The 112,441-nt window shown below is 49.0% G+C and overlaps 3 long non-coding RNA genes and 1 pseudogene across 7 annotated transcripts; all 4 read left to right on the top strand.

Annotated features, from left to right (window-relative positions):
- The first annotated feature begins 7,031 nt into the window (after positions 1-7,031).
- Positions 7,032-7,197, top strand: LOC123593925 (annotated as a pseudogene).
- A 3,302-nt stretch (positions 7,198-10,499) lies between these two features.
- Positions 10,500-20,633, top strand: LOC123593139. Of its 2 annotated transcripts, XR_006710148.1 has the most exons (5): positions 10,500-10,935; positions 14,288-14,378; positions 14,653-14,808; positions 15,314-17,320; positions 19,118-20,633. It is a non-coding gene; the product is annotated as an uncharacterized LOC123593139 (long non-coding RNA). The 2 variants fall into 2 exon arrangements; XR_006710147.1 differs by lacking the exon at positions 14,288-14,378.
- Positions 20,634-21,834: 1,201 nt separating this feature from the next.
- LOC123592578 lies at positions 21,835-38,215 on the top strand. The gene is made up of 4 exons (XR_006709845.1): positions 21,835-21,944; positions 22,623-24,731; positions 32,709-32,871; positions 37,766-38,215. It is a non-coding gene; the product is annotated as an uncharacterized LOC123592578 (long non-coding RNA).
- A 12,126-nt stretch (positions 38,216-50,341) lies between these two features.
- LOC123592626 lies at positions 50,342-99,970 on the top strand. Of its 4 annotated transcripts, none has more exons than XR_006709877.1 (7): positions 50,342-50,779; positions 52,205-53,160; positions 56,575-56,705; positions 74,424-74,598; positions 91,163-91,239; positions 95,582-95,631; positions 97,611-99,970. It is a non-coding gene; the product is annotated as an uncharacterized LOC123592626 (long non-coding RNA). The 4 variants fall into 4 exon arrangements; XR_006709875.1 differs by having other exon boundaries at positions 95,582-97,770; positions 99,679-99,970; XR_006709876.1 differs by lacking the exon at positions 97,611-99,970 and adding an exon at positions 93,805-94,144 and having other exon boundaries at positions 95,582-96,358.
- Positions 99,971-112,441: the final 12,471 nt, after the last annotated feature.

The raw sequence follows: 112,441 nt of genomic DNA, 5'->3' as shown, positions 1-112,441 counted from the left end.
TTCAGAGAACACCACTCCTGCAAATATGAGACTCCACTCTGTTTGCCTTTTATTTCCTTTCTTGCTCTGAGTTCTGGCTACACCTTCCGGAACTGGGTGGATTACTAGTGTGGAGTGTGGGCATCCTGGTCTTGTGCCCAGTTATGGGGGACATCTGACTGTTATGCAGATGTTAGCCATGGGCTTCCTGCAGGTGGGTTCTTTATCAAGTTGAGAAAGTTCCTCCCTATTCCTTGTTTTCTGGAATTTTTTTTTTTATCATGAATGGATTTCGAAATTTTCAAATGTTTTTTGTGCATCAATTGATATGATCACATGAAATTCCTTCTTGTTGATATGGTGAGTGACATTGACTGGCTTTTGAATATTGAACTCATTTGCATTCCTGGCGTAAACCTTGTTCAGTCACGGTGTGTGATTCCTTTTCAGTGCTACTGAATCCTATTTGCCAGTACTCTCGGTGGGTTTTACATCTCCGTTCAGGAGGGATATTGGTCTGCAGTTTCCCTTTTTGGTCCTGGCTTTGGATCTGGTGTCAGTATAAAACTGGCTTCATAAAATGAAATGGGAAAATGCTCTCTCATGTTTTCTGGAAAAGATTGTGCATTATTGGCATTGATTCTTTTTTAAATACTGGGTAGAATTCTCCAGTGAAACCATCTGTCCTGGAGACTTCTTTTTTGAAGAAAAATTTAATTTTAATTTTTAAAATGAAAGTATATCTGCACATATTTTTTGAAGATTGTTACAAAGAATAACACTTCCCCCATTTTCTGCCCTCACAAAGCAGCTCTCGGCAATTCTCTTAGCTATTTCTTTTGATATCCACCCCTATCTCAAACAAGCATGTGTATATTGCTACTTCTTTATTTTTTAGTTGTAAAAAGTATCTAAGACTTCGCCAAGGGGAAGATGATGGTTTTCTTCTTCCCCTTCCCTGATCCCACAGCAATGTCTGTCTTCTCTTTTTCCCTATCTAGTTGAATGGAATTTTTTAAAAATCTCAGCATTCTATTATAGTCACACCCTTCACAGCTGAACCACCAGCTGGACCACAATGATTATGGTGGTGCTGGTGGTAACAATGATGATAGTTAACGCTCACACAGCGCTTTCTTTGGGCTGGGCAGGCTTCCAAGGACTTCAGTTTTCACAAATCTCTTCCAAAGACTGTTATAACAACCCTGATTTTACACTTGAGGCCCAGGGAGGTCAAGTGACTTGATCAAATATATATTTACCACTTAATTAATTTCAAGTTCTACTCCATTTGTGAAGAGCTTCTCTTGATGTGTTCATACACATTAGCACAATATCATCTTCCTGAAACTATGTCCTGAGTTCTGATCTGTGGCCAGGCTGATGGTTCTGCAGACCTACCTCCATGTGGCATCCTGCAATCTCCCCCTGTATCATCCTGGGGTTCTCTTCACCTCTTTCATTTGGAGCTTATTGTTTCCTGAATGTTAGATCATACTTTTTCTTGTTTTATTTCCTCATTTTGGTCAAGAACATCCTCTCAGCGTCCTGGGAAATGGGAATGGGAAGTAAATTTTTTGAGCACTTCACATCTAAATATGTCTTTATCCAGCTCCGTATTTGATACTTCGGCTGGGTATAAAAGATGGCAATCTCAATATTGAAGACATTCCTCCATTGTCTTTTAGCTTCCGTTGTTGTTGTTGTTGAGAATTTCAAGGTTATTCTGATTCCCATTCTTTGTATTTGACCTACTTTTTCTCTATGGGAACACAAAAGTATCTTTCTGTTCCCAGGATTCTGAAAATCAGTAATGATGTGCTTTGATGGGGGACTATTATCATTTAATGTGGTCCAAACTTGGTGCATCTTTTCAATTTGGCAATTCAAATCTTTAGTCATGAGATATTTTCTTGAAGTATTTCTTTAATTCCTACCCCCACCACCATTTCTCAATTTGTTCTCTCAGAAACTCACTTCATTTGAAGTTGGCCCTTCTGAAGTTGGTCTTCTAGATTTTTTTGTCGTGTTTCATCTTTCTCCCCATTTGTAATCATGGTCATTGTTTTGTATTTCCTGAGAGCGTGCCATCTCTTCATCTTCCACCTTTCTAGTATGGTTTTATAAGTAACTTTCTATTAAATATAGCAAAACACACAAATCAAGTGTTCAACTGTGTGAATTTTCACAAAGTGAAAACACTCATGTGGCCAGCACTCGGGTCTAGAAAGACAACATTACCAGATGCCTCTGTGCCTTTCTCAGACACTGCCATTCCTAAAGGAAACAGCTGCCCCTTGTTTCTAACATTATAAATTAGCTTTACTTGGTTTTGAACTTCATACACATGGAATCACACAGAATTCTATTCCTTTGTGACTGGCTTTGTTCACTCAACGTTGTTTGTGAAGTTCATTTATCTTGTGTGCATTCTCATTTCTGTATGGTATTTTTTGAATGAATATACCACGGTTTATTTGTCCATTATGCTGCTGATAGACACATTCTTGTAGGTGTCTTCTAGTAAATATATGTGTGTGTTTCTGTTGGGTATATTCCGAGGAGTAGAATTATTGAATGCATCAAACATTAGTAGATGTTGCCAAACAGTTTTCCAAAGCGGTTTTAGCAACTGACACTCCTGCAACAGAGTGTTATTGTTCTGATCACTTTACATTCTCACCAATACTTGGGGTGTTAGTATGTTTGTTTCTCACTAGCTACTCTGGCGGCTGGTATATCAGGTGGTCTTAAGTTGCTTCTTCTTGAAGTTGAACACCTTTTCATACCCATTCGAATGTTCTCTTTTATAAAGTGACTACCAAACCTTTTGCCCAATTTTCTATTGGTTTTCTATCTTTTTTCGTATTTATAGATATTCCCTATGTGTACTGGATACCATTATTTCACTGGAGATAAGATCGCAAATATTTTCTGCTATCCTGTGGCTTGCCTTTCACTCCTATGATGTGTTTCCATGAACACGAGTCCCTAAGATTAGCATTGTCAAATATACCATCCAGTGTGACTTTTCTGATATCCTAGTTTAAATTTATAGTTCTCTAGCTATTCCTTTGCTGGTGCTTTCCCCCCAAAGTGTAATATTTCCTCTCGCCCTTCTGAGGATATTAATGATTTTTAGTTTTCATATGCAGCCTCTGCCCCTTCCAGGTGCCCCTCCTGTCTGTTCCCATCCCTGTCATTCATCTGGTGGGTTTGTTTAAGCATTTGTGCCTCTTGGCTGTCTGCTGATGTGTGAGTTCTTTGTGCCCAGTGAGCTTCACTGTGGGGTGGGAGGGATGAGATGTCTGGGGTGGGGGTGGGAGGGATCCCTGTTTCTAATGTATTTAGGTCCTTCTGCTTGGCTTGGTTCCAAATCACCAAAGACACGCCTTCAGACTTGCTCCTAGAGACCAAGTCCTGGGGCCACATTGGAGAAGAAGGGCAAGAATCTCAAGTCAACCAGTTGGGGTCCCCCCCACATGGACGTGTTTTCCTTGGCCTCTCCAAGGAACAAACCTCCAGCTTTCTGTTGGGGGAGGAGGAGTCCCCATCTGTGAGGAACGGTGAATAAGATGAGTGTCCACTGCTCCTTAAGCAGATTTTAAATGATCTTCTAATTCATAGCCCACTGTCTTTCCTCCTGAGGGCCCAGATGCTCCCAATTTCTGAGGCTTTGAGGATTTTTTGCTGCCTTTTCTCCTGGACCTCCCCACTGCTGGCTCATGATTTCGCTCTCCATGTTCTGCTTAGTCAGTTTCTACTCATCCCTGCTTTCTAGCTTCTGAAAATCTGTTGCTGTCTCTTTTCCTTTTTCAAAAATCCTTTCATGTAGTTTTACTGAGGTCAGGGGAAGGAGAGAATATAAATGGAGGTGCTTGATTCCACTATCTCTAACTGGAAGTCACTACATTTAGTTCCCTAATTTATCCAGAATTTATGGTGTGTGTGTGTGTGTGTGTGTGTGTGTGTGTGTGTGTGTGTACTAGGAATATAAGATTATGTATATTTTCCAAAGAGACACTCATTTGTTCCAAAACCACTCATTGGACTGTTCATCCTCTCTGCACTGATCTGAAACATCTCCTTCATTATACTTAGACAATTTTCACACATCCTCAAGTGTGCCAAGTGAGGTCCCACATGGGGCAACGCCACAGCTGGTTCCACAGCCTGGTGTGCTCTGTTCCCAAATGTCTGTCCAGTCTACTCTCTCTCCATAAAGCCTTGGTGCAACGTCTCCTCACCAGGGGGTGCTATGCACACCACCCTTCAGTCTTGGTATTTTGGAAATCTCACCATGTAGTGGCTAAGGGCATAACTGTTTCATTCTGAAGACTTATGTCATTTTCCTTTTCCTAATTCATTAATAATTTGTGCCATCCATTGTTATGGTCTTTATTACAGAACTGCTCCTACATGGGTGTGGGAAGATCTGTGATAGCTTTGGTGATTTGGGGCCATTATGTTTTCATCTTCTGGTTTTCAGATGAACATTCAAATTCCCACTGTATATACCTGAGGGCTGAGAGTGAGGATGTTGGGTTGTGGGGCAGGCAAAGGAAGAGTCTGAAAAGTCCTGAGATTAAAATGTCCTTTAATCTCATCGTAACCCAGTCTCTCCCAACTTGTTTGACTATCTCTTCCAATATTTTGCATATCATCGTATTCTGCAGTATACAGATTTTTAAAACTGGCCTAATCCTGGGGCACCTGGGTGGCTCAGTCGGTGAAGCATCCAACTTTGGCTCAGGTCATGATCTCTCAGTTGGTGGGTTCGAGCCCCGCGTTGGGCTCTGTGCTGACAGCTCAGAGCCTGGAGCCTGCTTCAGATTCTGTGTCTCCCTCTCTCTCTCTCTGCTGCTCCACTCCTTGTGCGCGCTCTCTCTCTCTCTCTCTCTCTCTCTCTCCCCCTCTCCCTCTCCCTCTCCCTCTCCCTCTCCCTCTCCCTCCCTCTAAAATAAATAAACATTAAAAAAATAAATAAATAAAAGTGGCCCAGTCTAACATTTCTGATAGGTTCTCAAGTGCTTTTAAAGAACAAATAATTTCCCCCTCATCAATTTGTGAACCTCTCTGAGAGAGGTAAGAATTTAAACTAGTTTTGGTCACGGGTGAATAAAGTAGTTAATGAGATTGGACTAAGCATCTCAGCATAAGAAAATCTAGGAAATGGGAATCTGGCCAAGGACACAGACTCCTGCAAAAACATCACCCTCCCATCATGGGAATTTCTCTTAAAGCAAAATACGTATGTGCTCACCTGTAGACCTTCCAAGCCAATTTCAGACTCGAAGTTTCAAGAAAACCAGTAGTGGTCACAGGAGAGGTAACTTCCAGGTGACAGGGCAGGGCAGCAGGACTGAGCTGAGAGGCGCTCCTTTGTGGTCACGGTCATGCTCTCTCTAAAAGAAGAAAGCGTTTGCCTTTCAGACACCACAGCTTATCATTATTTCTAAGCTGAAAGAAACTCACATTTGCTCCAGGGGACGTTAGACTTCCTCCCTAAATTGGTTTTCAGTTTTCTTATTTCAAATAAAAGATTTGATTCTTTAAGGTAACAATAAAACCTCAGGTTTTAAACTTTTATTCTTATGACAAGCAGATGGGAGTTCTACATCTCTCTTGTACACATCAGAGACTGAAGAGGGGGAGTCTGGTTAATGTCTTAGGTAGATCTCATAAATCCCCTGGCTTCTCCCATGATTAAAAAAAAGTAGTGAAATAGATTAGACCCAGTTGCATGTTGTAACATAAGAACTTTTACCTTACGCTCTAAAATCTATGGGTGTTTTTAACAGATAAAATTCATGTCTTCAGAAATTGAAGCTTCAGGATCAGAAAACTGCCAGATAAAAACAAGAACAAACAAAAGACCTTCTGTATGTGTCTTTGGTAAATGACTTTGTCTTGATTTACTTGTCTGAGGACTCAATTGTGGTCACAAAGATGAGCTGTGTGCAGCCCCCACTGACCCAGTGACATTTGGGATCCAATGATGTGGCCGCCATATTAAGCAAACTCACCTTCAGTGGTATTGACCAGAATTTATTGATCAAGTTCAAGTGCCATAAAATTACTTCGTCAAAAATTCATTGTGTAGGGGTGGAGACATTTTGAAACAATTCCAATTATTGTTTGCGGGGGAGGTTGGGGTCATGGAGGAGGATAACATGATTCATTTAATTCTTTTTTGTACATTTCTTGTATGGATGTGACCTCACAAACACCATTTCAGCAGATCGTGATTGAAGGAAGGTTTTCACAAAGCTTGCGTGGTTTTGTAAGAAAAGCACCAAATTTGCCACAATTTCTCCAAAGTGATTGATAATACCAGGATGGAGTTCTGATTACGTGAAAGTAAATGTTTCTCAAAAAAAAAAAAAAAAATGTTAGCATCCAGGCTATCTCTGAAATAACCATGTCAAAATATTGGAATATTTCTTTTTTAGGAGCTTTCCAAATGGTGGAAACACCGAGCTAAGAAGCAAGCTCGAAGGCTGGAACAAGCACGCTAGGGGCCTAAGGGGGCATCTCAAGGGGTCTCTAGTTTCCTTTCAGCCCACAGTGTGTGGTGACCCCAGGACTGCTGCACCTTCCTTCCCCACGGCCAGAGCTAGTGTGTCCTCTACAAGAGCCTGAGGCTGGACTGACCATTTCTCATTGTCTCAAGTACCTTAATAATGTCATACCTGGTTTTAGATAAGAAGTTAGTCCATATTTATCTAACAGGGGAGCAAGGTTAATGACCGCCATATCATGAGCCCCCTCTTTTTTGTTCCAGAAGAGGGAACTGAGGTCCAGAGGGCTCCAGGGCCTTCCTGCCTGAGCCTCTTTTCCAAGATGAAGCCTGTCTTGTCTCTGTAAGTGAATCAGTGAAGAGCTCTGCCACTGATCCTGAACTCACCGGCATTTTCTCCCTCTCCCTGAATCAAAGGAATTTCTCGTTAGCGCCTCGCACCTCTTGATGAGTTTGTCACAACATCCTGTTTTTCTATATTTGTAACTCCCTAGAACATCTCTGAAAATCATTACTCTGAATTATATGTGCAGTTGCCTCTTGGCCTTTTGGCTAAGATCGAATGTAGCCTCTGTTCTTTCCTGTTTAAATCTGATTTTTCCCCCATTGCTTTATGGGGTGTGGCAATGCATGCATTAAAGGAAAGAGAAACATTTAAGAAAAAAACTTAAAATTGCATTTTGAGTTTTTAAAAATATGTAACATCTTAACATCTTACATATATATGTATATTGTAATGTTTCATTTCCATGTGACAAGAGTGCTGATTGTTGTGCAGTAAAAGGATGATTTTCCCTCTCCGATCTGCACCAGTCAACCCTGGTTTCATAATGACAAGTGCTTCCTCTAAACTGGAAGATGTTTCTAGGTATTTAATCATAAAAACAGTATTAGAGATGAAAACAACCACTACCACGCCCACACTAGGATGCCGCGATCCCAGCACTGAAGATAATCCAGCTCTCCACACCTATCAGAATGGTCAAAATCCAGAACACCGACAACACCAACCGCTGGAGAGGATGTGGGACAACAGGAACTCTCTCTCGCTGTTGGTGGGAATGCAAATTGGTGCAGCCGCTTTGGAAGAGAGTTCGTTTCTTACAAAACTAAACATCCACTTACCATAGGATCCCGCAATCATGCGCCTCGGGATTTAGAAAATCTGCATCCACGCAAAAGCCTGCGCATGAGTGTTTACAGCGGCTTTGCTCAAAGTCACCAAATTTTGGAAACAACCAGGACATCCGTCAGTAGGTGGATGGATAAATGAACTGTGGTCCATCCAGACAATGGAATATTAGTCAGCACTATAAAGAGATGAGCTATCAGGCCATGAAAAGACATGAAGGAAACTTTAATGCATGTAACTAAGTGAAAGAAGCCAGTCTGAAAAGATGCATACTGTATGATTTTAGCTACAAGACATTCTGGAAAAGGCAAAACTATGGAGACAGGAAAGAGACCAGAGATGGGGGGTGGGGGAGGGGAGAGGTAGAGAGCACTGAGCATCTTTAGGGACTGAAACTACCACTGCACTCTAATGGTGGGTACCAGCACGCATCTGTCCAAACCCGCAGAATATACAACACCAAGTGTGACCCTGACGTGAACCAGGACCCCGGGTGGTGTGACGCATCGTGCAAGGTAACACGTGCACCATCTGCTGGCGATGTTGATGGCGGGGACGGCTCTGGAGGGGCACAGGGGCGTGGGGGGTACTCTGTACTTTCTGTTCCATTTTGCTGTGAATCTAATCCTAAATCTCCAAAAGCTAAAGTGTATTAAAAAATAAGAGTACAGTTCTTTACTCCAGTTGTCATTGATAGTTTAGCATATCACAATACACAAGTGTAGTTTCCTTAAAAATATTTGTTCCTCCCTCTGATGGTTTTCTCATTTCTCCCCAGCCCAGGTCTTTCCTTCTGACACTTTGCACGGTTACCATACTTGAGATCTTCCTGCTTAAGTGCTACGTGGGCACAGTTTTCCTTGGCTGCAGGTTTAATTTGGGTTTTAATCAGTAAAGCCTGTAGAAGAAAGGAGGCACGTTCAACGTCAAGTACAATAAGGAATGAACAAACAGTGGCAGTTGATAAGGAAGTCAGGATAACACTTTCTGTTTACAAATATCTGCCAGGACCGGCTGGCTTCAAGGCCACCCTCTAGCCCTCACTCCCCAGGGGGCTCACCCCGTTAGAGCCCGTGCCCTTGAGGGCAGCCCCTGGCCCACTCACCCGTGACCCACGGCTGCCCCACCTCCCTGTCTGCCACCACCTCGTCTCCCCACCAACCTCATCCCTCCCGGGTATCCCTCTCTCCTACTGCTCAGGATCTGGCCCCAATCTGGCCAGCCCTTCCAGGCAGGGGGCCCAAGCGGGGCTTGGACCAGAAATCCCTAAGCCCTGGGCAGGTGTGAGACCAGCCAGTGCAAGCAAGCAGAGCCAGGGGCTTGAGGGTGGAGAGCCCGCCATCGGTGGTGTGGACGTTGGCCGAGGACCGGCGGCTCCGTGGACGGCCGTGCGAATGGAGTCGCGGACAGGGCTGGGTTGGATTGCTTTGCCTGCGCGGTAATAGTCTCTCCCTGTCTGTCGGCATGCTGTTTTCCATTTGGAGGACACCTCTCCTCCTCTGCGCATGTTTCGGTGGGACTGCAAGTTGAAAGGCTCTGCTCTCCCACTTGAGAAGCCAAGGGGTCCCTGCAGCAGACTGGTCAGCGGCAGGCATGTGCCTTGATGGTGGCCAGTCCGGCCCACCCCTGGGATTTTGCCCCCACTGGACTAGTGCAAACAGAGGGAGAGGGTTGGGGTCTGTTCCAGAAACGTGTCATTTCTGATGCCCTGGCTCCCACGAGGTTTCTGATCCTGGTTCCCCAGTCCTCTGTGGAGTGTCTGGCATGTTCCAAAGGCTCCCGTATTCCCAGCTCAGCTGCGGGGGCTGGGAACCATGTACCGTGTGGACGTTCTCTCCCTTATGGATCCGGGAGCCCATTTCAGCACAGAGGGCTCCAGGGGCCTCGTCCCCTGTCAACTCACTGCAAACACGGGAAAGGCTGGTCATTTCCGTGGGTCGTGTTTAATGAAATCTGGTGAAACTTCCCGGGTCCGTTGGTCAGGTGGGCTGCAGGCGCTCCTTTCTGGATGAAATCCTCATTAACAGGCGGTGCCAGTCCCCGCGTGGGGTCATAGAGGAGGCCACGGACGGCCTTCCATGGACGCTGGTGGTGTCTCTCTGAGTCCCACCTCGTGCCAACCACCTGGGTGGTTTCGGTCCACACTGTGACCAGGTCCCTGCTGGGGTGTTGGGGACACACGGCCACAGAAGAGAATGACTTCCAGGACACGGGCTCTCCTCGTGACTATTTTTCGTAACACTGGACTTCTGATATGTTTTGGAATCTTTGTGAACTTATCCTCTGTGGAAATTTTCCTTCTTGGGTGCCCTGGGACAAGGCCGCCTCCCTGCGAAGCAGTTTCATCCAGAACCACAGGTATGTGGCTCCAACCAGACCACAGATTAGTGAGCTGGCTCTGGGCTCCCGCGCACCATGCTGAGCGGGCACGCTCACGTGTGGGGGCTCATCTCCACCCATGATCTGGCTGCAGAGAGATTCCAGCACCTTCCACTAGGCCAGCCACCGGTCTGCTTAGGGCCCTGAACATATGACTCTCCCAGCCTCAACTGCTGTTTCTGTGTGACATTGGGCTGCACCCCTTCTCCTGCTCCAGACTCCAAAGGGGAATGTTTTAAGGGTACAGAAAAAAATGGAGGAGAGATGACTCTGTAGGTTTCAGTCCCAGGTAGCCTCTTTTTAAAATTGTTCTTCCTGAGGCACCTGGGTGGCCTAGTACGTTAAGTGTCCGACTTTGGCCCAGGTCATGATCTCACGGTTCGTGAGCCGGAGGCCCCATGTCGGGCTCTGTGCTGACAGCTCGGAGCCTGGAGCCTGCTTCCGTTCTGTGTCTCCTCTCTCTCTGCCCCTCCCCCACGCATGCTCTGTCTCTCTGTCTCAAAAATAAATAAACATTAAAAAAACACAGTTCTTCCCTTTTACAAATATTTATACATCACTAAATCAGAAAATGCTACACCCTCAGGCATGCTCCCAGCAAACGAGGCTTTGGCAGATTGTTGACACCAGTTTGCAAAGAAATGTCTACACTGTGAGTAAATCACTAACTTTTCCATCTTCTTGATGCTTCCACAATTCAAGAAATGTTAAAATGTTTACTATCTTTTCTGTCTTTAATTTCTATCGACGAGAAAAAGATGAAACACGAAGGACTAGAGCTCCACGGCTGACCAAGGTTGGCAAGGTCACGGAGGAAACCTAGAACGCATGCGCGCCCCTGAGATCTGGGGCCACAGGTGCGCCAAGGTCCCGACGATCCGGCCTCCGCCAGCCGCTTCAGCTCAGCGAACACGTTTGGAGCCAGGTACTGTGTGGAGAGGGGGGCACAGAAACGCCTGCCCTGAGTCCCTGCCCTCAGGAGCCCCTCCCCTCCGTGCCCTTCCCCGCGCCCCTGCATCCGCTCCCTCCGCACCCCTTCCCGCTCCCCCTCCCCCATCGCCGCTCCCTCCAGGACTCCCCTGCACCCCTCTGCGTGCCCCTGCACCCTCCCCGCATCACTGCTCCCCTGCACCCCCTGCGTGTCCCTTCACCACCACCCCCAGCATCTTGCTCCCCTGCCCCCTCCCCAGCACGCCCCTGTACCCCTCTTGCGCCCCCAAATCCCTGCTACACCCCCCATGCCCTGCACACCTGCCCTCTCCCGAACCCCTTGGTACACACCTCATACCCTGGCTTCTGTGTGCATCCACACCCCTGCTCCCCCTGTACCCCTGCACCCCTGCTCCACCAGCTCCCTATACCCCTTCCCCTTCTTCCTCCCTTTTCACACAGCCCGGGCCCCCTGCTCCCCAGGCCCTCAGAGCTCCCAGGCCCCAACTCTTTAACTGGCTCCTCTGGCTTTGAGGTTCAGCTCAGGTCGGCTGTTCCCGCCTAGATCAGGGAAAGGGGGCTGGGGGCTGGGGACAGAGGAGTCGTGCAGGACAGAGGCAGGATTGGAACTCTCATGTCCCCGTTAGCTGTGACTGAGCAGATGTTTCTGCTTTTCCAATCCCCCTTTGGAGCTAATCCTCCAGGGCAGAGGTGCCGTGTGCTCTAACGAGAAGGGCGTGAGTGTTTGAGGTTGCAGGCAGAGCACGTGCAGGTCTGAAGAGTGGTTCTCCCGAGAGCGGCCGGCCAGCCCCGCAGCAGCCAGGGCCGGGCCCAGAGAGCTGCGCCTTCGTCTTCGGGAGAATCTGGGGATTAATGCCGTGGTCCATACTCCCAAACAGCTTTTTAGTAAAACGTTGAATTAATATCCTGTAAGAGTAGTTGGCATTGCTTGAAATTAAGTGCTAATCATTGCATTTATGAAGTCATAAACTTAGTAAAATATGTCATTAGCAACTCAGGTGCTAAATGAGTCGAGGGTTGTTCAATAGAAACGTAGCTGGTTTTGGGGCGTCTGGGTGGCGCAGTCGGTTAAGCGTCCGACTTCAGCCGGGTCACGATCTCGCGGTCCGTGAGTTCGAGCCCCGCGTCAGGCTCTGGGCTGATGGCTCAGAGCCTGGAGCCTGTTTCCGATTCTGTGTCTCCCTCTCTCTCTGCCCCTCCCCCGTTCATGCTCTGTCTCTCTCTGTCCCCCCAAAAATAAATAAACGTTGAAAAAAAAATTTATAAAAAAATAAAAAATAAAAAAAAAAAAAGAAACGTAGCTGGGTTTGTGGGCATGAAGTCCTTTTTCTCCAACATGAGACCCAGGTACACGGTGAACAGTGTCACCACAAGGAAATATGCAGCGTTTTCCAGAGAGGTTCCAGGAAGCAGAGGGACAAATGACTTGACTTTTTGCCAGGCTTATTAGGATGTTCCTCCCTCCAGATAAGTCATGTTGAGTTTGGAAGCAGGGACGAAACTCCGAGAAAAATGAGGGAAACTGGAAAAGTGACACCGTCTTTCACATCTACTTTCTCACGCTGCCCCCGGGGTCCAAGCCCGTAGGAAGGCGCCAGGGACCTACAGGAAGCTGTTAGGATCCAGAGGCTCAAGGAGCTCCTGGGGGCTCAACTGGTTAAGCATCCAACTCTTGGTTTCAGCTCAGGTCGTGATCTCACAGTTCATGAGTTCGAGGCCCACGTTGGGCCCTACGATGACAGAGCAGAGCCTGCTTGGGATTCTCTCTCTCTCCCTCTCTTGGTCCCTCACTAATGCGCTCTCTCTCTCTCTCTCTCTCTCTCTCTCTCTCTCTCTACCCCCCTTTCTCTAAAAATAAGTAAATATTACAAAAAAAAAAATCCAGAGGCTCAAATGTACCGTGTGTGAAACCTCCCAAAGCCCGTGGCAGCTAAAAGTTCTGTCCGTCCCCTTCTTCCCTAAAACCCTGCCACCGACAACCATCTACTGCTAAGTGTCATTGGTGACACTCCTGGGGGAGCCTGTGTCAGACCTCCCATCTCAGAGCAATCTCACAGGCAGGCAAACTCTCCTTACACTGATTCCTCCTGCTTTTGTCACTGTGGTTGAAACTCTCCCCGATGCCACTTTGTACCTCTCATGTCTGTGGCTGTTTGCCATGCAGGTGGCAAGCTTTTCCCTCATCCTAGCTTCCTGCTTGGAATACTAATACTGATATTGTTATTCGAACCATCCACATGGTGAAGCACATAGACGGCAGAAAAATAATCACGGAAAATTCCTTAGGGACCAAGATTTTCAACGCTAAGCATTACAGCATTATAATCAGACTTAAGCAAAACGCCTAAAATTTTACATTTGGTTTGGAAAGGAGAGTATAATAAGCTCAACATGATCTTTCAGAGAAAACCACACACACAGAAGAAGACTAGACTCAGGGACAAGACGGTCACAACAAGCACACGCACCAAAAGCTACTTTTTACTGAAAGGAACCAAGGCTCTTAGAAGGAACGCCGTTCTGAGGCAGGCACAGTACGAGACGATCCTGAGACATCGGTGCTGTGGTCCAAAATAGGGACGTTGCCAAGACCAAGGGGGCTGTGTCCGGGGGCCGGTCTGGAGGAGACCCCGCCATTGGAGCAAAGCAGGTGCTTGAACTGCTGTATGTGTGTGATGACAGGAAAACGGAAGAAAGTCTTACTGGTCTCCTTGTAGGTTCCCAATTATTCTGAAAATTTATAAAGAGAAAAGTGTCATGTATATTTCAAAACTACAACTTTCAAATATACTTTCCTCTACACACTGTATTTCGGGTTAGAAAGTAGCAACAGAGGAATTACAGCTGATCAGTGCAGAACAACAACAACAAAATCAAAATGGACAGCCATCGTTTGCAACCACTAATGAACACGTGAGTGTTGGCAATTATCAATGCTAAAACCAAGAGGCTGATAGGGAACATTGGGCGGGGGTGAAATCAGGCTGACCTGACCTTCCCCCTGCCTCCTACCAATATCAGGTCCAGCAGACTTGGGTCACCAGACATTAGAGGTGTGGGAGGAACTGCCAGCACTGTGTATAGAATATCCTAGAATATCCATGCTGAAAAGTTCAAACCCACGTCTAAACAAGCCTCCAGATCCAAACACCAGTTTATAGGAGCTTGGGGAGCAAAGGAATGTGTTAGTTACACTGGTGAAATGAAACACAAATGGCAACCATACTTGAAAATTCCCTGTGCAGACAAAACCAATTTAGTCACACAAGCAAAGCTCAATTTAGTTTTTTGTTTTTTTGGGTTTTTTTTTTTTTCTGTCTTGCCAGACAAGGGAGGCTCACTTGCCTGGGTTACTTCTTGCTGGTGCCTCTGGAAATCGTAAATGAAATTTAAACTGTCCCCTGAAGCTGATATGAGGTAACTGGTGACCAATTCCCTTTAATTCGGGAACATTCTAACATTACAGCCAACCCCTGGGAAGAATATGCAGTCCCTGCCTTCTCATGACATGACCCACTTTTTAGGACAATACGCCAAGCCTCACGCAGTGCTTGGACAAAGTGCTCCTGGCATGCAAACCGTCTAGTGGGTGTGGGCGCGATAAATTTTACTCATTGCTACTTAGGTGATTCACTGGCTTTACTTCTGTTATCTCTGAACTTCTGACAACTTTGACAATTCAATTGGGCAGGTCTAGAGTGTGGGAACCTGAGCCGGCCGGACATGTGGCCTGGAGAGAGAAAGACAGACGAAAGCGTCATATGCTGAGAGAGCTTAAGAGACTAGCAGCCAGATGCGGCATGGAGACCTTGAGTGGAGCCTATTGGAACAAAAACAACTGTAGCAGGTATTTTTTGAGAGATTTTAAAACAAACTGTATATTAGATGATACGGAGGGATTGTTGTTAATTAGGGAAAGTGTGATCATGTATTTTGGATAGGTTTTTTTTTTAAGTGCTTAGTTTTTAGAGAGACAAAATGCCGCATTTAAGAGTGAAATTTTGGGGGCACCTGGGTGGCTCAGTCGGTTGAGCACCCAACTTCAGCTCAGGTCATGATCTCACCGTGGGGTTCGAGTCCCACGTTGGGCTCTGTGCTGACGGCTCGGAGCCTAGAGCCTGCTTCGGATTCTGTGTCTCCCTCTCTCTCTGCCCCTCCCCTGCTCGCACTCTGTTTCTCTCTCTCAAAATAAACAGACAAACAAACATTAAAAAAAAAAAAAGAGTGAAATTTTGGGATTTGCTGTAAAATGCTCCAGGAAAACATTGGGTGGTGGAGGAAAAATAGAGGGTGGTGAGGGAAACAAAGGCAAGAGAAACGTAGCTTAAATGAAATCTCCTTCCCGCCCGCAGCCCACTGACAGACACTTGAAACGCGCAGAGCGAGACCCTCTTCAGGCGACTCCTGGCTGCCCTTCTCCCTTGGCGTTTGTGTTTTATTAAAGACTGAAAATAACTTTATCTCAAGGTCCTGAAAGCCTCGCTTCCAGATTCCTCAGAAACTTACTTTATCTCTATCGCCCTCCCTCCACAAACCTAAAGGTGTATAATCAGTCACCCCTCACAACCCCAGGGCAGCTCTTTCTGCCCCCGGGTCCCGTCCCCGTGCTTTAGTAAAACCACCTTTTCGCACCAAAGACATCTCAAGAATTCTTTCTTAGCCGTTTGCTCAAGAACCCCATCAGTGGGGAACAGCGAGAACAAAACTGGCTCAATGTGATATGGGAGGCTGGTGACAGAGCCTCGGGGACTGTTGTGTGCCTACCGCTACCGTTGTGTGTGTTTGGAAATCTCTGCGACGGAAAGCTTGAAGAGAGAACACGCAATTGAATTTGGCCCTCTCAGCCAAAAAGGATGGAAGGAAGAAAGAAAAGAAGGGAAGAACGGGAAAGAGGAGAGAGTGCCCGAGTGCGCACAGGGTGACCCAGAGGGCTAGCCTCTCCCGGCGTGCAGAGTCCGCGGGAATGACACCGCCAGGCAGGAGGGGCCGCGGCCAGGCCAGTAGCATGACCGAATCTTGCCCCTTCTGCCGCCTTTGTGCAGTCCCCACATCAGCCACCCGGGACTGGTTCCTCGCCTCCGGCTGTGTTACTGAGGTGTGTTTCTCATTGCGAAATCCAGCTGGAGAAACCCGTCTTCCAGAGACCTGTACGCTTTATGAGCCCCGCACTGGTGGGTGATGCTCTTTGCCAAGACTTACAGTCAATTCCAGGGCTCTCGGGGGAAATCTGAACCCCTTACAAGAGGAGGAATGTTTGTCCAGTTTCCTTCGGTTGATCCGTTCGGATTCACTAGCCATCAGCCTAAAATCAGGGCTGGGATGTGGATTCTCACGGGTTCTGGGGAGGGTCACGAACCTGAAATCACTTCCATTGCAGAAGCACCCATCCACAGCATGACCGAAAAAGCTGATGGGGACGTGAGTTGGCCTTTCATCCTCTCTCTTCCTGTCCTTTCCTGCAGGTGCAGAATGTCTGGAGAAGTGGGAGATGGGGGCTGGCAGTGTACAGATATGGGTGTGGGACAGCCACGGTGTCGTCTACACAGGGTGCCATCACCCTAGAGACCCCTGGGACCCACGGGACTTTAGGAGAGCCTTTTCTTCCCCTCCACGGCCCCAGTACCTCTCCCGTTCTCAATTCCACTGGGAAAGATGTCACCGAAAGCACAGACTAACCTGAGAAGATTCTCTGCTGGTTTACTTTTATTATTAACCCTGTTATGAGAACTTTTAAGATCTACTCTTTTGGCAACTTTCAAATGTACAGCCCAGTTATTATTAACTACCATCAATCACCGTGCTGTCTGCCACACCCAGGACCTACTCATTTCATAACTGGAAGTTTGTGCCTTTCAACCCCTTCACTGATTCCACCCGCCCCCACTCCTCCGTGTCTACGGGTCTGCTCTTTGTTTTGTGTGGCCGCACACCAAAGAAGTTCTCAGATACTGGATGGAGCGGACGTGCGGGCACGCTTCCCCCAGTGAAACGGCTGCAGCAGCAAACTGCACAGAGTCTTTATTTCATATTTTCTTAGATACGAGTATCAAAGGATATCAAAGCATGGGTAGGGAACACAAAGGGTCTTCAGACATTAACCAGACACACACCTGCTGGCTACGTGAAGGGAGTACGTGTAGTTTCAAGGAGTGTCAGGGGGTCACAGCGGATTTTGTATCTAATTGTCCTCTGCGGCGTCACGGGGCTCTGTCCTCGGAGTGCTATCGCGCTCGACAGCCTTGGGACCAGAACATCGCTGACGTTTCAGCTCTCACCCCGCTCACCCTCCAGGACTTAACGATACCCTCTCTAGCAATGACTCCACAGTTTTATCGTTGCTGGTGTTTTAGATCCCACGGGTAAGTGAGATCATTCGGTGTTTGTCTTCCCCTGCCTGGCTTATCTCACTTAGCGTGATGTCTCCAAGACCTCCGTGCTGTCACGAATGACAAGATGTCTTTCTTTTTGATGGCTGAATAAAATTCTGCTGGGAGCATTTCCCGTATCCACTCATCCACCGAGGTCACTTAGGTGGCTTCCATATCTTGCTTATTGTAAGTGAAACGTCAGTGAACACGGGTGTGCAGGTATCTTTTCGAGTTCGTGTTTTCATTTTCCCTGGGTAAGTACCCAGCAGTGAAATTGCTGGGTCACAGGCTAGCTCTCTTTTTAATGGTTTGAGGAACCTCCGTACTGGTTTCCACAGGGGCTGCTCCGGTTGGCATTTTTAACAAACGTTCACTGTGCAGCAGGCACTGCTTTGAGGACTTACCCTCTGAAGCGGATGTGGGTATTTGGGTGCCCATTCTACAGAGGGAGAAACTGAGGGCCTGCGTGCACGTGGCACTGTGGGCTCAAAGCCAGGCAGCCCCCTGCCCACTGTCCTGCACTCGGCTGCCTCTGCTTGTTGCTTCGGTTTCTGTGTCTGGCATTTTTTAGCTGGGCACTAATCGTAATGATTTTCCCATTAGTAACTAACAACAATTTTCCCATTAGTAAAAAGACATCAGCGTTCAGTCATACTGAATCCACTAATCACTAGAAGCATGCTATGATTAAAAAATTAAGTCTTTCTTCCTTGTGTGAAAACTGAGATGATTAACGACTCGATGCCCGGAATGCTATTGGAGATCACCAAGCTCACGCCTTCCCCTTTCTTTGTTCACTGATGAAGCAGCCTCACTTATGAATGGGCCACACGCCCTTCTTCATTCTCTTTTGGTTCTCCTTTAGAACCTCGATGTGTATGCCGTGTTCTGTGACACACCTTTGAAATTCAGTAATTCAATATCAAGAAAGCTAGTAGAATGGCTCTTTGTGAGTCACTGTGTTGGATACCCTGTGGAGTAAGAGACCCGTTAAACACGGACCCTGCTTTGAGGCCGAGATCGTGGTGGGTCTAGCCTGGGCTGGTGGTTCTCAAAGTGTTTTCCGTGGACCAGCCACAGCAGAAGCAACTGGGACTATGTCAGAAATTCTTGGACCCCAGAAACTTGGGGATGAGGCCCGGCCTCTGTTTTAACAAGTCCTTTAGGTGATTTTGATGCACACTGAAGTTTAGATGACGTGCAAACAGCTGAGTGTGGCCCAAACACAGGAAATAAAAAGTATCCCTACAACAGTCCAGATGTTGGACTTACAGGACGGAGACTTTAGATCGGTTACTATAAATATGTTCAAAGACTAAAGGAAACCATGTCTGAAGAAATAACAGATTGAGAACGGTGTGTCACCAAATAGAGATTCTAAAGGTGTTAAAAGGCTGAGAAAACAAATAAAATTTCCGAAGCAGAAGTGAAGACCGTGGGCACTACAGCCCAACACCTGATTTGAGCAGCCAGAAGGTTCAGCGAACTGAGATTATTTAGTCTGAGAAATAGAAAACCAGAGAGAGCCCCAGAAACCTGTGACACACCATCAGCTGCACCAACGTACACCTAACGGGTCACGGGAGAAGAGGAGGGAAACAAAGGGGAAGAAAGAATATTTGAAGAAAAATGGCCAACGCTTCCTAAACTGGGGGAAAGACATGGTAATTGATGTATCCAAGAAACTTCAAGTTCCTCTATTACCTAATTTTTGGTTGTAGTTAATAGTTGCCACATCCTTTCCATTTTCCAGCTTTTCTTAATCTGTCTCTCTGTTCTACCCCCCAGCCTCTCCAGTGCACTTGTCTACTCTGCCAAAATACCCGATTACACGTGGGCGCCATTGTTCTCTCCCTCCGCTCGCGCTCAGGCTCCTGGAATGTGCACCTGCTGTGCCTGCAGCTGCCGTCCAGCTGTGGTCCTGGGACCTCCCATTGGCAGCATATTGGGGCTGCTCTCCACCTCCCTCTGGCGGGTCCCTGGTTTTCAATCCCTGTCATTGTCTTCCTTAGCTTCCCCTCTCATTTGTGCAGAAGGCCTCCTCTAGCAGCTTCCTGGAAAATGGTGCCTGAGTGATACGTTTTTACTCTCATCCTTCATAATTGGACTCAGTATGAAATCTAGGTTGAATATAATTTTTCTTCAGGGCCTATCCCAGTTTTTCTTCTATTTGTAATAATGGTAAGGAGTCTGCTAACATCTTATCCCCTCTCTCTTGTAAAGTAACTCCCTTCCCTCGGAATGTTTTACAATCTGCTGTACCACTCACGGTTGTGGTCGTGTGCCTTGGCTTATTCCATTCATTTTGCTGGGACGTGGTGATCCTCTCCGTTTGAAAAGTAGAGTCCTTCCCTCCAGGGGAGATTCGTGTGTCAGGTGCCGAGAGCCTCCCCAGCTGCCTCCCCTGGTCTCACTTTCTCAAGTGCTCACCAGTCAACCTCAAACTGATCCACTCATGTTATTTCTTTCCAAGTCTCCATCGGTTATGGTTTCACCTTCTCAAAGACAGATTTAACATTATTTTCCCATGCTTCTACTGAAATTTTAATTTTCACTATATGCTTTAATTTCCTAGCTTTTTACTTTACTCTTTGATTTTTCTTTTCACAGCATCTGGTCCTTGATTTACAGGTTCAATATTTTCTCTTATATCCCTGCACATACTAATTACGGGGGCTTTTTGAAGTTGATTTTTTACTGTCCCCAATGCTGATGTTTATTTTGTGTTCTTTTTCATGTATGATGGTCTTATTCTTTGCTTTTCATGTTATAACTCTTTTCAAGTATCTGGTTATCCTTGTGAAGGAGATCAGAATAGACCATCCCAAAATAGACCGCTTTGGCATAAGGATTATTTTGAGTGGAAGGCAATGGAGAAACAGCGGATTCAGGAAAAACTCTATCCTCCCCTTTCTGCCTGAATGCAGGGTATATGTTTTCCCTTGTGAAGATGTTCCCCACTCCTGTCCAGTTCCAGAAGAGACCATGTGATGCAACCTGTCTCACTGGAGACGGAAAACCGGCCCTAACAGAGCTTGCTAAAAGATCCCTCATATTCCATTCGTTTCCCCAGATATTTATCAGCCCATGATCACCACCCCTACAAACCCACACCCTTTCTCCTTTGTCTTGTCTCTTCTCCACGATTGATCGCCTTCTGTTAAGATGGTTTAAAGCCCCAGATTCTAACCACCCCTTTGAGTCACTCACCGCTGAGTCCTCCCACGTGTATGCACGTTGCACATGCAAATAAACTCTTGGGTTTTTTCTCCTGTTAATCTGTCTTTTATCCATTTGATGTATAAGCCCCCACCACTGAGCCTAAGAAAGCAGAGGAAGAACTTTTCCTTCTCTGCATTTGGATGCTCTTTCGTATTTGGGAGTAAGGCCCCTCAAAGCTGCTTGACCTTTCTGCGTGGTGACGGGGGAGGTGGTGTGTGACAGCGGAAAGCTGGGTTTTCTCCTCTCTGTGACTTTTCCTGCCGGAAGAAGAAGGTGACCACAGGTTTGGTAATGCACTACCCCGCTGGAAGCAGACTGATGTGGTTCTCTCACATTATGTCCCTGTTTGGGGTCCTCTGGGCCCCTGAGTTCCTGCAGAAAGGCTGTTCTGTCCCCCTTCCTGGCATGTAAGCACCCAGAGGCAGGTGGCGGCTCACGGTTGGAGTAACGGCTGAGAACCAGGTAGAAATGTGTATCTCCTCCCCACCCACTGCTCCACCTGTGACCCTGAGTCAAGCGGCTTTCTGGTTCAGTCTGTAGTTTCCCACGAAGGTGCGCCTGTCAGTTTTTGCTGTATTTAAAACAAAAAACAAAAAACCCACCCCCTAAACATAGTGGTTTTAAAGAAACACAAGCATTAATTAGGCCTGAGGTGCTGTGGGTCAGCAATCTAGGACAGGCTCTGCCGGGCAGTTTATCCTGCTCACTCACGAATCTGTGGCCAAGGCCGGCCGGTGGGGCGGGGGCACCCTCTGTCTGCCTCATCCTGGGGGTGGCCTGGCTGGGTCACGTGGCAGCCCAGTGGGGTTTCCAGGGAGCCAGGAGCAGGCGCTAAAGGAGGCCTCAGGTCCCGAGCCCAGACTTGGCCCATCACCTCTTCCGCATTCTACAGGTTAAAGCAAGTCTCCAGGCCGATCCGGGCTTGGGAAGCGGTTACAGCCTTCGGGGACCATGCCTCCCACCAAAGGGAAGGTGCACGGCTTCCCTCGGTGCACATGCAGGTCTGGGGGTCCTTGCAGATTTTCACCCGGATTTCTACTGTTTTCCTGTCTATGCCTCTTAGTCCCGCCCTCCAGGCACCAGGCCTTCAACTCCCCAGCAACCCCAAGCCCCATGGGATGAATCACGCAGGCGCACCCTTGCGCGTCATCGCGCACTCTGCCTCTCGTGCTCACTGCTCTCTCTCTGCTCCCGTGTGGTCATCGGGGCTGGGGTGTCCCTCGGCCGCATCGAGTAGTGTGTCACAGCCTGCTCCCGTCCCTCTTCCTCTCCTAGCTGGCGAACAGGATCCAGGGGAGAGGGGCACGCGCATCTGGACTCCATCCACAAAAGTCTGACTAAGACATTTGAGGCGCGTGGGCGTCGAGATGACCACTGTGGACCTGGCTGTCGGGTACTGTCTCTCTCGCTCTTCTTTTTTATAAATTATAAAAGAATAGCCCCCAGGGGTAAATTGTGATACCATTGCCAACAACTTGTTGGTTTGTCAGACGGCTGGGGACGTTCTTATTGCGCTGAGACCCACACATTCAGAGACTGCGTCTGCCGGGCCCGTCCGCCGCCAGGGAACAAGTCCCGGAAGGTGGCTGTTCTGCAAGCCGGATAATGATGACTCGGCACCTAATGATGACACACGTGGCTGCCCTTTGTTCTGAAGGTACCCAGGTTCACGGTAGCTTTGGATAGGATTCTTCAAACGTCCCAGTAATGTCATTCGTCTACTTTTCTGATGAGACATTATTTTGAGGTTTGAGGAAAAATCAAATTCATGGGCTGAGAGACTTCTCTGATCTCTCTGATGTGACCTCAGTCTGATCTCTTCTTTGGTGTCTGGCTGCCCGCAGCTTCCTGCCCCTCCCTGTGCCCGCACATCTGGGCAAGCCCTTGAGAAGGGCCTATGCTCTGTCCTGTATTGAGGGGGGTGACGAACCCCACAGCCCGGGCCTGCCTTCAGGGCTGCCCCAACAACGACCCACAGGACCCCCAGCGGATCTTCTTCCGTGGCTCAACACTTCTCCAGACGGTATGCATCTTCTCCCTGTTCTGGCAAATGCTCACATTCTCTCCACAGCCGCGGCTCCTGGAATAGACCCGGCCTGTACCCTCACCGACACGCCTTCTGCGATCACATGAACCCTCCTCCTGGACCCTCACCAGACCCTCCTCCCGGACCCTCCACGGACCCTGGTACCACATGAAGGAATGTCACTTAAGTTTCCTATTTTGGGGGTGTTCGCCACCCCTCCCGCAGCCTCCCGTGTTCTCTGTTACACCCTCTCCGGTGTCCCTCTCTCTCCCCCCTTGACCTCACTGCCATTCTCCTCCCCAGCAGCAGGGTGCAGGTGCTCCCACTCCGCCCAAGGCTCCTCCACATCCTGTCTCTCCAGAGCCCAAGCGGCCGTGTCCCCGGCAGGGACCTGCTTGTCCTCGGCTGGAGCAGTGTGGGTCCTCTCGGTACTTCCTCTGTCCTCCCCCAGCAGCTTCTCGCTGGCAGGTTACACGTGACCACATCGTTTCATCTGCAGAACTACAGAGACTTGTCCCCATCCCCCTCTCTTCACAGACACGCTTCTGGCCGTCTTCCCCTCCTTCATGGCCCTCTATCCTCCGTCTGGCTCAGCCCTCCTGGAATCAGCCTCCCTGTGGGAAGCCACTGGTCCCCGGACCCCAGTATCACTGGACGTAGTAAGTCCTTGGACACGTCCTGCCCCACTCTCGCTCTCCCTGCTGGTGCTGTTCAGACTGCTGGGTCTGCAGGAGGGAAGGTCCCCATCCCCGTGTCTCTCTCATCACCTGAACTTCCAGTATTTCCTGTGGTCTTTCTCTCTCCCTGGACAGTCTGGCCCACGTCCCGGCCTCGGCCAGCCCACATGCAGACGCTGCCAGGCTTGTCTCTAGGACGATCTCTCTGGAGCGCTGCACGCCCGTCTGCACCCGGCTTCCCGGTCCCCAGGACAGGTGTCCCCTTTGCCGCTCAAAGCCGTGTTCTCCTGGAGCAGGACCTGCGTCTCCCCCCAGACTCCCTCTGCGCACCTGAGATCCCCGGTTTGGGCCTTTGCCACCAGGTCACTCAAGGGGAAACCCCGGGAACCCACTCTCCAGCCTCAGCTTCATCCTGCAGTCCCATGAACTGTGATAGCTGAGTACCCCGCAGTCGTGTCCCGCCTACCGGCTGCCTGCCTTCAGGTTGCCTTCTCGCCGCTGGATGGTCGCACTGATCTCTGGTTGGTGGTCCTACAAACGTCCGCCCGGACCGGTCACATCAGCGCCCCCTGTACCACGTGTCCAGCTTACAAGAGTGCCCAAGTGGTGAGACTTCAAGAGGCAACGCTCTCGTAGAGCGTTTGCTTTATTAGCTACACACGTAAAAATGGGCAAATCACAGCTTGTCACCGTCTCGATTCCCTTTTGCATCTTCCTGAAAATCCTGCCGGGTTCCAGACTGAAGTGATTCGAGGCACCCGTGTTCCTCGGCCAGGTTTTGCTCCCTGCTTCCATCTGTGTTTCCAAGGTCTTACCTGCCGACTATTCGTACGGAGATGGAGGCAACAGATCTTTTGTTCTTTATCCGCTGACAAGGATCTCTGTGTGTCCAACATGCAAGTCCCTTTTATGACCTCTGCCGCCTCCGGGAAGCATCTCATGATATGTTTACCACTTTATTGAAGAAAAGGGCAACTCTGCACAACTCTTTTAAACTCTGGGAAGAGCTTAGCCCTGAGATAAAAAATAACAACGTCTGAAAATTGCGGTGGAAGCGAGATGGGGCCCCTGCCCGTGTGGCAGGTGCCGGGGACCCCCGAGCCATTGGCAGGGGTGGGGCCTCAGCTCCCACAGGGACACACGTGCTTTGGCCTTCAGCCTTTGCAACCTTTGCTCCCAGGGTCACGGCAGGCCGTGGGGCTCTGACTCCTGTTAGCCGAGGGGCTCTGAAAACCTAATTCCCAGACCAGTGACCTCAGACCCCCAGGGGCTGGGGTGACGGGGGCCTCAGAACTTCCTGAAGACCCCCAGGGATTGTGGCATGCAGCTGAGGTAGAGAGCCATGATTTAAACTGTCCCTTCACAGAAAATAGTTCCTGATGACGTGATTCTCCTGCTGGTGAATAATCTCTCCTGACAGAAATGGCACACTGGGTGACTTGGGGAGCTGCCACTCTACTGGCCGCAAGCGGCAAAGGTAAGTGACAATACCAGTAGCAGGTAGAGTCAGGTGGCCTCACACGGGAATCCAGTTACTTTCCGTATTGGGAATCAGAAAAAAATATATAAAGAAATTGATTTTTTAGACCATTAACTACTAATTTAAATTCTCCTTTAAAACACTGACAGGAGATCAGCTAGATCTTTTTTCCTATCATCAAATGCAAATGTCTCAGCAGAGCCTCGCTGTGTGTGTTTAAGGCCTCACTTTGCTTTTATCCACTGAACCAACAGGTAGAACTTTTTTTTTAATATGAAATTTATTGTCAAATTGGTTTCCATACAACACCCAATGCTCATCCCAACAGGTGCCCTCCTCCATGCCCATCCCCCACTTTCCCCTCCCTCCCACCCCCCATCAACCCTCAGTTTATTCTCAGTTTTTAAGAGTCTCTTATGGTTCGGCTCCCTCCCTCTCTCTTTTTTTTTTCCTTCCCCTCCCCCATGGTCTTCTGTTAAGTTTCTCAGGATCCACATAAGAGTGAAAAGTCTCGCTGGGGCAGACTTTTAAGAACTTTCTGCTAAGTAGCCAAAAAAGGCAGATTATTCAATCATCAAATTATTGCAACTTTGGAAAGTCAATACAGGAGTCTCCAAGTTGTAACATGTACCTTAGGCCAGCATATGCCCCCAGTATATTTATTTCTCTTAATTATGGGTTTATATAGATTTATTTTTAAGGTATGTAGATATGTAACTGCATTAATCTATCGTGTATATTATCACACATATGCAAAAATAGAAGTGAAACTGATAAGTGGAAGAGGAAATAAACACTATTTTAAAATATTTTCATGTTAGGGGCGCCTGGGTGGCGCAGTCGGTTAAGCGTCCGACTTCAGCCAGGTCACGATCTCGCGGTCCGGGAGTTCGAGCCCCGCGTCGGGCTCTGGGCTGATGGCTCAGAGCCTGGAGCCTGTTTCCGATTCTGTGTCTCCCTCTCTCTCTGCCCCTCCCCCGTTCATGCTCTGTCTCTCTCTGTCCCAAAAATAAATAAACGTTGAAAAAAAATTTTTTTTTAAATATTTTCATGTTATTTAATGATACAAAAATGTTAGTAGAAAATATTAGTAATGGAGCAGCGTGATAGGCTATGCATCATTATTTTTTTTGTTTTTAAAAAATATTCTTAATGTTTATTTATTTTGTGAGAGAGAGACAGAGCATGAGCAGGGAAGGGGCAGAGAGAGAGGGAGACACGGAATCCAAAGCAGGCTGCAGGCTCCAAGCTGTCAGCCCAGAGCCTGACACGGGGCTTAAACCCACAAATGGTGAGGTCATGACCTGAGCCGAAGTTGGAGCCTCAACTGACTGAACCACCCAGGTGCCCCACGCATCATCATTTTTTTTTTAATTTGTTTTGCAGCTTTTGATGCAGACTTGTGAAGTCTGGCTCTAGATTCCATTTATTTTGACCCTTGGTTTTCCATCCATCATTGATGAAATGATTCTCCAGAATAAGCATGAATCCAGGTGGAGGAGGTAGGGCTTGGGCTGCTCTCCTGGGTTGTGTCTCCAGTAATTCAAGCATTTCCACTCATTCTAGAAAGATTTTAAGGGAGTCAGTTTCATCTTTCCTGATGTGGGTCAGGAAGTTTTGCACATTAACTAGAAGATGTTTTACTTTTCATATTTTTATCAAATGGATTCTTCTTTTGGAAGATTTCAAAACAAGTTAAAAAAAAAAATACCCCAATTTTTAAGAATGTTGTAAGAATTCTCACAACGACACAAAATTACAGCAGCAAAAATGTTCTCATCCCAACACTTTTCTTTTGAACATCCTAGTGTTAAAACCTGAAATTTACTAGAAGGAGTAGATTATGCCTGATCCTTTTTTGAGAGTATCTGCTAGGTAACAAACTACTCCGAGACACTTCTAGGCATTGAGAAAGTTAACAAAATTTTTAACTCTTTGCTGTAATGTCTAAGCTAAAAACCTCATTTAAGAATTTCATTATGCGATCATCTGAAAATTGCCATGAATGATGTAAGACTTTCCTGGTTGTTCTCCATCTCATTGCAATGATTTGCAATAAAAACGCTCTCAATTTAATAATAGAACCCTTATATTTACTTACTTGGATGGAGGCAAAGCGTACTGAGCTACAATGAGCTAAAAGCAAGTGTGTGAGGGGAGGGGTGATGCTCTCGTTAGGGAGCTTCTGTTTATTTTTCTGGACACGCCCACTGCCTTACAGTGACCCAGACGCATCAACACTCATCCCAATGGGAAGGTCTGGTATTCACATGTGACTTTGAAGACCAGTGGTCTAGACACCAGTCAGGTTAGAGGTCACCAAAAATTCAGCTCTTCTGCCCTTTATCATCTTTCGTCTTCTCTTTTAAAGTTTTGTTCATACAGGTCTTCTTCATTTCTTTTTTTTTTTTAATGTTTATTTATTTATTTTGAGAGAGAGAGAGAGAGAGAGAGAGAGAGAGAGAGAGAGCACGAGCAGGGGAGGAGCGAAGAAAGAGGGAGAGAATCCCAAGCAGGCTCCTCTCAGTGTGGAGCCTGACGTGGGGCTCGATGCCACCACCGTGAGATCGTGACCTGAGCCAAAATCAAGAGCAGGAGGCTCAACCCACTGAGCCACCCAGGCACCCCTGGGTCTTCTTCATTTCTTGATAAGCGCATTTCTAGATGTTTCTAATTAGGTTATAATCAATGGGACATTTTCAAAAGTGGGTGTTGCTGGCAAATAAAGACATCAACGATTCTTATTTTGGCTCCACCACTTACCAGCTGTGGGCAAATTACTAACTTCTTTGTGCCCCCGTTTCCTGTTCTGTAAAGCCGGGATGGTGAGAATCTATGTCTACCTCATAGATTGTTATGACAATGAAACCAGTTCCTATATAAGAAATACTGGGCACGGTGCCTGGCACACGGTTAACAATTACATGACAGTCATGATCCAGCCATCTTGCTGACTTCTTTTTTCCTTATAATAAAATTTGTATTCTTTTAGGCTTTCTAGGCGTATAATCTTATCACGTACAAATAAGCATATTCTTGCCTTCTTCTTTCCTATGATTATATTTTCTTTCTTTTGTCTAATAATTAATAATTTAATAATAAAAATGATATTAAATAATGGAAAAAGTGGATACCATATGTGCCCAATTTTAATGTCACATTTCACCATTAAGTAGTATATATTCATACATTTATCTTATTGAGTAATTGAAATATTCTTCCATTCCTATGCACTTATGACTTCAATCAAGAATCAATTTCGAAATGATCATTTGGTTTTTCTCTTTGACTTTTAATATGGTTATTTACACTGGTAGATTTCCTGATACTGAACCATCTTTGAATCAATGCGTCAATTCTCTACTTGGCTATGGTTTTATAATGTACTGATGAACTCTGCTCACAATTAATATCTTACTAAGACTTTGCATTAATATTTTAGGTGGGATCAGTCTGTTGTTCTCTTGGTCCTTTTCAACACCTTCCTCTACTCTCTGCATTTCCCATAGATGACTAGTAAGTAGGATCTAGGGACTTAATCGGATTCTGGCTTGATTATTTGGACAGGCGTGTATCATAAGGGCGATGCTCCTCCACTGGAAAGCCTATTATCTCTGGCTATCTCTCTCTTCTTGTGGTGTCAGCAGCCACTGATGCCTGCTGCTTAGATCCTCTAATTCATTAGGGATTGCAGAATAGTGATATTCTCTCAGCCTTTATCTTCATTTACTAGCTGGAATACTAGCTTCTCATCTTTATAAAGAAAAGGTGAAATAAAAGCTTGGAAGCCCAATTTTTTTCCCCCTTCATCATCTTCCAGAGGGAACCAACGTGCTTTCTGCTTTCTTGATTTCTTTCCTCTTTTTTAGGTGTGGGGGTGGTGTTGGGTGTGTTTAGTATTATCTAGTATTATTATGAACTAACATTTTAAACATATTTGGTGTGCTTCAATCCACTGTGTTATTTTTCTTAACGTTTATTTATTTATTTTGAGAGAGAGAACGTGTGAGGGAGGGGCAGAGAGAGAGAATCCCAAGAAGGCTCTATGCTGGGCGTGGGCCCCACGAGGGGCGCAATCCCGTGACCGTGAGATCATGACCTGAGCTGAAATCAGGAGTCGGATGCTCAACTGACTGAGTCACCCAGGCAGCCCTCCACTGCGTTATTGATCTGGTTGTCCTCTTGCTGGCCAGTGAGAGTTTCCTCAGATTGTCTTCTGAGTCCTTTCGACACAACCTCACTTCTTTGCTATCTGATGTGACGAGACATTTCAGGTCATCCCGCCCCTGACAAGGAATCTGCCCTCTGCAGAAGTTCTAGTTCCCCAAGGTGGGAATTGGTCATAGCAACCACAGCCTGGGGGCTGGGGAAGCTCCTTGCTTCTGGCTTGGTCATTGTTTCCAGATTTATCAGTGGACAGAGCTAAGAGATAAGTTTAGTTGTTCTTGTTTCTTAAGAAAACATAAATCATAAGTTTATATTTACAATTCAAATTTGGGGCAATAAAGTTCTCATTTAACTGCCATCTTAAATCTGTATCTCCTTTCCTCTATGCTGAAAATTCTTTCGTCTTCAAATACTTCAGAACAATACTGAAATATGGTGGACATCCTTGTCTTGTTTCACCTTATTAACAAACTTTCTTTATTTCTCTGCTAACTGTGGTATTGGGTTTTAGGTTAATTATTCTTCTTTCCATCTTTTATGAAAAGGTTTTAAGGAATAGATGTTGAAACTATCCAATCTCATTCCAACATCTATGAAGATGGTCTTGTTTTCCAATTTTATCCACACAGGCAATTAATTTTGTTCATAGGTTTTTCCATATTGAGTCATTCTTGTATATTCCAGTTATGAAAACAATTAATCATGCTCTCAGATGCTGCTTGATTGCATTTGCTAGTATTTTCCTTCGAATTTCTGCATTAGTAATTCTACATGAGATTGCTTGTGATATTTCTTGGTGCTATCCACTTCAGATTTTGGTATCTGCATGATGCTGACTACATAAAACTGTTATAATGTTTTCCCCCCACCTCCCGAATTGAGAAACATTTGCATATCTTTGGTTTATCTGTTCCTTAGGTCTGTAGACTTCACTTGTGAAACCATCTCTGCCCTTTTCTCCCCAAGGGATAGCCCCCTGAAACCATTCTCTCATTTTTTCTTGACATTTGAATAGTTTATATTCTCTAAATAGCTTCCATTTATTTATTTTTTTCCTAGGAAACTGAGACATAATGGAAAATGTATCCTGGTCTCTGCTCCTGGTTCCTGGCACAGAGTTCCTAAACTCTTGTAATTTCCTAAGTGATAAGAATAGTAGGAACATCTTTTGTTCTAATGTTTGGTCTTTGACCCGGGTTCCTGACGCAGGGCTTCTGAAATTCTTGTAATTTCCTGGGTGATTGGAGCATCTTTTGTTCTAATGAGTTGACTTTGGGTGGGCTCCTGGGTGTCTCCTAGGTTGGTCACCATGATCAGAGCTTGGGATCTTCAGTCCTGCCCTCCATTCCCTTGAGAAGGAAAAAGGACTGAAAATGGAGTTAATGATCCATGATGCCTACATGAGAAAGCCTCCATAACACCCCAGTAGTACAGGGTTCAGAGGGCTTCTGGGCTGGTGAACACAGCACTGAAGATCCTGTGCACAGGACCCTCCCAGACCTCACCCTAAGTATCTCTTCATCTGGCTGTTCATCTGCATCCTTTATCAGAGCCTTTAATAAGCTGGTGAATGTAGGTGTTCCCCTGAGTTCTGTGAGTCACTCTAGCAAATTAATGGAACCTGAGGAGGGGGTCATGGGAACCTCTGATTTATATCCTGTCGGTCAGAAGTTCAGGTGACAAGCTGGACTTACTCTGGCACCTGATGTAGGGGATGGGGACTCAGCCCTTAGCCTGTGGGATCTGATGCCACCTTGGGGTAGATGGTGACGGAATTGAGTTGAATTTTAGGACACCCTGCTGGTGTCTGAGAATTGTTTGTTGGTGTGGGGGAAATGTCCACACATCTGGCAACTGGAGGTGTGAGTCAGGGGGTCCCCAGGGCAGAAACGCACAGGACACAGAGCTGAGGCTCGTCCCTAAAGCAGGAGGGAAAGGCTAGGGTTTCATTTTTAGAAATAATCTGTTTTATTTATGAGTATTCTTTTATATACTTTAGCTGATATTAGATTTATTAGTTTTACCATTTTCCTCTTTTCTATATGTGTTAATTTATTCCTTCTAGTTTCTTTAGTTGTTTTGATTATTTTCATTGTTTTAAAGATTTTATTTTTAAGTAGCCTGTACACCCATTGTAGGGCTCAAACTCACACCCCAAGATCAAGAGTTAAATGCTGTACCAACTGGGCCAGCCAGTCACCCTTTAGTTTCTTTAGTTTTAAAATATTGTTCTTTTTCTAACTCCTAGAGTTGAATGTTTAAATTATTTTTCGCTTATTAAAATTAATACTTGAGGGGCGCCTGGGTGGCACAGTCGGTTAAGCGTCCGACTTCAGCCAGGTCACGATCTCGCGGTCCGTGAGTTCGAGCCCCGCGTCGGGCTCTGGGCTGATGGCTCAGAGCCTGGAGCCTGTTTCCGATTCTGTGTCTCCCTCTCTCTCTGCCCCTCCCCCGTTCATGCTCTGTCTCTCTCTGTCCCAAAAATAAATAAACGTTGAAAAAAATAAAATAAAATAAAATAAAATAAAATTAATACTTGACTATGAATTGTTCTGAGCAATGCTTTAGCTTTAGTATCAAGGCTATTGTTATCAACTATCACAATTTCTTCTTTGGCCGAATGTATTAAGAGATTTTAGAAAATATACAGGTAACACTTTTTTTCCCTAATTTTTAAAATTAATTCTAATTGTCCTGACCTGAGATCAGAGAAAGCCACGTGTAGCCTTTGTCTTTTTCCTGAGGCCATCTCTTGAGGTTTTTGATGTTTTTGATGAATCTTTGTGTTCAGTGCGTAAGCTTTCACAGAAGAATGCAAAAGATGTGTTCTCAGGAAGCAAAAAGAAAGGATTAAAACTTTTTGGGTTAAAAAATTGTTTAAGTTTATTTATTTACGCGATCTCTACACCCAACATGGGGCTCACACTCACAACCCCAAGACCAAGAGCTGCAGGCTCTACCGACTGAGCCAGCGGGCACCCCTGTATTTACTTTAATAATTAAAAACTGTCAATAGTACAATTGCCTTATTTATGAACAAGTAGTTATAAATTGTGAGAAGAGACTTCTAATTGATGGACTAGCCAAATACATGGTTAATGTGCTTGACTGTCTTAGAAGCACTTAACAAGAAGTATTCTTTGTTAATAGTGAATGGAGTTTACGTGAATCAATTAGGTCTACCTTTTTTTTTTTTAAGTTTATTTATCTATTTTTAGAGAGAGAGGGAGAGAGAAGGAGAGGAACAGCGAGAGAATCCCAAGCAGGCTCCATGCTGTCAGCGCAGAGCCTGACACAGGGCTCCATCACGTGAATCTAAGATCGTGACCTGAGCAGAAACCAAGGTCAAAAGCATAACTAACTGGTAGATCCAGGCACCCTAGGTCTACCTTATTTTTTATATCCTTCAGGGTCTTTTAGATTTAATTATTATTTTTCCCTATCTGATTTACCATGGACCAAGAGGAGTAAACGAAAGCCTCCTACTTCTGAAACATTTCTGTCAGTGGCTTCTTGTCTTTCTTGGAGCATTTGAATAACATTTTCTGATGCTGGGCTACTTTGTCATTTACAAATGGCCTTCCTTCATCACAGTGAGCACTCTTTGTCCTAAATGCAACCACCTCTGACGGTGGCATTGTAACCTCTGCTTTCTCTTTATTTTCATTTGTCTGGTGTGACTTTTCCCATCCTTTACTGCAGTATGTAAGTTACTTTATTTTAGGCCAATCTCTTTTATGTGACATACACATTGGATTTTGCTTTATGATTCCATCTGAGTTTGTTTTTGTTTTGTTTTGTTTTTAGAGAGGAGAGCATGAGTGGGAGAGGAGCAGAAGGCGAAAGAGAATCTTCAGGAGGCTTCATGTCCAGCAAGGAGCCCACCCAACACAGGGCTCGATCTCACGACCTGGGATCATGACCTGAGCTACAATCAAGACTTGAACACTCAGCCGACTGAGCCTCCCAGGTGAGTGGCTCTATCAGAGTTTTTTAAAATTGTTTTAAATTACAGTGAAATACATAGACACAAATTTTAATATCTCAACCATTTTTAATAAGTATATTTTTAAGTTTTCGTTTAAATTCCAGTTAACAAACAATGTAATATTAGATTCAGGTATACAATATATCAATTCAACACTTTCACACATCACCTGGTGCTCATCACATGTGTCCTCCTTAAGCCCCACATCTATTTAACTCAGCCCCCACCCCCCTCTGGTAACCATCCTTGTGTTCTCTACAGTTAAGAGTCTGTTTCTTGGTTGGTTTCTCTTTCTCTCCGCCCCCCCCCCCACCTTTGCTCATTTGTTTTGTCCTTAAATTCCACATATAAGTGAAATCATATGGTATTTGTCTTTCTCTGACTGACTTATTTCACTTAGCATAATACTCTCTAGCTCTGTCCATGCCATTGCAGATGGCAAGATTTCATTCTTTTTGATGGGTGAGTAATATTCCATTGTGTATATAGACCACATCTCCTTTATCCATTCATCAGTCGATGGACACAGGCTGCTTCTATAATCTGGCTATTGTTGATAATGCTGCTATATATATTGAGGTGCACGTATCCCTTTGAATTAGTATTTTTATGTTCTTTGAGTAAATACCTAGTAGTGCAATTGCTGGGTTGTAGGGCAGGTCTATTTTTAATGTTTTGAGGGAAGTCCATACTGTTTTCCAGAGCAGCTGCACCAGTTTGCATTCCCACCAACAGTGCAAAATGGTTCCCCTTTCTCCACATCCTCACCAACACCTATTGTTTCTTGTGTTGTTAATTTTAGCCATTTTGATAGGTGTGAGGTGATATCTCAGTGTGGTTTTTATTTCTATTTTCCTTACAGTGAGTGATGTTGAGCATCATTTCATGTGTCTGTTGACCATCTGGATGTCTTGTTTGGAAAAGCGTCTATTCATGTCTTCTGCCCATTTTAAACCTGGATTATCTGTTTTTTGGGTGTTGAGTTGTATAAATTTTTTATATATTTTGGATACTAACCCTTTATCAGAATGAATCTTATGTCATAAGAGTGTGCACTTTTAGGGGCGCCTGGGGGGCTCAGTCAGTTAAGTGTCCAACTTCGGCTCAGGTCATAAATCTTCATGGTTCCTGAGTTTGAGCCCCGCATCGGGCTCTGCGCTGACAGTGCAGAGCCCGCTTGGGATTCTCTCTCCCTCTCTCTCTGCCCCTCCCCTGCTTGTGTGCTCTCCCTCTCTCTCTCTGTCTCTCTCAAAATAAATAAATAAACTTTTAAAAAATGTATTTCTTGTTGATGGTCCGGAACAAACAGGTTGAAAGCCCCTGACCTGGGAGCTCTTCCTGCAGACACTGAAGATAAGACTAATTAGATGCGCGTGAGCCCAGGCCCCAAGTCTTGTTCTTGGCTCCGAGCGCTCCCATGGCAACCGTTGTCCTTCCTTTCTGCTCATGCTCGTAGTAGCCATCACAGCATTTGTACTTCCAAAGGACTTACATCAGTATAGCTATTTACCCCAAGATTTCTCATCAAATACTCTGAAACTCAACAAGCCTCACTGGGTGGCATACCACGGGAAGGCGGCTTGTCTGGGCCGTTTCCCCACTCCCCTGCCCTTGTCGTGTTCTCATGGTGTCTGAGCTCCCCTGCCTCTGGCCGCCCTGCTTCAAGGACGTCAGGGTGTGGCAGTAGAGGTGTTCTCTTCCGCTATTTCAGTTCTCTTATGTTCTTTATGTGATGGGATTTCTGTTTCTGTTCCTAATTGCCTGACCATTTTCTTAAGGGTGAAGAGAAAAGAGAGGTCTGAGAAGCCTCCACTTTGCCATCTTAAAGTCTTGCTGCCCCGAGGCAGCCCTCATCTCTGAAAGGACCCCAGGGTCCCCCCCCCAGACCACGGGGCATGGCCACCTCTGTGTCCTTGCCTTCCTGGGCTGTGGCCACGTGGACGTGGGGCAGCTCGGCTCACACTCAAGTTAGATTGAATGCCAAAGCCAGTTCATCCTTGGCTTGAGGGTTGGTACCCTCCACTCCCCCTGCTTGGGGATCCCTCACTTCCGCCTGCCTTGGCTTCTGGGGTTCACTTCATCCTGGGCTGGGGCTGAACCTCATTCCTGCCAGTGGGGCTCTCTCCTTCTCCCCCATCCCTCCTTCTTCCAGGGAGAAGTCTGGGAGTCTCTCTTTTCTCTTCCCTCCCGTTAAGCGTCTATTTATTCATGAGACTTCATAGATTTTTGCCTTTTCTCTACTTTTTTCTCAGCTTGAAGACACAAGCGGTTGAGCTTGGAGGCCCCAGGGGCCCCTTCCCACCCTCCGCCTGCAGCAGAGCTCAGGCTTCTCTTCTCTTCCCTTCCTTTGTATCTTCCGCTCTTTCACACCCTTTCTCAACAGCACGTGATGGGAAGAGGGACTTGTTCACCAACCCTCCCCCCTTGTTTGGGGGTGTTCTGAGGTTGGAACCTTATTTCTTTCTCTGACCATCACTTCAGAAATGATGGCTTCCAGTGTCCTTTGTCCTCATCGTCTGCCTGATGATCATTTTTGCCCTTGTGTTTCTCGCTTACTTGCCATCAGAGGTGACATCGAATCTCTTTTCCAGAAGTGCCATGGTGACGTTCCAGCTCACGGAGGAGGCTCAGTGTAGCACCCACACCCAAGACGTAAAATAAGTCATGTCCTGGGCAGGACCATCCTCATGCCCAACATGAGAGAGAAGCAACATGGTGTGACTTCCTCTCCTTCCCCTCTTCTCCCACTCTCCCGCCTTCCTCACCCCTCCTCAAGGGAAAATTATGCAGAAGGAGACTGTAGGCAAAGTGAGTCAGCACTGCCGCAGAGGGAGGGAGCCCTGCTCGGTAAGACCCCTGGGAGGAAAGTGAGCCACACCAGGAATTGCCTGGGTCACGTTTCTAAGTAGCTTTCTCTGCATCTTGCTATCAAATTGGGGTCACGTAACTCTGAGCTCACTTTAAATATCGTTGGGGCTCCTGGGTGGCTTAGTCGGCTAAGCGTCCAACTTGGGCTCAGGTCACGATCTCACGGTTTGTGAGTTCGAGCCCCGTGTCGGGCTGTGTGCCAACAGCTCAGAGCCTGGAGCCTGCTTGGGATTCTGTGTCTCCCTCTCTCTCTCTGCCCCTCCCCTACTCACACTCTGTCTCTCTCAAAAAGTAAATAATAAACATTAAAAAAAATTTTTGTTTTGGGATAGGAAAAACAAATATTGTTAAAATGTCAATACTACCCAAAGCAATCTACATATTCAGCGCAATCCCTATCAAAGTAACACCAGCATTCTTCACAGAGCTAGAACAAATAATCCCAAAATTTGTATGGAACCTGAAAAGACCCCGAATAGCCAAGCAATCTTGAAAAAGAAAATCAAAGCAGGAGGCATCACAATCCCAGACTTCAAGCTATACTACAAAGCTGTAATTATCAAGACAGTATGGTACTGGCACGAGAACAGACACTCAGATCAATGGAATAATAAAATAGAGAACCCAGAAATGGACCCACAAACGTATGGGCAACCAATCTTTGACAAAGCAGGAAAGAATATCCAATGGAATAAAGACAGTCTCTTTAGCAAGTGGTGCTGGGAAAACTGGCCAGCGACATGCAGAAGAATGAACCTGGACCACTTTCTTACCCCAGACACAAAAAGAAACTCAAAGTGGATGAAAGACCTCAATGTAAGACAGGGAGCCATCAAAATCCTTGAGGAGAAAGCAGGCAACAACCTCTTTGATCTTGCCTGCAGCAATTTCTTACTCAACACGTCTCCAGAGGCAAGGGAAACAAGAGCAAAAATGTACTACTGGGACCTCATGAAAATAAAAAGCTTTTGCACAGCAAAGGAAACAATCAGCAAAACTAAAAGGCAACCGACAGAATGGGAGAAGATATTTTCAAATGACATATCAGATGAAAGGTTAGTATCCAAAATCTACAAAGAACTTATCAAACTCAACACCCAAAAAACAAATAATCCAGTGAAGAAATGGACAAAAGACATGAGTAGACACTTCTCCAAAGAAGACATCCAGATGGCCAACCGACACATGAAAAAATGCTCAACGTCACTCATCATCAGGGAAGTACAGATCAAAACCACAATGAGATATTACCTTACACTTGTCAGAATGGCTAACATTAACAGCTCAGGCAACAACAGATGTTGGCGAGGATGCAGAGAAAGAGGATCTCTTTTGCATTGTTGGTGGGAATGCAAGCTGGTGCAGCCACTCTGGAAAACAGTATGGAGGTTTCTCAAAAAACTAAAAATAGAACTACCCTACGACCCAGCAACTGCATTACTCAGCATTTATCCAAGGGATACAGGTGTGCTGTTTCGAAGGGACACATGCACCCCCATGTTTATAGCAGCACTATCAACAATAGCCAAAGTATGGAAAGAGCCCAAATGTCCATCGATGGATGAATGGATAAAGAAGTTGTGGCATATCTATACAACGGAGTATAACTCGGGAATCAAAAAGAATGAAATCTTGCCATTTGCAACTACGTGGATGGAACTAGAGGGTATTATGCTAAGTGAAATTAGTCAGAGAAAGACAAAAACCATATGACTTCACTCATATGAGGACTTTAAGAGACAAAACAGATGAACAGAAGGGAAGGGAAACAAAAATAATATGAAAACAGGGAGAGGGACAAAACAGAAGAGACTCATAAATATGGAGAACAAACTGAGGGTTGCTGGAGGGGTTGTGGGGGGGGGGATGGGCTAAATGGGTGAGGGACACTAAGGAATCTACTCCTGAAATCATTGCTTCATTATATACTAACTAATTTGGATGTAAATTTTTAAAAATAAAAAATAAAGTTAAATTAAAAAATTTTTGTTTTTGTTTTAAATTGCAGTGCAGTGACTCATGGGAGAGGCACAGCCTTGCTGTGGGTCTTATCAAGGAGGACCCTGATTCTCACAAACTACTAGTCCAAGGAAGCAACAGGAAACAAGAACAGAGCTGTGGGCGCCATGCTGTGGTAACAGAAGAAGGCAGTTTCTCTGGAGCCACGCTGCCCTCTGTGGGGCCGAGGCAACCAGCGGAACCACAAGCAAAGATTCGCCAATAGGAACTTGTGTGCGGGGCTGCTGTTGGTGCGATGACGTAAGTTATAATGATGTTGCTAAGGTTTTTTACAATGTGTGCAAAATTGGGATAAATGATGGGCACACGTTGGAAATGTTGTGGATCTGGTTCCAGTCCATTGGGATAAAGTGAATATTGAAATAAAGAGAGTCAAGTGAACTTTTTGCTTTCCTGGTGCACGTAAAGTTATGTTTACACCGTACTGTAGTCTGTGAAATGGGCAATAGCATTATGTCTAACGACACAGTGTTCGTAGCTTAATTTAAAAATATTCCAAAAAATAAAAAACAAGTAAAAATAAATTTAAAAATTAAAAATAAAAATAATCCATTGTTGGGGCGCCTGGGTGGCTCAGTTGGTTAAGTGTCCAACTCTTGATCTCGGCCCAGGTCTTGATCCCGGGATTGTGAGTTCAAGCCCCATGTTGGGCCCTGTGTAAGGCCCCACGCTGGGCGTGAAGGCTACTTAAAAAACAAACAAACAGGGGCGCCTGGGTGGCTCAGTCGGTTGAGCGTCCGACTTCAGCTCAGGTCATGATCTCGTGGTTCCTGGGTTTAAGCCCTGCGTCCGGCTCTGTGCTGCCAGCTCGGAGTCTGAAACCTGCTTCGGATTCTGCGTCTCCCTCTCTCTCTGCCCCTAACCCACTTGCATTCTGTCTCTGTCTCTCTCAAAAATAAATAAACATTTTTTAACAAATTAAAAAAAAACATTTAAAAATACTCTATTGTTAGGCCGCCTGGGTGGCTCGGGCGGTTGAACGTCTGACTCTTGATTTCGTCTCAGCTCATGATCTCACAGTTGTGGGGTTGAGCGCCAGTTTGGGCTCTGTGCTGACAGGGCAGAGCCTGCTTGGAATTCTCTCTCTGCCTCTCTCTCTCTTTCTCTCTCGCTCTCAAAAATAAATAAATACACTAAAAAAACAAAAATATATAAATACTCTACTGTTAAGAAGCACTAGCCATCATCTGTCTGGGTTTTCAGCGAGCCACGATCTTTTTGCTGGTGGAGGGTCTTCCCTTAGTGTTGAAGGCTACTGACCCCTCAGGGCAGTGGCGGCTGACCCCGCAGGGAGGTGGCGGCTGTGGCCATCTCTGGAAATAAGACAACTGTGACGTTTGCCACGTTGACTGACTCTTCTCTCAAGAATGATTTCTCTGTAGCACGTGATGCTGTTTGGTAGCATTTTACACACAGAACTTCCTTCAAACCCGGAGTCTATCCTGTCACACCCTGTCCGCTGCTCTGTCAGCTAAGTTCGTGTGATATTCTCAATTCTGTGTTGTCATTTTGACACTCTTCGCAGCATCGTCACCGGGAGCACACTCCGTCTCAGGAAACCACTTTCTTTGTTCATCCATGGGAAGCAAGTCCCCATCCGTTGGAGTTGTATCCTGAGGTGGCCCAGCTCCCTGCCGTCTTCAGGCCCCCCTTCTGCTTCCGGTTCTCCTGTTGCCACACGTCTGCCATCAGAACACACACGCATTTATCCATCCGCTTTGCTGTCACACGTGCATACTTTGTGATGCCCCCAAAACACCTGCAGTGATAACATCGAAGATTACGGATCACAGATCCTTACGCCAAATATAGTGATAGCGAGAACCTTTGGGATATTGTGAGAATTACCACGATGTGACACAGACACACGAAGCGAGCAGATGCTTTTGGAAACAAATGGTGCCAACAGACTTGCTGGACTCAGGGTTGCCACAAACCTGCAATTTGTAAAAAGCACGTGCTCTGCCAAGCACAATAAGGCGAAGCAGTAAAACGAGGTGTGCCTGAACGAGCGCAGAGCGTCATCATCGTGTGATGTTGGAAAATGAGAGCGAATCGCTCTGTGGCAACTCTGTATTTTGTGAGTGGTGGGGTTTCAGGAATGCGGGGTGATGCTCCGGGACAGTCAGCAATCGCTTTCAGAAACAAGATTCTAATGAGTATGTTTCCTGGTACCAATTCGTTACACGCTCTGCAAATATTGTTTGGAGTGTAATAAATAAGGCAGGACTTAACAGAAAACTGTGCAAATGACAGGCGACCATATGGAGGTTACAAGACAGAATTTAAAATTTTAAAGGACAAAGCCCTCACGCTTGTGTACAGCAATTAACTGCAGGACTGAGAACCATCTGTCATGACTCACTCGTCTGCCCAGATGCGTATACAATCCTCGATCTCCCCTTGGTTTTTCTCGGTTCCGTATTCCAAGGAGAGGAGCATCTTTTCCATAATTTTCTCATTATGTGTTAATGTTACCATAATGTTCTCACCACGTCGCTGTATTTCCGTATTTGGCTCAAAGATGGTGTGGTGGGTGTGTATGTATCTCAGCCTGCTTTCGGATTCTCTTCCTCTGAGTGTTAGTTTCTCTGTTCGGGCAGGGAGCCAAGTGTCTTTCCCCTTTTGTCTGTTCTAGCATCACGGCATCTCCCTCGGGAGGAGGCCGGGGATGCAAGGAGAACCACGAACCATCTCATGGTCGGCACAGCTTTCTTTGGACACAGGGCACACGCGCACGTGCCAAAAAGATGCTAGAATTTCTGTCCCCGCCCGGCGCTTCCTGGGCAAGTTGGATGAGTCCCTTCATCTACCGAGAACGGGTCTCAACAAGTCCCAAGCATTTAGCATTTCGTGCATTTCGTGTTAATCTCCCTAATGCCACATTGTTCTCCTCGGAGGGAGACTTAAGCTAAAAACACTAAGTCAAAGCCAAAAGGGAGTGTGTGGGGGGGAGAGGGGGGCGGCCAGCAATTACCTAAGACATCTGCTCCCACATAGGAGACCACCCATCGGGCTCACTCAGTGAGGGGAGATGTTCATCTTAACCTCAGCCAACTGAGTGTGGGCTTCTGCTTCATTTTACTTGCACGGCTTAAAACAATTTTCTAAGGCACCACCTTCCTGTGATATTCTAACAAACACAACTGATAAACTTCCACTGACATCTAAAGAAAGGGTTTGAGCTCATTTACATGTCAGGCCACAGACACAAGAAGTCTGGGACCCTGGTTAAGGGTAATTCCAAACGTTTATTTATTTTAAAAAATGTTTTTTTTTAACGTTTATTCATTTTTTTTTGAGAGAGAGTGAGCAGGGGAGGGGCAGAAAGAGAGAGAGACACGGAATCCAAAGCAGGCTCCGGGCTCTGAGCCATCAGCACAGAGCCCGACGCAGGACTTGAACTCATGAACCATGAGATCATGACCTGAGCCGAAGTCGGAGGCTTAACCAACTGAGCCACCCAGGTGCCCCTATTTATGTATTTATTTAAATGTTTTATTTATTTTTGAGAGACAGAGAGACAGACAGAGCAGGAGTGGGTGAGGGGCAGAGAGAGAGAGGGAGACATAGAATCCGAAGCAGGCTCCAGGCTCTGAGCTGTTAGCACAGAGCCTGACGCGGGGCTCGAACTCACAAACTGTGAGATCATGACCTGAGTGGAAGTCTGGACACTTAAGCAAGTGAGCCACCCAGGTGCTCCAAGGGTAATTGCAGACCATTGTCCATTTCCTGCTGACCACTGACTGTCCAGCTCACACTCTGTCCTTGACGCGTGGCCGGGCAGTGCAGCTGCTTGCTGCTACAGCGGCTGAACGGCAGTGAACAGGTGTGGCTGCACGGTCTGGAGCACCTCCTACTTAACCTCCTACAGGACACGTTGGCAGCTACTGCCTGTTAGGATCGGTTGAGAACTTTGAAATTCCCTTATTGAGTGAGAACTCCAAGTCCAAGACCGTTTATCTCCTATACGTATTTAAGTTATCTTTCTTAATGTGCCCCAAATATTCCATTTGAATTCAAATTCTCTCACCCTCGTTTGCAGCTAAGGAAACTAAAGTCTGGAGAGACTTTCATGAGACCACCCCTACCAAAAATGATTGTACCTTCTTTTTATGCAGCTTCAGACCTGCAAGAATTAGCCCGTCCAATGAAATTCAGGGCAACGTTTCAAACTAATGCCTTAGGACTGGACACCTGCCACCAGGAGGGGAGCTAAGATACAGCCCAGCCTGGCAGGACTTTGCCTGTGAGTGTCCTGTCCACTTTAGCACACCATGGCTTCCTCCTCTAGACACGCGAATGACCATTAGTGCCCTGCCTTCATTCGGACATTTGACTATTTCTAATCAATCAGGTGTTACTAATAAATTTTTTTCCAAAATTTTTGATGCTCATGAGAAATAATGTCATGAAGTGGAGCCTGAGATGTTTCTGTAGCACACACACGCACGCCCACACACACACACACACACACACACACACACACACACACACACATATTTTCAATTGGTGGGCACTATTTTTTAAGGCAGTTGTAAGTTTACCAAAAAAATTGAGCAGAGAGTACAGAGAGTTCCTATATATTCCCTTTATTCCCTGCCCTCTGTCCGTATAGTTAGCATCTTGCTCTGGCATGGTACATTTGTTACAATTGATGAGCTAATATTGGCACATTATTATTAAAATCTGCAGTTTACATTAGGGTTTGCTCTTTGTATGGGACACTTCTTTGGGTTCTGCCAAATGTATAATGTCACCATTACATATCACAGGATGGTGTCACTGCCCTAAAAGTCCTCCGCACAATACCTACTCATGCCCACCCCCAAATCCCTGGTGACCACTGATCCTTTTACTGTCTCCATAGTTTTGCCTTTTCCAGAATGTCATAGACTTGGATTTCTACAGTATGTCACCTTTTAAGAGTGGTTTCTTTTGGGGCGCCTGGGTGGCTCAGTCAGTTAAGCGTCTGACTTCAACTCAGGTCATGATCTCACCATTCACGAGTTTGAGCCCCAGGTTGGGTTCAGTGCTGACAGCTCAGAGCCTGGAGTCTGCTTCGGATTCTGTGTCTCCCTCTCTCTGCCCCTCCCCTACTCACATTCTGTCTCTCTCTCTCTCTCTCTCTCTCAAAAATAAATAAACATTTTTTAAAAAGAGTGGTTTCTTTCACTTAGTAATATGCATTTAAGGTTCCTCCGTGTCCTCTTAACTGTGTCTTTCACAGATCAGAAGGGTTTTTTAAAATTATTTATTTATTTTTTAATTTACATCCAAGTTACTTAGCATATGGTGCAACAATTTCAGGAGTAGATTCCTTAATGCCCCTTACCCATTTAGCCCATCCCCTTCCCACAACCCCTCCAGTGACCCTGTTCTCTGTATTTAAGAGTCTTTAATGTTTTGTCTCCCTCCCTGTTTTTATATATTCCCTTCCCTTATGTTCATCTGTTTTTTATCTTGAGGTCCTCATATAAGTGAATTCATATGATATTTGTCTTTCTCTGGCTAATTTCACTTAGCATCATACCCTCCAGTTCCATCCACGTAGTTGCAAATGGCAAGATTTCTTTCTTTTTGATTGCCAAGTAATACTCCATTGGATATATAAACCACATCTTCTTTAAAAAAAATTTTTTAGCTCTGTCTCTCTCTGTCTCAAAAATAAATAAAAGTTAAAAAAATTTTTTTAAAAAAGGGGCGCCTGGGTGGCTCAGTCAGTTAAGTGTCCGACTTCAGCTCAGGTCATGATCTCGCAGTCTATGAGTTCAAGCCCCACTTCAGGCTCTGGGCTGACGGCTCAGAGCCTGGAGCCTGCTTCCGATTCTGTGTCTCCCTCTCTCTCTGCCCCTCCCCCGTTCATGCTGTCTCTCTCTGTCTCAAAAATAAATAAACGTTAAGAAAATTTTTTTTAATTTTTTTAATGTTTATTTATTTTTGAGAGAGACAGAGACAGAATGCGAGTGGGTTGGGGTAGAAAGAGAGGGAGACACAGAAGCGGAAGCAGGCTCCAGGCTCTGAGCTGTCAGCACAGAGCCCGACATGGGCTCAAACTCACAAGCCGTGAGATCATGACCTGAGCCAAAGTCGGACACTCAACCAAGTGAGCCACCCAGGCACCCCTAAACCACATCTTCTTTATCCATTCATCTTTTGATGGACATTTGGGCTCTTTGGAAGGTTTGTTTTCTTAAGTCCTTCTTACCAAATTTTTCCTTCATGGATCGTGCTTTTAATGTCTGAAAACTCATCACCAAATCCATAGGTCCCCAAGATTTTCTCCTACGGTTTCTTTTCCAAGTCTTACAGTTCTGTGTGTTACATTTAGGTCTGCAATCCACCTTGAGTTAGTTTTGTGAAGGGGGTAAGATCTGTGTCTACATTTGTTTTGCATCTGGACGTCCAGTGGTTCCCGTACCGTTTGTTATAATGTCTGTGTCTAGGTTCCATTTTTTTAAGGGTTTAAATTTTGTTTTAATGTTTATCTATTTTTGAGAGAGAGAGGAGAAACAGAGCATGAGTGGGGGGGGGGGGCAGAGAGAAAGGGAGACATAGAATCCGAAGCAGGCTCCAGGCTCCGAGCTGTCAGCACGGAGCCTGATGCGGGGCTTGAACCCGCGAACCGTGAGATCATAACCTGAGCTGAAGTTGGCTGTTTAACCGAGTGAGCCACCCAGGTGCCCCTAGGTTCTTTTTTTTTTTTTAATGTGGTTCTCCAGTTGCTTGAGTACCATTTGTTAAAAAGACTCTTTTTTCCTCTTCTCCACTGAATTGCCTTTGCTCCTTTGTCCCAGGTCAAATGACTCTGTCTGTGAGGGTCTATTTCTGGTCTCTTTTTCTGTTCCACTGATCTATGTGTCTGTCACAAAGACCACACTGTGTTCATTCCTGCAGCCTTACAGTAACACTTGAAATTGGGGTGATTTCAGCCTTCTGACTTTCTTTTTCTTCTTTAATACTGTTTTGGCTATTCCGGGTCTTTTTGTCTCTTCATATAAACTTTAGAATCAGGAGCTCAGTCGGTTGGGTGGCTCAGTCGGTGGAGCCTCGGACTCTCGATTTGGGCTCAGGTCATGACCCCAGGTCAAGTCCCACGTGAAGCCCTGCACGGAGCCTGCATTGAACCCCACATCCAGCGCCATGCAGAGCATAGAGCCTGCTTAAGATTCTCTCTCCCTCCCTCCCTCTGCCCCTCTCCCCAGCTCGAGCACTCTTTCTCTAAAATAAAAAAATAAAATAAAATAAACGTTAGGACCAGTTTGTGGATGACTACAAGGTAGCTTGCTGGAATTTTTATTGAGAATGCATTGCATCCATAGATCAACTTGGGAAGAACTGACATCTTTCCGATATTGAATGTTCTTGTTCACCAACACGGATTATCTTTCCATTTATTTAAATTTCCTTTGATTTCTTCCACTGGAGATTTGTAGTTTTTCTTGCATAGACCTTGTACAGATTTTGTTAGATTTGTATCTAAGTATTTCTCTTTTTTCAGTGCTGATGTTAATGGTGGTGTTGTTCACCTCCTCCCAGCTTTGGTGAGGTATGATTGAAAAAAACTATATATTTAAGGTAAACAACTTGATGTTCTGACATGTTTACATTATGAAGTAATCATCACAAGCTAAATAATATACCCATCACTCGCATAATTACCATTTTCTTTTCTAAGAATGGTTTTTTGGGGTTTTAAAAAAATTTTTTTAACATTTATTCATCTTTGAGAGACAGAGAGAGAGAGAAAGAGAGAGTGTGAGTGGGGGAGGAGCAGAGAGAGAGGGAGGCCCAGAATCCAAAGCAGGCCCCAGGCTCTGAGCTGTCAGCACAGAGCCCGATGCGGGACCTGAACTCACTGGCTGTGAGATCATGACCTGAGCCGAAGTCGGACACTCAACCGACTGAGCCACCCAGGCGCCCCGGTTTTGTGTTTTTAACTTCAAATTCCAATGGTTCATTGTTGGTATATGGGAGAGCATTGAATCTTATATAGCATCCTTGTATCCTGCGATCTTGCAGCCTTGTTTAATCACCCAACAGCTCCAGAAGTTTGTCATTTTTCTTGGTCAATTCTTTAGAATTTTCTACATAGACAACCATGTCATCGTGAACAGACACAGTTGTATTTCTTCCTTCCGATCTGTATACCTTCCCCCCCCCTCCGGCTTTTTTTTTTTTGTCTCATTGTCTATGAGATATTTTCAGACCATTATATAACAACAGATAGGATTATAGTTAACAATGTGAATCCTTTATGGCAAGATCTACGCTGTTTGAATATAAGTTCTAAATGCATCTTCTACACATTAGTTAAAATTCTTAAAAACAGAATTTCTTAGAATTTATGTATCCCTACAGCCTACCACAGAGCCTGCTAATGGTAAGCACTCAATGAGGGTTTAGTGGGAATGAATTGAGGAATTAAAAATATTAATGTCTATATCCAGGATCCCAGCAGAAAACAGAATTTACATCTGATGGTTCAAATCTAAAGACTTGAACACAGTGGCTCTTGACCATGGCCGTCTATTAGAGTCACCAGGGAGCGTTCACATTCCCGGTGCTTGGGGCAGGGGGGCCAGGCTTTCCAGGCGATTCCAATGGCCAGTGAAGGCTAAGCATCGGTACAGTAATGACAAGTCTACTTGTGGAAATGTAGGCAGGGCTAAGGAAGCCAAACCAGATATCAACACGCTCATTTTCTAGGTGGAGACACAGAAGCTTGGTGAGAAGTCGAGAGCTCAAGGTGATAGAGGCAGTAAGTGTTCAAATGGAGATTCAAGCTCGGAGATGTCTTATTCTCAACACCAAATAAAGTAAATATTTTGCCATCCAAAATGAGTTTTTCTCTGGAACAAAACAAGCCCGAAGTTTAAAAACCCCTTCAGAGAAAGCACAAGAGCTCCTCCCCTTAAAACCAGACCAAATGGCTTAAGGTCAAAGTTCTCTTTGTGTTCTCAAATGACTGATGGCCTGAAATAAAACCTGTCTAGTTTCTGTGAACAATACAAGACATATGATGCTTTCCCCTCTCCTCCGCAGTTTGCAAATACAATTGTATCTGGACTTTTCTAGAAACAAATTAAATGGAAGCCAGAATGACAGACACTAAATCTGTGGGCTGGTGCTCTGGGAGAGAGGACCCAGTGTGGCTGGCGGAGAGGGTCCGCAGGGTGGGAGAAGACGCTGACCTTCGATTAGAGCAAAAAGCCTGAGCGACACAGACGTGCAAACTTGATTTCTTTCCACACTGCTGGAGATAATCAGTTCACCCTAGCTGTACCTCGTAGCGAAGGACTTAATGCAGATATATTTTCAATTCATTTGCTACTCATTGTTGATTAGACTACATAACCTCTAAATCTTCTGGGACTGCCAGATGCCTCTTAAAGTGAAGCGGCCTTCTCGGGCGCCTGGGTGGCTCGGTCGGTTAGGCATCTGACTTCGGCTCAGGTCATGATCACGGTTCATGAGCTCGAGTCCCGTGTCGGGCTCTGTGCTGACAGCTCGGAGCCTGGAACCTGCTTCAGATTCTGTGTCTCCCTCTCTCTCTGCCCCTTCCCTGCTCGTGTTCTGTCTCTCTCTGTCTCAAAAATAAATAATAAACATTAAAGCAAAAAAGTTATAAAGTGAAGAGCCCTTCTGGTTTTGTGTAACAGTGATAGTGTTCGTTTTTAAAATCTTCACGCTTCTCAGAATTCCCTCTCAACTCCCAAAGTCGTTCCATTTTGTACACGCTGTGTGTCCCTGAGCTGTTCATGCTGGGGCCTCTTCCCGTGGCAGAAGGAAAGATACAACTGCTAAGGTTTTAGGTGCAGCGCGCACCCCACAGCTCACACGGTGCCCGTAACCGCCGGCTAACACTTGGTCTAGTTGGGTTGCCCGCCTGGACGCCACAGGCATCTGAGTGGACATGTCCTGTCCTGCCTCAGTCAGCTCCCGGGGACAGAGAACGGAAGCAGAAGTGTGTGCGAGCACACGTGTGCTTTGGCTGGGGGTTTATTGGCTGAAGATAAGGAAAACTTTTTTTCAGTACCATGCAATTGGCGAAGGAACCAAGTTAAATAAATATACGCCTTCCCTGCCTCTAATTATTTATTAAGAAAATGTATCCAAGTACTGATCTACATCCTGTTATGTTACGTGAGTTTAAATTGAATAAAATTCAGGATACAACTTAGTAGAGAAAAGTAGACTATGATTTAAAAGCACTGAAGAAATGCGTGGAGACAAAAAAGAAGGAAGGAAGGGAGGGTTGCATGAAAGAAGGAGGGAAGGGGCACCTGGGTGGCTAAGTTAAGCATCCAACTCTTGATTTCGGCTGAGGTCATGACCTCACAGTTTGTGAATTTGACCCCCACGTCACTCTCTGCACAGACAGTGCAGAGCCTGCTCGAGCTTCTCCGCCTCCCTCTCTCTCTCTACCCCTCCCCTGCTCGCTCGCTCTCCCAAAGTAAATGAATGAACTTTTTTTTTTAAAGTTTAAAAAAAAAAAGAAAGAAAGCGGGAAGGTGGGGAGGGAGGGAGGGAGGAATGAGGGAGGGAAGGAGTGTGATGGCTAATTTTGTGTGTCAACTTGGCTGGGCCAAAGGGTGCCTAGATATCGGGGCAAACATTACCCTGGGTATTTCTGTGAGGGTGTTTTTGGATGAGATTAACATTTAAATTTATAGGTGAAGAAAGACTCCTTAACATGGGTGGGCCTTATCTAATCAGTCGAAGGCCTGAATAGAACAAAAAGACCAGCCTCCCCCGAGCAAGAGGGAATTTTCTAGTAGATGGCTTTCCACGTCACTGGCACCACCAGCTCCCCTGGGTCTCCAGCCTGCCGGCCCCCAGTGCAGATGGAGACTTGTCAGACTCTATAATCGCCCCAGCCATGTCCTTATAATAACTCTCCGCACACACATCCTGTTGGTTCTGTTTCTCTGAGAACCCTAATACCCCACCACTCTCATTTGGAAAAAAACACACAAAGTCGTCCTGAGATCCTCGAAAGCGAAGCTTTTGCAAAAACCTCGTCCCAAACACACATGCCTTCACTTTACCCCCGAGAGAGGCAGCCATAAAAAGAGAAGTTTTAAAAACCGAATGGAGGGGCGCCTGGGTGGATCAGTCGGTTAAGCATCCGACTTCGGCTCAGGTCATGATCTCGCGGTCTGAGTTAGAGCCCCGCGTTGGGCTCTGTGCTGACAGCTCAAGCCTGTTTCAGATTCTGTGTGTCCCTCTCTCTCTCTGACCCTCCCCCATTCATGCTCTCTCTCTCTCTGTCTCAAAAATTAATAAACGTTAAAAAAATTTTGTTTAATTAATAAAATAAATAAAAACCGAATAAGACGTTAGGAAATGACTCTAAGACGCTAAGCTGTGCGGAAGCCTGCGCCGCCCGCTCCCTGCGCCCACGGCCGCACACAGGCCTTGTAGGGTGCCCAAGGCAGCCGCCTCGAACGTGCTGGATCTCTCCTGACACAGCACCCGGGCCAGGAGGTGGGTGATGCCCGGAGCGTCCCCCGTCTCCCCGAGGCTGGCACCTGCTTCTCGGCCACCCTGGGCACCGGCACCCCACCTTCCGCGAGGATTTCCTGCGGGTCTGCGCCCGGAGACAGAGGCTGAGCGTGGCCCAACAGCAGGCACCCCTTGCTTTTCACGAACCCGCAGTCCGTCCAGACTCTCAGTTGTGTCCGGCATGTGGTCATCCTCCTTTCTGTTTTGTTCTGTAATTAATAAACTATTTTTTAGAGCAGTTTTGGGTTCACACAGCGCCCTCTGCTGCCGCCTCCAAGCACTGCGCCCCCTTGTATTTGCCGGGCCCACACCTGGCGGCGATGGGGGAGGGGGAGGGAAGGGTAAAGGCCTTGTCTCGGTCAAGCAGGTATGAAGCGAGATCTACTCTACATCAGGCACCCTTCAGGCACTGCGGAAATCGCAAAGTTAAACAGAAAAGGACTTTTTTGACCCTATATTCTCGTTTAACAATCTATAATAAATAATGTCAGGGATGATAGCAAAGAAAAAGAGAGCAGAAAAAAGTGATAGCGACTGAGGGCCCAGCTACAGAGGCCACCAAGGGCCTCTCTCTGTTAGTGTGTTTCTGAAGCTGGTGTCGGCACTGGCCCCCGTTGATGTGGAACAGATCAGAGGGAACAGCATATGCCTCAGAGGGTCCTGAGGCAGAGGCACAGGATAGTGAGTGAGTGAGGCGTGGGTGAAGGAGTCTCGGGGAAGGCCGGGCCCCCTCAAGAGCACTGAGCTGCCCACAGGGAGGCCCCGCTTGATTCTGGGTGGGGCGGGAGGCGTGGGCTTCCACACGGTCCCCTCACCGCGTCTCCGGAGCCTCAGCTCCCTTCCCTCGGGTTTGTGGGTGTCCTGGGACACTTGCGAGGCCGGGATGGGTGAGGCCGCCATGCCTGGGCGAAGCCTCTGTTTCCGGAACATGTTTCCTTCCTTCTTGGTTCCCTCAGGGCCTTCTACCGCACCACCTGAAACTCTAATTCTCCCTAATTGTAAAAGACTTTCTATGACCTATGAAATCCACTTCCTTTCTCCTGGGTGGTGGCAAACCCTTTATTTTCTCATCCTCCCAGGATGCAAGGGAAAATATTTACATTCCCTTTTTGCTGAAGCAGCAAAGCCATCAGGTTTCCCAATCTGGAAAGTCCCGATGTGCACGTTTGGGCCTATGCTGGAGACGCCAAAGTGAGAAGCGTGGCCTGTGTCGGAGCAGAGTTTCCAGTGCCACGGCCGGTGTGGCGCATCTGGGACACGTCTGAGCCCCGGCCGCCCTGCCTCTGAAAGGCCTAGAAGGAGCTGGAGGCGGCTCAGGAATGCTGAGACCCGGAGCTCCTCTGCACACTCACTGACCTGTTGCTACGGTGACGGTGACGTGCAGAAGCAGTGACACCCGCCTGAGCTGCAGCCCTGTCCACAGAAGGCAGAGAAGAGAGAGCTCAGCCCCGAGAGCCAAGAGCCGGATGGGAAGTCACCTCGTGTCCACGGACAGGTAAGAGGATGGAGATGATGTGGGATCTTCGTGCAGCACAGTGTTGTTCAGCCTTGAAAAATCAGGAAATCCTGCCATATGCTGTAGCATTTAAGAACGAGGTTTTCGGGGCGCCTGGGTGGCGCAGTCGGTTAAGCGTCCGACTTCAGCCAGGTCACGATCTCGCGGTCCGTGAGTTTGAGCCCCGCGTCAGGCTCTGGGCTGATGGCTCAGAGCCTGGAGCCTGTTTCCGATTCTGTGTCTCCCTCTCTCTCTGCCCCTCCCCCGTTCATGCTCTGTCTCACTCTGTCCCAAAAATAAATAAACGTTGAAAAAAAAAAAATTAAAAAAAAAAAAAAAAAGAACGAGGTTTTCACTGGGAAATTTACACCACGTTTTACTGGTCCCACACATGCCCCAGGGCACAGTGGCCTGAGTGCCCCCAGACCCCTTGTGTTCTGAGCCTCCGAGCCCAGAGTCTGTGTCCCAATCAGACACATGGACGCCAAGGTAAGCTCCCTGATATGACACTTGGGTTACTTTAGTCTAGAAGCCAACCAATTTCTAGGCCAGCAGGTTGAATTTTTAAAATTTATTTGTTCAGTTGACCGGTTGTCTCTTCACCTAACTTTTAGAATTTAGTGATGGCGACAACTTCATCTCCTCTGAGGCAAACGACGTGGTTTTTGTCATTTGGTAATGAGAACAGCGTGGCTTATAACACTTCTGGCCTGAATGCTTACCAGAAGGATACAAACTAAGTTCAGCCCCAGTAATTAGGTCAGCCTTTATGGTTGCTGCGTTTGCCTGCTCCTCTTTGCTCGGCTCAATTTGATACTTTCGAATTTGTCTACGTTATTCAACATACGTTTTAAAAAAGCCATCTGTGTGTTTTTAAAATTTGTTAATGCTTATTTTTGCGAGAAAGAGAGACAGAGTCTGAGCGGGGAGGGGCAGAGAGAGAGAGGGAGACACGGAACCCGAAGCAGGCTCTGAGCTGTCAGCACAGAGCCGGATGCGGCGGCTTGAACCCATGAACCCCAAGATCATGACCTGAGGGGAAGTCTGACACTCAACCAACTGAGCCACCCAGACGCCCCAAGGCTGTAACCTTTTAAACCAGTTCTTGAAATCATCCACTCTTGTTATATCTGTAGGTTCAAATCTTCCAATAAAAAGTGTAGAATTTAGGGGCACCTGGGTGGCTCAGTCGGTTGGGCGTCCGACTTCAGCTCAGGTCATGATCTCACAGTGTGTGAGTTCGAGCCCGGCGTCGGGCTCTATGCTGACAGCTCAGAGCCTGGAGCCTGTTTCAGATTCTGTGTGTCTCTCTCTCTCTGACCCTCCCCCGCTCATGCTCTGTCTCTCTCTCTCTCTCTCTCTGTCAAAAATAAAATAAAATAAACATTTAAAGAAAGTGTAGAATTTATATTCTTTTTATTACAGGAGTGTGGGGCCCAGAGTCCTTGGAAGCCTGTATCTGAGAACTATCTGGATCATATTATACATTGATTTCTTCTTGGCTTTGAAAATGGTTTTAGTGTTGATGCAACCTCATTAAAAGTATCTGCTAAAACACTCTGGTACAGTCTATGTGCCTGGCTTTGAAACCCGCCCCAGCAACAAAAATGCCCTTTGCATAATGCCCCCATCAGCTTATGGTGCACAAAAATGTAATCACAGGCTCGAGTCGCAAATCAGTCATTGTAGCACCTGGAATCTTGTAAAGAGATGAAGAAAATAAGAAGGTTTACTTCCTTGGCTATTTAAACTCACTGGTCCTTTCGAATGGATTTCCCCAACAGGACTCAGGGGACCGCAGCCCACCGGTTTGCTTGGTGATGTGAAGGGGAGAGTTCCTGCCTAGCTGTGGCCCTTCGGGGCAGGGGGAGGGGACGACCCAGCCGACAGACTGCGTCCCAGAGCCGGCCTCGTACGTTAGCTTCAGTGGCCAGTGCCCCGTTACGCCGAATGCCCTTGTAAAGGGAGGCTCCCCAAGTGCATGTAACACAAGTCTTCACCGCAAGGCGGCGCGCAAGAGTTCGTCTCATCGGAGGATCTTCGCGCTGTCCTTCCGGAGAAAAAGAGCTGAAGGCACTTGGGTGGCGATTAAGCACGAACGCGCTCGTTTCCCGACGGGCCAAGCGTGCGACTCTCGCCCAGGGAAATCTCGCCCGGCGTCAGCGCTGCCCGGACAGGCAGTCGGAGCTTCCGCGGCGCCGACGCCGGGCAGCTCTTCCGGAGCGAGAGGAAGCCCGCCGTGGGCTGGACCGGCAGGCACGTTTCTCGGGAGGATGAGGACGAAAGGCCGCCGGCCCCAGCCCGACGTTTCGCCGGTCAGTGTAACAGGTTACACTTCGAGCAGTTCGGAGGTTTCCAATCGGTGGAAGCGCTGAGAAAGGGTAGGTGTCGGGGGTGCGAGGGGAGGAGAGTCCATTCTTCACCGAGTCTTGTTTGCCGCCTCCCGACATTCCCCGCGCCTGGCCGCCCGCGGGCCCCGGACCGGAAGTGAGGTTGCCGGGCGGGCCCTCGAGGCTCCAGACGCGCACGTGGGGAGAGGGGTCCCCTCTGCGAGGGTCCCTGTCGGTGAGCGTCCCCGTCTGGGAGGGTCTCTGTTGGTAGAAGTTTCGTCACCCGAGCCCGGGAATGATGGTGAAAATATTTTGCACACATGTAAACAGGAGGCCATCCGCCTGCTTGCCTGCTTTCCCCTGTCCCCGTGGAACCCGCAACAGGAACCTCTGACGTGGGTGCAAGCCCGCGGAAGCAGTTGTTCGACGCGGGGGCCTCGCGGACCTTCCCTGATTTACACTGGCACAGGTTGGGGTTGTACGAACCACTCCTCTGCCTGAACCACCTGTTTCTCTGAAGCCACGTGAAGAAGCCCATCCCGTGAAGAGTGTGCCCGGTAGCACGGCTGGTGTCCCTCTCTGTCATTTTTCCAGCCCACCAGGGTTCCGTGCCTGTCCCGCGTCTGGCGGGTGGGTGGTGCCGCCCAGGCGGGGCGCCCGCCCTTCTGTGCCGGGTCGACTACACTGCCAACCAGAGGCTACCAGGAGCGCGTATGTTGAAGCCTGAGGCCCAAAAGTAGCCTCAGGCTTCTTTTTTTTTTGGCCCACACCGTGCTTTCAAAGAAAATGTAAATAGTTCTAACGTGTAAAATTTGAGAGATGTTCACATTAGAAACGTCTGGATTCTGGCTTCTCCAGAAGGAAAATCAGTAGCTCCAGCCCTCCGGCATGGCAGGAGCTGCCTGGGCCGAAAAATGATGACCTGATGGGTTGGTCATGAGCTCTCTGTGCACCCAGGCCTTTCCAGGCCCGTCCATGGGCTCACCACCCAGGTCGCAGGAGGCGGGCACGTGGCCACCCTGCTCTAGAGAAAGGAGGTGGCCGGGTTCTCAGAGCAACGCCCGAGTCTTGGTGAACCTGGACCACTGTGCTGCCTGAGCGTGGAGCTCCCACTCTTCCATGAGTCCCCAAGCTTCACAGACAGAGCCTTTGGCTCCCTATTATTTTCTTAATTTAAAAGGTCAGTGTTGGAGGAATTTCTCCCAGAGGCGAGCCCAGCCAAGGATACAGGACAACAGAGAGGCGGGGCCTGGGACAGGAGATGCAACAACTTCAGGGTCGTGTTGTCTGGGGTAACAGATGTCAGCTTCTAGAAAGTTCTCCCATAAATTTAATGGGGGGCATGCGCGTTTAGAGAAAACAGTATTTACTGACATCACTTCAGCTAAGTGTTAGGAAAAAGTAAGAAATACAGTTTCTTATAAGATATTTGTACATTGAGCAACGGGCTTGAATATTATAAGAATTTAGAATTAAAGTTATTCCTTGTGTGTAAAGTAATATAAATGATGACCATTAAAAAAAATTAGAGACATTGATTAAATTATGTTATTTTATAGGATTTATTCAGCACGTTAAAGGGTTTGGAAGACCAATATATTTTTGCTGTTGACCTAAAGAGAAAAGACAAACGTTAATAGTGATTCACTTTTTGAAATGAATCTGTTTTGTTCTTTTTTTTTTTTTTTTTCAAATTTTTATTTAAATTCCATTTAGTTGGCATACAGTGTGATAACTGGTTTCAGGAGTAGAATTCAGTGATTCATCACTTACATACAACGCCCAGTGCTCATCCCAACAAGTGCCCTCCTTAGTACCTATCCCCCATCCATCCCGCCCCCCCCACCCTCCTCCCTCCCATCAACCCTCAGTTTGTTCTCTATCTTTAAGAGTCTCTCATGGTTTGTGTCTGTTTTGTTCTTAATTAAAATTTTTTCCTTCATGACACCAAAAACAGGTAACAAAAGCAAAATTTTTTAAAGAGTGGGATTATAGCAAACTACAGATCTTCGGCACAGCAAAGGAAACCGTCAACAAAATGAAAAGGCAACCTGTTGAATGGGAGAAAATAGTTGCAAATCATACAAGGATTTAATATACAAAATATATGAAGAACCATACAACCCAGTAGAAAAAAATCCAATTAAAAAATGAGCAAAGGACCTGTAGAAACATTTTTCTCTGTAAAGAAAATTTTTTTTAATGTCTATTCATTTTGAGAGTGTGAGTGGGGGAGGAACAGAGAAAGCGGGAGACACAGAATCCAAAGCAGGCTCCAGGTTCCGAGCTGTCAGCACAGAGCCTGACATGGGATTCGAGCCCGTGAACAGTGAGATCATGACTTGAGCCGAAGTCAGATGCTTAACCCACTGAGCCAACCAGAAGTCCTCACAGGGAAGATGGGCTCTGCCAGAACCCTGCGTGGACCTCCTTGTCCCAGGGTTTCCCGCCTTCCCTTTCCGTATAACCATCCATATTCAAGAAGAGAAAATAAGCAATTTAATAACTGCTTTGGTGGACGCTGGTGTACCGCCCAATCTCCCTCCCAATCTGGCCATCACTCCCCAGCTGCTGAGAGTACCTCCCTGCTGTCCACAGCTCCCAGACAGGTCCCTCCTCAGGAACTGCCCTCTGCAAAGGACACTTCCCCATCTGAGGTCACCACCCGCCCTCCCTGGAAGGTGCAAGCCCCAGATCCCTTACCTCATGGCATGTCGTCTCAGAAAGGCCATCCCTTAGGGGCGCCTGGGTGGCGCAGTCGGTTAAGCGTCCGACTTCAGCCAGGTCACGATCTCGCGGTCCGTGAGTTCGAGCCCCGTGTCAGGCTCTGGGCTGATGGCTCGGAGCCTGGAGCCTGTTTCCGATTCTGTGTCTCCCTCTCTCTCTGCCCCTCCCCCGTTCATGCTCTGTCTCTCTCTGTCCTAAAAATAAATAAACGTTGAAAAAAAAAAAATTAAAAAAAAAAAAAAAAAAAAAAGAAAGGCCATCCCTGCTCAGAACTGGGCTCACTGAGGCTGCTGTTGCACCAGCATCACAGCCAACTCTGCCCTCACTCCCCTAAAAGGTGTCTCCCCAGGGGGCACCTTAAAGATCTCACCGGCAAATCTCCCTTCGGACTCTGTTCTCTATGGAATCCCAACAACAGCTTGATTTCTGCCACCTCATTTTTTACAAGAGTGATGCAAATCTATCAAAATGTCTTGTCATAAACACTCATGGGCTGGTGGCGAGCTTTTCTCTTACAGGGTGGTATTAACTGACATTGACAGAGGGAAGCTATTTTTGTTCAACGGTGACAAAATTCACGAGATATCCAAACAGCAGTCAATTTCCTGGAAACAAAAAGTATAAAATTAATTATTTTGAAGCATAATTGTCTGTTTTTGTCAGGTTCTTAATTACTTGAAATTTATGGCCATTAAATTCAAGGGGCTTGATTTTGACAAGTCACGTTTCCCTTTCCAGGGTGCTCGGAATGAACAGCAATCTTGCCCTCACACGCACTGTGAGTGGCCTTCGTCCAAGCCAGGCTGTGTCCACAAGCTTCCAGCTGACATTTGGAAGAAAGATACGCTCCTTCTGAGCTGATTTTGGAGGTAAGGCATTCTGGGTGCATCTGAGCGGCCCGGGCAGGGAGTGGGGTGAGGGACGGATGCAGAGACAACCTGGTCCCCATCTGCGCCTGACGACATCCTCCATGCCGCACTCATTCTAGAATCCATTTCAAAGTAGTGCCACTGGAGATCCAAAGGCAAGCTCAGGGAATGAGTCAAAGTGCAGTGATTTGGTAAAGAAGATGCATTTTCTATTTCTTCTGGCTGGCCAAAGCTGCACACCCTTGCAAAGCTGTGTCCCCAGGGCCCCGAGGGGAGCGTGCTCCCTTCTCAGAGTGGCACCTGCTGAACTAGAGACAGAGGCGATCGTCACCACTGGTCTGACAGGCACTTCTCCAGACCAGACTTTCCTGACCTCCGCTAGTCTAAGTAAATGATGCGGGTCACAATAAGGGTTTCCAACAGTGCAAGGGCTTCCTCCAGGAATGCGGCAGGGAGTTCGGCATTTCTTTACCCCGAACCCCTTGAAGAAAGTCACCAGTGGGTCAGCGAGAGCCATGTGACCCGCTCACACTCTGCAAAAGAAGCCAGGAGGGCAGAAAGCAAGCGATGTATCAGTGGCACAGAGTCCCAGTGAGTGGAGACAGGCCGTTGTGTGAGCCAGTCCAGATCAGCAGAACTCTGCTGTGAAAGAAGGAGGGAGGGAGGGAGGGCTGAAGGAAGGAAGGAAGAAGGAGGGAAGAAAGGAAGGAAGGAGAGAAGGAGGGAGAGAAGGGAAGAAAGGGCAAACCATTGCCAGTATTTAAAAAAAAATCCTAGGGGCGCCTGGGTGGCGCAGTCGGTTAAGCGTCCGACTTCAGCCAGGTCACGATCTCACGGTCCGTGAGTTCGAGCCCCGCATCAGGCTCTGGGCTGATGGCTCAGAGCCTGGAGCCTGTTTCTGATTCTGTGTCTCCCTCTCTCTCTGCCCCTCCCCCGTTCATGCTCTGTCTCTCTCTGTCCCAAAAAATAAATAAACGTTGAAAAAAAAAAAAATTTTTTTTTAAAAAAATCCTGCGTTTTGCCACCTGTAGGAGGCATACTTGAAATAAAAATTGTAAGTGTAAGAGAACAAACTGAGGGTTGCTGGAGGGGACGCTGGGGGAGGGGATTGGCTAAAGGGGGGATGGGCACTAAGGAGGACACTTGTTGGGATGAGCACTGGGTGTTGTATGTAAGTGATGAATCACTAAATTCTGCTCCTGAAACCGTTATTACACTATATGTTAACTAACTTGGATGTAAATTAAAAAAATAATCATTAAAAAAAATTGTAAGTGTAGGGGCACCTGGGTGGCTCGGTCGGGGTTAAGCATCCCACTCTTGATTTCAGCTCAGGACATGATTTCACGGTTCGTGAGTTCGAGCCCCACGTCAGTCTCTGTGCTGAGTGTGCAGAGCCTGCTTGGGACTCTCCTTCTCTCCCTCTCTCTGCCTCTCCCCTGCTCATGCGTGCACACGCACTCTCTGTCTCCCTCTGTCTCCCTCCCTCTCTCTCTCTCTCTCTCTCTCTCTCCCTCTCTCTCCCTCAAATAAAGAAATAAACTTCAAAAAATTTGTAAGTGTAATAGAAAGGAAATGTGCCCTGTGGGTGCTGACGGAAAGCACCAGGGAAGATGTATTCTTACAAGGGTCCCTGAGAGACCATGGGCATCCGTGATGATGCAGACGGATGGAATACTTGAAATGAGACTGAATTCTTTTGGCCTCAGAGACATGAACAGGCCGCTGAATAATGATGGTACCTATCGTACCGTCCCGATGACAGGAGACCCAGACTTGGTGCGGAGGTGATCCCCCAGAATAAGCCCATAAGCCAAGGTAGATTTTAGTGTCAGGCCAAGGACGCTGGTGGGAATCCGAGACGTGCGGGTCTCACAGGAAGCCGGCAAGCTTCACCCTGCCTGACCCAGCCTCTGGGCATAAGCTTAACTTGCAACAGGCCGGGACATTCTGCAGATGGGAACGGAAACGTTTCCCGTGGTGTGTGATCTACTTTACCAAGTGTGCCGACGGCCAGGTGCACACAGCGAGGTGCATCCGTGATGGGCTTCCTCTCTCTCCCTGTGCCCACTCTTGTCCCCTCCCTGATTTAGCCCCGGCTCAATACAGACATTCCCTCTGAGGATTTATTTTTAAACTGATACTATTATGTCCCCAAAAGACAACTGCAGAAAAATCAGCAGTATACCGAGAATAAACTGGCAGGTTCCCTGATGACAGCTAGCTTCCATGATACAAAAAGTAAAGATATAGCTACGTAAGATAAATTGTCCACACAACTTAGAGATGAGGTCTCCTTCTAAAAGTGCCATTGTCACCACCCTAACCCGTCACCTGTAACCGCGTAGCTGTAGGCGTTCGGGAATGTCCAGGTGTGTCCAAACGGCATAAATCCCGTGGAGGAGAAGCAGATGGCTTGGGCTCAAAGGTGATTGTCACTCAGGGACGCTGAAATCGCATGTATGTTGCATCCTGTCTGAAGAGCCAGGATTAGGCAACGAGAAATAACTACCAGAACTGTAGACGGAGGGCCAACAAAGCCAGAACTTGCCCAAGTTCCAACCACATACGGAGCGAGGCTGTCCTGCCGGCAGGCACTTGAGGGCCCGGCACAGGAATGACGTACGCATCAGCCTCCGCAGGGCAGGGCTCTCAGCTTCTGGTTCAGAGTTGTGTCCTAAGGCTGCTTGCCACCTGGCAAGATGCCATCTGAGCATCTTACATGCATTTGTTTGCTACCCAAAACAGTCTCCTAAGAATAACTGGCTTCCAGTGCTGAAGGGAGAATGTGTTGAAGAGAAGAACTGAACTTCTGTCCCTTACTCACTGGGACAGTAATAAACTGGTGTTTTGGTTTATACATCAGTCTCTTGAGAGTTTGGTTAACTTGAGTTTAACTATAGATGCCATCCTGAAGTAGAGGCCCTACCAGGGAGCCAGTTCCTAGGAGAACACTGTCTGCACTCACCTTCTTTGGCATCAGAGAGGGGCCGAGACTTTAACACTGATGAAAATGACAGAAAATTCAGAATCAGCCCTCCATCAATACCCCAAAGATCCTCCCTGTATATCATTTTCCATCAGAAACCGTTTTCTCCAAGGAAGAAAGTTCCTACACGTTTTGTTTTCTGGGTCACCCTCAGCACAAGCCTCTCCTTCAGAACTAGATGCCCCGGAGGGAGGATTTAGTAATACACAGAGGCCCTCATTCCCCTTGAAAAAAACTGTCACTTATTTTATTGTAAATTATCTAAATCATAGTTTAATTTATTTCAAGTCGCCAGTAGCAATATTGCAAACTATTCTGCCTGAGTGAGTATACACAAAGTATGGATTCATGAGTTCATCAAGATAAGCTTCAGGATCAGTAATAATACCAGAAGTAAGGAACTTATTTTAAATAATGACCATAGTTTCTGGAACTCTCCTCACCTTGTATTTGTCTAAAAAGCTTTTATTTCCACCCACTCAATTTTTAATACTCAACATTGGTACAAAACAGTTCTTCCAGATATGGTTCTTTCAAAATGATTTTATTATACATTTAGTTCTCCTAAAATGTGCCCAATTGACAAACTACAGATGTCTCAACTCTAAATGTGTAAAGTTGAAAGTTTATTAGGAAATTAAATTTGGGGGCACCTGGGTGGCTCAGTCAGTTAAGTGTCTGACTCCAGCTCAGGTCATGATCTCGTGGTTCATGAGTTCGAGCCCTGCATCTGGCTCTGTGCTGACAGCTCAGAACCTGAGGCCTGCTTCAGATTCTGTGTCTCCCTCTCTCTCTGTCCCTCTCCCTATCATTCTCTCTCTCTCTCTCTCTCTCTCTCTCTCTCTCTCTCTCTCTTTCAAAAATCAATTAACATTAAAAACTTAAAAAATAAAAATAAATAGGGGTACCTGGATGGCTCAGTCAGTTAAGCATCCGACTTCAGCTCAGGTGGTTAAGCCTCAGACTTGGGCTGAGATCATGATCTCGCAGTTCATGGGTTCGAGCACCGCACTGGCCTCTGTGCTGACAGTTCAGAGCCTGAAACCCGCTTCGGATTCTGTGTCTCCCTCTCTCTCTGCCCCTCCCCAGCTCGAGTTCTGTCTCCCACCCCCTTAAAAATAAATAAACATTTAAAAATAAAGGGAAAAAAAGGAGATAGGTTTAGGCAGATCATTAGCCCTGAGGGCCTGGGTCAGAGCGACAAGCTTTGGAAGGACTGTGAAACCAAGAGATTTGAAAAAAGGAAGGAAAAAAAAAATGTGCATTCCAGAGCTTATCTGTTCAACTGTTTACAAATATAGCCTTGGATCATGAACTTGACTGCAGCTTTGTCTGGTAGAGTTGTATGCACTCAACGAATGTTCATTGGGCATCTGGGGGGTGGGGGGCCCACAGGCCAGTCTCAGTCCTTGCCTTCCCCACGCTTTAACTTTAGGGGAAGAGACAAAAAATGACAAACATGAAGTCGTATAAGGCCAGAGCTGTGAACAGAAATCTGGCAGGTAGGAAAACCCAGGAGTCAGGCGGAGGTGACCTCTGGCAGAGAGCTAAGTGAGGAGCGCCCCCATATCGAGCAGAAGAGGAACAAATCACAGATGTAATTCTAGATTTTCTAGTTACTATATTATGAAACTAAAAAGAAACAGGTGGGCTTAGTTTTAATACTGTAGAGACACCTGGGGGGAGGCTCAGTGGGTTAAGCAGCCAACTCTTGATTTCGGCTCAGGTCATGATTTCACGCGGGATTGAGCCCCATATCAGGTTCTGCGCTGACTACGTGGAGCCTGCTTGGGATTTTCTTTCTCCCCCCACCTCTCTCCTCCCCTCCCCACTCACTTTTTCTCTCTCAAAATAAATACATAAACTTAAATTTTTTTTATTTAATACTGTATTCTATTTAACCCAATATACCAAAATGTTGTTGTTTTAACATGTAATTGACATAGACAATTTTATTGAGATTTTTGCTAAGTGGACATGATTGCAACTGATCGAAATGGACCACAGCATAGCATTAATCCAGGGGAAGTGGGTTTTATCGGTGTTTTTGGCCAGTTAGGATTTGGAGAAACCATTCCTCTTTCTTTTGAGACTCTTTTCCTAAGGTGCAGGGCAGAAGGATTCCTGATTAGGATATTTGGGAATGTCTTGCGTGAATTATTTTAGAATTACTTTTTTGGAAACTTGTAATTTCTAGTATTAATAAACAAAGCCTGCGTTATGTCCCTCCCCCCCACCCCCAGCCCGAGAATTTGTGCTCATAAAATATGTGTACACTGGAAAGGAAGTAGGAAGCAGAAAGTTAGATGCTGTGGGACAGATGGGCCGTGTACAACTAACAACACACACAGGTCCCGTCTTCTGTGAATGCCCATCAATAGTTCAACAGAGCATCTTCAGAAGAGGTGCCTGATGGACTTGGTGGCTGCCACTAACCGTGGGCACAGAGGACCATAGCATGTGTGCTAAATGGCACTAAGTCACACTCTGGCAAGAGACCAGGTAGCCCATCTCCCTGGGAATCCACCCTGTGACAGACGAGTAAGTGACACACAGGAGCACTGGAAGGCACTGTTTCCCAAATAGAAGGAGACACATGACCTGGACCCTTGCTGAAATTACAGATTTGGGGCCGAAGCCAGCGAAATCTTGCTTGAGCAGCCACTGTGGATTGAAGTGAAAATTTTAGTGCCAAGAAGGAAGAGAAGAAGCCTGGGGTTCTAGGTGCTGCCCTCCCCTCCCTCCTCCCTCTGCCACTTGCACCTTCCAGCTGCTTCCCTGCCCGTTTACAGCACGGGAGACATGGGGACTTCTTGGCTAGGGCAGATGCTTCTTCTGTTTCTTGGCTACAAGGGATCCTGACCCCAGATTTCAGAGTCCACCTTCTGTTGACAAAGAAAACTACTTTCTCGCTGGCTGTATGTCAGCGATGATTAAAGTGAGTGCCTTGGGACACTGTGAAATGCTTCAACAGGAAAAGTTGCCATGGCTCTTAGTTTCTGTGAGATGGTCATCTATGTAGCAGGCTCTCTGGGATCCAGGACGTGCTGCACTCCTCTGTCTCATGTGTTGAAACATGGTGTAATTAGAAAATGGAAAAGACACGAGCAGACACGTCCTGAGGATGAAAGCAAGACGACAGATAAGCCCAACACCATTCATCATGAGGGAAATGCAAATTAATACCATGTGGGCTATCACTACAGACCTAACAGAGAGGCTGAAAGGACAAGCACCACCGACACCAAATGCTGGTAAAGATGCAGAGAATCACTTGTATATGCTGGGGGGATGTGAATTTATGCAGTCTCTCTGGAAAAGTGTGGGAGCTTTTACATAAGTAAACACACGATCCCCACATGACCCAAGCAAGCAAACCCTTGGACATTTATCCCAGAGAAATGCAGGTTTATGTCCACACAGAATTCTTTATGTAAATGTTCAGAGCAGCTTTATTCATAACAGCCAAAAAGTATAAACACACCAAAGGTCCTTTGGTGGGTGTCAAGTCACACAGACTCTGGGAGGTCCATACCATGAAATTATACTCAGCGATCAAAAGAACTATTTATTTATGCAACAGATTACAAGGAGTTCTGAGTGGGAAAACATCCATTCCCAAAAGGTTACTGTTAAAAGACAACTGAGTAAATTTTAAAGATCTTATTAGCTTTATTCAGTGATTCATGAATTGACCAGCATCCCATTGAGCAGATACAAAGGAGATCTATGGCAGACGGGGCACAAAGGAAGACTTTTACAAACAAGTTACTAGCAGAGTGGACTGTTTTAGGCAAGGCCACCTTCCTTTGGGGGAAGGCTGAGGGGCTATCAGGCAGATGACCTCACTAGTGCTGACCAGGTCATCCCAGACTGACTGGTTAAGATTACACTCCTGGGGGCTGCCAGGGTGGCTCAGTCAGTTAAGCCTCCAACTCTTGGTTTTGGCCCAGGTCATGATCTTACGGTTTTGGGAGTTTGAGCCCCGTGTCAGTCTCTGCGCTGATAGCATGGACCCTGCTTGGGATTCTTTCCCCCTCTCTCTCTGCCCCTTCCTCACTTGTGTTGTCTCTGTCTCTCTCAAATAAATAAATAAACTTAAAAAAAAAAAAAAGATTACACCCCTGGGAGAGGCTGAACCTGTTATGTTAGGTATTAAGTCTTGGTTTGGTGACTCCATTTTGGGCCTGTTTTCTCTTTTTAATAATACCTTATGATTCCATTTATATATCATTCTTAAAATGTCAAAACTATAGAGACAGAGAAAAGACTGGTGAAGAGGAGTGATTGCCCAGGTTAGGGATGGGGTGGGGAGGACGGGGAGGACCCAAGAGGGCCTTGTGATGCAAATGCTATGTCCTGACTATCAGTGTCAGTGTCCTGGTTAACATTGTCCTGTACTTTTGGATGATGTTACCCCCCGGGGAAATTGGGTGATGGGTGCTCAAGATGTCTCTGTACTATTTCATACAACTGCATGTGTAGAGTTTTCTTTACTTTAATGAGATGCTGTGAAACTGTAGATGTCTTATGCACCCGAGCCCGTCCACACACATGTGTCTGCTTACCCTCATTGACATTCCAATTTCTGAACTCTTCTACATGACAATTAAATGACCCAATGATTAATTCACCACTTAAAAGTTGTTATTAACTGCTGTTTGTCAAAAAATCTATCATTTTTATTCATTCCCGCTTCTACATGTCACCAAGGGCACACAGCCAAAAGTTCTGTCCAACCTATTTTAGTTCTATCTAAGCAACATTTATGGTGGGAAATGAGGATTCTGAGATGGCTTTGCTGAAACGTGTAGGATACAATAAGTAGAAGACGTAGGTGGTGCTGTGGGCAAAGAGACTCAGAGGCTGGGAAATGGTTGCCCCCAAAGCAATGACAGTAAATGAGATATTTCAAGGAGGCAAGATTGCTTCAGTGACAGTGTCTACAATTTGCAAGCCAGTGCAACCAGGGAACCAAGGATTGAGCAGTCTGGAGGCTCACGCGTGTGAGCGATAAAGAATAAGGCCCCCGTGTGTAAGCGAGGAGAACCACGGCATAAACGCTATCTTCCACTTCATCTTTCCCGGAAACTCAAAAGACCCAAGTCAAAAACGAATGTACAGCCAGTGCACTAGGCAAGCTGGCTCCGCAGCTGAACAGGCCGTAGGTGCTCCCGGTGAGTCACAAATGAATAATGGAACACTTGAAAGGCTAAGACATTTGTATAATTATGGAGCCTGCTGAGGAAGGAGCAGCTGTAATGAAAGCCACAGGGAAAATGCAAAACACAGCATTCTGGGTAATCCTCTAATCACATTTTTTAACAAGAGAAAAGCCCTTTCAGGCATGTACCTTTCATTCTCCTAGAAGCTCATCCCTGGATTTCCAAAGAACAAAATTAAATCCAATGAATATTCTTTAGAATTTTTCTTTACTCATTTAGAAAAACAAACAAAGAATAAATATTCCAGAAACAAAAACAAAAACAAAAAAGCATCAAGTTCTACAGTTTCCCGTAAAAGACTCTTTTCTTTATCCTGAGCTCAGAGCTTTCTGATCTAGAAACCAGTATGATTGTCCTCTCCAAGGCAGACCAGGCCCAGTGGCCTTGGACACCCACTGCTCTGGGACAGCATACCCCACGCTTGCTCCATGGCCACCATTTCCACTCAGCACTAGCTGGGCAGAGTCACTCCATTCACAACTTCGGATAATATGCAAATCATGTGTCACTTAATGCAAAGCACAGTATGGGCTCCTGATTTCTCACATTCGTTCTCAACATCCCGTGGAAACAATTTTAACTGAAAGGAACAACATTGCAAACATGCACCATCTTCTCCGTGAGTTACCCCAGTACTTCCCCCATCTTTCTCCTTGACCCAGTTATGGATTGCTGCAAAACTTACTGTGATAAAACAACATCCTCTCTATTATGCCCCTGGGATTCTGCACTCAGGAATTTAGCCAGACCCCAACAGGATGGTTTGATTGCTCCCTGGAGTCTGGAATCCCCAGCTAAGAGGACCGAAACGACAGAGGCTCCTTTCCTAACTTATCTGGCACCTAACCTGGGATGACCCAAAGGCGGGCTCACCCAGGCCTGGAGCTCTTGCACGGGGCTTCTCTGTGAGGCTTGCGTTTTCTCCCAGCATGGCTGCTTCAGGTTGGGTAATCTTCCTACCCAGGATCCCCCTTTCAGCGGGGTGGTCTACGTTCCCCCTTTGCTCATGGCTGCTTTGACCAACAGAATGTGGTGGAAGAGACCCTGTGTGACAGGAGGCCATCCTGCATCAGCCGGCTTCCACACTACCCTCTAACTGACCACACATACAGAGACCAAACAAGCTGGCCCAGACTGGATGGCCAGGTCCAGATGACGCAGTAATCAGATGTATGATAATCAGGTGGTTGTGGTTTGAAGCCACCATTCGCTGGTGGAAGCTACTGGATATGCATATGTGTGGGTCGGTACTTTATGGTGTCAATGGCTTTTCCAGAGTTTAAGCATCATGCAGGCAGGCATCAGGTGCGCTGTGCTCGCCATCTTGTTGCTGGTGTTTAAAACAGCACCTGACACAAGTGGATTCTCAGTAATGATTTATTGTTGAGTGAATTAAGTAAACAGTCATGAGTCTGCACCAGGCCCGTCCCTATACTGTCGTAATCGTGGCTGTACGTGGTGTATTGACCTGACTTCTAGATGAAACCCAGAAAATTCATATATGGCCAGGGGACCAAACTCAATGACATTTACTTTGACAATATAAAAATAAGTGCATACTTATGTTGGGAATGTTCTGGAACAGAGCTAGTGGATCTTACACAGCTATAGATTTATAAACATCAGTGAGTTGTACCCTGGAAATGGGTGAGTTTTATGGTATGTAAACCATACCAGCTGTTAAAAATGGGGCAAAAAATCTATCACTAAAAAAATAAATGCTATTTGGAAGAATGTGGGACACAAAGGCTGGGAGAAAGATGGAGGGAAAGGCAGGGTTTGGAGACCTGCTTGTCTCAGCAATTCCTACCGTCTAAAGTTGATCCAATAAGAAATTCAAGTTCAAGCAACCACTTAAAGCTAAATATGAACCTATCAGAGCACTGACTGTGATAATGTACCTAAAATAATCCAGAGGAAGGAGAGAGGAGTACATGTTAGCTAAACCTCCATCTTCCATAACAGAAGGTCATCACAAAACAAATCAAGGTCGAAAAATGGAGAGACTTTATAATGTGAAATTTTGTTTAAAATTTTTTTTTTAATGTTTATTCATTTTTGAGAGAGAGAGAGAGACAGAGCACAAGCAGGGGAGGGGCAGAGAGAGAGGGAGATTCAGAATCCAAAGCAGGTTCCAGCTTCTGAGCTGTCAGCACAGAGCCTGACACGAGGCTCGAACTCATGAAGGGCGAGATTATGACCTGAGCCTAAGTCAGACGCTTAACCACTGAGCCACCCAGCTCCCCAATATAGTTTGGAATTTAGAAGTAACCACCGAGAAACTAAAAACAGTAATGCTTAAATTTCTGCCTTTAGGAAATTTCCCACAATTCCTGGACTAAATAATAGTTGGTACTTTTGTGGCAGAAAAGATGCTGAAAATTCTATATCACAGAGGTGCCTGGGTGGCTCGGTCAGTGAAGCGTACGACTTCAGCTCAGGTCATGATCTCACAGTTTGTGGGTTCGAGCCCCGCGTCAGGCTCTGTGCTGACAGCTCAGAGCCTGGAGCCTGCTTCGGATTCTGTGTCTCCTTGTCTCTCTGCCCCTGCCCTGCTGGCGCTCTGTCTCTTTCTCTCTCTCTTAAAAATAAACACTAAAAAAAGGAAGAAGATGACGCATCCTATTCTTACTGCCCTGTGTGCACACGCTTGTCCATGTGTGTGCTTGATGTTTTAAGTAGTTCATAATATCAAAAGGAAAACTCGCCTTGAGGAAAAAACCACAAAGAATCCCCTCATATATTTATTGTGACCCATTAATTCTCAGCACCAAAATTCAAAACTAAAACATTTGTCACAAGCAAGTTTTCCACCAGGACAGTGGGCCCTTTCCAGGAGGCAAGTTGTCGTAAAAAGTACAGCACTTGAAAAGAAAAAAAAAAAAAAGTACAGCACAGCCACTACATCTGCAGGTGCGTGTATGGCCAGCTTCACACACAGACTCAGGAAGAAGAAGTCTAGGAGTTAGGATGTGTTCAAGAAAAAATATTGACTTTTCCATCTGTCTCGGAATCTGGAATTGTATTGGCTGAATAACAAGTATCCAGTCTCAGGAAAACGAAAGCCATGTTGCTGCACTCTTTAAAATGTGTCCCGCTCAACCCAGGTGTCTGTGGTCCTCGAAATATTACCAAGACCAGACCCTGGCATCTCACCAGGCATCTGGTGAGAAAAGATAGATGGCTTGAATTTAATTCCAAACGTGGGGAATCCCCAAGGGTCCCCGTATAAAAGAAAGCAGTAGTGTTACAAAATCTAATAAAATGATTTGGTTTCGGGAAACGTGCAAAAATGTGAATTGTGCCTAAGACAGCCTTCCTCAGCAGTGTCCTAGAAGATGAGACACCCTGGAGTACTCTTTATTTTATTTTATTTTTTTTAATGTTTATTTATTCTTTTTTGAGAGGGAGAGACAGAATGCAAGCAGGAGAGGGGCAGAGAGAGAGGGAGACACAGAATCCGAAGCAGGCTCCAGGCTCTGAGCTGTCAGCACAGAGCCCGATGTATGGCTCGAACTCACGAGCCGTGAGATCATGACCTGAGTCGAAGTTGGACGTTTAACCAACCGAGCCACCCAGGCGCCCCCCTGGAATACTCTTTAAAGACAGCCCTTCCGTAAGACAGTGGCCCCAGGATGTGTAAATCATTCCTCCACGGGTCACACCTTAAACTCAAATTTCTGGGCCTTCAGTGTCAATTTTATGTTAATGAGCTGGGAAGTAAGATTTCAAGCCCTTCAAGTATATATAAAATGCATTGCGATTGTATACGTGTTGCAATAAAGATGCCCTGATTTAAAAAAAAAAAAAAAAAAAAAAAAAAAGTCCACCTGCCCTTGGCTGGCACCCAAGGGAAGCGGAGGAATGGAGCTGCCGACCCGGGAGCAAGAGGTCAGCCGATCCGTACTTGCCTCTTGGGTTCAAATCCCCCGTCCTTTGCCTGCTGTGTGGTGTTGGATGGGTTACGTGGCCTCTCTGCCCTTCACCTTCCCCGTCTGTAAAGAAGAACGACAGCCCTCCTTGCAGCCGTGGTGGGGAGGAATGAGATGCGGGCATAGTACTGGGTTCACAGGACGCGCCGTGAGCAGAGCTACGGTCATTAAAGCAGTGGCTCCTGGGGGCCCAAAGCTCTCTCCCTCATCACCTACGATGCCCAGTACCCTCCGTGCAGCACAAAGGAGCGAGGTCATTCAGAGTATTTGCTGATGTCCCGGGAAAGGTCTCCACAGGCCCGCACCATGTGCAGAACCGAGCCAGTAAGCAGCCAATGGACACTCCTTTTGAAAGATCACCCTGCGTCTCTGCCTTCAGTGGCCTTAATAATTATTATTTTTTCATTATAAGGAGTGTGATAGTTACTTTTATCTGTCAATTCCACTGGAGTGTCCAGATATTTGGTTAAACATCATTCTGGGCATTTTCTGGGTGCGATAAACATTTAAATCAACAGACTAATAAGGCAGAGTGCCTTCCCCACTGAGGGCATCCAGTCGATGGAGGCCCGAATAGAGCACAGGGCCAAGGAAGGGAGAATTCCATCTCTCTGCCCATCCTCCAGCTGGACACGGTCTTCTGCCTTCAGATGTGGACTCAGATGGGCACCAGCACCATCAGCTCCTGGGCCTCCAGTGTGCCAATCACAGATCTGGGGACTTCTCAGCCTCCACAGTCACGTGAGCCAAATCCTTATAATAAATCTCTATTTGTATATCCTGTTGACCCTGTTTCTCTGGAGAACCCCGAGTAATACAGAGAAATAATACATATTAATGTTAAATATTTAACATATCAAAAAAAGCTATGGAAAAAAAACCCTGTAATTTCAATTCTCACAAATCACTAGGGACCTTTTGAGTTACTCTTTCCCAGCCCTTCTCCTATACAATGTCATGATACACGCTTTGTGATCCCTTTTTTTGCACGTTGTTACATTTTTGAGAGTATGCTTTTTATTTATTTATTTATTTATTTACTTTTAATTTTTTTTTTTCAAGGTTTATTTTTGAGAGACAGAGCACGAGCAGGGGAGGGGCAGAGAGAGAGGGAGACACAGAATCCAAAGCAGGTTCCAGTCTCAGCTGTCAGCACAGAGACCAACGTGGGGCTAGAATTCATGAACCGTGAGATCATGACCTGAGCCGAAGTCAAATGCTCAACCGACTGAGCCACCCAGGTGCCCCATGAGAATATGCTTTTTAAAACATTATTTTTTCCAAATGATAACTGATTCTTGTTATTTAAAATAGTGATACAGAAAAAAAAAAAAAAAAAACAAAGAATATAAATATCATCCTGACTCCAATCAGCTCAAAGCAACACTAGGCAGCACCTAGAGAGTAACTTTCTACACGTGCCGAAAGGTAAACCAAAGGATGGGGAAAGAATTACAAACATGGCATTATATTATACGTGTAGGGGCGCCTGGGTGGCTCAGTTGGTTAAACGTCCGATTTCAGCTCAGGTCGTGGTCTCGCTGCTCGTGAGTTCTAGCCCTGCATCGGGCTCTGTGCTGACAGCTCGGAGCCTGGAGCCTGCTTCAGATCCTGTGTCTCCCTCTCTCTCTGCCCCTCCCCTGCTCGCACTCTCTCTCTCTCTCTGTTTCTCTCTCTCTCTCATAATAAATAAACGTTAAAAAAAATATTATGCATGCAATTTTTAAGTAAAGTTGTCAAACTAAGTTTTCTGGAATTTAATGGAAGACGATGAAACTGAAGTCAGGAGTTTCTGTGGGTTGAATAAATTTTCTTCATAAGAGAAATTCATTTCTTTTTAAAAATTTTTTTAATGTTTATTTTTGTGAGAGAGAGAGACAGAGCATGAACGGGGGAGGGTCAGAGAGAGGGGGAGACACAGATTTCGAAGCAGGTTCCAGGCTCTGAGCTGTCAGCACAGAGTCCGATGCGGGGGTCAAACCCACGGACCATGAGATCATGACCTGAGCCAAAATTGGACGCTCAACCAAATGAGCCACCCAGGGGCCCCTTATGGATTTTTTAAAAACTTGTTTTCAATGTTTATTTTTTTGATAGAGAGACAGAGGCAGAGTGTGAGCAGAGAAGGGGCAGAGAGAGGGAGACACAGAATCCAAAACAGGCTTCAGGCTCCGAGCTGTCCGCACAGAGCCTGATGTAGGGTTCGAACCCACTAAGGAGCTGAGGGAAGCCCTCACCTGGGGCTCTAGTCACAGCGAGGGGGACGGGGGCAGGGGGGGATGCGGGAAGGCCACGGGAACTGCCATAGACAGCAGGTTAGCGTCCTCCTGTTTTCTCTGTCACTGCAGAGAAGCCTACTCTCCGGGGAGGCGCTCTTGCAAGGTGTCTGGTCCCCTTGGCACCCAGCTGGCCACCTCATCCCGTGGCCAGGAGAGGCCCCAGCCCCCCGGGAGAGCTCAAGGAGCAGGCTCACCGTTGGGGAGGGTGCGGGGAGCGCACAGCAGCTCTCACCCACTTGCTACACTTCCTGCTTATCATGCTGCCTCGAGATGCGCTTTGTGAAGGGAGCTAGAAATAGAAGCCTCTGAGAAAACCCGCTGGGCTCCTGACAGGAGAGGCCCCAAGTGACTGCAGACCCCACAGACACCAGCAGGCGGGCCTCGTTCACACCCCCTTTCTGGAGATTTCTCTTCAAGGCCCCTGAACCAGCCACTTTGTAATCCTTGAGGAGGTTCCCAGTACACCCTGGGCTTTGGGCTCCCATTCTTTTTTTTGTTTGTTTGTTTATGTTTAGTTTTGAGAGAAAGAGAGACCAAGTGCAAGCAGGGGAGGGGCAGAGAGAGAAGGAGACACAGGATCTGAAACAGGCTCCAGGCTCTGAGCTGTCAGCACAGAGCCCGACGTGGGGCTCGAACTCACGGACTGTGAGATCATGACCTGAGCTGAAGTCGGACGCTTAACTGACTGAGCCCCCCAAGGCGCCCCTGGGCTCCCATCCCGAAGCTGTGTGCCTTTTGTGGCAGCCAAACGGCAGTCGTTTTGTGCTCTATTCTAAGCGCCGAATGGCAACTGCTCACAAGTTGGGTCCAAAGAAAACACTGTAGAAGTTCCTGGAAAATTTTGCATTAATTCTGGTACAGGGGAGCCTAGGTGGCTCAGTCGAGTGTCTGACTCTTGATTTTGGTTCAGGTCATGATCCCAAGGTTGTGGGATTGAGCCCTGAGTAGGACTGTGTGCTGAGTACGGAGCCTGCTTGAAATTCTCTCTCTCTCTCTCTCTCTCTCTCTCTCTCTCTCTCTTTCTTTCTTTCTCCTTCTGCCCTTCTCCCTTCCTCTCCCCTGCTCACACTCTCTCTCTGTAAAATAAAATAATAACAACAAATTAAATAAATAAATAAAACTAGCAGACTTCAAAGTAGATGGCCCTCCATAATGTGGGTGGGCCTCGTCTGATCAGTTTTAGGTCTTAAAGACTAAAGTTCCCCAAGGAAGAGGGAATTCTGCCTTCAGACTCAAGATTGCAGCAGTCTTCCCCGGGTCTCCAGCCTGCCACTGCCCCGCAGATCTTAGACCTGCCAGCCAATTCCTCAAATACATCTCTTCCACTCTCTCTCTCCCTCCTCACCTCACTCCCTGTCGTTTTACGTATACACGCGGTGTTGCTTCTGTTTCTCTGGAGAACCTCAGCTAACACAGCTTTCCTCAGCCAACTCATCTGGACACAGTGGCCGACACAGAGGTCTTTGCAGATGTCCTCCTGGGATGTTTCCATGGCCCGGGTCTCGGCGTGCACGTGCTCCCGACTGGCCCAGGGCCGGAGCTGGGGCAGGATCAGGGGGCTCCGGGAGGCGGGGGCCCAGACGGGCGTTTACAGCCCCCAGGGCAAGCACAGAACGCCTGCCAGGCAGAAGGCGGGTGACATATTCTTGTTCCAACCACACATCCACTCTGAGGTAATATGATTTTAAAACCTAATAATATTTGGAAGTTAATTCCCACATGACTGTTTTGGGGAACTTGAGCAGGACTTACGGGAACCATCTCGTGAATAATTGAGAAGTCCTGCCATCAGCCATCAATGCATTAAAAACCATGACATGAAAACCTTGTAAACGACTGGAGTTACTGCTTGGAATCAAGCCCCAGCAGCACCGCCCGTGCTGTCTGTCCTGCCTTGCCAACCTCACCGGCCGCCCCTCCTGGCTCTGCGCACCCACACCCCATCTGCAGCCACACTGGAGAGGTCCGCCTGTTTGTCCAGATGCTGAATCTACGTGGTGGACATCAGCGCACAGCGATGGCGTCGACTGTGTGAGAAGGACCCCAGAGCGGGGATCATCGAGTGTCCGTGTCATGACAGGGACATCGCCCCCTGTTTGGCAACAGGGCTGAAATCTCAGTTGTTCAGATCCTGGAATGATCTTTTGTGACTACAACTCCGGTCGATACTAAGGCCACACAGGCAGTCACCAGCCTAAGCTGTCCCAACCTCACTGCCGCAGTTCAAACCCACCTGATAGAAACATGTGAACAGCCTGTGTCTCGACTACCACATGCCCTCTTCCTAAGTATAAAATGCACTGTTTTCTTGCTATACTGAATCGTTGGGCAAATCTGCTCGAGGAAAAGAAAACCCAATGTTAAAAAGCTTCCACCAACGCTGGGGGCTGCAACTTTCTGTCTGTAATCACATGTGTCACCACCAAGAGTGACATATTTACCTCCGTTTCTTGAACGCATTTGCCAAATATTATTATATGACCTTCCTAGGCCCTCAGCCGACAAACACCCTGCATTCAACCAGCCCTGGTTGGTCAGTTACTGTCTGTCATAAACAACAGCACGTGCTGTATTAAAGGATTTGCCTTTTAACTATCAATAGCTCCATACAGCTCAGTGTCCAACCCAGAATCAAAACAAGAGCTCCATCTACAATGATTTTCAAGAATGGTGTTCTCTTGGGGTGCCTGGGTGGCTCAGTCGGTTAAGCATCCAACTTTGGCTCAGGTCACAATCTCACAGTTCATGGATTGAAGCCCCATGTTGGGCTCTGCATTAACAGCGTGGAACCTGCTTGGGACTCTCTCCTCTCTGCCCCTCCCCCACGTGTGTGCTCACTCGCTCTCAAAAATAAATAAACACTTAGGAAAAAAAACATGGGGTTCTCTTTTCCTTTATATTTAATGGCTGTGACCTAGTAACATGCACGTGTGGAGGCATGAGCCAGATGCAGAACAAGGACATGACTTCTGAGGGTCTTACGAACGCACTTGTGGATGTGGGCAGGTGTGCTGGTCAGAGGGTGCCCAGTCTAACCCCTTTCCGGTTAGCCACAAGCCACCAACAGCACGTAGTAGGTCCATGCAGTTTCGGCGGGGGGGAGGGTGACATTTAAAAACCATCCCTGACCAAACTGAGGAGCAAAAGGCAGAGGAAACGAGGGAGAGAACAGAGAATCAGACATGAAGGGAAGAGGGACAGGTACGCAGGGCGACAAATGTGGGGACAGAAGGCTCTTCAGCTGTCTGAAACAACGCTATGTGGTCAGTAACTGTGATGTGTCCGCCTTCCAGAGTTCTACAAATATGCCTCATGGCCCCGTTCTCGGACCTCTGACCCCACTCCCACGTGAGGGCCAGGACGGATCAGCGCAGCCCTGTGTGTGGTTCATGTCTTCCAAGGTTCACATCAGCTCCTCCAAGAGCTTCATACCTCCGTGATGACGAATATCACTTGGACATAAAGGGGGTGAGTGTATGATGCTTGGCCGCCATTCCCGTATTCCCGAAACGTGCTGTTTCATGGACTGTCTGGTGCGTTTCGACAAGAATGATCTGGGAGAGGACTATGCACCTGATGTTCCTGCTCTCTCTGGAGAAGCCTGGGAGGGAGGAGGTGGGGTCGGGGGAGGCCCCCGAATCTACAGTGGGAGCAAACAGTAAGGCTGTCGGGTAACCGTGCAAATATCAGAACAAATCTTAATGCGACCTGTAAGCGTAAGGACAGAGATGAGAAGGAGCCGAGGGCAGTTCCGCCTGGCGCAGCTGCTGGGGTCACGTCCTTCTCCCCAGTAATGACTACATTCCAAGTCCCTTGTGGTGAAAACGAAAATACGACCACATTCTGGGTGTCTGCTTGGCTTGGATAAGCTAGACCCAGATTCAGGAAAAGAAGTCTGTAGAACATGGAGTCATTAGTTACAAAAGGAGCAGAGAAAGATAAAAGTCAGGAGGAATCTGATGAAAACCCGTTGAAGTTCATCATGGAAAGTGCCAGATCAGGGCAAATCTCTATACCAGTGATTCCCAAACTTTAGCATCGGAATCTCCTGGGGTTGGAGCTGCCAGAGGAAAGGCAGAAGCCCAGTTAAATCTGTATTTCAGAGAAACAATGAATCATTTTTAGTATAAGTATGTCCCATGAAAAAATCGGGTTTCTCTAAAATTCAAATTTAACTGTGTGCCTTTATTTTATTCACCGTGCCTGGCAGCCTTACCTAGACCGCCTGTTCAGACGCTGGTTTCTGGGCTACACACTCAGAGGTCGTGGCTCAGCAGATCCGGGGGGGGGGGGGGGCGGGGGGCAGGAATCTGCATTTCCAACCCTCTCGCGGGGGATGCTGACCCTGCTGGTCTGAGGATACACTTGGAGAATCACAGCCCCCAAAGCCCTCCCCGTGTGATGACGGCTGTGCACGTCTCTGGCCACCAGCTACAGGAGGGACGCTCTGGGGACACGGGCTGTGCATCCTCTGGTGCATCATCTCCCACCTCCCCGGGAAGTGTGCGGCCCTCCGTGTTCAGGCAGGAGCGCTGGGCGCTCCCGTGAACCAAGAGGCAGGCCGGTTTTCTTACCCTGGGCCTCGGCCCATCCACGCCTGCTCTGCTTGGAGTGCTCAGTAGAGAAGCACGGGGCAGGCAGGGTGACTGGCCGAGTCGCGGCCAGCGAGACACTGGTTCCGCGTGCACCACGGGCGATGGTTCTCTCCCGCTGCCTTCCGCGGGGTTTACCACATGCCAGCCGTTCTCATGTTGCAGGAAACACACTGTGCTTTTGACTGAGAGGCATTAGTACCTCGTCCACAGAGTGACTTAGTTATTGCTGAACATTTTATAATTTTTTTTAAGTTTATCTATTTATTTTGAGAGAGAGAAAGAGAGCATACGCCGGGGAGGGGCAGAAAGAGAGGAGAGAGAGGGAGACAGAGAATCCCAAACAGGCTTCACGTTCAGCAGTGAGCCCAACTCGGGGCTCGAACTCATGACCGCAAGATCGTGACCTGAGCTGATGTTGAGTGGGACGCTTACCTGACTGAGCCACCCAGGTGCCCCTTACTGCTGAACATTTTAAATTGCAGCATGAAGTTATGAAATTAAAATTTCATTTTAAATGTATCGACATCTTGCTTGTTGGAAGTAGAAGTTGACCACCAGACCCCCATTGCCCTCAGTAACCACGGCACGCCACGCGGTGGTTAGGAACTGGGTGGAATCTGTGCCCTTTGGAGCGGGACTTACCTAGTAGAGTTGCTGAGCCATGGACTCACTTCTGACAAGGCTTCTCTAGGGTCTCCCGTCCAGAAGCCAACTGCCGCCATAACACCCTGTGCTCAGGGCTCCCAAAATTCATATGATAGATTTCTGATCCCCGGTGCCCCAGAATGAGACTGTGTATGCACAGACGGCCTTTATATTTTAGATATAAATGAGGTCATTAAGGTAGCCATCATCCAACGTGACTCGTGTCCTTATAAACGGAGGAGATCAGGACACAGACACACAGAGAGGGACAAGCACGTGCAGACGTGGGGAGAGGATGGTGTCTACACGCCAGGAAAGAGGCCTTGGAAAGAATCAAGCCTGCTGACACGCTGATCTCAGCCTTCCAGGCTCCAGGATGGAGAGAAAGAAATGTCTGCTGTTTAGGCCGCCTGGCCGTGGTGTTTGTGCCAGTGCCCAAGCTGACTGAGACACCATGTGAGCACAGATTTTCCTTTACAAGGAAGAAGAATGGACAGAGAACACACCCCAGATGTGACGATTAAACTGTAGGATTCCATCTGAAATTCACCTTGAACTGACCTGTGACTGAGGATCTCACAGTCCCCTCCCAGCAGATTGTACTGTCTTATCCTTCAATCCCTCGGCGCCCCCGACCAGAGGCCTAAAACGTGCACACATCTGAGGGGTGGGCCCAGGGCACTTCGTGTGCGCAGACTGACTTACCCCTTGCTTCTTCCGGCTCTAACTGTGCCAAGAATCATCATTAAAGATGATCTACTTACTACTTTTCTTCTCTTTGCAACATGCAAATCTTGGCCTTGATAAAGGCAATATTCTTTGCTAATTTGAAGTACAATGGAGGCATACAGAAAAAGAAAAAAGATTTCTGACACCCTCTGTTAATCAAGTGTTCAGAAACCTGCTTGTACTAAAATAACTTGACATTCTTCCCATGTCTTTTATTTCCTCTAATAGAATTTGGGTTTTTTTCGTTCCCCCTCCACAAGGGTGCATTCTTGATAATTACTTTCTCCTATCATTTGGAAAACTGCTAGAAATCATAGATCTAGTTCATAGTGTAATTAGATATAGCTTGCACTGAACATTTAAGACCCTTGAACATAAAGTCACGTCTGCACATAACCAGGCTGAGTACAACTTTCTGACTACTTGGATCTTGCAGTCTCCCTGTAGTTAATAAATATCTTATTTATTCATGAGTTTTGTTTTTAATCATCATGCTGACTTGTACCACTCAAAATGACAATTTCATTACAGTACTTTGCTCTCATATATACATGATTAGGCACATATTTAATTAGCTTCCCCTCACCCCAAATACTAATCACTTCCTTGATTGACCGTCTGACTCATACAAACACTTATGATTTCCTTGCTGTTGACTGCACGCACAGTTTAAACAGGAATAGCTCACGTTGCAAGTTAGGCTGAAGGGTAGCAGATGGTTAGGAAATTAACTTCACAAGTAAGTGGATCCCATTGACTCTGACAAACCAAATGTAAGAACAAAAGACAGTGAAAGCAGAAGACCCTTCCCTTCATCCTCCTCAGCTCGATTTTGCATGTGCTGATTTGCAGGCAAGAAAAGTCCTGTATTAAAAAAGACTTATAGCTCCTTACTGCTTTATTCATTACCAGTTTGTGTCATTTAAATTGCTAGTACTCTTGGGGCACCTGGGTGGCTCATTCGGTTAAGCCTCAGACTTCAGCTCAGGTCATGATCTCGCGGTTCGTGGGTTCGAGGCCTACCTCAGGCTCTGTGCTGACCGCTCGGAGCCTGGAGCCTGCTTCGGATTCTGTGTCTCCCTCTGTCTCTCTGCCCCTCTCCTGCTCGTGCTCTCTTTCTCTCTCAAAAAATAAATAAACATTAAAAATAAATAAAATTTTTAAAAAATGTTATTACTTTTGAGGTCTGAAATGCCACAGCTGAAGCTGGGTCGCAACAATTTAGGGTAAAAGTCCTACAGGGGTGAGGGGACCCGTGGCCTGTGGGGAGGGTCCCTGGTGCACAGGGGCCAACCGCCCACCTGGAGGGCCCGCTGGCCGTGATGGCCTGTCTGGAGGTGCTCCCACTGCGCCACCTGGTGGACCATGTCTGGAACACACGGGTGAGTACCCCAGCGGGGTTGGGAGGGCTTGTCAGAAATGCAAATCCTCAGGCCCCACCAGACCCCCTGGGTCAGACACTCCGGGGGTGGAGCCCAGTGATCTGGTTTTAACAAGCCCTCCGGGCGATTCTGATGACACTTGATGTGCTAAACACGGGCCAAAAATCGAACTCTGGGCACAACGAATACGTATAAATATAGTCACAAAATTCAAACTACCCGTAAGGGAAAGTATGCTGGTCTTTTTAAAGAAAAAACTCTCTGAACACAGGTCTGAAAGCCGATCTTTGGGAGTGTGGGTCCTACACCGTGTCCTCATAAGAAGACGTGAGGACACAGACATGCACAGAGGGACACAGGGAGGAAGTGGCCATCTCCCAGGGCAGGGGAGAGGCTTCAGGGGAACGGGATCTCAGGCTTCCAGACTCCAGACTGGGAGACAATCCCTGTTGTTAGGTGTGTCTGTGGTCCTTGGCCACAGACAGCTGGAGCAGATAATGCATTCAGTCAAGAGCAACTCTCAACAAATGAAATCGTGATTTAAATGAGAGTTCATTAACCTCTCCTGGATATAGAGAGAGGCCACAGTACCTATGCATTAACTGATGATGAACGCAGTCTGTTGGGGGTGGGAGGGCACCAGCTTCAAGCCAGTGGTTGCTGCAAGACCGTCTCTCCATTCCACACGTCCCTGTTCCAAAGGTGTGTACGGTGGAGTTCGAGTTCGGGCAAGAGAGAAGGGCCCCTCCTTCATGTCACAGACCGATGGTGCCACTGGTTTTAGCAAGTACGGCGCAGCTCGCAATACGCTACTCCGAATAGCTGTGATCCGGCCGTGTCCTCGTGCGGTAGTGAGTCTCCCCCGGACGCTGACCCGTGACCGCCGGGGGAACGCCCGTGGAGAACTGGCTCACAGACGCTGACACGTGATCACGGGTGGACCAGCCCGAGGAGAACTGGCCCGCGGACGCTGACCCGTGATCGCGGGGGCCGGGGACCGGCCTGCAGAGAACCGGCCCCACCGATTAGGTGTGGTTGCATACTAAATAGATGAAGGATATGAGACTGTCAAGGTGACCGTGAGCTCTGAAGGCAGAACAGCTGCTTCCTGCGGGAGTGGGGGCTGGCCAGGTGCCTGAGGCCTGGCCCTCCGCAGGCACACTCCAGCTCCCTCCCAGGACTGGGCTTCTCCTCCCCCCAGCTGCCGGCTGTGCTGCCTGCTGAGGGCTCAGAGAGGAGTAGAGCCCTCCCCAGGAACTGCCCCCCCCTCCCGCCAGCTTTTGACCCTGGTGACTGTCACTCGTGGGATACAAAGGGGCAGTTCTGCAGCGCCACATCAGCCTCAGACCTCCCGAGGGATCAGATGACGCCTCTATGGCTGCTGCCTTTTCCGCTGGCTCCCACTTTCCTCCCACATGTGGCTCCTGCCAGGGCTCCCGAGAAGCCCCCTGCAGGCAAATCTCACTCGGAATCCATTTCCAGAAGGACGCGGTCTCGACAACTAGCCGTGAAGAGGGGGACACCAGGTTGGGGAACACTGGATGTCCTTGCAGGATGCCGCGTGCTGGTGCCAGGACTCGGGGGCTGTGGCCATGCGGTAAGAGACCCCACAGTGTGTGCCCACACTCTGCTGCTGTTTTCATAGCATCTTGCAGGACACGTGTGGTCTGCTTTGGGGACAGAGAAAGAGATGCAGCTTACTTCTTCGCCGACTGACACCGGTGTGATTCTGTCACGAGCTAACAGGGGCCAGACCGAATGTAGGAAAGCTGGAGAATCTTAACAATTTTCTTTCCCTTCCAGTGTGAATCAGTTCCAATTAGACCTTCCTACTCCCCACTTGTGTGGCTTCTCCCATACAAAGGGACCTGGAAATAACTGGTGTTAGGAAGGAAGACAGTTCACAGGGAAGATGGTAAACGGTAGAGTAGACGTTTGGTAGACAGATGTGGGACGCGGAGGAGTTAACAGGCAGACAGGTGCCTCCCAGTCCCCCTCCTGCGGTACTGGGGTCACTGACGGCGACAGCTGCCCCCCGAAGCGGCTTCTCTGCCTATGTTCTTCAGGCCCCTGGGGGAGGTCAGGGTTCTTCCTGAGCCTTCTGTTTCATGAAAATAACCAGCCCAGAATACACACACATGCCAGAGAGGACACATTTGGGGTGACAGCTTTTCTCCCCTGCAGCTCCACCACACAACCCACGGCGGCCCCTTACCTGTCCCCAGGCAGCTGTCCCCTCACCCCACACGTGACCGCAGCTCTCCGTGTGCCTCCCACATCTCTACTGAACCTTTCTCGGAAAGTCAGAGACACAGAAGGGTCTTCCCAGGAAAGTGCCCGGCGGAAGAGAAACAACACTTGGATGTGTGTCTGAAGTGGAGAACCCCTCACACCAGCCCCCACCCAAGCTTCCAATCAGATGTTCTCTGCCTCCGTCTTAACCTTGAATGACTATTTGAGGATCGCCAAGTGTTGGGAAGAAGGCTGTGACACAAAAGACAGAGACCAACACAAATAAGGGGAAGAAAAGTGCAAGAGGGGAGCATTGTGGGAAAGCTGACCAGATGTCAGCTTCAGTTCCGGGAAACCCGTACCTTCAGGCCACAGCAGACGGCGGGCAGGGCCAGTCAGGCGTCGTCTTTGCACGTGTCCCGTGGATCCGAGAGTCTGTTCCCTGGACTGTGGTCGCGCTTGCCGGCGAGGTTGAGGAGAGTCTTTCTGGAGGCATCTTTTCCGACAGACGAAGTCTCTGGGTTGCCAGGGGTGATGCAGGACGGCGTGTCCCGGGAGCACGCCGCGCAAAGCTTGCTCTATTCTTATGGGAGCAGCGAGCCCTGATGCTACGGAAGGAACCTCCCTTTACGGACTGTGGGTCGAGGAGGCAGGGCCAAGCTGGCCGGGCGTCCTGTGACTGTCTCAAAGGGTGAGGGTCCAGGAGTTCCCCGGAGAATGGATCTGAGACTTAGAAGGACCAGTGGCAGTCTCCACAAGTTTTTCCAGCTGAGACTTCACGATGCCGCAAGTGAGTGTGACAAGTCTGAGGACCGAGCGTGGCAGGTGCACAGTGCAAGTGTGGTAACATCACACGGCCGAACAGGGCACGCCTAACTAACAAAGCACCTGAGTGGTTAAATGCATTCCCTGACCACCATGAAGTGTTAGAGGGGCCCCCAGGTGGGAATAATCTTCTTTTTTTTTTTTTTTAATTTTTTTTTTTTTTCAACGTTTATTTATTTTTGGGACAGAGAGAGACAGAGCATGAACGGGGGAGGGGCAGAGAGAGAGGGAGACACAGAATCGGAAACAGGCTCCAGGCTCTGAGCCATCAGCCCAGAGCCTGATGCGGGGCTCGAACCCGCAGACCGCGAGATCGTGACCTGGCTGAAGTCGGACGCTTAACCGACTGCGCCACCCAGGCGCCCCAAGGGAATAATCTTCTTTAACAGAATTTCAGCCACAGCAGAAGCATTGGCCTGTCTACAAGAGGAAGCTTCGGTCCGGTGACAAAACATACCACGACAAGAACATATTTCTTTCCCTGAGGTAGGGAAGCCGTATGAGATCCATTTGCCAAACCTCAAATGGTCCGTCGGACGGTTCAGAGTCTGGGAGAAGTGCGGTCTTCCCTGGATTATACCTTGGATGTGGGACGAGCGAAGTAGGCACTTTCCGTGGCCCTGTTACCTTTTCCGCACCTGTATCGGTCCACGAATGCCATCACCGTGTCAGGAGACCAGTGGTTGAAAGCACGTACAGTGGTGAGCAGTGGGGATTTTGGAACTTCTGTGGGCAGATTGTTATTTGGTCCAAACCACAGTTCTCTCTTAGTATCAAACCAACAATGACTAGATTTCTAATACTGTTTTTCCTTTTCTGGGGCCAATTTTTGGGGTCTCTGGTCAATTTTTCCGAATTATCATTTGAGAGAACATCCCTTTGGACCAGGGCAGAGGTCTGGCTGTTGGCCTCCGAGAGAACAGCATTTGGGGCAGAAATGTCAGTGAGGTGGTTTCCTTTGGCCTCCAGGGACTCACGTCTGGAATGCCCAGGAACCTTGGTAATGGCCAGAGCAGCCAGCAAAAGTGTGGCCTTGTGATAAATTGTGAACACAGGAGCCATTTTTTTTTATTATCTCCATTGGAGGTGAGGAAACCTCGCTGTATGCATAATCTTCTAAAGTCATGAACTCCTGGAAGGCGTACCAGCCATCTGTATAAAAGTTTGCAATTTTCCCTTCAGCCACAATACAAGGATGGTTAGAGGGGACCCCGTGACTATTTCCGCAGTGGCCTCAACCAAGAGGGCAGTGGCAGGAATGGCTGGGAGGCAAGGGGGGGGGGGGGGGGGGGGGGGACATCCCTGAGCCACAGGTTCAAGTTGTTGGCTGTAATGCCCTACGGGACAGCAGTGGTGCCCGTGATTTTGGGGTGAGCGCTCCAAGGGCATTCCCTTCCCTCTCACATACCAAGAGGAAAAAAGGGAATTGAAAGGACATCCAGAGGCAGGGGTCGTATTAGGCTTTTCCCTAAAGTCCCAAAAGCTGTGTCATCCTGATCTTTCCAAATAACAGGGTCAGGTTGGTTGATTTTCAGGAAAGCATGAGGAGGTTGAGCTGTAAGAGAGTTTGGAGTCCAGTTTTGACGCAGTCAGCTAGGCCAAGAAAACCTCGTAATTGGTGCTGGTTTTAGGTTTAGGGATGTTCAGGGTGCCCTGAAGTCGGCCTGGGTCCAAATCTAGCCCTGGTTCTGAGGTCAGGGGCCCTAAGTATCGAACCTGAGTTTGAGCAAACGGCAGTTTTCCTTTGGTGACTTCATGTCCGTTTAAGGCCAAAGCTTTGAACGGATGAACGTTGCCTTCCTGTGAAGAGATCTGAGAAGAGGGGCAGAAGGGCGAATCCTCTGCGTATTGGAACGAAGTAGAGCCTGCAGAACACTTTCTACCGTCCGAATCGGCTTTTAAGTTTGTGAAAAGTAAGAAGGATTCTCGGTGTGTATAACTTCTGAATTTGTGGGGAGGGAGGATGGAATTTCGAGGAAAAGTTGGACAATACAAAGGAGGAGGAACATCAGAGTAAGTAGGAAGCCCAAAATAGAATGGCAAAAATAAACGCGGATATATCCCCACATGTCCTGAAGACACAAAGTGCAGTTACGTGTTGTTTAGAGATATGCCTGCGGCACACAAAGGAAAGACGTGGAAGATGGGCAGACGCACCCAACACACCCGGCCCCACCATTCCTATTAGACGTGCTATCATTTTAAGGCAAAAAATATCAATAGCAGTTAAAAGTTCAAACTGTCAGGAAAATATAACAATTTTAGAAGGTTTGTGCCCAGTAACACATAAAATCTCAAAAAAGTATAAAGCAGAAACTCCTAGAAATCCAAGGAGAAACTGAAAGATCTATGACCATGGTAAGATATTTCTCAACAGCTTAGGAATTGAGTAACAGAAACTGGTAAATATTTGAACAACAAACCTGATCTCTGTATAGACGTATATAGAACACTGCACCCTTAAATTAGAAAATGCACATTAAGGGGCATCTGGGTGGCTCAGTCAGTTGAGCATCTGACTTTCGTTCAGGTCATGGTCTCAGGGCTCGTGGGTTCAAGCCCTGCATCGGGCTCTGTGTTGACAGTTTGGAGCCTGGAACCTGCTTCAGATTCTGTGCCTCCCCCTCTCTCTCTGACCCTTCCCCTCTGCTCACACTCAGTCTCTCTCTCCCTCTCTCAAAAATAACATTTAAAAAAATACACATTATTTCCCAAACATTTAAGGGAAAACATACAAACATTGGCCATATCCTGGACCATAAAGCTAGCATCAACAAATTTCAAAGAATTGGTTCATCTAGACTGTACCCTTTGACTATAACTCAAAATAGGAACCAGCGGGGTGCCTGGGTGGCTGAGTCAGTCAAGCACCCGACTTCGGCTCAGGTTATGATCTCATGGTTCGTGAGCTCGAGTCCTGCATCGGGCTCTGTGTTGACAGTTTAGAGCCTGGAGCCTGCTTCAGATTCTATGTCCTCCCCTCTCTCTCTCTGACCCTTCCCCTCTGCTCACACTCAAGTCTCTCTCTCCCTCTCTCAAAAATAAACATTAAAAAAAAAAATACACATTATTTCCCGAACATTTAAGGGAAAACATACAAACATTGGCCATATCCTGGACCATAAAGCTAGCTTCAATAAATTTCAAAGAATTGGTTCACCTAGACTGCATCCTTTGACTATAACTCAATTAAAATAGGAACCAGTGGGGCGCCTGGGTGGCTGAGTCGGTCGAGCCCCCGACTTCGGCTCAGGTTATGATCTCATGGTTCGTGAGTTCGAGTCCTGCATCGGGCTCACTGCTGTCAGCACAGAGCCTGCTTTGAATCCTCTGTCCCCCTCTCTCTCTGCCCCTTCCATGCTCACACTCTCTCTCTCAAAAATGAATACATGTTTATTAAAAAAAATAAAATAAAATAGGAAACAGTAATAAAAGAAGATAGCATTAAGGGGGAAAAATGCCCATTTGCATCGAAACTAACCAGTCAACAATTCTAAGTAACTCGTGGACTAAAGAAGAAATCATGATAGAAGTTGGGAAATACTGACCTTGAATCTCAGTGTATACTAGAGCTACATACTAAAAGCACCATATAGGTGTAAATATCCAACAAAAAATATATATTCCCCCAAAAAGCAGAAGGCAGAACATAATAAAAATAATAGCAGAAGTGGATTAAAAAGGAAATAAAATATACCTAAAGGGGCCTCCAAAAAGTCTAAAATTGGTTCTTTTATATATAGATAGATTCTTTTAACATTTTATTTAGTTTTGAGAGACAGAGACAGAGTGCAAGTAGGGGAGGGACAGATAGAGAGGGAGACACAGAATCCAAAGCAGGCTCCAGGCTCTGAGCTGTCAGCACAGAGCCTGATGTGGGGCTCGAACCCACGAACAGTGAGATCATGACCTGAGCTGAAGTCGGACACTTAACTGAGCCACCCAGGTGCCCCTAAAATTGGTTCTTTGTGGGAGAACCAAAGAGATAAGTAAAATCAACCAGCTGACCTCTGGCACAATTGTTCACGAGGAGAGGTAAGATACTGTAGGAGGTAAGACACTGCACTCTTACCACAGTAGGAGCCAAGAAGGAAGCAAGAATGAAGTTACCGAGATTCTTTCGTCATCATAGCAATTGTTAAAACAGAGGGCTGGCGCGCCTGGGTGGCTCAGTCAGCTAAACGTCCAACTTCAGCTCAGGTCATGATCTCACAGTTTGTGGGTTCGAGCCCCACGTCGGGCTCTGTGCTGACAGCTCAGAGCCTGGAACCTGCTTCAGATCCTGTGTCTCCCTCTCTCTCTGCCCCTCCGCAGCTTGCTCTCTCTCTCTCTCTCTCAAATAAATAAAACATTAAAAAAATCTTTTTTCATAAAAATAAAAAATAAAACAGAGGGCTTACCATGCACCAGATGTAACTCAAGATGCGCTGTGAATGTACAGCAACAGTCCTATCGTTATCCTCCTATTTCAAATGAGAAATAAAGCACAGAGGCCAGTGACGCCCAAATTCAAACATCGTCTCGGTGTTGCAGTTGTGACTGACTGAACCCATCAGTCTACCCACACACTTTCAGCCACCAAAGTGTCAAAATCGCGGTGAGAAGAGCACGTGAGGTTGGAGATACTGTGGTCATCATCTTTGGAGAATAAAACATGTCCTCAACAGCAAACCGGAAGACAGAAGCCAACTTTGGAAGCTGGAAAAATCAAGAGCAATAATTGATCTAGCCAACCCCAGAAAGCTGAATTCTAAGCCCCAAGTGACTTCATCTGAGAACCAAGCCAAGTTTAAGAAGCAGCTGGCTCACTAGACCCCTTTCCCCAGCCCACGGGGCTTCATGACGGCCCACAGCCCCATGTGTTCTCTGGAGAGGAGCTCTGGGCTGAGGACTGACTTCAGCAGTGGTGCGTGAGGACAAGATCATCTCACAGTGAAGGGCAGGGTCAACAAGCCACACCCACTTATAGGGCTTCCAGTAAGCTTTTGCATTCCATACCGTTAACCATGAGCAGACAACCACGGATTACCAGACCCGCTTCTAAAAGGGAAAATAAGACCAAAACAAGCACAAACAATCAACGTGGAGGAACAAAAACTATGTATAAAATGGAAAAAAAAACCTTCAAAGTTATCATTATATCCACAAATACATAATCTCCGAGGATATTATGCATATACATGTGTCTTTAGAGGAAATAAGAATATGGATATGGGTGCCTTTAAAAGGAGCATTCAGAACTAAAGAAAACGGGATGTGAGTAATTAAAAAAGCCAACAGAATGGTTGGAAGAGAGAATCAAGGAAATGTCACAAAGGAGAGTAAAGCTACATGGAAAGAAAAAGTTAAGGAAATCGGAGATTAGTTTCAGGAATCCCAATATCAAAGATGAGGATTTCCAGAGAGAACGGGCAGCAAAGTGTCGAGAAGAAGGGACAATGTAATGCGAGTACTTGCAAGATATGGTTGTGGAGTTTATATTAGCAACAATTATTTTTTGTTGGTGATATTATCCAAACTTTCTAAGTCCTTGTAAAATAGGGCCAGCGGGTTGTCCCCAAACACCTGCCCAGGGGGCTCCCCTCCGCGGAGACCCCTGCAGTGAAAATGGCACAAAATTGATTTAGCTCCTCAAAATCTGAGACGGCATGCGAGCCCTGTCACCCATCCCATGCATCCCAAGGCCTTTGGGACAGGCCGGGCAGAGACTCGGGTCTCAGGGGAGGATGGACAGTGCAGCGACCCATCCACCACTCTGACCACCCGTCCCAGGTCCTGTCTCCCCAGACCTCTGTGGGCGAGGCGGGACAATGGGGACTGGAATCCTGGGAGGGTTTGTCTTTACTCAGAAGACACGGGGGTTAGGAGAGAAGGGAGAAAGAAAAATCCCCCTTTTCTGGAAGATAAATAAAGGAGAAAAGGCAGAAAAGAATTTAAAAAGACAAGGGAGATGGGGCGCCTGGGTGGCTCAGTCGGTTAAGCGTCCGACTTTGGCTTAGGTCATGATCTCGAGGTCCGTGAGTTCGAGCCCCGCGTCGGGCTCTGGGCTGACGGCTCAGAGCCTGGAGCCTGTTTCAGATTCTGTGTCTTCCTCTCTCTGCCCCTCCCCCGTTCATGCTCTGTCTCTCTCTGTCTCAAAAATAAATAAACGTTAAAAAAAATTTAAAAAGACAAGGGAGGACCCTCCAGCTGCTTCTCCACAGCCCAACGCCACAGAGGGACCTGGATCCCTGGCAGGTGAGAGGTAGGCCAACTCACACTTGCAGTCTGGGTTGCGCAGGTAGAGGGGGCTGGGGTCAGCCTGGTTTGTCGCTGGCACAGGGGCTGCCCCGCTGCCGCCTTCTGTTTGCTGATGCCTGCACACCGACAGTTCTGCACGGGCCTTCTCAGCCCCGGCAAAACCGCGGGTGTCCCCCCGGCCTTTCTAGAGCGACGGCCCCTGCTCCTTCCACACTCTCCTCTGTGGGGCACGGGGCACCTGCACCCGTTAGACCCGACGTGCAAACGCAGGCTTCAGGTGGAGCACAGGGCGGTGGTGCCCCCTCCCGGCACCGTGCTCCCTGGACCGCCCGCGGGAGTCACGCTCAGCGTCCTGGGGCCGGTTCTCAGCCTCTGTCCCCTGCCCCATCTCCAGTCTCCTCCAGCACCTGACCGTGCGCAGGCGTGAGTGAGGCCCCCTGACACCTCCTGCCTCTGCTCACCCCCACCTTCCGGAAGGGGGGCTGCCCGGGGCACTGGCTGCTGCGAGGCCGAATGAGTAAAGGAGACCCCAGAGGGGGGATGCATCCTGGGGCCTGGGACACGTTCCCTGGGGGTCTGAGAGGGGAAGGCTCCCCAGGACTTGATGCTCAGCCCACTGAACCCAAAGGCCACATTGCTTAGCAAATGTCTTTTCCCCCCGCTCTGCCCTGGACACGCCGAGCAGGGGTGGATGATTCTGCACGTGGTGGGCCAGACCAGGGCCGGGACCAGAACCAGGAGCATTTCAGAAGTTTCAAGTGGTTCACCTGAATGGTGCTGGTGCGCCTTTAAAGGCATTTATAATTAGGTGGAGAGATTTAATAAAAAAGAGAAGGAAGGAGGTTGAATTTGGCTAATTATCTGCTCAGATTCTTTCCTGTAGAGGATTTAATTAGCTGAATGGTTCTCACCCAGATGTCGAAAACAAGACTATATGTTGTTAAATATTCATTTAGGACATTGTTTGAAATGGGTGCATAATAGTTCATGTTCTAGAAGATCTGTATAATTATCCATTCTATGGTCCTTTAACCTTTCAAATTTCTCCCAACTTTCTTTTTTCTTTCCTTTTTTTTTTTCTTTTAGAGGGATAGCACAAGAGCGGGAGGGGCAGAGGGAGAGGAAGAAAGAGAAGCTTTGTCACAGGGCTTGATCCCATGACCCTGGGATCATGATTTGAGCTGAAATCAAGAGTCCGATGCTCAACCGACTGAGCCACCCAATGCCCCTCAATTTTTACTATCCCAAGCTCTTATGCGTTTCCTCAAATATTGCACTATGTGTGACGAATATTTTCATTTTTAATCCAATATACTGTGTAAAAAGTAGCATGGCACTATTTTAAGTTGCATTACTTTTTAAATTTTAGAATGATAACTTTTAAAACATGTTCATTGCCCATCTATAGGTACTTTCATTTTGGGAGGTGATAGTCATCCTTATCTGGTGTTATTAGTTTCTCTGCTATTATAATTGCTCGTTTGGGGGCACCTGGGTGGCTCAGTTGGTTCAGCATCTGACCTCAGCTCAGGTCATGACCTCGCAGTTCACGAGTTTGAGCCCCGCATCCGGCTCTATGCTGACAGCTCAGAGCCCGGAGCCTGCTTTGGATTCTGTCTCCCTATCTGGCCCTCCCCCGCTCTTTTTCTCTCTCTCTCTCTCTCTCTCTCTCTCTCTCTCTCTCTCTTTCTCTCTCAAAAATAAACATTAAAAAATTTTTTTCTGGGGTGCCTGGGTGGCGCAGTCGGTTAAGCGTCCGACTTCAGCCAGGTCATGATCTCGCGGTCCGTGAGTTCGAGCCCCGCGTCGGGCTCTGGGCTGATGGCTCAGAGTCTGGAGCCTGTTTCCGATTCTGTGTCTCCCTCTCTCTCTGCCCCTCCCCCGTTCATGCTCTGTCTCTCTCTGTCCCAAAAATAAATAAACGTTGAAAAAAAAATTTAAAAAAAAAATTTTTTTTCTAATAAATGTTTTTTTAATCCTTAAAAAATAAATAAATAAATCCTCATGTTGCTCCCAGTTTGTTGTTCGCCTTCTGAGTTGTCTGCGGTGACTCTCTCTCCTAAACTAAGGCAGAGCCATCTCTTACACGTTTATGTTTATGCTTGGAACCGCTCTTGGCCCAAACGAGCTCTCAAATGCTCCCCTGTAATTAAGGAAACTAGGTTGTAAGAGAAGAAATAGTGCCCAGACTCTACACCTAGAAGGAGTAGGAGCAGAACCGAACCCCGATCCTTCCTCAGACTCCTCCTGCTACTCCTCAGGCTCTCTCTGACCAGCTGCCTGGCAGATATGCACCTGAGCCGGGCGGAGAGGGAGGCAGGCAGCTGAGCAGCGAGCGGTGATCCGAGGAGACCTAGGGCCTCGGTGAGCCTGGCTTCCCCTCGTATATCCCCAAGCATTTCCTAACAAATACCAATCTTCTAAAGGCCTTCCTCCCGTGAAGCCAGATTCCTTGCTAATAATAGAAGACAGAGAAAGCAAGAGACAGCTGACTCCTTTGGATCTTTCGCAGCTACGGGAAGGTAGGAATCGCCAAGGCCTCACTTCAGAGAAGGAACATCGCTTCCAGAGCTGCTCAGCACAGGCAGTTTCTGGGCCCGGCCTCACCCTGGGTGTTTAAGAAACGGTTGGCAGGCATCTTGTCTCTCATCCCTACCAACGCCTGGCACGTGGTAAAGGGCCAGCTAATATTTGTGGATCATTCCGTGTGAACTCGCACGCTGCAGGTTGTTGTAGATACAAAGGGCGTCAGAGGGAGAACCCACCCTGAGGTCAGCAATCAGCGCCATCCCAACAGGACGGCCGCTGGGTCCCCTGCCACGCAGCCCAGCTCTGGTCCCTTCTGGCTCCAGCCCTGGGAAATCCAGAACATTCTTCACGAGCAGATACGCAGGGCAGGTCCCCAACAGGGACGACATCCTACCAGGCAGCTGGGGCTCTGCCTGCCAGAGTCACGCCCCATCAGCTGGGACTGTCATGTGGGGAAGGGTAATGGGGGATGGGGACACCGGGACTGCTGGCTAGAAAGATGTCTACGTATCCACACACCTGAGTTGGCCTGGCTTGAGCCCCAGGGTGCTGATGTAGACCCGGTTCTAGCGTGTTCGGCTGAAGCAGGAGGCCCCCCCGGGCCTCAGCTGGAAAAGGACAAGCAGGTGGACGTGGTGACACAGAGGCCACGGCAACATCACTCACAGAAGCCCTGGAGATCTGTGTGTCCGCCTTTCCTCAGGGACGTGAAGTGTGTGCCCAACAAGCCGCTGGGCCCAGCTCCTGCTTTCTCAGGGCCGCAGGGTGGTCGATCTCTGGCGTCCGTCTGACTTAACACCTGCCCCTACTTGTAAGTTGGGCACAACTAATGTTTCCTTCTGTGTAACCTCGAAGGTGTGGTTCCGGTGACCAAGAGGGGTCTTCGTGACTTCCCCATCCTTGAAGGCAGGACCACCAGCTGTCCAGGCGAGGTGAGCACCCTCCCCCACACCCCTTCTCAGTGCAGATGGGTGGGTGTTAGGGGGCCCAGACTACACTGTGGGCCGGAGAGAAGGGACGCTACTCAGCCATTTTATGCCACCCTTTGCGTTAGACCCATAGGGCTCGTTTTCAAGAAATTTGTTTGCCCAGCACCAGGGACACGTCCAGTGTCCAGGAAGAAGCCACACTTGGCTGGACATGGGGACGGGGGAGCGGTGGGGGAGGAATGAGTGCGGGACCCTTGTGAAGGCCAAGGCCAGGTGGAAGGAAGCAGACGCTGTGCATGCGAAGAGGGACGAGGTGCTCCTCGTTCTTTATTGACCCTTGTACAAGGCAGCCCCGCCCTGTCCCCAAGCCCCCTCTGAGTCTACAGGACGTTGTAAGTGCTCTGAGTTTACCAATGACTTGAAGGCAGGTCACATGGGTGGTAAAAACAAAAAACTCCCTTTCCTCCCATCTGAGAACATCCCCCTGGATCCTCTGCTTGCCTGTCCCTCTGCACTTTATGACAGACCCCCCTCCTGAGAGGTGTGTCCGGGACACCTCTCCACGCAAAGGACGCAAACCTTCATTCCCTTTTAATTTCGCGTAGTATTAAGCGTGCAGGGGAACCGCTGCTCACTCACTATCTCCTACCATTGGAGCTGAAGTCATTTCAACGTTTCGCTGTAGCAGCAGCTCCCAGCATGGCCCCACAGCTGCGGGATTGGGGGCCGGGGTGTGCGGGGGCCCCGGGGCCTCCCTCAAGCATCCCGTGTCCCAGGGGGGTGGGGAAACTGCTCCCGACGCCCATGGGCACCTGCTCCAGTGAGGGCTGGGGCCAGGGCTCCGTGGGAGGCAGGGGCCATGCTGGCTGCTCCCAGGGCCCCGGGGGCTGGGGCTGTGGGGGCAACACGTCCGGCTCCAGTGAGGGCGAAGGCTGCCAGCCCCACCACGGCTGCGGCTGCGGCTCACTGGAGGCGGGAGGCTGTTCCCAGCCCTGCAGGGCACAGTCCCCGTAGGGCAGGAGCTGTCCCGGGTCCCCCCACTGAGCTCTGGTTTCTTCCGGCTGGGAGAGGGGCTGCAGGGAAGCAGGAAGCGGACACAGGGCTTCGGGGCTGAAGCCCAAGGGAGAGAGATAGAAATCTCCGGAAGGCTCGCCCAGTGCGCTGCCTGGAGTCTCCAGGTCACGCAAGGCCACGTTCTCGTCCACGACAGCAGCGCGCCCCGATGGGATGGCCTGACCAGAAGTGCCCTCCGGCGCCAAGAAGTGGCCAGCGGTGCTCGGGGCCCCCACAAAGCTTGGCTGGCAGGCGCAGTGGGGGGCGCCCCTGCCGTGCTGGCCGGACCCCGGCGCCTGGGCACCTGCCTCCACGCCTGGCCTCCTCTGGTTGCTCTTGGGGATTCGGGCTCTCCGGTTCTGAAACCAGACCTGCAGGGGCAAGGATGGGCATGGAAGGGGAGACAAAGAGGAGACACTGTGTAATAAAGCCAGGACAATCATCATCACCGCGTAGCCGAGGTTAGACGGTCACCAAATGAAACTTTCAGAGTTTAGAACGAAAGCAAAATCCCTGGCTCGGCTGATCAAACCATTCCCTGTGTGGCCCTCCCTAGCTTCCAGGCACCTCTCCCCAAAGCACCCACCTTGTACCCGTGCACACGCGCACACTGACGGACACTCATGGACACACCAGTGCTACGGGAAGGCTGCCTCGGGGAAACACTGGCTCTCTCCTGCCCGAGCTAGGGTAGGCGGTTATCATTAGGCCTTAACGTGATGCCTGGAGGCTGGCAAAGGGGAGTCACTGCCATGGAGGGGCAGTTAGAGACCTGTCCTGGGAGCATTCCAAGGCAAAGCCAAGGGAAGCTGGAAGAAACCAGCCCCTCCCACGACAAAGGCCAGAGACCCTGCCCAAATAAGGGAAAAACGGCACAAAACCCTAGTCCCCTCCCCTAGTAATTAATATTCCACCCCCGGTTAACAACTATCAATAAAAGACAGAGCCCCAAACCCTGTGTGTCCTGGAGCTCGCTCACATCTCCAGAGTTCGCTCTTTAACAAACTCTCCTACTAGCACCGTTCAACCACTGTCTGGTCTGTCCTTGAATTCTTTATGGGGACCAGACCAGAGCGTCTGGTGTTGTCCAGGGGGCTCCACGGTCCACCAGGCAACACTCACACTCCGGCTCCCGCGCCCTCTCCCCGATCCTCCGTTATCCGATAACCATGGGGGTGCTGGTCAGAGCGCACAAGCTTGCAGTCTTGAGATGAACGAGTTCTGGAGGCCTCATAGAGCAGGGGGGCTATAGCTAATGATATTGTATCACAGGGGCGCCTGGGTGGCTCAGTCAGTTAAGAGTCCGACTTTGGCTCAGGTCACGATCTCCTAGATCGTGGGTTTGAGCCTCCCAGCTGGGTTTGGGTCTCCCAGCTGTCTGTGCTGACAGCTCGGAGCCTGGAGCCTGCTTCGGATTCTGTGTCTCCCTCTCTCTCTGCCCCTCCCCCACTCACCCTCTGTCTCTCTCTCAACAATAAATGAACGCTAAAAAATTTTTAATGTATTGGAAAACAGTGAAGGGCTGAATATACAGTCGAGGGCCAGATCACCTGCGACCAGATCACAACAGAACCCCTAGAGCCATCAGCTTCGACCATGCCCACCCAGGACCTGCTTTCAGCTTGGGACCAGCAGCCCAGTCTGCTCCCCAGACCAGTACACAGGTGCCCCTCTGGCTGACCGCGCTGGCGTCCGAGTACCTATACCTTGCATTGGCAGCTCCCCATCCCTGCCTGCCTCTGAGGCTCTGCTGAACCAGCGACCGGGCTGCACCCCGCCAAGATCACCCCGCAGCCTTCACTTGCTCTGTCTGGGTGGTCCCCTCTCCACCACACAAGGAGTAAGATGGACGCCTGTGAGTAAAGCCTCTTTCTGCCCAGGTTCAATGTCCGGTTCCTCTGGGGGGTCACCTGGGTCGGGTGGTTCCATGCCCCTCCCAGCAGCGGTCAGCCAGGCCTCCCCTCCACTCTTGGAAAACACAACAGAGGCCTCTTTTGGGGCCCAGCCACCAAGCGAGGCCTGAAGATCCCACAGAAAGATGGGACGTAAATAGGCAAAACAACTCCCAGGATTTGCTTGCCCCAGGGGGAGAGAAAAAAAAAAAATCCTCCGCACAAACTGCAAGACAAAAGCCCAATCCTCCAGCAGGCCGTTCCCAGAACTGCCACCTGGCACCCTCCCACACACACCCTGGCCCGGGGCCAGGCCCAGGTGCCGGCCCGCAGGGTGCTGGTGCAGCCTGTGGGAGCCAGAGCCTCTGCGAATCCTGATCACAGCTGCCCCAGCACACTTGGCCCCGGGAACTCACTCGCCACCCAGGCGCCAGCCGGACCGAGAACGTCAGGGTTTTCCTCCCGGATCTGGGAGCTGCTTGAGCCGAAACCTGGAACCCACCCACCTCACCCCAAGTACTGAACTTCTGTGGCCAATTCTTTCTCCTGGGGAAGGTCAAGTTGTACTTGGCATGGAGGGCTGTTTGGGCTGACGGGTTCTGGGAAGGTGATCTAGTCCTGAAGGGCTGTCTGCCCCTCCCTGAGTGAGGTTTCCAGGCCCGCCGATAAAAGGCCACTAAATCTAACGTCACAGGCTTGGGGCTTTCACTAAGCTTTTCTGTATCCTGGTTCTCTTTGTAAGGTTTGGGCCAGCAGGGGGCTTCTAGGACAGATACTGACGGCTCAGGCTATCTATTGCTTCTAGAAATAGGAAGCCCCAAGGCTTATCTCTCAGCCCCTGTAGGGTGTTTTTGGTAACCCTTCTCCCCTCTGGGCTGTGGTTTAATTATCTCTGGGGTTAGGTCAAAATTTTTTAAAATTAGCAAACCCTTGGGGCACCTGGGTGGCTCAGTCGTAGAGTGTCGACTCTTTTTTTTTTTTTTTTTGATTTCTTTTTTTTTTTTTTTTTTCAACGTTTATTTATTTTTGGGACAGAGAGAGACAGAGCATGAACGGGGGAGGGGCAGAGAGAGAGGGAGACACAGAATCGGAAACAGGCTCCAGGCTCTGAGCCATCAGCCCAGAGCCTGACGCGGGGCTCGAACTCACGGACCGCGAGATCGTGACCTGGCTGAAGTCGGACGCTTAACCGACTGCGCCACCCAGGCGCCCCAGAGTGTCGACTCTTGATTGCGGCTCAGGTCACGGTCTGTGGGATCAGGCCCGCGTCAGTGCGGAGCCTGCTTGGGATTCTGTCTCTCTGTCTCTGCCCCTCCCCCAGTCATGCTCTGTCTCTTTCAAAATAAACAAACATTAGAAAAAAATTAGCAAACCCTTAAGCATTGTTCATTCTCATGCAGCAGCCTGTGATCCGTCCCACCACCCTCATCAAGGACCTCGAAAGCGGCTGGTAAGAAATGGGGGGGTGGGCCCTGGAGGCCAGTGGGGTGACCCTGAGTCTGCTGCACCTGCGAGCCACCTGGGGAGATTTCGGAACTCCAGGGCCCAGCTCGAACCCAGACTCAGTAGATGGTCGGCTCTCCGGGAGGGCTGGGCCCACAGCACACGGGAGGGCAAGGGTCAAAGGGTAGGGGTCGGCATGCTGGAGTCACCTGGCAGTTTTAAAAACTTCTGCACATCTGTTCACTCCCAGAGATCCTGATCACAGTCTGGGATGAGACCCTGATGGTCTCAGATTGAAAGGCGCCTACACAGCAGAATCACCTGGGGGGGTGCTTCCCAAACAACCTTCGGTATCTGGGCTCCACTCTCAACGACTTGGGTTTCATGCAGGACAGCGGCCCTCAAACCCAGGCTGCACCCAGCAGCCTTCCTGGAGGCGGGGCCCGGTGCCCCCAGCACTGAGACCCAGAGGACCCCATGACCCGGGACCCCCAGGATCCCTGACATCCTTTCGGGATCGCTGTTAGCTCACAACGCTTTCCTTTACAACGCCCAGATGTAATCTGCCTCTGCCTACTTCACACCCCACTTTCTCAAGGGTTTCTCAGAGCCCTTGGCAGAGGGGAGCCGCACCCCTGCTCTTCCCGCCTCCTCTGGCATCCTCTCTGAGTAAATTTTCTGGCTGGGACAATATGGTTGCTTATCTTGAAAAATAAGTTTCGGTTTACACGTAATGGGTTTGTTATGTTTTTTTTTTTTTTTAATTAGTAAATATTTGAAGATTTCTCTTCATTGCTAACATGGTAACTGTTTGGCAGATACAACTCTCAGATCACCAGTTCAGGCTCTACCCCTTGCCAGAGCTGGAACCTGTCACCAAACCTCCGTCATCATTGTCCCGGCCCAGCTAAAGGGCATAATTCACGCCTACTCGCAGGGGAACTGAGAGGCTTCACGCAAAGCGGGTTGTTAAGCCCGAGCTAGAACAGACGCTCAGTGCAAGGTTCCTTGCCCCCCTCGCCCTCCCGTCAGGGAGCAACCGGTCTGTGGTCACCTGGATTCTGGGCTCGGGGATCTGGGTTCGCCGAGCCAGCTCTTCTCTGGCAGTGATGTCAGGGTACGAGTCCCTCTCGAAGGCCTCGATGAGCGCCTGGTACTGGGTCTTGCTGAACTTGGTCCGTTTGCGTCTCCGACCTCCCTGGGGCGCTGGGGCGGATTCGCACCCAGAAAGAGGAGGTGTTAGTCTGACCCCACGTTTAGGTCCGTTTCGAGACTCGCTCCCCGTCCAAGTCAGCGTGCAGCCTCCCCAAGACGAGGTGTCCGCCTGCAGACACGGGACTCCGGCCCCTCTGAAAAAGCCTCCCAGTCGTCCCGAGCTGCTGCCCCTGGCCGGTGCCCTAGGCGGACGTGCTGGGGACCCTCCCTGAGCTCCCGCACCGACGGCTGCACCTGCTCTCCCCGCATGAGCTGAACCCCCCCCCCCGCCCCCAATCCCCGGCTGCGGGCTGCGGGGGCATCTCGGAGGGCTCGGCCGCTCCGGGATGGGCACGACTGGGTCTCCCAGCCTCCGACGGCCCACTACCTCTGCTTGTGCCCAAGACACACGAGTGGGGAGAGAGGCCAAAAACCACAAGATGAGGAGACTTCGTGTGCAAAAGCCCAGCCCAGGGGATTTCTGTCTGTCGACACGGGTTTTTTTCCCCCGTGACCTGGGGAGGCTTGCTGGTCCCCAACCCCGGGCCGGGCAGAGCGGGCTCCCCTCTGACGGGATTTAGGTCAACACAGAATCCGCTGTGGAGAAAAGCCCGCAGAATACACGGCCCGGGGGAAGCCGGGCTCCCTTCCCTCCTCCTGTCCTCCTCAGGCGCCACAGTGCCAGCCAGCAGCCCCCACAAGAGGGGACTTGTGGACTGAAAAATGGTGTCGCCCGTGCTCCTCGAGAGGGCCTTTCCGGGTCCGGTCCGGGGTGTTGGTCTCTCTTCCCAGGTCCCCAAACCAGACGTCACGGTGAGCAACGCCTGAGACCTGCCTGGACCCCACTGCCCGGCCTCTCCGGCCACCAACCCCACCCCCAGGACCCCCCTCTAGGACTCACGGTCTGAAGACATGACCAAGCTGGAGACTGAAGCAGGTCGGAGGGATCTCGGTAAGAACTGCCTCCCTCTCTCCCACCCGCCCCAGGTCTTATAGAAAAGGCTGAGGGTCCCACCCAGTTAAGCCCCTGGTTAGCACTTTGCAAGACCCACCTCCCTTAATACTATCTTCTCGGGAAGCGATGATCCCAGAGTGGTGCCGGACCACCCGTCCCTCAACTGCTCTGAGCCCTGCAGGGCTGCGCGGGGCGAGCGCACCCGCATGCGTCCGGGCTTAAGACAGGACTTCAGGCTGCCAAGTGCAGGCTTTGCCGACCACGTGCGTTGCCAGTGGGTGCTGTTTTGAGGGGCTCGGCCACCAGCGAATTAAGCAAAAAGAATGTCAGCGAGCACCTGCCGTGCAGCACAAATACGCGCCCCCTGCCCAGACCCGCGCCCAGAGCAGACCGGGCCCCACACTCCTTGCTCAGCTGCCGCGGAACCCTCGACTGCTGCTTCCTCATCTGTACCCTCTGAATCGTAACGGGCAAAGTGTGACCACGAAACGAGCTTCTCGTAAGGCAGCTGCCTCTGTGCCTGCCTGGCCCCCAGAAGGTTCGGATTCAGGTTGGTGCCGTACATCCGAGCCCCCTTCTCCTGAACCTGGGTGGACGGATCAAGTCCCAAGGGTTTTAGTAGTTTAGTAGTGTGTAAATCCACGTGAACAGGACGGCCCGTTGCGACGGTCCCCAAGCTTCGGGTCCCGGGAGAGGCGGAGAAGAGCAGAGGCTGCAGTGTCTTCGGTCGAAGGCTTATCTCACTTCGGAGAATAGCAGGGCGGGGCGTTTCTTGCAACCACGTTTAATGGGCGCAAGTATCGCCTTTCAAACTGTGTCGGGTTTTGCTCTGTTTTGTTTCTGGCTGGATTAATTTGCAAGTGAAAAGTTCTGGGCCGTCCTCGTGAGGTTGACTCAGACGAGCAAAGAAAGAGAAGAAATTATTTTCACCCAAGTCTGTGCCGAACTGATAGACGTCAAGTGTCCGAGGGGGCAGCCCTGAGGAGATGGAGCAGCTGAGAAGCTGCGTGGGACTGTCCTGGGGGCTGCTGAGAGCCACTGGAAATGCCACGTTCGACTCCCCAGAGAGTCCCGGGAAGCCTGGTCCTCGAGCTGCAGGCCGCGAAGCTCGGGGGCGCAGGAGCACTGCCCTCCTGGCCTGCTTCGAGGGCCCAGCTGCTGTCCGCCCCCCGACAGGGAAGAAGCGGGCCACGAGTCCAGAGTGCTTCCAGTCGTAAAAGGCACCCCCGTTCTGGTCAGAAATGATCCCCAAAGCTGTGTGTCCTTGAAGGACGTGCGCAGGGTCTCTGAGTGTGCTCAACATCAGAGAGCCAGCCTGGGAGGGACGGAGCCGCCCGACAGCTACTAACGTCTCCGCTCCTCCCCTGGGGGACGGACACACCAGCTACAAGCTACCTCAGTCCCCCCACGCAGCCCCAGGTTGCCCCATGCCGCCCTGAAGCCACCACACACCACCCCACAATGATCTCAAAGCTTCACATAGGCCACTGCAACCCTACAAAGACCCTACGAGGCCCCCAGCACCCCACACGACCCCCAGCGCCCACTGCCGGCCTCTCCACCCTTGAAAGCTCTCCCTTCTTCTCTGGCCTCCCACGGTCCCATTGAAGACCTGCGAAGTCTGAGGCGCACCCCCCGCCCGTGCAGGGGCGAGTGGAAGAGAGAGGGGGTCCCGAGGCGCAGGCGTAAGAAGGGCTGGGATACGTGACCCGAGCAGGTTGGCACAGGAGCAGAAGTTCTAGAAAGGTGTTCCGGGAGTTGGTGGTAGTAAAGGATGGATCCAGAGACTGAGGGGGCTGTTCCGCAGAGGGACTCTGGGGTCCGGACCCCCCGCTTGGGGCCAAGCCCTGGCAAAGCCCTGTAGCAAGCGGTCCTCACCTCTGCTCGCATCCCCATTTCTTCCAGAGCAGAGGCCAGGCCCGGGCCCGCGACAGACGCAGCCCTGGATTCAAGCCAGCCTTGGCCCTGACCTGTGGCCAGGCCCCTCCCCTGCCACAGGCCGTGAGGGCGTTTCTGTCCGGCAGCCCACACGTGGCGACTCCAAGCTGGGATGTGCCGTGAGCGGGTACGCACTCTGCTTTGTGAACACTCGAGACACACAACGTGAAGCAGCTCAGTGACGTCCGTATTCGTAATATGGCCAAAGCAATGACACGTTTGACAAACTGGGTGGACTAAAATGTATTATCAAAATCCGTGTCACAGTGGACACTGAAGCTGCCGGCAGACCTCGCCGCTGTGCGGGCAGAGCTGGGGAGCCAGCCCCGGCCCTGGGACAGCTGCCTGTCTGCGTTTCCACGGCAACGCGCGGAGGGATGCCAAGCCTCCTGCCTTTACAGACAGATGCTTATGTCCTCTATCTTTTTCCCAAATCACCCCCGAAAACAGTTGACGATTCCTGACCTCTGCCCCTTCCCCACCTCTCTGGAAGAGAGGGCCCAGGACACCTGCGGAGTTGATCGCTGCCCAGGTGCACAGGTAGCGCTCCCAGAGGGAGACGCATTTTGGAGACTGAGGACTGTGCCCTTGGTGGAGAGAGGGCCGGCTCTCCCCTTGCCTTTGTCCAGCGAACTGCCCTGCCTAAGGACAGAGTGTGGCCTTGATGGGACACTTTGCTTTCTGAGCCTCGGTGTCTGTAACAGTGAAACTCGAAAAGCTTTTGAAATGCAAACAGACTGGCCCTGGCCCACATGGAGCACCACCCAAGGATTTCATGGCTCCAGGCAGGAGGGATACACTAGTCCCAATGTTGGCTGGGCCTTTTCTCCAAGTTTCTATTCCTAGGAGGTTATAACTATGAGTCAGAAAATTACCATAAATTACCCTGGGGCTGGGGCTGGGGGTAGGCTGAAGGCCGGGGGGGGGGGTGGGGGGGGGGTGGGGGGGGTGGGAAATCACTTCCCCAAGGGGACCACTCCCACCACTGGCAGAGCCCAGAGCCAACATTGGAACCTGAACTTGAGAGTCCAGACTTTGGGGGGTGGGGTGCTGCTGGTCATGATCAAGCTTCTGTCACTTGAAAACGGCAGCGGTCTGGGGTCAGGACACAGACAACACCACAGAGACAACAGTCCCTTCCTCCACATCCTAATTTTGTTAGTTCCATTAGGAAAATATGTCATACAAATGAAGTTAAAACCCAACAATAATCCCAGTTTTTGAAATGGTATAAAACTGGGGCGCCTGAGTGGCTTAGTCTGGTTAAGCATCTGATTTAGGCTCAGATTATGATCTCAAGGTTCGTGGGCTCAAGCCCCGCATCGGGCTCTCTGCTGTCAGCGCAGAGCCTGCTTGGATCCTCTGTCCCTCTCTTTCTCTGTCCCTCCCCCGCTCATGCTCTCCCTCAGAAATAAAATAAGCATTTTTAAAAAATGGTATAAAGCTAGAGTAAAACATCTTCCAGGTCCCCATGGCCCCTGACGCCCGCCCCTCCGACGGCAACCCCAGGAGAAACGTTTACTTTGTCCCGCTGCATTTTCCTTGTGTTTCTATATATAGTATCTCATTTATTTACAAACAACGTGAGCAAGCTACATCTGTGAGGCACTTCCTGCGGCAGGCCCCAGTGCAGCTGACCAGGGTTCACTCGCCCTCCAATCATCCTGCCTCCACGGATAGGCGTGTCCTTTCTCTCCTGTATTTTGGAGTCCGGTGGACGTCCCTGCAGGGACAGATGAGCGTTGAGGAGACTCATCTCGGGTGGGGAGAGGGGAGGGGGCAGGGCGCTGCCTCAGCCCAGCAGGACTGCCACATGTGGGGTGGCCTGGCCTCCGGGGAAGATGCCAAGCCCGGGCTGAGCCTCCCAGGAGGAAGGGGGTCTCGTTTACCCGCAGCCTCCACCTAGAAGGAGCTGTTTGATTCTGTCAGAGAGGAGGGATTGCCTGTGGGTAAGGACTTCGGCTGATACAGAACAAATGTTTTCAGGGCAGAATGTGTCCTCCTGTTGTAGCCAAACGTTGAAGCATCTTTACAAAGTCCTGGGTGAAGCTTGGAGACCCTCTGGCTCTACGTTGTCCCCACCTCCAGCCCGGGCAAGCCATCCACCTGCCAACGCTCAATGTTGCCTTTTTACGGAGCCCGAATAGAGAGAAGGGGCGGAGGCGGGAATCCCACGGATCAGCTTAGCTGAACTCTGGACGGTCTGTCCTGGGATGCCCGGCCCTCAGCAGTAGCCATCGATGGAGGAGCAGATATGTTTGTTTGTTTGTTAAATGTTTATTTATTTTTGAGAAAGAGAGTGGGGGAGGGGCAGAGAGAGGGGACACAGAGGATCCGAAGCAGGCTCTGCGTGATCAGCACAGAGCCCAACACTGGGCTCGAATTCACGGACTGTGAGATCATGACCTGAGCCGAAGTCGGACACTCAACAGACTGAGCTGCCCAGGTGCCCCAAGGACCAGATCTGTTAAAGGACATAGGTCCTGCTTTCTGCAGCTCCCAGAACGTACGTTGAATCGAGGCCGTCACGACAAAGCCTGGAGTGCATAGGCTCGCTGTTGGTAGTCCTGTTCTCAGCCATTGCCCCCAGGTGCATGGCGGGAGCCCTGCGACAAATCAGGGACCTCGGGGAGACGGAGGTTGTTGGATATTTCAGTTATATTCTACCTGACCTGATATCTGGAGGCCTCTCCTTGAGGTTGGCCTGTACCGTCGTGAGTTGTTCTGAGCAAAGCAAGGGGCGCCCGAGGCCCCGCACCCAAGGCCCCCGGGAACCTGTCCAGGTGGACCCTATCACTGTCCCTGTAAGAGGCCCCGTGCCCTCGGCCCCCGGGAACCTGCCCAGGTGGACCCCATCACCATTTGCCCAGCCGGTGGTGCTGTTGCTGATTCAAACTCGGAGCTTGGTGCTCTCTGCGTATGGTTGATTAGAGCGGCTGGGAATTGCTCTGGGATGTTCTCCGTTCCTGCAGGGCCAGTGGAGCTGGCCAGTCCCTTACAGGATGGGAATAAGAACGGCTTTTGGTCAGCCAGCAGGACATGTTTGGGGGAGATGCCCAGAGGGCGAAGGGCGCTGGAACAGTCAAGGTAGCAGAGTTGCAGGAACAGGGGCCATCCCTGCAGGTGGCTTGTGGGTGGGCACGGTCTGCTGGACTTGCTCCTGGGCCTCGAGTCAGGTCCACTCTGGAGTCTGAGCGAGGCGTGACCATCGGGGGACAGTGAGTACCCAGGGGGAGGTCCGGCCTTTGTGCTGGAGGGGAGCGGGAAGCCTTCGGACAGTGCCTGGGGTGCTGGCGGCGGTAGCGGGAAGCAGGGAGCAAGGCCTGTCGCGGGCGTGTCGCGCGCAAAGCAGGAGCTGTGGCCCAGTGCACCGAGCAGTGAACGCGGCAGCAGGAGGCCCCTGCCTCACGAGGCCCAGGCCGTCACGCCTGATGCGTCACGGGTGATGCGGGAAGTGCCCTCAGAGGGGCTGCCGTGGTTTACGGTCCACTGTGTGTCTGACCACAAAGGGGAAATGCTGCCCAGGGTGCCAGCCGGCGGGCAGGGGACTTGCTCCCAGTTTGCGAGCCTCTGCTAGAGGCAGGGTCTGCAAGCCCAGCTATTCCAGAAAAATAACACTCTGCGCGGTTGTCAGGGTCGGTCAGGGGGAGAGGCATGTGTGCAACTTGGCCTCCAGGTTACTGTGCCACGGGCACTGGCCCTCCCCCCCACCCCATGTGCAGAGAACACCTGGGAGGGGAAAGTCCCAGTGTCCAAGAGGTCACCGCGCACCGTCCCCATCATGCTCTCGGGCTGGGGTGACGTTGTCCGAGGCGCTGGTGTACTTGGGGGTGGTGGGGGCCAGCCAGGCGGAGGGCGACCCGCCCAGGAGGAGACCCACGAGGGGCAGGAGCAGGCTGGTGTTAAGTCCCGAGTCCATCTGCGAGGGCCCGGGCTCAGGGTGGCGCTGCAGTGTGGGCTCTGGGGCCCGGCGAACGGATCATAGGCAGTTCCACCTGCTCGTGGCGGGCGCGCCTCGTCCGCGTCCGAGTCTCGTGGAGACTCTATCCACGGTGCTTACAGATTCCAGACACACTGATGGGCTAGTCGTCACCATGTTTGTGGATGGCGGCTTCACAGTCCGGACACTTCTCCGTTAAACTGTGGCCTATCGTCAGAGCACACCCCTGCCAGCCAGACGGGCTGACTTGGTTACACTGGGAGGGCCCTCTGCCCGGGGCATAACCGGAGGCAGGGGATAAGGAGGAGCAACCGGTTTCCACGGCCCCAGTTAATGAGAGGGAGGTGAGCTCAGGGTCAGAACCCACGGCTGGCGGCCCACTGGCTGAAGCCAGCCTACCGCACTGGCACTGATTCTGTTCCAGCCCATAGTCCGGGACGCGTTACCCTCCGAGGCCCACCTGCCACCCTACCATCCGGGCTGTGCGGGGGAGAGCAGGAGCCACAACCCAGGAGAGCACGTACGGGCTGGCAGGGCCTCTCGGGGACTCGGTCTGGATATTGACCCCAGGTGCAGTGTGGCTGCCTCGGAGCCCGAGGTCATTCATCCCTCCACCTACAGCCTGAGGTCATTCACCCCTCCACCTAGGGCAGGGTGGAGGCTTGGCCCGCGTCTGCCGATAACAACCACTATATTCCAGGATTCCTTTGTGGATTTCACTTCCCAGTGGCATCACTAAGCAGAAGACCTCTTTGCCTGTCTCTGAGATCCACACAGTCCCACTAGAGAGGGGGAGAGAGACAGAGGATCGGAAGCAGGCTCCAGGCTCTGAGCTGTCAGCACAGAGCCCAACACGGGGCTTGAACTCACAGACCATGAGATCGTAACCTGAGCCGAAGTCAGACGCTTAACGGACTGAGCCACGCAGGCACCCCTGATGAATTTGTTTAAATTGATCAGCTATTATAACACAAATGTGAGGCAGCATCATCGGCCTTAGTCTTGGAGCTGGTACTGGGCCATCATAACCGGGACCACTGAAATCTGTACGACCTCTAAGCAATCTGCTGGGGTTGTCCCCTTGACTTTCCATTATAAGAGGGTCATATTACACAATCAGCCCTCAATCGGGTCACCAGTTCAAAAACTGAAAATAGAAATAAAAAACTCAAAAGATCTGAGTGGCGAGGGGAGCCTCCCCCGGTGACAGATGTGAATGACGCCCTCTGCGCTATGGCGGGATGAGGATCCCTGGGCCACTCACAAGGAGACATCGCAGGAGACAGGCAGCTGGTGCGAGGGTTTTGGAGCCCTGAGAGCTGGGACTTGAGCAAGACCAGAGCTTAGGGCAAACTCTCTGTCCACCGGAGGGACCCCCTTGGTTTAAAAGCTTGAGAAGCACGTCTTTGAGTAGAACGTTTTGCCTCTCTGTAAGCCAGGCTGCTTGGGACCGGTGAGCAAGGTAGAAATTCCACAAGGTGCCACATTCTAGAACTCACGACAGGACAGCCTGGTAAGTGAAACGGGCACCTTGATCCCGATCCACGATGTCTGGTGTGTGTGCCAAGAGAGACGAGCCCAGACCTGCTTAAGAAGGTGGTTACAGGTTGGCGGCAGCATTTCTAGAGGAACGGCCAGCAGGAGTAAAGTGAAGGTGACCCAGATAGTGGTGGGGTGCCTGCTGTCTCTAGTGGGGGCTGCTCAAGAATAGGGTCTGTTCCCCTGGGGCACAGGTCCCCTCCTGGCAGCCAGTTATGTACCAGCAAGAGACAATCCTGTGCCACCACTTTGCCTGGAGCCGCGGTGAGGGGCTGCCGTGCCCTGTGACCTGGTGTAAGGGGCCAACTCCGCTAGCGTACCTGCTAGTGGGTCAGCCGTGTCTAGAGGACTCGTCGTGTCGGGCTGTGTCTGGTACGCATGGAGGTGGCTCGCGTGACACGTTGGAACAGGCATGTCATTCGGAGCTGGAGTCCGCAACGTTACTACAAGGTGCTTCTGGTATTCGTTGGTGTGTGTGTGCAGAGATGCATGACCACAGTCAGCATGCATGAGCTGGTGATCTTTTTCCAGATGGAGATGCCCCAGGGAGGCCACTGTCTAGACCAGGCTGCTAACCCATTGCGTACCACCCAGGAGTCAACACTGTGTGTCTTGGGAGTCTCTTTTTTTTTCTTTTCTCTTCTTTTCTTTATTTGTTGTTGTTTGTTTGTTTGTTTGTTTGTTGTTTAAGTAAGCTTCATGCACCGCACAGAACCCAACGTGGGACGCGAACTCAGGACCCTGAGATCAAGACCCGAGCTGAGCTCAAGAGTTGAACGGTCAACTGACTGAGCCACCCAGGTGCCCCCTCAGGAGTGTCATTCTTCTGACCTATTGTAGAGCCGGGCATACTGTCACCGTTCTGCCGGGACTGCCCACCCCAATCAGGGACAGGCTGTGGGACATGCCCTGGCTTTCTGGGGCGCTGTGCTCCGTACAGCGGCAGCCCTGCCATTGGCGAAGAACTGGCTCCTTTTCCATGCCGTACCCTGGATGCCAAGGGCCCCCCAAACCGCTAGAGGGCCAGCAGTGGGGGTGCAGCCATCTGTGCCTCTACATCAGTGGTGAGGGGGCCGAGGGTGGGGGAAGCCACACCTTCCTGTAATCTGAAGACAAAAAACTCCAGTTCGACAGTGAGGCCTCGGTGGCTATGCTGAGCCAAGGCAGGATGGGGACTGTGTACCTCTTGCTCGGGCTGGGAGCCAGTAATGCCTCTGTCTGTGATAGGGCCCGGCAGGCTGCCAAACTTTGGCACTTGAGTGGCATGTACCAGGCTGCCGTCTGGGGCAGGTTTGGCCCAGAACCCCGCGCTCAAGTAAAGCCTTGCTCATCTTGGGGCGCCTTGAGGCATAATCAGGGGCAGCCAGTGATTGAACTTGGAGGTCCGAGCCCAGAGGGACCAAGGGCAGGGCAAGCTGTAAGGCAGTTTTCTGAGGTCCTCCCCAAGGAAGGCAGCCAATTGGCAAGTAACGGCACGAGTAGGGCCAAGCGGAATGGAGAGTGGGGACGTTTTGCCTCCGAAAGGTGGAGAGACCTGCCCTGCTCACCTGCCGCAGTGTCGTGGGAGAACCGGCTGTGAGGGGTGGAGGTTCACAGCGAGAGGAGTCTCGTGGCCCTCAGCGGACCGCAGTGTGCCGAGAAACTTGACAGAGCGGCTGGTCCTGGATCGTATTCGGAGTGGTGGTTCATCCCCCGCTGTAAATGTCGTGCTGCCTGGCGTGAGTCTTGCCGGACAGCATCTCAAGACCCCTGTAGCAGAATGTCCTCCATATGATGCTAAAGGCCACAGCGGGTTAGTTTGAGTGGATTCAGAGCTTGTCTGCATAGGTTATTTAGTTTGAGTGGATTCAGAGCTTGTCTGCATAGGTTATAGGAGACGCAGGGCTGTGCAGGGAACCCGTCCACAGCCGAGTAGGTGCCCTGGGTGTCTGAAAGTGAAAGCAAATCGATGTTGTGAGTCTTTACTGATGGGAATAGAGTAAAACACGCTGTCTAGATCTCAGACTGCAAAGTAGGGGCCCTGAGTTTTTTTGGTGTCATCGATCATCTCTGTCTTACTGGAAATGGGAGACTTAGTGGCAGGAAACTGTGCATTTAACTTGCCAGAGTCAATTGTTAGTCTCCACTCCTTGGTGGCCAGTTTGACACTGGGCAGACGGGGCTATTACAGGATGAGGTGGTGGGCTAATGACCCCAGGGTCAAGGGGCATCATCCCTCCGCACCTTGCTTCCGCCAGTATTTGTGCTAGAGAAGCAGTTGAGCAGGTTCCCATGAGAAATGCCAGCAATTTAGGCTTATTCCAGTAGATGTGTGTTGAATCACAGCCTTCTTGGAGCTTCCCTGGTGAAACCTGAACTTGGCCCTTTACACAGAGGGCAGGGAGACACCAAAGAAAGAGGCAGCTGACTCCCAGTTGGTAGGTGGTGGCTTTACTAAGCAAAGGAAACTTACATACAAGGCTTGTCTCGAGCAGCAAGATGAATGGATTCCTGCACCTGCCCCCCAAGTCTTCAGCGTTTACAAAGAGGCCCTCGGTGGGTTTAGTCACATGCACGATGCAGGTATTCTCCACACCACATCACTATCTCAAGTCCACATCCTTGGAGCAGCCTCTAGGATCGGGAAAGCCAAATGGAACCCACATTCCAAGGGCGGGAGGGGGTGAGGAGCCTCCAAGAGCCCGGGTCCAGCTCACAGGTCAACCGGCAGTCAATTCTCTTCGGTGACATTTCCCAACAATGTGTTGGTGAGCCAGGGCATCCATACCTGTAACAGGAAGAGGGAGCCAGGGGGCCAATAACACTAGCAGCTAATTTGGAAATATTGTGCCACAGACACGTCCAGCTTGACTTGTGCTCCCTCTGGTAGGGTGTAGGAGGCCCCCTTGGGGAATTTAGAAGGGTTACCTGGAATTACCGCGACTCAGGCTCCTGTGACTAAAAGAGCCAGGAATGTGGTTATTACCTTTGTCCCAGTGGACCGCCAGAGTCATAAATGGGGGCTGTCCCTGGAAAGGACAAGCTTCTCGTAGCTGCTGAGTCCTTAGGGTAAGGCTCTCAGGGCTCCCGAGCTCCCAGGTTGGGGAAGATTTGGGGGAGGGGGAAGAGTAGGCCCCAGGGCCCTCTGCAGTCCCCTGGGCCATGGACACTGGGCTGTGCTGTGATCACCTGTCAAGAGAAGCCTGCACCAGGGCTGCACAGATACGAGCTCACTGGGGACGCCCAGCTGGCAGAGCCGTGGCATGCAGCACCTTGCTCCTCAGAGCCGTCCTGGGCTTTGCCTCCGATGGGGGTGGTGTGTAGCTCAGGACCTGGAGGTGGAAAGGACGCTCTGGGAGGTGGGATGGGGGACCTGGCGTCCAGGGGCTGGCCTTCAGGTTGTGGGCCATTAGAATACTGCAAAAGCTGAGACTGAGTGAGTGTCTCCCTCATGGCAGGCCTCTGTGTCTATTTCTCTAGGGCTCCCCAACATTATGGGAGTTACCCCAGAAGTGCAGGAGTGCTGCCCTGTAATAATTTAGGGGGGGGGGGAATGCTCCCTGTAAGAAGAATTCTCTGGAGGTGGGGTTGACTGCTACGTCTTCGGGATTGGAGACGAAATCTGGGTCATCCAGAATGCTACCTTCGAAGGGGTGATGGAGGGCTGGGAAGATGCAGGAGGGACCTTAACCTTGCTTCCTTCCATAGGTACAACTAGACAACCTTGCTTCCTTCCATGGGTACAACTAGACAACTCATGCCAGCGTAATAACCCACAAATCGACCTGAAGCCCAGCATAACGAACCCCACATGGAAAGGTTGTGAAGAGATCACATCAAAGAAGGTAGGAAGGGCAGACACACAGTTTGGGAACAAAATGGACCATGGCCGTCCTCGGTGAGGAGAGAGCTGGTGGTGTGGAGAAGGGCAAAGAACAGACTTTCACACAAAAGCCCGTGACCCAGGAGGACAAATCCCCATAACATTTGGCTTTGAAAGCAACAGGGGCCGGAATCTCGTGGGTTCTTACAAACAGCAGGACTTAAAGCCTGAGTTTTAATTTTTTTTTTTTTTTTTTTTTTCAACGTTTATTTATTTTTGGGACAGAGAGAGACAGAGCATGAATGGGGGAGGGGCAGAGAGAGAGGGAGACATAGAATCGGAAACAGGCTCCAGGCTCTGAGCCATCAGCCCAGAGCCTGACGCGGGGCTCGAACTCGCGGACCGCGAGATCGTGACCTGGCTGAAGTCGGACGCTTAACCGACTGCGCCACCCAGGCGCCCCAAAGCCTGAGTTTTAAAAATCAGTGGGCTCAGCTCTGGGAAAGCCCGGAGGGCATTAGGAAGTGGCGTCCCCGCCCTTAAAGAGACAGTATGACAAATGGCCCATAAAGATACAGCATAGAACTAACAGTTTGAAAAAAATGCTGGGGGCAGCTGGGAGGGAGAGTGACTTGCTCATCCTAGAGTGTAGCCCAGAGAGGCCGGGATCACAGGGCGACCCGCCCCCCAGGGAGAAGGGAGCTGGCAGGCATTTCCCTCCCCTGCCCCCTGGCATAAACACGGGGCTACCTTCAGGAGCTGGTGCCAACACTCACTCCATAACTTGCTTACACTAAGCCCTGTCCCCCAGCCACCCCACCTGCTCTTGGGTGGATCTGCCCTTCCCAGTCACACTTGCCTGAGTCCCAGGATTGTGGGCCCCTCCCCAGAAGACCAGAGCAGACCCCACCAAGACCTGACCTATACATTTTGCTGGACCTCACTATATCTGTAAAAATCAGGGGATTCACAAAATAAAAGAATGTAAAATATGACACCATATACCAAAAACAGGGAGGGGAGGAGTAAATAATGGGTTCACATTTTAAATGATCATCAACTTAATATAGACTGCTATATGCAGATGTCATATCCAAATCAAATGGTAACCAAAAATCAGAAACAACTACCAGATGTGCAAAGAATAAAGAGAAAGGAATCCAAATATACCACTAAAGAAAACCAGCAAACTATTTAAGAGAGAAAGAGAAGACAAGAGCAGAGGGAAACTTCAGAAACAACCACAAAACAAACGACAACATGGCAATAAATACATAACTATCAATAGTTACTTTGAATGTACGTAGTCTAAACACTCCAGTGAAAAGATATAGGATGATGGAGAGGATAAAAAAACAAGACCCATCTATATGCTGCCTCCAGGAGACTCCTTTCAGACCTAACTGTATGCTAACTAACTTGAATTTAGATAAATAAGTTTTTAAAAATAAAAAACAGAAGCGGTACATGTATAATGGAACATTACTCATCCACAATAAAGAATGAAATCTTGCCATTTGCAACAATCTGGGTGGAGCTAGAGATTATGCTAAGTGAAATATGTCAGAGAAAGACAAATACCATATGATTTCATTCACGTGTGGAATTTAAGAAACAAAACAAATGAACTAAGGAAAAAAGGGACAAACCAAAAAACCAGACTCTTAACTATAGAGAACAAACTGACGGTTACCAGAGGGGATGTCTGTGGGTGGGTGAAGTAGGTGGGCGGATTCAGAGAACACTTATCGTGATAATCACTGAGAAATGTATAAAATTGTTGACTCGCTATATTGTACACCTGAAACTAATGTAACACTGAGCGTTAATTATACCAGAATTTACAAAATAAATTTTAAAAATAAAGCAGTAAATGAAATTCCTATGTGAAAGATGTCCTCCCTCCTGAAGATAATTCTCTTCCACCTGGCGATTGTGCAAGTGCAGGGAGAGGTTCCTGTGTGAGAGCGCCCCCTTCAGGGCCTCCTGGCTCCATTCTAAATGAGGTGTCCTTTATTTTCACAAAGGCATGCGGTGGGGTGACATACTCTAGTTTCTTTCAGTCTTAATGGAATCGTTACCTTATTTTTTATTTTCCTTCCCAAGGTTGCTTGGCAAATCAGCAATAACCCTAGAAGTGGGTCTTAAAACAGCCTCCTTACTTTACAAAATGTAGGGCTGGGAACTGGAGATTAGGGAACAAACCCTCAAGACCTGGTTCCCAGACTCCCACCAAAGAGAGCAGCGGGGTCATGCTGGTGGGAGGCGGTGGTATTCCGAGAGAGGCCTGGCCCAGACAGTCTGCAAGACGCTGGACCAAAGCCACCCAAGTTACCCGGCGGGGTCTGGGAACCCCCTACTACAGGGCTAGGAACCCCTTAGAACCTGGACAAAACCCCACAGGGCCAGGAAGACATGGGGTGGTAGTTTCTCAAAAAATTAAACGTAGGATTGCTATGGGATCCAGCGATAATTCCATTTCTTGGTATATACTCAAAAGAATTAAAAGTAGGAACTCGACGAGATGTGTGCACACCCGTGTTCACGAGAGCTGGGAGATGGAAGCAGCCAAAAGTCCAGCCGGCGAACGGATAAACAAAATATATGTTGGTATATGTGGCGGTACAGGAATCCAATGCAATATTATTCAGTCTGCAAAGGGAGGAAATTTTGACCGTATGCTGCAACAGGGATGGGCCTTGATGACCTCGTGCTCACCGCGAACTATGAATGTCAAGAGTTCAGGTCAGGGCTCTACGGTGTTGCTGCCTCGGCACCCATTCTGAGTGGCCAGGTGGCCTGGGGGGCCTTGAACTGACACCCCTCCCTGGAACACGTGCCCTAGGTAGCCCTCAGAGTCACAAGCAAACGGAAGCTTCGGCTATGACTCCTCAATAGCCCTTTAGAACAAGTGTCCCCCACCCCCCCAAACTGTTACCTCTCAGGGTCCTCTTCGTGTGTGTCCCTTAGATAAGACCCCAAAAGGTTACCAAAACCCCATTGTTTTTGAGGTGACTAATCTGCCCTTAGAAGAGGGGGACCCAAAGCACTGCACCCATAGACCCTAATAAAGGCACGAGCCCCAGGTCCTGCCTCTCTGCCTGCACTTTGCCTTGACCTCCCCGTGTGACCCCTGGAGATGGTAACTTGACCTCCCAGTGTGACCCCAAGAGACGTGTACTTCCTCCAGGACCTGTGAATAATAAACTTCTCTATTTCAATTGCCTCGGTGGTGCTTTTTATTGTTATTGTTAAACCAGAACTCACCACGTGGCACCCGGGGCTCCTCTTTACAAATGCTAATTTAACTAAGTCACGGCAATTGTCTTCCTGAATGGGATGGCAAGTGACCTGGGGGGTGGGGAATGCCTTTTAGCTGCAAATGCTTACCAACAGCCTCTCCCAGGAGATAATCTATCTGAGAGGGGTCCACCACCCTCTGGCTTTCA

Source organism: Leopardus geoffroyi, chromosome D4 (assembly GCF_018350155.1).
Source record: "Leopardus geoffroyi isolate Oge1 chromosome D4, O.geoffroyi_Oge1_pat1.0, whole genome shotgun sequence".
NCBI lineage: Eukaryota > Metazoa > Chordata > Mammalia > Carnivora > Felidae > Leopardus > Leopardus geoffroyi.
Note: the sequence above shows the minus strand (reverse complement) of the source record. Positions and strands in the feature narration are given on the sequence as shown.